General features: G+C 38.7%; 3 protein-coding genes and 3 long non-coding RNA genes across 15 annotated transcripts; 3 read left to right on the top strand and 3 right to left on the bottom strand.

The window, feature by feature from the left end:
* The first annotated feature begins 6,743 nt into the window (after positions 1 to 6,743).
* Positions 6,744 to 30,097, top strand: ATAD1 (ATPase family AAA domain containing 1). Of its 4 annotated transcripts, XM_087932371.1 has the most exons (12): positions 6,765 to 6,941; positions 7,661 to 7,754; positions 9,954 to 10,055; positions 10,168 to 10,342; positions 12,195 to 12,293; positions 14,090 to 14,210; positions 14,934 to 15,134; positions 17,744 to 17,850; positions 19,597 to 19,686; positions 23,496 to 23,546; positions 24,695 to 24,828; positions 25,710 to 30,097. In XM_087932371.1, exons 4-12 carry the CDS (start codon positions 10,181 to 10,183, stop codon positions 25,828 to 25,830), a joined length of 1,086 nt encoding a protein of 361 aa, XP_087788497.1. In that variant the 5' UTR covers positions 6,765 to 6,941; positions 7,661 to 7,754; positions 9,954 to 10,055; positions 10,168 to 10,180; the 3' UTR covers positions 25,831 to 30,097. The 4 variants fall into 4 exon arrangements, with proteins under 4 accessions (XP_026575713.1, XP_087788496.1, XP_087788495.1 ...); XM_026719928.2 differs by lacking the exon at positions 7,661 to 7,754 and having other exon boundaries at positions 6,744 to 7,114; XM_087932370.1 differs by lacking the exon at positions 7,661 to 7,754 and having other exon boundaries at positions 6,755 to 6,941; positions 9,960 to 10,055.
* Positions 30,098 to 32,131: 2,034 nt separating this feature from the next.
* Positions 32,132 to 77,389, bottom strand: PAPSS2 (3'-phosphoadenosine 5'-phosphosulfate synthase 2). 6 transcript variants are annotated; one of them, XM_026719923.2, is made up of 13 exons: positions 77,272 to 77,381; positions 51,399 to 51,513; positions 50,490 to 50,725; positions 49,815 to 49,953; positions 49,307 to 49,425; positions 49,043 to 49,156; positions 47,610 to 47,721; positions 46,561 to 46,590; positions 41,284 to 41,489; positions 37,995 to 38,130; positions 37,630 to 37,898; positions 36,852 to 37,081; positions 32,132 to 35,744 (listed from the first exon to the last, which is right to left on the bottom strand). In XM_026719923.2, exons 1-13 carry the CDS (start codon positions 77,293 to 77,295, stop codon positions 35,606 to 35,608), a joined length of 1,869 nt encoding a protein of 622 aa, XP_026575708.1. In that variant the 5' UTR covers positions 77,296 to 77,381; the 3' UTR covers positions 32,132 to 35,605. The 6 variants fall into 6 exon arrangements, with proteins under 6 accessions (XP_026575708.1, XP_026575707.1, XP_026575709.1 ...); XM_026719922.2 differs by lacking the exon at positions 77,272 to 77,381 and adding an exon at positions 73,502 to 73,690; XM_026719924.2 differs by lacking the exon at positions 77,272 to 77,381 and adding an exon at positions 73,505 to 73,690.
* Positions 59,139 to 68,734, bottom strand: LOC148125774 (uncharacterized). Its single transcript, XR_015743431.1, has 2 exons — positions 65,684 to 68,734; positions 59,139 to 65,609 (listed from the first exon to the last, which is right to left on the bottom strand). It is a non-coding gene; the product is annotated as an uncharacterized LOC148125774 (long non-coding RNA).
* LOC148125773 (uncharacterized) lies at positions 63,779 to 72,357 on the top strand. The gene is made up of 2 exons (XR_015743432.1): positions 63,779 to 63,841; positions 69,559 to 72,357. It is a non-coding gene; the product is annotated as an uncharacterized LOC148125773 (long non-coding RNA).
* A 7,052-nt stretch (positions 77,390 to 84,441) lies between the features above and the next one.
* LOC148125772 (uncharacterized) lies at positions 84,442 to 137,684 on the top strand. Of its 2 annotated transcripts, XR_015743430.1 has the most exons (4): positions 84,452 to 84,526; positions 112,299 to 112,324; positions 136,368 to 136,430; positions 137,448 to 137,684. It is a non-coding gene; the product is annotated as an uncharacterized LOC148125772 (long non-coding RNA). The 2 variants fall into 2 exon arrangements; XR_015743429.1 differs by lacking the exon at positions 112,299 to 112,324 and having other exon boundaries at positions 84,442 to 84,526.
* On the bottom strand, positions 94,609 to 121,926 carry MINPP1 (multiple inositol-polyphosphate phosphatase 1). The gene is made up of 5 exons (XM_026719906.2): positions 121,159 to 121,926; positions 109,430 to 109,627; positions 107,842 to 107,939; positions 104,574 to 104,707; positions 94,609 to 95,915 (listed from the first exon to the last, which is right to left on the bottom strand). The coding sequence occupies exons 1-5, from the start codon at positions 121,757 to 121,759 to the stop codon at positions 95,516 to 95,518; spliced, it is 1,431 nt and encodes a 476-aa protein (XP_026575691.1). The 5' UTR covers positions 121,760 to 121,926; the 3' UTR covers positions 94,609 to 95,515.
* Positions 137,685 to 144,179: the final 6,495 nt, after the last annotated feature.

The raw sequence follows: 144,179 nt of genomic DNA, 5'->3' as shown, positions 1-144,179 counted from the left end.
TTTTTTCATTTGCTATTTGAAACATTCCTCAATTCTTTCATCAAAAACCAACTACATTTTTAACATTCTAGATCAAGGGTATCAAACTCACATCGTCATGGCATTGTCACGTGACTTTATCCCCCCTTTGTTAAACTGGGCATGGGCATAGCCAGCGTGTGACACACATCCTGCCTGCAGGCTGCAAGTTTAACAGTCCTGTTCCAGATCCTCTTATTTCAATTTAAATAAAAAATTATCCAGAAACTCAACCTATACTGAATGTTATCTGCAAACAGTGAAGCAAATACACCAGAAGTAGCATAACAATTCTGACAAACAGTGCTGGGGGCAATTAATTTTCCCAGGGGGTCACATAAGAAACTAGGACTTATCAATAGGGCTGTGACGGGTGCGTAGGCACAAATGTATGCACATAAATAAACTGGGGAAAAAATACATCAGTCTCCTTCAAAATAAAAGCAAAGCAGTTGTACATACAGTGCATGCATGACATACTGTGCACTTATTTACATTTGAGTTCTAATTTACAACTGACCTCACACAGGCCAGACAGGGACAATCAAAGCGCCAGATGTAGCCTGAGACCTGCGTCCAGATCTAGTCTAAAAGCTATCAGCCCAGGATTTTTACTTCCACGTTAACTTTTGCAACTTTTTACTATTTATATAGTAAATTCTTTATATTTGCAATGTCCAATGTAAATTTAAAATCCTGTAGAAGTGGAATCTTCTGGTTTTACATGTAAGTTTTATAGTGCAGTTTGCCTCAAATTAGACGAAATGCAGTCCTGTAGGCCTGTTTGATTTGGTAACTGTTCTCTCTTCTTTCCCCTATTATTGTTCAGAATGCAACAAGATAAATCACACAGACCCGCTTTGTCTGATGCATCTTCATGGATAGTACCACTGGTATTTTGTTCACAAAATCTCAAGTACTTATACCTTAGAAACAATGTAGCATCTCAGACACACAATTCTGTGCCATATCAAGTCTGTATTTCCAGCCATCTTTATAAAGATTATTTCCTTGATTTGACATATTTTTCTGTGTTTTTTTTTTTAACAAAGCAACATGCTGCTTTCCAAACGCTTTCAAGGACATTCTGCTAAAAGCAGGGAAATCAAAATGCAGGTGGCCTACTTACAATATTACAGCTTCAGGTGACAGAGGTAGAGAAAGCAAGCACAGCTGAACAGTTAGGAAATATAGCATCTGGAACCATTTTATGCCTCATCTATCAATCTACTTTATGGGACTAGAGAATTAACATTTCAAACCACACATCATTGCTTCATGACCGATAAATCCCCGAATCGTGGTTGTTACTTCACCCCAAAGCATTTTAGATGGACATCTGCAGAGGTCACATTGAACAATCACTTTCCAATGTCTTTAAATTAAAAGTTGTAATAAAATTAATGAAATTAGCAAAAACTGTAAGCGCTACTCCAGTATAAGCATCTATTATCAGACCTCTAAAGTCTTTTAAACACATTTTTCAGTGGCAGCTCAGCTCGATGAGATGATAATGTGAAATATGTAAGATAAATGCAGGAAGAAGGTTAGTTGCCTTTGTTAGAACATTTATATAAATTAAGAACGGTGTTTTTGCTTTGTACATTTGGTGCTTTTCAGTTTTAAAAAAATTTCAATTTTGGAAATTGCGCAAGAATGAGATTTGTACATGTGTATGCTACCACATCCAATTTATTGAGAATTTGGAAGGAAATTATTTCTGCAACTAATGACAACAAAGGACTACAGATAGGCATAAAAAGATAACCTAAATTCCTGATTAAGAGGTAGTAGAAGAATAGAATTCTAAATAAAGAATTAGGTATTATTGAATTAAGTTCAGATCTTGGTGGCAGCATAATCCAATGTTCACTATTTTCCTATATCTGTAGCAATCAGTAGTAAGGTCATTCTTATCATCTAGTCCAGTGGTTCCCAAACTTTTTCAGTCCACCGCCCCCTTGGTGCTACAAACTCATCCTCGGTGGCCCCCCACCCAGGGGTGGGATTCAAATTTCTGTGCGCATGGCCTGATTTGAGGGTGTGGCTTGCTGGTCACGTGACTGGCTGGGCGTGGCTTTGTGGTCACATGACTGGGTTTGGGCATGCGACTAGGTGGGCGTGGTTTGGTGACTGGCCAACCAAATACAAGTGGTCCTCACTTAATGGGCGGTTGTTTAGCAAGCGTTCTAGTTTATGACTGGCCTCCCCAGAGCTACTTGACCTGTTTTTGGAGTTTTGACAGCCATGCACACACATACACACACATTCCCTTCCAACCCTGTTGGAGCAGGTTTTTGGACTAGAATCAGCAAAGCATCTCTGATTAGATTCTAGTAGTGAATAGAATCTAATCAGAGATGCTTTGCTGATTCTTGTTGATTTGTTTTATTTGTTTATTTTATGTTGCTGAATTGCACTGACATGTGTGTCCCTTCTTGTGCACAGCCCAGAAGCTTTTGTTATTCTTTGCAGCAAAAATTACTGACCTTTGGCTTTGCTCTACTTTTCAAACGTGCCGGCACTGCCGCGTTCTAGGTGCCGGCCCCGCAGGTCCACCCCATTGAGCCCACTGCACTGGAGGGACCTGCCCAAGCAAGTCCAAGCAGACCAGTGCACCAAGCCAATGGGGTGAGCCTGAGAGAGAGAAAAGAAAGAGAGAAAGAGAAAAGAGAGAAAGAAAGAGAGAAGGAAGAAAAGAAAGAGAAAACGGAAAGAAAGAAAAAGGGACAAAGAAATGGGATGGAAGGAAGGGACAGAAAGAAAAAGAAATAAAGAAGGAGGGGGGGAGGGAGGAGAAAGATAATGAGATATCTATTCTAGTCCAATCACCTGCTCCAGCAGGGTTAGAAGGGAGAGTGTGTGTGTGTGTGTGTGTGTCTGTGTTCTCCTTGTAATTTACCAGTACATTTTGGTTTTGCCTTCTTCAGAATTGGCACTATAATTCATTGGGGAAAAGTAATTTTTTAGGGTGAAGATCTGGGCCGATGGATCCTGTTTAAAGTCTCAACAAAATGTGAGAGCTTCCTGATAGTCTTGACCATGTTTCGTCCACAAAACCTTTAATAGAAGCCAAAGATGTTTCAATGTGGAAAAGGGCCTCAGTCTAAACTAGGCCTCATTTCAATCTGATGCATCAGGTCTCTCTCTCTCTCTCACACACACACACACTCTCCTTCCCTCTCTCTCTCCCTCTCTCCCTCCCTCCCTCCCAGACTGGCTTTGCTCTACTTTCCTGATGTGCCTGTGGAGCTGGCACCTCGAAAATGGATGGATAGATAGACACAGAGACAGATAGGTAGGTAGATAAATATATTGATAGGTAGGTAGGTAGGTAGGTAGGTAGGCAGGCAGGTAGGCAAGCAGGCAGGAAGACAGAGACTTTTTGGATGGATGGATATATTGATGGATGGATGGATAGATAGATAGATAGATAGATAGATAGATAGATAGATAGATAGATAGATATATTTATTGGTAGGTAGGAAGATAGATAGATGGATTGATGGATGGATGGGTAGATAGGTAGGTAGACAGACAGAAAGACAGACCTTTTGGATGGATGGATGGATGGATTGGTAGATAGGTAGGAAGGCTTTGACCACATGCCCAATATCCAGGATCCCGCTCAACCAAGCCCACCCCTCTTTGTAGTTGCTGTGCCTGACAGCAAGTTCACAGGCTGCCCCTTCCGCCAGGGATCAGCCTCCCCTCCCGGGGCACTCATGTCATAGAGGGCGGTGCTCCTTCCCTGCTTCCTGGAGCCAGTACAGGGCAGGGTTGAGGAAGCCCAGGGCAGGTAGCAGTGCAGCGTTGGAAAAGTAGAGCAAAGCCGTGCCACCGCTGCTGTGTTGGAGGTGCCGCCCCCGCAGGCACATCAGGAAACATCAATTCCAGAGCCGGCGCCTCAATGGGTGAACCTGCAGGGCCAGCCGGCACCTTGAATGCCCCCTGCCGCCTCTTAGCGCCCCTCTGCTGGCCCACTTAGGGCCGCTAAGAGGTGGCAGGGGGGCAGCGCATCGAACGCAGCCGCGGCGGCACATAACATGCCATTGTTTACGCATTGGAGGCGCCGACTCTGGAGCATTACTACAGTAAGTGGGTGAACCTGCAGGGCCGGCGCCTTGAACGCCCCCCTGCCGCCACTTAGTGCCAAGGGGGCTAGCAGAGGGGCACTAAGAGGCAGCAGGGGGTGGCATGTTGAACACAGCCGCAGCGGCACGTAACGTGCCACTGCTTCCGCATTGGAGGCGCCGGCTCCGGAGTGGTGCTAGTCAGTGGGTGAACCTGCAGGGCCGGCACCTCGAATGCCCCTGCCGCCTCTTAGCATCCCCCTGCTGGCCCCCTTGCCTCTTAACGCCCCCCTAAGGCATCCCACCCACTTTGGGAATCATTAATCTAGTCCATCTACTATATCTGTGACCTCTCTTCTTCTACTTCCATTAACCTTGCCAAAGGTAATATGTTTTCAAATCTATCATTCTGGGTACAGAGGTATAATTAATATCTCCTTTGTCTCCTAGCATTTGAATTTTAGACTGAACACAAGAAAGATTTTGCTACTTATTCACAGTTTTTGTTACCCACCCACATCCATAGATTTCATGAAATAGAACAACAGTAACACAAAATATAGAAAAAGACAAAAGTTCACGCGTGCACAGGAGTGAGGGGTGGATGGGAAAGAAACATAGCTGCCAAAATATACTCTATGCTACAAAACAATAAACTCAGATTGAAATCATGGCAAAACAAAATAGTTTTTGCTGCCTTCCAAAATACTGGGTGAGGGGTAAGGGTCTACACAAACTTTTGTGGGTAGAGTTCCCCCAACAAGGGAACCACAATTCTGAAGCCCTTTTATCTTCTCCATGTCTCCCATACATCCATATGGGAGAAACATGAATCAGACCGTCTTAGAACATATTTATTTGATGGTCATATTTGATCTTCACTAAATAATACCTGTTGTATTCGCAGGCCATCTTTAACTTAGAGAACCTGATCTACTGATCCCCTGGTTAATCTTACTACTTGTAGCTTGCAATTCATTTTCTGGGAGGCAAACCCATTTTCCAATTGGAAAACACAAAAAGAGTACAAGCCTGCAAATATGCCTTACTCCCAAAGTGCAGAAACAAAGTCTCTTCAGAGTAGCCAAGATTCTTCACCCAGTACAGTAGCATCTTTACATCATGAATCTGTGAAATGTGAAAAATTGAAAAGAAATTCATTATATATTTCCAGAATCCAAGTATTCTTGATATTATTCCTTGGAAATGATAATTTCTCTTCAAACTTGTTAGATATTTTTGGATAACCTTTCAGCCTTAGTTCCCAATCTGAGGAATTCAATAATAAAAGTACATTTTTCTTCTATTCAATCATGTCAGTTTCTTGGAGGCTGCATGGACAAGTCCCTGTGTTTTCTTGGCAAGGTTTTTCAGAAGTGGTTTGCCACTGCTTCCTTCTTTGGGCTTAGAGAAATTATTTGGTCAGCAAGTTGGCTTTGTGCCTTACAGGGCAGTAGAACTCAACAGTCTCCCAGTTTCTAATCTAATGCCTTAGACACTACAACAAAGTGACCCTCAAAATGTGAGAATAGGCATTATCATATAATCCTATAAGGAGTCCAAACATAGTAGGATATACCTGAAAGGACTAGATACAAATCTAGTGTTCTATTAAAGGTAAATGTTGTGTAAAATTTAACATTTTATTGGAATTGGCTTCTCCCTACACATGCAGCTCACACAAATGATTCATGTCTCATTCCAATGAAATCAAAATAAAGCCTTAAAGCAGTGGCCCCCAATCTTTTGGGCACCAGGCACCAGTTTCCGTTGAGATTTTTCTGTGGACTTGAGGGAGCCTGCATCCCACAGATGGGGCTTTGCTTGTTTGCGTGGCCCGGTTTATGTCATGCTGGGGCCCGGTCCCAGCCATGAAATGGGGTTGGGGGGCCCCATCTGAAAGCAAATTCAGGACATCCAAATCTACCTCCATTCTTGTTTGAAAATATTTCTAACAAAGACTGTTTTCCATTATGTGTCTCTGCAATGTTTCTGCTATGTGGTGCTTGTATTCTTATCAACATTGTTACGAGTTTTTATCTGGCCAAGGAGCATCTGGAGCTGGGGTGAGATATTAATGTCTTGTAATACATATTTAATAAAAGGATTAAGAGACCGTTGGCCTCAGTTTCCCCACCCTTAGTCAGGCACAAGGTAACTTTACAAACCAGAGTTTCTGCAACATACTGTACTCTCCACAACTTGAACTTAGCCTGTGAATATAAGGTAAATTTGTCACTCAATTTCGGGTTCCCTAGAGCTGGTCCAAAGAAAGGCAGGATAGTAATGGATACTCCAATTACTTGGTGCCATGTCCAAGAGGCAACTGGACTTTCTTGGAAATAGCACCTTTAGAACAATCATGACCTGGATGACTGAGAATCTTTATAGACATACAGTAATGAATTGTTAAACCAGAATGGATAAATCCCCGTCTAGCCCTATCGTGTGCAAGCTAAATCTGAGCCGTCCTTAGCTTCCTATCTAACCCTCAAAGGGCAACTTCTTTTGAGGACCGGCTAGACCGTCTCGCTCGCCTTCCCGCAAGCCGAAGAAAGCGAGTTCTCGATACGAGACGCCTCGACCAGGGTTACAAGGAAAACTCCCCCCCCCCTTTTTTTCTTCTGAAAAGCGGAACCTTACGGTAGAGGTGCGGCGTCCGAGAGGGAGGGCATTGAGCGTCGGCCCGAACGCCCAAGCGACGCCTGCCGGGAACGGCCGTTTCCTCCACACTTCTCGAGTAATTTCGCGCGCTCCCGCTCCCTCCGGCGCACGCCTTTTACGCGCCGCGGTCCTTTCCGTCGCCCCGGTGCGGAGGAGGCAGCGGCGTCCGGACGATTCCCGTCGAAGGTGACCTCGGGGCTCCCTTTCGCTTTCAGTTCAGTTCGGTGGCGGGGCTTTCCTGCAGAAACCGGTGGGAGCGTTTCGGCCGGCGAGTTGGGAAGAGGGTGCCCGGGCTTTCCTCCTCCGTGCACGCTGCTAGCAGCCCTTGGGAAACAGCCGGGAAGCATTCCCCCCCCCCGGTAAGCTGGTTTTTGCGGGTGGGATGGGGTGAAATAACGACTCTTCTTCCCCCGCCGTCTCTCCATGTGCCCAGCTTGGCTCCTGTTTTATTAAATAGGGTTGTGCGGAGTCCCAGTCATGTTGCTTAACCGAAATACCCACCTGATCAATAACTTGCTTTTATTCCCTCCTGCTCGTAAGCCCGTCCTAAAAGTGATCTGCAAAGCCTGTATTAAACCTATACAAAGCAATAGCGATAAGACTTACATATTGCTTCACAGTGCTTTTACAGCTCTCTAAGCGGTTTATGGAGTCAGCCCCCAACAATTTGGGTCCTCATTTTACCCACCTCGAAGGATGGAAGGCTGAGTCAACCTTGAGCCCGTGGGGATCGAATCCCCTGGCAGTTAGTAGAATTAGCCTGCAATTCAAGCATTCTCATAACTTGTCTCTCAAAAGTCTAGGGTTCACTGTGGTATCCTACACCACACCTATAACCCAGAAGGGAAGAGCCCGTCTTGACTCTTTTTAACTTTCCCAAACTCTCTCCCTCTTCAACTATATAGTGTTGATACTACTAGTCCAGAGGTCTCCAAAGTTGGCGACTTTAAGACTTGCAGAATTCAACTCCCAGAATTCTCCAGCCAGCATAGCATTGAGGTCAGTTGCTGGAGAGATAGTAGGTATGATGCTTCTTTTTGGGGTGGCCGATTCGTAAATGGATCAGGTTGGCCACCATGAATGAAAATTTAAAACAATTCAGAGAGAAGGAGAAGCAAGGGAAGCCTAATGTCTTTAGAAAATGGTTGGGTAGCTGGGTAGAGTGGTTGTTTTTGTGGAAATAGAGATACAGCTTGTCCTGACAGCATCACATGGAGATTATTTTTTTAAGCAAGCACTTTAAGCTGATAGTAGCATATGCCTACTTTTTTTTCAAGCTTCTAAGGAGGAAGTTGTGAAACAGTAAAGAACTTCGATTTACAGCAGGATGTTGGAATGGGGTGGGCAGATGATTGGGTGAAAATTTTGTGCTCTGAAGCAGGGTGAAAGAAAAGTTAGATGGTGTGTCTATGGAGATTCTCAGTCATCCAGGTGGTGGTTGTCCCAAAGGTGTTTTTTCCAGAGGCAGTTGGACTTTCTGGGTTTTTCTTTTTTCTTTGAAGACATTTCGCTTCTTGGATGAGAAGCGAAGCATCTTCAAAGAAAAAAAACTCAAAAAGTTAGTTGCCTATTTGAAAAGCAGCTTTGGGACAGTTAGATGGTATGTTATAACATATAAATGAGATTCCGTCCATGATCTTTCTATGTTAGCAGACATTGTATATCAAATAGATAAATAATATATGAGGTTCTTCCATTCATAAATTGTGATGCTGGACAGTGCACTTCATACAAAATACCGTAAAGGCAAAACGAATGGATAGAAAGAAGACCCAATGAACATAGCTGAAACTGTATACACTGTCACAACAGAACAGGTTCATCTAACCACTTAATCCTATAAATAACCAAAAAAGGCAGGTTTTTATGGCTCTATGAAAGGCTAGGGACATTTACCTCAAAATAAGCTTGTTCCAAAGTTTACAATTCCTTCATACAGCCTCAACCCATTGCTGATAAGCTGCTCCCTTAAACATAGCTTTGAAACAGTTGAGGGAGAAAAAGAAACTAAACTTATAAGAAATGGCACATTTTAGAGTGTACATGGAAAAAAAAAATTATGCTTCTAATTGAAAACGCAACATACTCGACTTTCTGCCCTGTTATTTTGCATTGACTAGTTTGGCAGAAATAAAACCATTTTTTTTTTACTTGTTTTGGGTTTAGTTGAAATTTGTTCCACGCTGCTGCTGGATGATTTTATGGTGCATAGAGTGGGGCTAGTATGAGGCTTGTCTATTATGTCCCAAACTTCATTTTAATTTACTTGATTTTAGTATTTGTGTACCATTATGTTATAGAAATTCTGGGTGGTTCGCAATAATATGTATAAAGTGCAATAAAAGTCAGTGAATGCAGATTAAAAAAAGAACTTGTTCTGATCTTTAGCCTGCTTCAAAAACCTTGTAAAAGTTCCCAGGTCAAACATGTTTTTTCTCATACATAATAATGAAGCCAAGCAATTATCAACCTTTTTCCCTGGGACAACTTATCAAATCAGCTGATAGCAATCTAATTGTATCTTGCTTCCCCCTAACCCACTGTATTCTCTTCCCTGCTTCTTCTCAGGTGCCAGGGCCAGTGAATTGGCCTGTGTATCTATTCCTTAATCTTAATGTAACTGTCTTGGCAATAAGGGACAGAGTTCCAGAGTGGCCAGTCCCACTAGCTGGCGTGTTAACCCAGTCTCCCAATAATCTTCTTTTTTTCCCCCACTTAGTGCATCATATCTTCCCAGTGTTTTTTTGTTCGTTTGTTTCCTTTCTCACAGCTGGTCTATGTATGGCATCACCCAGGAAACCCTCTCAATCCAGTTTTCTTTCAGTGTCTCTTCCTCCATCCACAAACTTCATTTCACTCCATACTAGAATCAGCCCTATTTAATTACACATATGGATAAAACATCTGAAATACCATATTTTGGTTTGGGAAGAAACCAAGACCAGCTGTGCTGTGTATGGAACATTCTGCATATTCATAGTATGTTTAAATCCAGTATTTTAAGTCAATTTGTAAAATTGACTCTTACTGGTTTGACTACAGTCAAGTGAGTTACTAATAACAAATAAAGGCATGTATGATGCTTCCTGTGAATATTATTGTTTTCCAATTCATTTTTTTAAAATGCTTGCCATTTTTGATTTTATCATTGACAAATTTTGAGTGATAACTAATTATCGCTTTCTTTATCTTTACAAGGAACAGAATTACACCCATCTTGGGTACAAAATCTCTTGTATGTGAAACTCCTCATATATATGAAAAAAAATCTCAACCATCTTGTGTATGAATTAAAAGCAGGTTAGTAATCTATCAAGTATAGTAATGTTTACCATGTACCAAAAATTAATATTTCAAAGCTTCCTAATTTTCTGAGAATGCACATTGACTTTCTTTCCTCCATTATTTATAGGGAAACACGCACAATGGTACATGCTGAAACGTTTTCTCGTCCTCTAACTCGGAATGAAGTTGTTGGTTTAATTTTTCGCTTAACAATATTTGGTGCTGTGACCTATTTTACAATTAAATGGATGGTAGATGCAATTGATCCAACAAGGAAGCAAAAAGTAGAAGCCCAAAAGCAGGTAATGAATAAAATATTTTAAATACAAATGTTATATAAATAAGGAACAGAAAGCTAAAGTTATTTTTGAGCTGCTGAGTTCAGAGTGAGAAACCAACTGTTGTGTTTGCCTATTCATTTATTTACTTGCCATCTTCTGACTCTGGGTGTTGTGCAACTGAATAAAAACAAATTTCACAAAATAACCAAATAATCAATTATGCAACAAATATATACAAGCACAGAGGAAAATCAGTTCACACAGTTTTTTAAAAATTGGGGCTAGTATAGTCCCTGTGACATATTACCAATATCCAGTAGACACTTGCCAAACAACATAGTTCAATTTCCAAGCCTCATTGTGAGTAATGTTTAGAAAATTTGGGCACCCAAAAACGCTTCTTGAATCTCAACCCAGAAAATAGACACAATCACACACTTTTCTTTCTTTTAGAGAGGTCAGTTAAATTACTGGGTTGCTGCCCTGTCTACATTAGTCCTCAAGCTATTGCAGTGGAGGAGAATTAAATTTCATTCTTTAGCCCCCCAAAAGCTGTCTGTTCATGAATTGGAGAAACGTTATTGAACTCAGTGGTACTGACTTATGCATAGACCTGTGTAAAATTATGCTTTAAAGCAGACACAATCTTTTGTTCATAATTACGGTAATGTTCTAAAATAATGGAGTCAAGCTGTTGTTTTCAGCAGCATGTGTGCTCTGCATTAAAACGAAAATTCAAAGACCTCCCTGTATCATTTGCATGGAAATAATCTGTTATATTGAGATAGAATGTCTTGAAAGACTGTCTTCCTGCATTAGCTTTTTTTAGATATATGAAATTAAGGGAGACTCACTAGGAGCTATTGTTTTACAAAACCCACCTATGCCTGTGTGGAAATGTTCTTTGTTTTTTTCATCACCGATCTTTATAGCTAGAGAATAATTTTCTGTCCCTCAGTAATGAATATATCATTCTGAAAATTGTCTGCATATTTTGAAAGAGTCTCTAAAATGCTGTTTAAAAGGCATACAAGATGTCACATGACTGTGTCACTTAGCAATGACACTCCCCATTAACATCGTAAAGCGAAGAGTTTAATTGCAGTGCTTGCTGGTATGGTTGACTATTGGCTTCGATTGTAGAAAGACATGCGGGGAACATATGAAATTGCGATTGTGTGACCACAGCTTGCTGTGGTGTCCAGAACTTAGAGGACCAGCCATAAGTGCCCCTCATTCAGTATCGTCATACCTTTGAACAGTCACTGAACAAATGAATGGACGCAATCTAAGGACTACCTGTAATATTTATGACTGCCTATAATATTTATGACTGCAAGAGCAGTGTGGGCGCAATGGTTAGACAGCAATATTGCACGTTAATTCTGCCAACTGCCAGTGGTTGGATTCTCACCGACTCAAGATTGACTCAGCCTTCCATACCTCCAAGGTTGGTAAAATGAGATTGTTGGGGACAATATGCTGACTCTGTAAACCACTTAGAGAGGGCTGTAAAGCACCGTGAAGCCATATATAAATCTAAGTGCTGTTGCTATGGTCAAATGGAACATTGCTCTATTATTGAAATGGATATTGAGTATTAAGACAAAGATTAAAATGCATTTGAATAACCTTTGATTATCCTGGAGAGACACCCTGAGGTATTGTTACTAATAACAAGTTGGCTTTATTTTCAGCAAAGAGATGATACCTTCAAACAAATGAAAATTTGAATGGGGGTATTCTTGTTTCAAATTCCTAACTCACAATTAACGGAATATCTGTATTACTTAATAGCAACCTTCCCTTTTCTGACATTATCTGAAAAGATCAAATGAGGTCATACTGCTGAACTCTGGCTTTTCTATAACAGGCAGAAAAGTTGATGAAGCAAATAGGTGTGAAAAATGTGAAGCTTTCTGAATATGAGATGAGCATTGCTGCACATCTGGTAGATCCTCTTAGTATGCACGTGAGTGTTGTCTTTCTTATTCATATGTAAAAATGTTACATCTCAGGGCAAAATGTTCACATGGATGTACCTGTATTTATAGTGGAACTGTATTTTAATAGAATTTTCTTAATGTTGGGAGTAGATGAACATAGTGGGACAGACACAGGCTTTTTATTCCAAGTAATACAGTTATCATAGAAGTCCAAACTTCCGGGATCCATATCTTTTTTTCCATTCTCTCAATATAGACAGTGTCTTAATAAGTTAGTAGTAATACTAGCAATCACACACACATTTCAAAAACCCAAAATGTTATTTGATAGAACTAATGCATAATGACTATTTTCAGATATTGGAGCATAAAATGCTATGCTTGTGCAGCTAATTGAAACAACTTTGATTTTTAGGGATAGTATGAAATAGGGAACAAAATTCTGTAATAACTATTTTTACGTTCATTAAATATCAGAACTGACATGCATATTCATGGACTTTTTTGTGTGTACTAGCTTCTTTTAACATTGCATCAAGAGTTTTACTTTCCTTCAGTGAATTCATGCAGTTTTACATGAAGCTAATAAAACAAACAAACGTGCTTCAAAATAGTATTTAGAGTTCTCTTTGTACTCTTAAAGACTGAATTACGGTAATTTCATCTTGTTCACAAGTTAACTCATTGTATGTTGTATCTATATTTTGCCCAAATAAGATTAAAATAAAAAAATATTTTTTAAAAAAAGATTATTTCAAGCATTAGGTATAAGCACCAAGTACTAACAATTAGCACGCTGATTGTTATATTGTTGCAATTAGCTATCTCAAGGTTGAAATCCCATAGGCCACATTGGAAAACAGCTATTTACTTAACATCTACTCAGTTTAACCCCAAGAATTCCTGAAGAGAGGAATGGTCCAAGGTGCCTTCTTATGGCTTGGCCATTAGTGATTCCTCTACCAAACCATATGATTTTGACCTGCCTCGCTTTGTCTGGTCAAAATTGAGTAGAATTAGTTGTGATACTAGAAGAAGTGCCCTCTTCCCTGTCTCAGTGTAGGTGGAAAAATTCCCCTTCTTGCAATTGTGTTGCTGATATGCAGACTTAAAACATATTGTTGTAAGTTTGTCCACAATGTGCATTCTCTACTTCCCTAAAAGATCTGCACGAAGGAAAGCCAGAGGTGATCTGGCTCTGGATAGCTGAATTGGACATCCAGTTACTTATAATTGTATGGACTCTCTCTCTCTTTCTCTCTCTCTCTCTGTTTACTTCTGTCATGTTCTCATATGCTAAATAATGCTACATATAAAGAATTTTACATTCTTGGATGTATTGTAAGTGTAGTATAAAATATTTTAAAGAGTTTTAATTTCCATGACTATGATACTTGTCTATATTAAAAGAGCAGGTTGGATATTAAAATTAGGTTATTATTAATAGTAAATTTATACTAGTAAGAAGACTTATTAATGCTTTACAGCCATACTGCTTAGGGCCAACATCCCTATTTTTTGGATCAAGGATCAAAATAGCTTTCTTCAGAATCAGTAAAAAAGCAAACATAATCACATGGTATATTATATAAATGCATTCAAATCCTCCCAACACTAATCTATCTTAACCAGCATCAAGAAAGTAAAGTCACAAACTCTGGGATATATTTTATTTTATTTTTCTTGTTCGGTGAGACACATGCTTAATATACAAATGGCTTTAAGATTCAGTATAATTTTCGTCTTTATCCCTAATTTGAGAACATAGCTGTTTAATTGATACCAGCTCAGTATTTTTTAAAATCTTATATTTGTGCCTTAGGTGACATGGAATGATATTGCAGGCTTAGATGAGGTTATTACAGACCTGAAGGACACAGTTATTTTGCCAATAAGAAAAAAACATCTGTTTCAAAATTCGAGACTTCTACAACCACCAAAAGGTAATGTGAAGAAGTCCAAATTAATGTTTTTAGAAACCTTGACCGTAATAGAATCCTCAAGGGCAGAAGGTCCAGTTGTATAAAGACAAAATCCAGTTTTACAAATAAACTTAGGAAGATCACTTGAACTTGTCCCCAATTATAATAAACTGTTTTTGTGGAAGATTAATTTAGAGGTGGAAAAATAGATTTATTCCAAATTATATGTCATTTCAGTTAAATACATACATTTATGTAGTTTTGTAATATTGCTTAGTATCCCATTCTTCAATGTAGAATGAAATTCATAGGATGGCTTAAAGGGCAGCAATGTAAAATAAGTAGCAAGTGACAGTGCAGAACCTTAAAATAATGTCAACATGAATAAAATATTTAATTTGGGTAAATAAGGTCCTTCTTTGTGTATCCTGTTTTAATATATAGAAAGAAATTCTATTAAGCTCTGCCTGGCTTAAAATTCAGAATCATTATATTTTCACTACCTGAGTATTTTTGTGCCTATAGCTAGCTTCTGTCCCTCTGAGTTTGTGCTCATTGTCATAAATTAATGGGCAAATAAATGTCAGCTTTTTATGGCATATGAGAGCAGCTTGTAAACAACAGTGCCGATATGGAGACTTTTGCAGAGAGTTTTATAAACCTCAGCATGTATAAAATGCAGACATTATATTTTCCTATCTAGAATGGCAATGCATTTATTAACTCTGTGTTTTTGGTTTTCAGGAGTGCTGCTCTATGGCCCTCCAGGTTGTGGTAAAACCTTGATTGCTAAAGCTACGGCAAAGGAAGCGGGTTGCCGCTTCATTAATCTTCAGCCCTCAACGTTGACAGACAAATGGTACGGCGAATCCCAGAAGCTGGCAGCCGCTGTTTTCTCTCTTGCTATAAAGCTCCAACCCTCTATCATCTTTATTGATGAAATAGGTAAAGTAGAATTTTCTACGGATTTGAAAATATCACATTCACATTTTTTAAAAGCTTCGTAGTCTTCTCCACTAGCTTGGGACACCTGAGATCAATACTGTTTAGTATTATCAGTAGCAAAACAACAGGCATATTTATAGGGGGGTTTTGTTTTTTGTTTTTTTAAGGGAGGCCACTGTTTAATTTGAAACAACAGTGTTTTATATGGGGTTGGTTTTTTTTTTACTATTTGTTATTAGGTTATTGTTATAAAATACAAATACAAAAGTAAATAAAAGAACAGTGAGGAAGGAGGGGAAAGAGAAAAGAGAAGTGAGGAAAGGTAGGGAAAACCTTTCCTACCTTTCCCTATGTTTTATATGCATATTTAAGGTTTAAAGAAAAATGAAATACTTTTCCTTTGTCTATTTGGATTCGTGTAATGGGAAGAGCGGCATCATTTTCTCATCCCTTCAGCAATTGCATATATCTAGTATGAAATTCAAAATCTGGTGTTAGATATTATATGGAGTTTTTTTTTTAAGTTAAATATTTTCCCCCCATCTTTATTACTTTTATAAATAACTCAGGGCAGTGAACATACATAATACTTCCTCCTCCTATTTCCCATCGCAACAGCTGTGTGAGAGAGTCTGGCCCAAAGTCACCATGTCAGTTTTCACGCCTAAGATGGGGCTAGAATTCACTTTCCTGGTTTCTAGGCCAGCACTTTAACCACTACATCACACTTATTCTACATTTAGCATGGGCACATTTAGTTGTTAACTCAGATATATGTAAAATTGGACATGATGCTCATTGCTTACATCCCGGTAATATAATACTTAGCTAGAAAACATATCCCTGGAAAAAGCCAAATTCTATAACAAAAAATTGTTTCTTTCTCATTACAGTTAGTATAAAACAGCGGCCCCCAAGCTTTGCAGTTTGGCAGCCCAGCTGGGGGAGGGGAAGAGAGAAACTAGACTGTGCAAGTGACAGGCTGGTGCACACACCCACAGCTTGACTTACACAAGCAGCGGGCCAGCGTGCATGCACATGGTTGCCCACCAGCCCATCACTCGCACAAGTTGAGCTGCTCTGGCCAGCCACTCATGCAGCCCAATTCCGAATAGGCCACAGCACAAAAGTCTCCATGTTGTCCTTTAATTTTCTTCTTAAGTGTAAATAACAATTAACTTCTATCCCTAGCTGGTTTCCTTGGCTAAGTGATGGGATCAGATATATCCCAGCTGGAACACATGCATACATATCTTCAGAAATTATAACTCCACTCAGACTGCCTCTAAGTATCTTACACAGTTTTCTGTACACTGTTTGGATTAAAATAGGATAAAACATCGGAAGAAGTAAAAAGATTCCACTACCACAGCCACCGGTTTCTCAGGGAAATGTTCCTCTTATTTTCCCATTCCTCAAAGGCTTCCTAAAACTCTTGCTAGTGTCTTCATGAACGCTAACAGACCTCAGGATGAAAATGTCCCTGAGGAGAGAGACCGGAACTGAGAACGTTCACCCCCAGAATCCCCAAACAAAACAGTCCCTAAGGGTTGGGACCCGGACCAAGCCCTAGCTTTTAGTTTTCATCAGATGAGCAAGTTCCACTTTGAGTGGGCACTTCCTGCAAATGCGCGAGTTCTGCGAAATAATGCTGGATAACGGTTTCAAAACAAGCCAGCCATGAAGCTGCATTTTAAGGTTGTTGTTCAGATGCTGTGAACCCATCACCCAACTCTTGCATGACATAATCAATTTTATGCAACTTTATTTTATACGTTTACTTACTTTATTTTAACAGTTGAAGGATTGTTATTGATTTATTTTCAGTCAAGAGATGGGTTATATAAGGATATTAGAATTTGAGGGGGGAAAGTAGATGTCACCCTCATCAATAGATATATCAAACCTATTACTTTAAATAGATGAGATTTTTATTTTAAGGATACAAAGCTAAAAATATTTGTTTTAAATCTTTTTAAAAAAACAGTAACAGCAATGTTCGATGGGAATATTTTTGTGGTTTTGGATATTTGTATTGGCTAATAATATAATTTAGTTAATTATGCTACTATATACAGGGACTACAGTGCACCCAATCATGTTTATACTTCTTATGATATATTACTTTCAAATAATACCTATTAACAGATACAATAAAAATGTTTTTACTATAATGTCTCTAGTTGATATATGCATTTTTAAATATATAAAACAAGAGGGAATGTTAACTAATCCAGTTAAGGTATTACTAATTAAGGATCTTGAACTGTACTGTTGTTTAAGAACAGAAATTACTTTATCAAAACCAGGTCTCTCAGTTCAGCTTTTTTTTTTTGTAAGACTCCTAGAAACTGATAGACAATAAATAACCAACTGAAAAAGGCACATGAGGCATCAACCCTTCTTGGATGCATCATAATCTTATTCTGGAAACTTCTTTCATTTGCTAGAAAAGACAAGAACTGTTTCAGAAACGCTGTCCAGAATTCCTCTTAACTACATAGGACTGTGTGCCCCAAATGTTCTCACGTGCCTCAATTAATGCACTATGCAACACATCATACTCTAGAAATACAAGTTCTACTCAAATTCTGTTTTGTTTAATGCAGATTCTTTTCTACGAAGTCGTTCAAGTTCTGATCATGAGGCCACAGCTATGATGAAAGCCCAGTTCATGAGTCTCTGGGATGGTCTAGACACTGATTTTAATTGCCAAGTAAATAGCAAATTATTGTTTTTCATTGATACATTCATGCAATACTTATAAAAATGTACTTTTCATTGCTTAGATGCTCAGTTATAGGCATTTACGAGCAAGCATTGTGGCGTATAAAAAAATGTCAGCTAAAGAAATGGAAGCACAAAACATTGGTTTATTCCAGGGGTCCCCAAACTTGGCAACATTAAGATTTGTGGATTTCAACTCCCAGAATTGAATTCTGGGAGTTGAAGTCCAGAAGTCTTAACGTTGCCAAGTTTGGAGACCTCTGGTTTATTCATTTATTCCTTTCGTTTCATTCAGGAGATCAGTGTATTTTATATAGTATTCCTTCCTTTAAAGTTTTCCACAAGATTAACCCTATTAAATGCTGAGAGACCATGTTGTCCAGTCACCCAAGGCTAAGGGTTAGAACCTGGTCTCCCAAGGGCCAGTCCAACATTACAAACCTACACTAGTTTTTCTCAACCATGTTGACTTCAAGATGGATGGACTTCATCTCTCAGAATTCTGGCAGTTGAAGTCCACCCATCTTAAAAGTCACCACGGTTGAGAAGCACTAGCCTACACCATATCATATAGTAGGAGTTTGCAACTTTTTCCAGGCTAAGAGTGCATCCGCTGTCATACTTGATATTTTCAGTTTTGTATTCTTGCTTGGATTAGTTGTGCCAAAAAGAAAGTCTTATGTCATTCTGGTAAAATGTTCCCGATTCAGTTGAGATTAATATCTCTGTAGCTTCTCCAATTAAGCAACTTGGTATGGTTATTTTCTAACCACAAAATGGTGTGGTTGGCTGAAAGTCACAGTGAAAAGAGAGTTGAATTGCAAATTACTTTTTAAAAAAACTTTTCCCACCCAATCTAATCTAGTGATGGGAAGCCTTAAATGTCAGAACCTGGGTCAAAGTGAATTCATACATCTAAGAACCCTGTTTCTTTATTTCTAATCATTTCATGAGAAATGAAGGTGCATTAAAAAATAATTTAGCTACTTTCCTTTTCATTTGGGGAGTTTCTGCTTCTCTGGGTGATGCCTCCATATGTGCATACTCTTAAATAGCACGTAGAACAATACTATTAAGTAACCTTTCTGAACTACTTTAAACATGATACATTTTTTTCTGTGGTCCAAATATTTGTCCTATTTATTTTGTATATTGTCTTGTTACAACATACAAAATAAAAATGCCTTAAATGATGGTCAAAAAGTGTCGAAAAATATTTAAAAAATAGAATAAGAATTTTCTCTGTTTCATGAATGAACAAATTAACCTACATTTCACTGCTCTGCATGAGATTTTGAATTATCTTGGTTTCAGAAATGGTATCTCAGAGTAGGATAATTTAAAAATAATAGTAATATTTTGAATATTAATATTAATCAAAAGGAGTCTTTATTTTGATTTGAAACTGCTTTTGTATGTCTAAAACTCTTTAAATTAATAATTGACTCTAATCATTTATTTGATATTGATCAAACAAGCTTTAGTCAGATGCAGTTGTAACCATGTACTTTGGAATCAGTATTTATAAACACCATTTGTTATGCTTCTCAATTAAACATGGGATTTTCTAGATACATTTAAACACCCAGAGATTTATTCAGATTCAGATAAATTATGTCCTGATGATATTAATGGGAACAAACATTCAAAAATAGGGCCAATTGTTTGAGACATGATATGTCAATATTCATGTATTTCATCAAGAATAACTGTTCCTTATCATAATTACATTTAGGTGATAGTGATGGGAGCTACCAATCGCCCTCAGGATCTTGATACTGCCATTATGAGAAGAATGCCTACAAGATTTCATATCAATCAACCTGTAAGTTGATTAAAATGGTTTGCTATGGCCTTCTTCCTAAGGCAGAGAAAAAGCAACTGGCCCAACATCATCTAACTTGCTTGGTGCCTAAGGCAGGACTAGAACTCATGGTCTCTTGGTATCTAGCCTAATATCTTAACACTACCTCATACTAGGTTTCCAAGATAGTTGATCACAAAGAAAAACAAAATAAGCCAAATACACAAACACAAGCTACTTATGATGAAATGCTGGTTAATGGAGAGAACGAACAGGATTCCTGGAAGATGACATACCAACATTTGGGCAATTTACTTAGAATTTTCCCCTCCTATTTCTGTGCCATCCAATATTTCCCTAAGGTGATATGAGGTATTGTAGGCTGCTCCTTGAAAATTTCACAGGGAAGAGAATAATAACCTGCTTCTGAACTATGTAGGGCTTTAAAATTAGGACAACAAATTATATTTTCCTCAGAGACCATCTTATGCAGTGAAGATTGGACCTGATAACTTATGTTTGAGTTAGGAATTCCTGTCACACCCATGGAGTTTTGCTTGAGTTATAAGTTCCATGTACTTTTCAAAACCCTTTTAGAGCAACAGTCCTCAAACTTTCTGGCTTCATGGATCAGCAGCGGTGGGGGAAGGGGGCAGCATTGGTTTCACATGTGCAACCTAGATTCCACATAGGTGTAAATGAAGTTTTGTGTGCTTGTCTGCTGCTTCCGCGGCCCAGTTCCCAACAGATGCAGACTGGGAGTGGCCCTAAGACTGGTGGTTGGGGTTGCTTCCGGTTTGACTTTCGGCGACAGACCGAAACCTCGTCTCTGCGAGGCTTCGATCTGTGCTCGCCACTGGAGCGCCCCGAGCCGGCTGGTTTCGGGGCTAAACCACCCCGTAGAGGTGGTGAAGAAGGGGAAGACTGCCTGCAGGGTTGAGGAGAGCCACATCTCTCCTCCCCAGTTGGCCATTACTCCCTTTCCCGAAGGCGGTTGTAGCGGTGGCCAGAAATGGCCACCACAAAGAAGAACTTGACCAGAAAAGAATGTGCAGGAGGAAAATAAGAAGAGAAAGTTTTGGTTGACCGGGTCAAACAGCAAAAGCAACAAATAAGGTACCCTGGAATTTAAATTTAATAACATTGTTCCCAAAGAAGATTTTGAAGCTGCAAAGGAGAGAGAGAAGGGAAAGGATTAGTTTTTTTTTCTTCCCTTCCTTATACCGACAGCTAAGAGACTTAAGCAAGAAATTGAAAAAGATCCACTTTGACATTAATAGGCATCTAAGCTGAAAATAAAAGTCAAAGGGATAATAAAGATTTCTGGATATTTAAAAGTTTTTAAAAGCAGGAAAGGAGAAAAAAAAAGAATAAAAGGGCAGGATCTGGAAAAATGGAGGAGATTGCCTGGAACTAAGGGGTGGAACTGTAACTAAAAGGAACTTACAGTGAAATTTTAACAAGATTCCTCAAAGATACATCTTAATTGAAACTTGGTAACAAAATAATAGAACCTCAGGAAGAGAAAGTAGGAAAAAAGAAGCAGAAAGAAACAGCCTTGGATTATTTGGATTACTTGGTAATTTTTGGTTTTTGCATCTGGATGAGTAAAATTAACTGGGTGGTTGTTTAAAAGTCTTTAAAATGGTATCACTCTTAGAAGAACTGAAAATGGAACTTAAAAAATGGAAAGAAGATGCACAAGAACAGAGAGGTTCTTTTGGCTTTGTATTTCAATTCTTAGAAATGGAGATCTGGAACTATGAGAAACAACAAGAAACGCTTGCAGAAGAAGAAGATTGGGACAAAGAAGAAGCCTTCTTTAATGATCAAATAATTTTAAGTGGGGAAAAAAGAAAAGGGGGGAAAGAGAGTGAAAGGTTTAAGACTAGAAGAAACAACCAAAAAGAAGAAGAAGAATTTGAAAGATAAGTATATTAGAAAGCAACAGAAGAGGGGATTACAGATGAGAGAGTTAGAAGTAGAGAGACGAGGGGGTAAAATGGGGAGGGAGAAGAAGATGGGGAAAAAGGCAAGGAAAAGAAGTTGTAAAAGACAGAAACAAAAAATGGAGAAACAGGGAAAAGATATAAGGATTGTAACCATAAGCTTGTTTAGAGATAATGGGTGAAAATTTAATTGCAAAAGGGATTCTGCAAAGGTACATAAGATAGTATTGTTACATTATAAACAGAAATAATTTTAGAAAATATGATTAAAATGATGGATAAAATATTTACTGTAATGTAGTTGAATGTTTGGTAATAAATAAATGAATTAAAATGATTGAGAGAATTAAATGGGAACATTATTAGTAATGATTTATAAAAATTATTAGTAATGATTTATAAAAATGGAAGTGAGAAATATGGAAAAAAAAAGAATTAACTATGGAAAGTTTATAAGTGTTCCCGAGGAAGTATGATATTTAATTGAAAAGAAATTTTAAAGATGTTAAGATTTTAATGAATATTAATGATAGAATTGAATTGGAATGGAATGTGTGCTTTATTTACATATATATATAATTTTTTTCTTTTTAAGAATATAGTGTGTATTTTAAGAATGTACCAAGCAGAATTTGATTGGAAGTTATGTATTATATTGACTGCTATAATCTTAAAGGTATACATTGAAGCTTAAATAAGAGTTTGAATGGATAAAATTAAAAGATATAAAGGTGTCATACTCCAATTGGTAACTACAGGGAAAAATTGTTTAATAAGAAAAGATAATATGAAATTGAAACAGGACAGACAAAAGTATAAATATAATGATTTGATTGAGACGAGATAATTAAAATAAAGTTGAGAAAATTAAAAGAGGGGAAAGACTATGAAGAAAATATAAAACGGTAATAAGAGATGGAATAGAATATAAAAATGAGCATGAAATTGAGTTTGGTGTCCGTATGAAGAAGTGATAACCTGGGACCATGCTATTTTAAAAAAAGATGTTTTATTTGTATTTTGTTTTTGTGAAAACCCAAATAAAACTTTCAAAGAAAAAAAAAAGACTGGTGGTTGGGGGAATCCCTGTTTTAGAGGATACGACCAAGAGAAATCAGAAAGTTGCCATACCTGTTTTCTCTAGGAAGCAGGAAGTGTGTGGGGGAAAACTTCTACCCTGGGCATGCTGAAAGGAAAATTTCATAAAGCTTCCATTTTAATTTAGTAGGAGAAATGTATCATTATTTAAGATCAGCTATTTATTTATCTCTTGACCTAATCAGTTTCTTGCTCATCTGAAATTCATTGGCCTTGTTTGAGATAAGTTTCTGTTTTTTATTCAGTTTTCTATCCTTTATAATCTCTATAATTAAAATTGCTTGGTGGTATCTTGCTGTTTATTCTGCCTTTATTTGTATTTGATTTGCCTTTTATATCTGTGTTTAAGGAAGTTCTGGAAAGACTCTGTGTGCTCAGGAATTAACTGTGTTTGAATCTGTTTTTCTTACTGCTCCAGACTTAATTTCTGACTGACCACTCCCAAATAACTTTCAACCATCTTTTGTGAATCCCTCTTATCAAAGGATTTATTATCTCACAAGTGCTTCTTCTAGAAGCAAGGAGGAGAGAATAAAGAACCTGGGTGCTGTTGATGTGGCAGAATAATCACATTTACTTGAGAAGCACTTGGCATTTGATGATGGAAATTACCTTCCATCATCAGTGCCTTCTCTGGAAGATGTATTGGTACGACAAATCTATAGCAGTACAGTAACAAGTTTTAAAAATGCATCATAAATGTTGTAAGATTATCACTTTAAAAAGATTGGATCATTATTCCTGCTTTGTATTAATAATATGTTTCTTTCTTTTAATTTAAAGTCACTAAAACAGAGGGAAGCAATCCTGAAACTTATTTTGAAAAATGAAAATGTAAGTTGGTCTTTTTTTGCGCTATAAAGTAAATTCTGTATCCCTACAGTGTCTCATGGTTGTAGACATAGTTTGTGCAAGCTTTTATATCATGGATTTTTAGTTCTCAGTTAAGATAAAATTCTGGCTCAGACTTGTGCTTGTTTTTTCCCAACCTGGATTGTAACAAAATTTTGCCAAATAATAATATATCTTTAGAAATTTTATTGCTTATTGGTAAAATGTTAATTATTCCAATTTATTGTGCATCCATTCCATAATATTTACCATGTTGTTGGTCCCTATATGAGTAGAGACCTTTCATATTATACACATATTGTAGCAACTTTGGTTCAGTTTCTGCCACCTGCTTACCATGAATTTATCTATGTATTTACTCATTTTATATGGTTCAACCGAGTGGCTAAAAAAGACATGAAAAACAATACAGGTAGTTCCCAACTGACAGCTCTTCCTTTAATGATGGCTCAAAGTTGCAACAGCTTTGGAAAAAGAAACTTGATACTTGCATTCACCATGATGGCCGTTGTACTAAACCCCTCCCCCCATCACAATATGGGTGCTTGACAATTACTACAACCAGTTGTAGTGTCCTTCAGTCACATGATCATAAATGCTCATGTGCTCAACAGTTGTAAAGGTGACCTGGTTGCCAAGTGCTCAAAATATGGTCATGTAACTGGAGAGGTTGTACAACCATTGGAACTCTGGAACTGGTTGTAAGTAGTTTTTGGAGGGGAGTTCATATCTTTGAACAATTGCTAAGCAACCAAGCAAGGACTGCATGTATAATCTCTTGTAAATGAAAATGACTTGCGGAACAATTATGCAAAATACCTAACTTATATACAGTTAGAACATAAAAATTTATCAGAGCCATTTGACTATCGCTATTAATAATTATCAAAATCCTAAGGTGCCCATCAATAACCAAAGCCCCATGGAGATTTCCTAATTAATAATTCTGGTCATTTTTGAATTTCCATAAATAAGACTCTGATTAAACCAAGTCCTTAATAAGTAATTTTTCTTTTAACAAAATCAAGCATGACAAATTCTTTGATTCTCTTTCAGTCTGAGCAATTCCTTATTGTTTATAAGTTAATTATGTGGCCCTTACGTGGGGTGTTTTTTTTCTTTGCTGACAGGTGGACAGGCATGTGGATCTCCTGGAAGTCGCCAAAGAAACGGATGGGTTTTCAGGAAGTGACTTGAAAGAAATGTGCCGCGATGCTGCACTGCTGTGTGTCAGGGAATATGTAAATACTGCATATGAAGACAGGTACTTCTATTTAATGGCCCAGAAGGCTTGATATCTAGGAGCCAATTTTGCTGAGGTGTTTTTTTTTACTTTTTAAGAAATAGATTCTCATAATCTAAAGATTGGGTGGACTGTTTACAATAATTAGGAGGGGATTCCTTCCTGTTTCCTTACTTTATGTAGCAAGATGGATGTGCTCTTAATTCATGACTAACTTGTATGTCTTCTTGCATCTGGAGAAATGAGAATTACATTAATGCCACATAAGATTGCAGATAATTTCAAATGTGCGAATATCTGGTTTAAATTACTGTGAAACACCTCAGATCAATTCTGAAGTGGTCAAAATACTTCCAAAAATCATAGTTTTAAACACGGGAACCACTGTTTCAGACTCAACATTTGGAATGGTTTGGTTGGCATTTGAAGCAGGTCTCATACCTCTAGATCAGGCGTGTCAAACTCAATTTCATTGAGGGCCGCCTCAGAGTTGTGTTTGACCTTGGGGGTGCTGGGGAGGGGCATGGCCAGCTCGACATCGCTCATGTTAGGGACACCTGTGGTGATCTAAGCGGTCTGCCAGCAAAAACAGGGTCCCAAGCTCCGTTTCTAGGTGCGACAGCCTCCTGTAACCCTCTGCCCATGAAAACTGAGCTTGGGAGGGCCGCATACAGGCCTCCCGAACTCCATTTTTGCTGGCAGAGGCACCACGGGCTGGTCCTTTGCTGTTTCCAGGGTGGCCCTACGGGCCAGATCTAAATGCCCCACAGGCCAGATCTGGCCTTACAGGCCTTGAGTCTGACTATCCCTGCCCTAGATTCTTTCCAAACACTGCATAATACAAAGTATACTCTGTCTCTTTTGTTTTATTTTCACTTTTTCCTGTTTTTTTTTTCTTCCAGCAATGACGAAGATGAGATTCGCCCAGTGCAACAAAGGGATTTGCATCGAGCCATCGAGAAGATGAGGAAATCAAAGGATGCAACGAATCAAAGTGTTCTGATGCATGTTAGTTTAGATTAAGGTTACCTACCCATCGCTTGTTTTGGTGACTGGTAATTTAAATAGTACAAGTCAATTGATCAAAAAAACTCCATCCTTTTAACGATTGTTTCTGGAATTGTTTTTATATGCTGATACCTAAGTTATTGAAACCTAGTAATTTTTCAGAATTGGATTGGGTCCGTGTGACAAGACAGATCATGACAGGGAGGGATATATTCTTGCTTAAAACAATGTCCTTGTTGCAGCCTTAAAAATGTGTTGGTAGGTTTTCACATGGCACATGGTTGCTCTGAGAGGGAGAGCAGAGCCTGTGTATATATGTATGAGACAATGTGTGTGTATATATATATGATACGTATGTGTATCCACAGGTTTTTATATAGAGACATAATATGTAGAAAACTTGAAATCCATTCATTCTTTTTCTTACTTACTTACTATCTGGATCGAGTTAGATCATGGGGTTAAAATAATAACTGCCACAGTTCCCTAATGCACAGACAGAAATTTTACTTTTTGGGAGGAGTCTGTGTGTGTGTGTGTGTGTATCTGTAATGTAGGGAAATTCTCATTTCTCCTTTGCATCACAACTGTCAGTTTGCGCAGGTGCCAATGATGTAAACATAAATTCTGCACACATCTCATGAATGTTTTCATCTTGTATGATCCTATAAATTGTATTCTTTTTAATATCTTTTTATATAATGGAAGCTTACCATTGTAGGCAGAACACTGGAAACTACAGGTTGTTAATATTTTCTTTTATTCCCGAATTGTGAATAATGTCCTTTATTTCATTACTGGACATAAATGCTGCCATTGCTAAATTTCCTACTTTACTGCTCGAAACATTCTAACAGCTTTAAGTGGAAATGACAATTATATTGACATCAAGGGCAATGGTTTTTAATTTTAGTTAATTTCTTTCTATAAGATAGGGGTCTTGCAGAGAGTAGGAAATAATCATATTTCATATTTATTATGAAATAATAGGAAAGATTGGAATAATGAAATTTATTTTCTTAAATTCATTTACTGTTATGTCTCTTCCCCCAAATTCATATCTGTGCTAATTCTAGGTATATATATGTAAGCTTCTTTTCTTGGGTATGGAACCAAAATGTCTTTTACAGATCATATCCTAACTAGAATGATTCCCTTTTTTCTTCTTCCTATGTGTCCATTTCAAAATGGAAAATCTGTCGCCAAGGAGAACACAATTCAGTTAGTTTTAAATAAAGCAGATTTTGTCAAATGAAAACAATACTTTTAAAAATCCACCCAAGTCAGCCCATCTTTGAATTCTAGTCCCATTTAAGTGGTTATTCAGAATATTTGGGATTAAGAACTGAGTGGGTAAATGTATATGTGATGATCAAATGCTTTTGCATCATTGACAACATAAAATAAAAATGGGGGCCGGATGTCATTTAATTTTCCTTTTATTGCTAAATCAGTCCTATCCAACCCCCTTGTACATATCAGAAGTACGTACATATCTGAGGTATGTAGCTGAAAAGAAAAATACTTGAAAAATATCTATGTTTTTGGACACGCTGCTCTGATTTTCAGCCATACATATAAATACAGCTTGAGATATCAGTAAATTGACCTTTTAAAGTCATTTGCACAAATCTCTCTTGCAATATTAAAACTTAGGACAAATTCCTTTGGTAGATTTTGGTAAAAGTACTTGATTTAATTCTTCAGTTAAGTCTTCCATTTTAATGAGCATTATTGTATTCTGATAATAATTCTTTGTTGATGTCTCAAATTTATTCTACTCAATTTTAGCCATACCTCAAAGTATAAAATTAATAACTTTATCTGACCATTTCATAAAACTGCTGTATCTTTCCAGTGTTTTCTATGGCCTGTAAATAAATGTCACACAGTAAGTCTCTGTTGTACCTCATGTTCTAAAGATTTATGAATGGTGGTGAATAATCTTTTGCCACAACAGCAAAGCTAGATATTAGTATTTCTGACCAAATATATTCATTTTAAGATATATTATTTCACTTCATAATTTTCATAAGCTCAGAATAGTCCCATTTCAGTTTATAGTAGCATAAATCATACTTCGTTTCTCTCTCACAGAGTGAAAAAAGGTTTTATCTTTTTTCTTTAAATGTTTTGATTTATTTTGCAAGAGGGAAAGTTAAATGTCACTGATTCCAGGTTTGTTTTAAGGACAGTGGTTAGGATCCAAAGATTGTAGCAGCTCAGGAAATTTCAGCAGATGCTCTTTACGCATGAAGTCTCTCAAGACTTTAAAAAACCTTGGTCAATACTTCTGATGTCCTTTGTCACTGTATTTAAAACATGACTTAAAATGGGGGTCCCCAAACTTGGCAACTTTAAGACTTGTGGACTTCAACTCCCAGAATTCTCCAGCCAGCATAGCTCCCAGAGAATTCTGGGAGTTGAAGTCCACAAGTCTTAAAGTTGCCAAGTTTTAGAGACCTCCGACTTAAAATTTCAAGCCTGTTTGCCTTCTGACTCCATCATTCCAACAGTAAGTATTAATTTGGTAGGCATAATTTAAACATAGGAAGTAAGAAACACCTGAAAATGTCGAATGAATCCCCCCTCAACTTCTTTAAGAGATAATACATGTGAACAATCTGTTTAATTTCTAGAACTATTTTTAGGTATTTATTCCACCAGACGTATTGCTATATTAGTATTAAGATAGAGATTTTTATGACCCTCCTTGGTTACTAAGCACCATTAGCTATCCCTGAGACCTAGCTGTATAGTTTTATAATAAAATATTTATCTGCATTTATACACTAAAGAGCAGTCTTGCTCAAAGGTACTCAAAGGTACCAATTGTCACAAATGGAAATTCTCTTTCCATTTTTGATAGTTATGGTCTGATTAGGATGATAGCAACTTCCCATTGAAAGTTCACAGTAACTTCCTTCAAAGGAACAATTTTGTTTACGATTTCCAGAGAAATAACTTCATTAGTCTGTAGCACACAAAAATAGCAGTCTTTTGGCATAGTCATAGTTCCATGGCATAAATTTGCATATTCAACAGCCCAATGTTTGCCTTATAAAATTATTTGACTTCCAGATGAAAATATTAGTATATTATTATTATTTTTTTGGGGGGGGGGGGAATAGGGACTTATTTATAAGATCAACTGACTTAAGAAAATTTATGGAAAGTTTCATGTCTCCTCCTTTGCTACCCCTACAAAACTACTCCAATTGTTGAGGAATGTTTCCCAAGTAAGATGGAATGGATGCAGAAGATTTTCGGAAGAATTATTCCAAATAAAACAGAAACTTCCCAGTGTTGACTTCTTCTTACTTCCTTGTTTTAAGAGCCATTGTTTCAACAGAGCACCTTCCTTTATAAAGGGGCCATGTTAACACCATTATGGCACTATGTCATTATCGTACTTTTAGCTCTTCCAACATTCAGATAAGCACGTAACTGAATGTTGACTCTTTGCGCAATCAAGATGGTTCTTGAATAGTTAAAAACAATCCATAATGCATTTACAGATGAGGTTGTTGCTCTTCTTGTGCACTATTCTAAAATTAAATTCCAGTAACATCAAGGGCTTGACTAGCACTTGTTTTCATCTTGCAAAAGAAGAGGTGTCTACCCTTTTCCTCTTCCCATCTTGCAGTTGACATGGTATGTTAAGAGCTCCATGTGAAGGCCGAATGCCTGCAACTAGTTTGAAAGGTGGAGATGATAGATCTGCTAATATTAAGCATACATGATCTCTCTGTGGGGGCTCCTGTTTCTTGTTGGTGTGTGATTTTGGAGTAGGAGTGGGCTGTTCACTGTTCCGTCACGGACACCATGTCTGTAGTTGTATTTACGGCGCTGTGGTTGTGTCAGGTTTATGTGTCATCCTATTTTACTCATGAGAGTAAAGTAGTCCACCAAGAGTTTTGAGACTCTGAAATCTAAGCAACAAGCTTTGTCATTAGGCATGTTTGTGCTTTATTATTGCCATTGCCAGCATATGGAGTTTCCATTGACGTAAAAGAGCACAACCACTCTGTAAAATAATAATGGGCATCGGAATATTTAAGGGTTCCTTTCTTAAACCTGAAAACCCATTGACAAAATTGAGCTTGATTAATTAGAGAATGAAGCAATAAATGTGACATGATCATGGCAAATCATTTAAAATTGTGTTTTTTTTTTAAAAAAAACATGTTTTTCCACAAGGTTTTAAGGATCAAGTATGTACATGTATTCTCATTGCAGTGGCTACATGTAAATGAATAAAAAAAAAGGATTAGCCAACCTATTTATGATTCAGTTTCAGTGTTCATTTATTTTCTGAAGAGACGCTTTCCTGAAGGCAGTACAGGGAGTTGACTTACGATCACAATTGAGCCCGACATTTCTGTTACTCTTAAGTGAGACATTTGTTCAGTGAGTTTTGTCACTCTTTACATCCCTTCTTGTCACAGTGGTGAAGTGAGACATTTGTTCAGTGAATTTTGTCCCATTTTAGGACATTTCGTGCCACACAGTTAAGTGATTCAGTGCAGTAGGTAAGTTAGTACCCCGGTTGTTATGTGAATATGGCTTCCTCCATTGATTTTGCTTGCCAGAAGGTTGTGAATGACCCCGGGATGCTGCAACGGTTGTAACTCTGAACCAGTTGCCAAGCGTCTGAATTTTTGATCACGGGGATGCCACGACATGAGAAAAATGGACACGAGTCCCATTTTTCAGTGCCATTGTGACTTTGAACGGTCACTAAACAAACTTTTAAGTCGAGGACTATCTGCATGAGGGTTTTTTTTCTCCCTATCTAGAAGAGAAATAGGGTCTCTGCAGCAGACTTTCAGGTAACATATTGCAACTCCAGTCATCTCTCAATTTAGTCATGTTGGCTAAGACTAGAATTAGTTTAATTCAAGATTATGAGGTAAATTGACATTTTTCCCTAAACCGGTATCTTTCTAGATCAATGGTGGCTAACCTTTTTGGGCTCCTGTGCTAAAAATTGTGCACATGCTTGCGCACTCATGTGTCAGCACCCAGAAGGCAATGCATGCCCCCCCACCCCCTACGCATGTGTGTGCAATCCCCCACCCGCCCCCTTACCTGCACTGTGCCTCACAGCTGATTTTCTGCAGGCTTGAGGCTTTTTTGGACCTCCCAGAGAGTTGAGCAAGGCTGCAGGCTTTGCAGGCTGAAAACTAGGCCTGTTTCATCACTTCCGGTATTTCCAGAAAAACTGGAAGTAACGAAACGGGCCTAGTTTTCAGCCTGCAAAGCCTGCAACCTTGCTCAAGCCTCTGGGAAGTCGAAAAAGGCCTCAAACCTGCTGAAAATCATCTGTGAGGTGCACGCATGCACAGTGAGGTAAGTTTGCCTGTAGCACACGTGCTAGCACAAATGGCTCTGTGTGCCACCTGTGGCACATGTGCCATAGGTTCGCCATCACGGTTCTAGACCAATACCCACAGTAACTGGTATTATTACATACACCCAATCCCTTTCCTAATGATTACTTGGACAACCCATTGTAGTTTTGGAAGTGGTTTGCCCTTGCAAAACTAGGGCTGAGAGTGGCTGGTCCAAGGTCCATTCCCCCACCCCCCAAAGCTGGCTTGTTTCTCAGGTAGGTTGAGAGTTTATGGTCTGGTTTTTTAGCCCACTGTCTTTTAACCACTAAATCAAACTGGCTCTCAAGGACAGGTAGTCCTCAGCCTATGACCACAATTGAGCCCAAAATTTATGTTTCTAAGCAAGACACTAGATAAGTGAATTTTGCCCTATTTTACGACCTTTCTTTTCGCAGCTGTTAAGTGGAACATTGCAGTGGTTAACATTGCTAAGTGAACCTGGCTTCCTCACTGACTGCTTGTCAGAAGGTCACAAAAGCAGATCACGTGGCCCTGGGACACTGCAACGGTCATAAATATAAGCTAGTTGCCAAGCATCCGAATTTCGATCCCATGATGCTGCAATAGTTGTAAGTGTGAAAAAATGGTCATAAGTCACTTGATTCAGAACTGTTTTAACTGGTCGCTAAATCAACTGTTGTAAGTCGAGGACAACCTGTATATATTTACTCAATTTATAAAGGATCACGTTTCCTCATTTTCTAGCAAGAGCATTTGAGTCTTTTGCTCTCTACACAAAGTGACTATTCATTTTCCTAATCGATAATACTGACAATCTTTTTTGGGATAAAACTTTACTTATTGTATGTAGAACTCCTGCAGACTTTCTGTAGCATCATGGCTCTTGATGCAATTTGAGGACATTAAGATGAACGAACAGATGCCAGTTTTGGACATTTTACCACATGCAGACAAGTGAATGGCAGAAACAATCAGTGAAATATTTATTATCACCAAAATGAATTTTAAGTAATAGAAGGCAAGAAGATATTTTTTATCAAGAGACGCAACAGTTAAGGCATACATGTTGGTTTCAGTTCTGTAATAAATATGCTATAAAATATTATAGGATGTATTTTTGTAAAAAGAGGTAAAGGCACATTACAACGTATTTATTTGAATTCTATAGTTCTATAAGGTTAAAAACCTAGAAAAATATTGGCACTATAAACATTTAGATTACAAAGGCAAGAAGACATCTACCTTCAAGTTTCCTTCCAAAGCTCTTGGTTAGGCCTGCAATGCTGGAACCTTCTACCCATTATACTGGCTATTTGTCTTCTGTTCAATGCAATTTGCAAAATGCTTACCTATTGCATTCAACTGACCAAAAAAAAAAAAAAGGAAACTCATTTTATACTCTTGGTCCCAAAGATTCAAAAAGCATTAAATGCTATAGCAATGTTTTTAAAAGCATTTTCAAATATTTTGTATTTAAGACTACAAAAATGGCTTTGTTGCATAATTGTTACATGAAAATGAGTAAAGCAACATGCCTATTTCTGGACAAGAATAGTGAAAAATCCAAATCATAAAAGAAAAAAGAAACTTAGCATACCAGTAGCTAATATAAATGCCCAAATTATGGCCACGATCCATTTTAGGCTCTATAATCCATGATCTGAATCAGTTTTTCATCTTGTGGGAGTCACAATAGGAAGAAATTCTAACAATTATGAATAATTATATCCAAAAGAAAGATGCATGGATGGATGGATGGATGGACAGACTGATAAAAGTTTCAGAGCGTTCGTGGATTTGCAATTAACATATTTTAAATTCCACCATTTTTATTCTTTCCAGTTCTGCAGTTAATGTTTGGCCTGATAATGTACTGATTCCAAATTTTATAGTGCCCTGAATTGCGTTTTCAAATAAAGTTGTACTTTATAAAACTTACAAAAATAAATAATACACTGAAGACATTTAATGCGACAATTCTCCAGTTGTGAAAATACAGGTAGTAGCTGGACTTGCCTGATATAATCATACAGAGCACAGGACAGCTGTTTTATTCTAAGTTTTCAATAACCCTTGATATTGGATGTGGATTTCAGAGCCAAACTTCTGTTTAATCATAGCAGCAGCTAACTGTGTGTCCAGTGGTAGAACAGCACCAAGTGTTATGCTCAAAAGCAGGGCTATCTCAGACTAAGGTGATGGAAAAATAACAGTGTATATAAAGCTTCAGAGACAGATCGTATCTTCTCAATGATTTTCCTGATGGGGCTATTCTGATTTGTACCGTATTTCACTCTCCTTGCCACTGAACAGCACTAAGTATTGCAGCACAATAGCAAAAGGAGCTGGTATATTTTTGAAAAGAAATAAAATATCACAATAAATTGCATTTAGCATTCATGCCTGAGGTATTAAGATGCAAAAGGAATGTATCAGTTAATTCTGACTCAATCAATTATATGCAGGAAAAAATAACAGCTAAAACATGTTTTCTACCCCTATGAGCAGATTCTGGAACAGAGCCTCATAATTTGAGATTCATCAACCATGATAATGTGTGTGCTTATTTGTTCCTTGCCAAGATGATAAGAATTAAAAATATAGGAATCGTGAGGATTCAATATATAAAATGCCAAAAGCTTTCCTATGGAAAAGGATTGTGTCCTGCACATGCAATCACCTTTCCCTTAAGATTTACTCCAAATTCAAGTTGCCTTAGGGTGCCCCTGGGTTTCCATCCCTACTTTTAAATGCTTCTTTTAGATGATGATGATTTTTGTAATGTTACAAAAAATACTAAGCTATCAGCCATTGCGTGCATAAATCAGTCCTTTAAACCAGTTGTTAACAATTTATTTCCTTTTAAGACACCTTCGTTGGATTTGCTGCACATCTAAGAGAATTCAGAGTTGGATAAATCGAGTCAGTAAAAAAAGGTACGACAGCATTGTAGCTGTCATGACATTTTTTGATACCTCTTTCTACAGACACTCTAGAACAGGGATCCCCAAACTTGGCAACTTTAAGACTTGTGGACTTCAACTCCCAGAATTCTCCAGCCAGCTAGGCTAGAGAATTCTGGGAACTGAAGTCCACAAGTCTTAAAGTTGCCAAGTTTGGAGACCTCTGCCCTAGAACATGGGTGTCAAACTTGATTGCATCACGTGACGTATCGTGGCTTTTTTCTTTTTGCGGAACTGGGCTGGGCCTGGCCTGCGTGTGATGCATCCGGCCCATGGAGTGCCAATTTCACCCCACAGCCCTAGAAGATGGTTAGAAATCAATCCATGTCTCTGAAAAACTTCTCCAGTCAAATTCAGCCCGGGCACTGGATAAGCTAAGACGATCATGATGGATGCTGACTTGAGCAACTGTAGTGGGGAAAAGGAAATGGCCTTGGGGGAGGGGGGGGAGATAGAAGAGCAACTACTAAGACAATAGTCAAATGAAAGAAGGGGCAGAAATGTAACTTGAAAAAAGTTTCCGGCAAGACCCTCTCTAGTTCTCTGATGGATAAAGAGAGGGAAGGAGGAAATGTATTCAGACTCGTAAGATTCTATTACTATATCTTTACAATAAAAGTAGTAGTGACCTACATGACTTTGGTTTCCTAGTCTGGTCTGTACTTTGAAGAGAGGAGTGGAGCTGTGAAAGGGCAATCATTTAGCCTGTAATAATGTTATTAGCACCCAGTTGAGGGGGGTGGAATGCTTGTGGATGTCCTTCATGAAAGAATTTGGCCAAGGCTACAAAGAAACTCAATGTCAAGGATGAGAAAGGTGCATTTCTTGGCCCAAGTTGACCAAAAGGCTATAAAGAAGTTTTCAGAACCAGCACAGCTTTGTGAGCTGTTTCCAAGAGAAAACTGCCAGGGAATTCTCTTGTTGGGAAATGCTGATTGCACCAACTCCATTTCATCTTCATTATCATCATCACCGTCTAAAAAATGGCATACCATGAAATCCTCTGTCTTCACCCCAACAGTATATAAAAGGTTTTGAGGGAGGCCAAAACAACAACCACAACCCTCCACAATGGGAAAGTACAAGTTTATCCCCTGGTTCTTTCTGGGGGTTCAATTTATAGCATTAGAAAGAATCACATGCTCTAATGTGATAATTTGCATAATTTCAATTCTTTTTGGCAAAGGCTGTGAGAGCTGGATCCCTATGGCTTTGAATTCATTATTTTGATCTTTTTTTCTTTTGATGTGTACAGTCAAAACTTGTTTTATGGCATTCCTGGAAATTAAGAAGAAATCGACTATTTAAGCTCTAAAAATGGAAAAGCTGGTCCAGAATCATCGTATGGTCCAGAAAGAAAATGCCCAGCAATCAAAAGATTCCAGACTAGATGAAACATCATAGCACATTCATCAATTAGCAGAGCTCATATTTAAAATAAAGGCACTTTGACAGAGACAGCATAATTAATTATTTTTTTTCCATCGATGTGTAGTATTCTGTCAACACTTTCCATGCTTTTGGCGCCATGAACCCATCAGGGGGATTGTCACCGTCACGAGCCAACTTTCTCATGCGTGTGCCAGAAATGAAGTCAAATTCATTGTGCCTGGTGAAGAACAAATGGAAAATATGAAAGAGGGCAAGCAAATTGCAATAACAAAAACAGCACCCAAAGGCCACATTTCCCCAATCTTTGCTCACTTTCTGTACATTCAAATTGTTCTGACATGGATGCTATTGTTTACATATTACTAAAGAGTAATCATTCACACATACAAATAGCAATTCAGGTTGCTGCACGGTCTGAACAATTCATAATATTTCATTGCTCCATTATCCCAGAATTCAAATTTTTAAAGACTATTCAGAGGCAAATGTTCTCAAACATCCAGGTTATGGCTGTCCCAAATGGTTTTTCTTTTTTTTCCAAAAAGCAACTGGACTTTCTTGGTGTTCACTTTGAAAACGTTTCGCTTCTCATACAAGAAGCTTCTTTAGTTCCTCAGCTTCTTGTACAAGAAGTGAAATGGTTTCAAAGAAAACACCAAAAAAAGTCTAGTTGCTTTTTGGAAGAAGAACACATTTGGGATATTCAGAAGCAAAAAACAACAACCCAAAACTGCATCCCAAGTTAGGATAGTATTTATCACACTTCTCTCTAACAGAAATGGGATACTTATACTTCAGATATTGCAAAATACAATCTCTGGTTCCTGTGCATGTCTAGTAGCATTTAACACATATCACACATCTCTTTATTTACTTTTTTAAAAAAATCACATTTTCTAATTTTCCAACCTAAATCCTGAGCAAGGTGTTGAATATGTATACTGTGAACCATAGTTCAAATTAGGACTAGGGTCAAGACAGGGAAGCAATTTTCACCATTTTTGTCATGTGTTAAGATGACAGTCTTCACTTTCTTTTTTTCTCCCATTTGATCAAAAGAAAAAAATCGAGAAGCTTTTAGTTAAACCTGGTTTAGTGCCTCATGTAAAGGAACACATACCAATTAATAGAAGCTTTGGTCATGATAATGATGATGATGTTATCAGTTCAGTCAGGGCCGACTCTTGGCGATAAATATAATAAAATAAAAATAATAAAATAAAAAAGTAATGGCAGCTTGGTTCCCCTGGTTAGACACCAATGAGGACACAGTTAATGTGAGAAAGGGTTAACTATGGAGTTGTAAGTGGCTATTATTACTTACCTGTCTGGATCATAGAAAACCATTGCTTTTTGTACTTTGTTGTAAGCAGCCACTCGGAAGGGAATTATTTCCACTGAGGTTAGTCCTGGAGCCATACTAAGCACTTTTCCACCTTGTGTGGGTTCATACAGGTCTTTCTTGGTCTCTGGATGTGGCATACCTGCCGGATCTCGACCCACAATGTAGAAATTGGCACCAGCGATCATTCGAGACCTACAATGCCACTGGACCTGCCATAAGAATGAATGTCAGAATGCTATAAAAAGCACTTTGAGGTATCTTAGGCTACAATCTTATACCCACTTACCCAGAGGCCTCAACAAATGGAATGAGATTTACTCTCAAGCAGACTCATTCACATTCATACTGTTTCATGTATTTAAAATATTTCAATACAGTAATAAGAGAGAGAGAGAGAGAGATCTGATATCAGGAACCCCCCTTTTTATCTCTTTGGAAACTTCCATCATGTCATCAAACTCAGATATTAGAAAGGAATGTACCAAGATTGGGTGACACAGTCCTGGCTCTCTGTTATTCCCCCAATCATGTCTGTTCTGAAGTTATCCTAGATTAATTTCTCCTGATTGATAGTCTTAAACTAGATAAAATTCCTATAAATACATTTTAAAACATGAACTGGGAAAGAGAATAAAATACGATGATGGTTTCTCCCTTATTTCTTTCCTACTTTGGGGGATCTTTTCCTACTGTGGAAAAAAAAAGAACCCAGAACAACACTGAAAGAAAATCATGTTCAGGGAGCTAAACTCCATACCTCTGTTGGGCCAGCGTACAACATGGGAGAAGGGAAAATTGCAACGACGGTGGATTTGGGATCCAAGACATGTTCTTCTAGCACTGCAGCATGCTGCTTCATGCGCCAATCCAAGGGGACATCATCTTCCTTGGTCCATCCACCAAGAGGATGCAGGAGCAACACTGGATGTTTGTAGCCCCTTTCCAGCAGCCGGCGTTTAGTATCCTGCATTAGCAGAGCATGTCCGTTGTGCACCGGATTACGGAGTTGGAAAGCAAAAACTGCATCTGAAATATAAGGAACATGGCATTTTGGGAGGGTCAGGAACACATTAACTGGAAAGGGCTGTGACAAGCGGAGAGTGGCTTATACACAGCAGCTACCTGCATTCATCTCTCTGAACTTTTCCCTCAGCTCCAATGGAGTCAAGCGGTACTGGTCCAGTCCATCGTTCCATTTTATTCTCTCCAGCACAAGGAGTTCGCCCCCAGCAAGCCAGTCTCCACTCTCCATCACCATCTATCAAAAAGATATTACCAGGAATTAGAAAAAAAAACTATTCAACTATAATAATTCAGCCTCTGTGTAAAACTCATTAATATTGCAGAGATTACAGGATTTTCAATTCTCATAATTGTATCCCGGGTTATGTTAATTGGAACTAGAAGTTAGGGTCAAACAATATCTAGATGCCCTAGGTTCCTCTACCTCAGATGTAAAGTAAGGGAAAATAACAAATTTGTGGATATTACTATTTAAAGCAGGGGTGTCAAAGTGGCTTTCTTGGAGGGCTGGATCAGCATTGCCCTCCACAGGTCAGCTGAGGGGGGAGGAGACAGGACGGATGGCCTCCTGCAACACCCTGCTGGCCAAAATGGGGCACAGCCCACACCATTTTCGCCGATAGGGTGCTGCTGGAGGCCGTCCAGCCCAAGAACAGGGCACAGGGGGCCACTGGGGCCCCCCACACCCCCATTTCACTAGCAGAGGCACCATGGGCCAGATTTCCAGGTTTCCTTTGCTATTTCCAGGCCGGCCTTGCAGGCTGCAGGCTGGATCCTGGCCTGTGGGCCTTGAGTTTGACACTCCTGATTTAAAGAAAAGACAGGGATCAAGCCAGGGTTGAGATTCCACACGCTGCTAATGTAGAGAAAGTAGGTGAACTGACAGATTACTTTCATCCATATAAGCTATAGCTGATTTCATAGACATAGCACACAAAGCACGCACTCTGCTAGAGTGAAGTTCCCTGAGGATGGGCTCCAGCGTTAGTCTGAAAGCTCAGAAGACTAAACCTCGGGTCCCCGTGACTGACCCAGATTGGATCCAGCAATAAACACCTAGTTGATTTTTGAGGCCATCGAAAAAGGGTCCCGGTATGTGTCCCAAAATCTGAAGTGTACTATTTTGGGATTACATACAGTTAGTCCTTTTCCATTGTGGAGTTTATTGAAGGAATGCTCTCCTTCTTAAATTTGTGAGGCACGTATTATGACAGCTTTTAGTATCAGTTGAAAACTTTTGTCTTCACCCAAGCATTCCTTGTGGAAATACTGCGTGAATGGATCTGTGTTAGTTGCTTTCTCCCACAAAACCTTTTAAATGAATATCCCGTGATATGGTTGTGATATATTGTTTGCATTACTGCTGCATATTGCTTTTTGTAAACCGTGTGAAGGTCCATTGGCACAGGAAATGAAATGAAATAATACACTAACTTAACAAGTAAGCAATTCAATTCAAATCAATTTAAAGTTAATAAATCAAGTTGAGCGACAGTTGATAGGATGAAAAATATCCGAAATGTGCGCACTGAAAAATAGTGACCTATGGTGTTTTTTTACACTTGTGACCATTGAAGAATCCCAAAAATTGGGACACTTGGTAACTGGCTCATATTTTCGATGGCTGCAGTGTCCCGGGGTCATTTCACCTTTTGTGACCTTCTGACAAGCCAAGTCAATGGGGAAGCCAGATTCACGTAACTGGGTTACTAACTTAACAAACGCAGTGATTCACTTAACAACTATGGAAAGTTTGTAAAATGAGGCAACATTCATTTAGCAACTGTCTTGCTTAGCAGCAGAAATTTTGGGCTTAATTGTGGTCGTACATCGAGGACTTGCTATGAATTAAAGTTCTTGACCATATTAAATGCTCTGCACATCCTTAAATTGGAAACTGAGGTTGACAATAGCTTGCTGTTAAGTACTAGGACTTTTGTTTCTATTTGCCCTCATTTTATGCAAACTAGCAACATTTTCTAGCCCCAGATCGAGATAAGAAATGTATTTGTTTGTTATGTTCATCATCACATTTTGGAATTGCCCATCTCCCTCACAGCAGGATTCTGGGCAGTCTACAATAAAATATTAAAACATAAAAGCAGTAGATAAAGGTTAAAATTTTAAAAGAGACAGGGATGATATGAATGAATTGAAAGCAGAAGGCGGGGCTTTCAAAGCGCTAAGCGGCCCCAAGGCTGCATGCTTTTCTGTCCTCCCCAAGCAAGCCTGCAAAGCCAATGTTGTACCTCCTTTCCAGAAGGCCAGGAGAGTGAGAGAACAGCAGAGGAGATTCTCTTCCTGGACCCCACCAGTTGGAATTATTTTTCTTTACTCTATAAATCGGGGGTGTCAAACTGGATTGGGCCAGATCAGTGTAGTTTTCCTCTGCGGGATGGCTGGCTGGCGGGCGGGGGGTGGGGTGGAGGAGACTGCAAGGACAGCCTTCTGCAGCATCCTGCCAGCCAAAAGGGGCCACGGGAGGGGGGGAGGGAACGCAGCCCATTTTTGCTAGCAGAGGGACCACGGGCCGGTCCTTTGCTATTTCCAGGCCGGCTCTGCGGGCCAGATCTAAGCACCCCACGGGCTGCATTTGGCCTACGCGCCTTGAGTTTGACACCCCAGCTTTAAATAGATGAAGCTCTGAACAAGCTAGCCAGGTTAGATAGTGACATTCTGTCTAAAAGCAGAAAAATAATCAGGGGACAGTACATTCCATGGTTTGGAGTACATTCCTGTAGCCAGTTCTTAGTATTTCAAATTTTTCCCAGTAAGGATTTAGTCTTCATTCATATTGACTACGGTCAGTAACAATAGAGAGTAGTGAAAAATATCATCATGCACTGAAGGTATCAACAACCCGAGATACTGTCATAAAATTAAGGGCCGCTTTAATGTGTCGATGAAGACTCAATCATCCAGGCCAAGAATGTCTAAATGGTTTAATCACGGCAACTGGCCAAAATTTGTTAATCTGAGACATTTTGTTGCTCATCCAAGCAACTTCATCAGACAAAATAAAAAATTAGATAGTCAGAGAATCGTTGGAATGTCCCAACTCTTGCGATGCCAACTTCAGAGGTTTCTCTCTGTCTATCTAATTTTTTATTTTTTTTATTTGTATTTATTTTGACTGCTTAAATTGCTTGGATGAGCAACGAAACGTCTCAGATTAACACATTTTAGCCCCGTTGCCATGATTTAACCTTTCAGATAGGCTGCTGTAATGGCCCAAAGCCTTCTCTTGCCTGTGAAAAGGGACGGGGCTTCAATCAGGTGGCTGTGACTGCCATCTTGATCCAGTCCATCAAGATGCCACTGAATGAGATAATTTATTTATATTTCTGGAGGCAAAAGAAAAAAAAATATGGAACCAATTTGTGCTTACTTTTACATGTGGGTGCTTTGCGCAGGTGGTTCCCCAAACACGAGCACAGCGCTCTTCCTTCCTGTGTTCAAAAAATTCTGGATTTTTAAGGATTGCCACCCTCCGCCCATTGTACTCCAGAGTGAATGCGCTGCATCCTTCCAGACGTTTTTTGTCTTCAGTAGAGATTGGAAGTACAATTGGTATGCTCAGGTTAATAACTCCATCTGTGTGAAAATAAATAAATGCAATCAATTAATTTAAAATTAATTTTTAAAAAAGGGGGTAATTGGCTATGTTTTATTTGAAATCCCTAGAAAAGGAGATTCCTAACGGTAGGCTCTCTGAACGGTTAAACACTTGATTTTTGTAATTATCTCTTTATTTTCTAACACAACACTTGCAAACTATCTCTAATATTCTTATATTTAGTAGCATAGTTTTCTGTTTTCTATGAGAAATTGAGGATCTCAAGATGTATGTAGGACACATAGAGCAAAACTTCCAAATAAAAAATGTTTCTTCCTCTTTCACAAAATATCCTCTGTATAAATATTTTGAAGGAAAACCATTCAAGTTTTAATACAATAATTTCACTTGAAGGGCATTATCCACTCGGTATGCTTTGTAAAGCTAAATATCTAGTAGTAATTATGAATCTCAGACTGAAGATCAATCACATCATTTAGATTTGGTTCTAATAGCTGGCCTCTCTCATTTAATTGTATATGTTATATTTGTGTTCTTTCTGATCTGCTTGTCTTTAATACTAGGAATTGCTCTTTCTTCTCCTTTTTTGAACAGACTCCTGTTGAATCATTTCCTCAATTTTAGTTGGTTGTGAAGGTCAGTTCTCAATATAGTATTTTTTTCCTAAATCACTGCTGGAATCAAACAATTAACATTCTACCGTCCAATTCATGAACTTCCTAGGATAACCTACAATATAAATCTAACAAAATGGACAAAACCAAAAGTGTATAGGAATGCTCACTCAGTTCTAAAGAGAAGGCAAAAAGCATTTCCACAGTTCTTATTTAAAGCTCCAATATGGCCTTCATTTTTGATATTAGAGTCCTTCACCGTTCACTGCTTACTTTCTCCACCATTTCCATGCTTCTCATTTAATACTATAGGACACAAAATCTTTTTAGGTTTAGCTTTTCACAAGCTCATTTCCACAATGCAACAGATTACTCCGCCTCATCAGACATAAATTACTGACACAGCTGTGCAATGTTAAGTTGTGCAATAGTGTCGTGACATCACTTCTTGTCCTTTGGGGCTTATCCTATCTATTTGTTTGCCTCAGAACATCGGGAATTACATTTTTTTTCTTCCTTTTTGTTTGGTTCTTCAAATGTCCTTCTTTAGTTTAAGTCATTCACTTCAGCCCCTTGCTATCAAGCCTCTGTCTGGATGCATGCAATGAAGGGAATCTTGCTATTTCATTGAGTAACTCAGTCTACTATCAAATGCTCCTAACAATTAGAAACTCTGCCTCCCCATAACTTAAATCCCACACCTTTTTTTTTTACTCCTGAGCTCCAGAAGAAGAGAGAATAGTGCCGACCTTTTTCTTTTGGAAGCGTTTGTAGAGAGCACTTACTTCTTAAGGTGAAACTAGCCCATGTGCTTCAATCTATCTTTACAGAAATTGCTTTCTAGTTCCCAGATTAACAGAATAACAGAGTTGGAAGGGACCTTGGAGGTCTTCTAGTCTACCCCCCTCCCCCACTCAAACAGGAAACCCTATAACATTTTTTAAAAAAAACTCCCATTGGATCACCCACCTCTTTGTTATCCTTCTCTGAACTTTTACAATGTGTATGAATCCTTTTTAAATTGTCCAGAGGAACGACTACTGCCGTTGGAATATTGCTGTTTTTCATTTATTTTATTTTTAATCTTAACAATAGTATTGTTAATAGATTAATTTATTAATAAATTGTGATTTTTGTAAGTTGCTCAGAGTCTATAGGTAAGAGCTGCAAAGGAGGCTGAGAATAAAATAAAATAAAATAATCTTACTAGATACATTACTTAATGGCCAATAAATAATAAATGAAGTTGCCCAGGGTTGTTGGATATGAGACGAGCGGCAAATAAATTCCATAAACAAATAAAATAAACTGGAGCTTAAAACCACATATACCTTTTTTGCAGCCATAGTGTTTTTTGCAACACTATTGACTAATCATCTTCTTTTAACAACCCCATAATCCCTTGCGGGGTGCAATCTAGGCAACTGAATTGAGCTAGCAGAATGTTTTAAATGGCCGGATGCCCTTCCTGATGCCAATGAGGAGTTTTGTTCAGCAGATAAATTCTCAGTGTGCCCAGAGAAATATCTGCCTCTACCTAGTATCAAACTCATAGCCTCCTGGTTTGGGGTAAGAGTTCCATCTCTAGGCCAACGCACCACTATTGACTAATGTTCCTTTGTAATCAATCAACCATGTCGTCCAATTCTTTTTCATACTGTTTTTACCAAGCTGGATACTCGTTTTATACGGGGGCATTTTGTTTCAGTTTCCTAAATGTGTGACTTTGCATTTGTCTCTGTAAAATTTACTTCTGTTATTTTCTGCCTACTGCTCTAACCTATGAAGATGATTTTGAATGTCATTTCTGTCTTCTAGTTAACCCCACCTAACTTTATGTCATCTGCAAGTTTGACAATATTCCCCTTTGGTTCGTCCACCATTCCTTAATAAAAAAACAACTGATTAGCACAAATTGTGAGAGTGCATCACACTTCCTGTTTGAAAAGAAATCATCAATGAGGGGTTGTAGTTGTTATGTCAACCAGCTGTGCTTAACTAGCGGGCTAATTATATACTTTTCAAATGCCTTGTTGAAGTTATATCTAGAGCTTCCTGACATCTGGTTCTGTTGAAATATCCTTTTTTTGAAGTCCAAATTATACACTCAGCTTCAGTTTTGCTTATTATCAAGAACTTTGCCATTACATGACTGCTGTTTAAAGGAGGGAGGGAAGGAAGGAAGGGGGAAAGGCCCTCTGAATTACAAATATAATACATTGTATTTCAAGTTCTCGGTTCATGAAATAGAATCAATTAACAAATTAGAAATGAAGCTTATTTAGCCATTGAATTTGATTTCAAAATTATTGGATGCTGTGACCATTCTCGCTTTCTCTGAAATAATTCTGATTATACTGAGCATGGGTTGGATCCAAAGATATTCAAGTGAATTGCTTTTACCTCATCACACTGTCCTCCCAAGCTTAGGGTTACATGTGACAAAGCAAGCATTAAAGAATAAAGCTGCATCGTTGTAGGCAAAATAATTTTTTATTTATGCCGTGCCGGTGGTGTGTGTGTGTGTGTGTGTGTTTGTGTGTGTACATTTCCATATGGAAAAACATTCTCCAAAATAACTGGAATGGAAAACAAATACAGCTAGTCAAGGACTACCTGTACTCAGGTAATGGTAATGGTCACTTAGAGACCATTCAAAGTTATGACAACACTGAAAAAAGTGGCTTTTGACTGTTTTACATACTTACGATTGCTGTACCATGGTCACGTGATCAAAATTTGGCCACTTGGCAACTGACTCATCTTTACGATGGTTGCAGTGTCTCAGGGTCATGTGATCATCTTTTGCAACCTTCTGACAAGCAAAGTCAAGCCAGATTCACTTAACAACCGTGTTACTAGCTTCAACAACGGCAGTGATTAGCGTAACAACTGTGGCAAGAAAGGTCATAAAATGGGGTAAAATTCACTTAACAAATGTCTCACTTAGCCACATAAAAGTTGGGCTCAAATTGTGGTCGTACGTTGAGGATGTAGAAACCTTCCTTGCAGCTTTTCAATCTCAGTTTCAGACAGGAGCTGGGAATGTGCAACTAGAGCTCTGTGATGCCACTAGATGGCATCCACAGAACACTATCCATCCACTCATTTTTTCTAAAAAAAAGACCACTTCCATAGGATCATGTGAGACTTTGGTTTTCTCTCATGCTGTCTTGAAGTATCAAGATCTTATTACAGTTTGGGATGCTTTTTTTAAAAATAGGAAAGGCCTCCACACTATTACATCCAATGGTGCATAGTGTCTGAAAATATTGCTCTATACAGGCCAGTGCAAAAGGAACAAAAAATATCGCTGTAAACTCTGAAATGTAAATTGGGGCTTCTGAAAGTAGTTGACTACAAGCATTTGCTTCTGGGAAACTTTACATTCTAACAATATGCAAATGTTAATTCAGATACAGCTTGGGTACTTTGTAAAACGGGTTTGCTCTGTACATGTGCAAAGGATATTAAAATAGTTTCACCCAGAACAAAGAACCATAAATGGAAAAATGTCTCTGGATGATGGCTAACTTTTTTGGGTTTCTAAAGTCTAATGGAAAAATTCCTTCCTGGCTTCATAGACATAGAATAACAAGAGTTGGAAGGGACCTTGGAGGTCAACTAGTCCAACCCCCTGCTGATGATGGGCACCTTTGAATCCAAGCCACAACACAGACTCTATGGTCCTTGGGTTAAATGTCATTATCTACAGATCATACTGCATCCATGCACAACCAGAAAGTTTTCAGAAGTGGTTATATTTATACTATGATTCAACCAGATGTACTTTTCTTTGTTTAACTCTTCCAACGGCATACTCTTATGTTTTTTTTTTACAAACACATTTTGGAGAGAAATTCACAAAGACTGGGTTGTCGTGTATTTGTTTCCATAAAACTGGGTTTTAAAAGGTGATTAATATATTTGTAATTGATAATTCACTAAGTCATCTTACTGATGTCAGATGTGATATGCAGAAAGTCTTTCAAGTGTGTAACCCTCGACCCTAGAACATTCTTCTGAGTCAGCTATGGAAACTTTTTGAGACTTCTCATTCTTGCTATCTCTCTTAGAAATCTTCTCCTAATAACTAAATGTCTGCTCCCTAGAATATCACAATGGGGAACGCTGTGTTAGGATGTAAAATTCTAGAAAGAAGGTGGTGATGATCACAAGATAATAGACTTCAGGCTATGACTGGTAAGCCGCCTTGGGTCAGTGTTTGTTAAGTTGTGTGTACCCAAACTATTGAAGAAGAAGGCAAGAAGCAGGAGAAGAAAGAGAATGAAAATTAAGAGTTGCCCCTTTGCAAGCCAATTAAAATGTTGGAAAAGCACAGTGTAACTGGTTGGATCATGAATACAACTTATTATGATTCTGGACTTCTACATCAAAATTTCATTTCAGGAAATCTGTCAATTAATCTTTTCAAATTATTTTCATAGCATAGCAAAAACAACTGAATACATACCAAGCTTGAATATATTAATTTTACCCACTCCTGGCAAAATATAAAGATAAATAACAATCATATTTTAATTGCTTTCTTTCTCAATCACAAAGAGCTTTCAAAATATCAAGATGACACTTAAAGTCTAAACATGGTTTTCAAGATCGCATGATGAGGACCAATCTACAAAGATGGATCCACAGGTAAATGGGTCCATGTGTAGATGTAAGTAGCCAACATATCAATGTTGTATCATGCATGTGGCCAACTGAAGCAGTCCTCTGATGAAGTTGAGAATATGGACTGCAAGAAGCTACATTTGAGTGAAGACTCTGGGATTTTCCCTTTGATTTCCGTAAGGACCATTGTAAGATAAGTAAAGTTGAAACATTATGCATCTTCCCAGCTTAGTAAAACTGGATCTTACCTACAACCTAGCAAACTAGGATGTAGTCAAGATCTTACTTAAAGTAGATGCCAATTTCCACAAAATTAAAGGTGGTATAAATAAGAAGTATCTGGTCCTTATACAGTTTTTGCATATCATTCATTTTCACCTATGGTACACAGGAGAAATATGACAGAGGGAAACAAAGCTTCAGCAATGTGCTTGTTCAGTAAAATATTTCACATATCTATTAAACTGTTTTCAGTTCATCTTTAAAATTCTTTTTATTGCTTTATTAGTTCTTGACAGCTGTTCATTATGCTCACTAAGCCGTCTAAGATCATTCAAGGAGATTCACGAAAAAGGAGCAATTTGAATCTAGATAGCCCTACAGCCAGTAAAATTATTTCGTGGCCTTTAGGACCAGAGTGAATCCAAGATTTATTGACTTGGGTGTACACATGATCTAGGATTTGACTTGATCTGATCTGGCAATTTACCTGTCTATGATCAGCATTTTTTTTCTAGTTTATTATAATTACTGGCCTCAAAAGAAAAGAAAAAGGTACTAATTTCATTACACACGAATCAAAGAATATTCTTAATGAGAATTTGGTTCTTTTCAAATATTTTTTCCCAAAAGAATGCCTAAGGATAATGCTTATGAATTAGTATATCATACCATCAAGCAAAGTGCCAAAATGGATAACTTGCAAATATTCTTTCTCCCGCATAAACCCTTTGAGTGGAGTGGCCCAACCTTCACTTAGGACTTGAACCCACTGTAGATCCAACTGGAAAATAAAGACAGCACAGCACATGACATATGCACATGAAAATAAGGAATTAACAGAACAACAGAATTGGAAAGGGCCTTGGAGGTCCTCTAGTCCAACCCCTTGCTCAGGCAGTGGACAAATGGCTGTCCAATCTCTTCTTTGAAACTTTCCAGTGATGGAGCACCCACAACTAGTGAAGGCAAGGCGTTGCACTAGTTTATTGCTCTTACTTGACAGGAGTGCCGTTTTCAGCATTTCAATACAACACTTTGAAAATAATTTCCTCATTAGCTATCAGAATGCTCTCAATTAGGATCACTTAGATAAAATCAGAAGTATTTCTTTCAAAAACGAGCATGGATATAATGTACCTACCACTTCGGAAAGTTATTCCTTATTCACAGGAAAATATTTGAAGACTCAGTCCTAATGTATCAGGACACTATTAATTCAGTTGCTGAAATTCTTATTAGGGGCTGGTTTAGAAACCAGGAAACTCTGAGTTCTAATCCTGCCTTAGTCATGAAGGCTACCTGAGTAACCTTGGATCAGTCACTCTCTCTCTGCCCAATCCACCTCACAGGACTGTTGTTGTGAGGAAAAGAGGAGGAAGAAGCCTTGTATATGTTTGCTATCTCCAGTAATTTATAAAAATAATGAAGATACAATATAAATAAATAAATACTCTTCTCCTTTTAATCTCAGTAACACAGTGAGCATCTTGCTTATGGTAAAATAATTCATTTTGTTGTTTGAGGCAGCTTTCAAGAGCCTGATAAAGATTATAACAGAATTCTGCAAAACCGTGGCACTTTATTTACAGGAGATCTATAGTGCCTTGAAGGCCAGCAGGACCAAAGAATAGTATTCTCTTAAATATACAATGTATATTTCTCTCTCTCTCTCTCTCACACACACACACACACACACACACACCAAGATACCTTTCACGTTTAAGATGTGCAAAGGGAAAGAAACCTTGTATATTAATTTTCTTCTAAAAATGCCTGGTATGCTCATATAACATTGCCTCTAAACCAAAAAACAGCCCTTAGCCTTTCCTTCCATCTTTCACCCTTTTTATCTGGATTTTTAAAATGAAAAAAAGTTTTTTTAAAAATTGAAATTTGAAGCAGAAATCTGCTTCCCACTAGAAAAGCCCCCACAAAAGGATATTTCCCTTACTCTGCTCATCCTTAATACTTTGAAGATGGCAAATATGGGAAAGTAGTTTGCTTAAATCTAAGAACACATAGGACAAAGTCCCCCTTCCCTGTTTAGATAGTTAAGTGGAGGGTTTTCCTCTATCAGAATCACACTGTTCTTTATTTCTTACCTTGGTAATGTTTATAGATGGCAAAGTACCAGCTTTAGCCCAAGTTTGTTCCACTTTATTTTCAGGCACAAACAGCTCAAGCACATCTTTAATTGCAGTGGAAGGAACAAGGTTCTAGGAGAGAAAGAAAAACATAAGCAATAAATTCCCCCTTGTGAAACATGGATTGGTTAAGCACAGACCTGGAAAAAGTGAAAATAGTATTTTTGGGGGTGGGGTGGGGGGGTAGATTAGGGTTTGTTATTGCAAACCAGCATATGATACCTGCTCTTGCAGGAGCTCCACAATAGTCTGGATGCATTCAGTCACTGAAAAAATGTTGGTTTTCAGCACAAGTTCAGGCATTTCTGGTTTCTCATACTCTGAATCGATTCCAGTGAATCCTAGAAAAGAGTCGGATATTCATTGGTGTAAGACAATAAAGTTATGTTCAAACTTCAAGTCAAAGATTAAACAGGACAATCATAGGAAAAATGGCTTTTCTGTCTTCTGTATCAACTGCTTTCAAAATCTCATCAGGGACTTCCCAATATTTTTCCCCTAGCTAATATAGATTTATAGCTACCTGTTGGAGCCTCCCTTCTCACCTGAACCAGAAACTTGCTCAGCTACGTAGTCATTACCCAATCCCATCATTCAAGTCGAATGACATGAGCAATACAAGAATTCACAGAGTTCTGATGCATTAGGACATTGCATTTAGGAGCAGGGGTGTAAAAGAAGGGAGATTATGTAGATAGTGCATATTGCAGCCAGGATGAGAGGATCAAACCTTTGATTTCTCCAGCTCGTGCTTTTTTGTATAGGCCTTTCACGTCCCTACTTTCACAGATATTGAGAGGTGCGTCCACAAAAACTTCAAAGAAAGGTAGCCCAGCTATCTCATGAATCTTCCGTGCATTCTCACGGTCCTGTAAAAAGGAACAAAATAATGATCAGTAATGTAGGTAACTCACTATTCCTCTTCTATTGCGTAAATATGAAGAGATCTACACAAATACAGAAATACGAAACAGGATAGTCAAAGTGTTTTCTTTTTTCTGTTTCTGACTTTGTCTCTCTCGCACATATACTGAGTTTTACCCGTATTTATCGGCAAAATAGATAAAGGTTGGGTTACAAGGCCTAGAGTCTTCGTTTCACACACACATTCCAATTCTACTGATCCTTTTTTTAAAAAAACATATGGCTTGAGCCAGAGAGAAAGAAAGACTGAAATGGTATCAAATTCCCATAAGTAAAATTTTGATTGAGCTAAATGAAACATGTGAAATCCAGTGTCTTGGGATAGTTTTCTACTGGTGAAAGCTGGATTTAAAGATATTAGAAAGAAGCACACATCAGGATGTTACATTCCCAAAGACAAAAAGTTTTACAAGAAGATGTGTGCCGCATAACAAATAAAACATTTTTTTAAAGGACAGAATAATTTTCCAGACAGATTTACCTTTGAAAAAGGAGAAATGAAACTAGTAATGCAAACTAAGCCAGCATCTGCAAATAGTTTGGCAACTTCAGCAATACGGCGGATATTTTCTTCTCGGTCATCAGCAGAGAAACCTAGATTCTTGTTGAGACCATGACGAATGTTGTCCCCATCAAGAGAGTAGCAAGGGATGCCATGAGACACGAGGTATTCCTCAAGGGCAAACCCAATGGTTGTCTTACCAGCACCAGAAAGACCTGTTAATCATAGGTAAACATTTTTTTTAAAACTGTGGTGGTTCAGCCCTGCTTTTCCTAAATTCACAAGTATACCATATAAATAAAATTTCAAACTATGAAGAATGTATTAATCTTTTTTTATTCTTTGCAGCCAGGTTACCTAATTAATCAAAAACAAAGGAGCATATACATTCCTTTGGTCCTTCAGTTTTATTAAATACTTTTCTAAGATCTCTTTGTAGCTTTACATTTTGGTAAAATAAATAAATGACGCATACACTAGACTTATTAAAGCTTTCAAAATGTTTTATACCTCCTGGAAGGTCAAGTACAAGTCACAGCATTTCATATTTTAAAAGATGTTAAGCACATCCTTTTCAGAACTGAAAAGAATTTACGTTTATCACATAAATCGCACACAATCCACCTTATGTTAATTTGTCAATACATTCCACAGAGTTACCAGGTTATGCATTTATGAACTTTGCATCTTATTATAACGTCTACTTTTGAGCAGCCAAAATCTAGATAAAACCATTAGGTGGCAGCCAACAGATCCAGAAAGTCCTCTAGCAGTCACCTGGATTCCTGCAGGTCCATTTGGCAGCCTTATTTTTTCTCTCTAATGCAATAGAAATAATATGAGCCTTCCCCAGGTATTAATTTCCTGAGCTAGAAGAGAGCACAATACCTGTTAGCCATACTGTGCAGCCACGAAATCCACCTTTTGTGCCCAAAACTTGTCCTCTCTTGTTTCTGCTAACATGATGGGCTTGGTACACCACATTGGTTGACCTTTGGAGGTTCTGAGTATATAAACCAAAAACAAAAATTGTTGGTTTAGTAGCAAATAAAAGAGCACGCTCCAGTATGAACGTGATGCAAAACAGCACCCCAGGAAAAGTACATTATTCAAACCTCACAGAAACACACACCTATATGCTAATATGTATACATGCGCCTGCGTGTTTCTTATGTCTTTGTCTTCAGAAGTATTTGCCTCAGGAAACTAATAATAAAGAGACAGAGGACACCTTGCAGGGACAAAACATTACACAGAACAGAAGCTCCTATCACAACTTGGTCCATTAGCTTAGCTTTTGCTGTGGCAAAAGAAAGCAAAGGTGGTAGCAATAGTAACAGGCACTCTGCGTGCAATCCTGAAACATCTGGAGCACCATATGAACACCATCAGCATTGACAAAATTGCCACTAGTCAATTGCAAAAGGCAGCTTTACTTGATACAGCTAAAATCTTGCAACAATATCTTTAAAACCATCAAACCACCTTTGCCTGTCCCAGGTCCTTTAGAAGGACCCAATAGTGAATAAAAATGTCACATCCGGTCTAAACATCTCCCTGACTGTGAAACAAACTTAAATATTTTTTTTTAATAAGTACAGTCCTCATTAACTTTTACAGCTATGCTGGAGGGTAGGTCAATATTTTTATTCCCGTATTGAAGGGTGCAAAGAGAAAATATGGCTCTTCTAGATGACCTAAGGAGCTTTATCAATTAAGAGAAAGCCAAACAGAGGTTTCCCAACTCTTGTGTTCTGCTCCCCAGGTACCTCAAATCTTGTTGGTTTTGGAACCCACATCCAGTTCTTATCCTCTTCCAATTGCTCAAACAAGCTGCCTGGGGGAAATTGCAGTATTGCTCAAGATAGGAGTGGACTCTGAATGTTATTGGAACTCCTTGACTTGCAGAAATTCCATCTGAGTCCAGAATCCCTTTTTGACCTGTTCTTTTTTCCTCCGTTTAGCTGAATCATTCTTAAAGAGACAGAACTCCTTAGTAACTGGATTTTTAAGCACTGTAACTCCATACCCCTAATTTATCCCCCCCGCATGTCTTCAAATCTATTGCCATCAATAATGCCAAAAATTACAACACTGTTTATGTTTTTTTGTGTTTGTTTCACTGATAGATTAACATTTTATGTTGGTTTAGATTTATTAAATATGCCAGGGAAGTCACATTTGAAACAACATCTAGAGCCCGCCCAACTTTATTTCTGAGTAAGAATTCTATAATAGAATCTTATTGTGATTGTACTATCACCTTAAAACAACAACAATAAAAGCCGAGTCTGATCTACCAGTGGAGAAAGGCTTCTGAAAACTGACAGAAGAGAAACCACTCAGCAATTTCTAATCAAAATTTAGCTTTATATTTTTAAAAATATTTTTATTAAGCTTATCAAAATATAAAGTTCAAATGAAAATAAAGTAGTGGGGAAACGGGAGGAAAAGGGGGAGAGAAAGAATTGTAGGGCAAAGGGGAAAAAAGAAAAAAAAGCATTGACTTTCGAGTCTTTTTTAGCATAATAAAAAAAACAAAAACAAAATTACAGCCTTGACTTTTGCATACTTTTACATACTTAATATGGATTAGCCATTTCTACAACAACAAACTTATCAGCAAAACCCAAAGTCAAAGTTTCATTTCTTTTTCATCTCAAGCACAACATCCAGAAGCAGTTTCCAAGTAGAAACTAAGTTGGATATGTTCTTTCTTTATTAGAGCAGTTAATTTAGTCATCTCTGTTAGTTCTGCCACTTTTTCCAGCCATTCATCCATTGTGGAAATTAAAATACCTTTCCATTTTTGTGCATGAAGCATTCTTGTTGCTGTCAACATATGTAACAAGGTCCCAGATTTTATTTTTCAAGTTCTTTGTCCATAAAATCCGAAAGTCTCTGATTGAATTTTTATATTCACTTTAAGAATCTTCTGTATTAAAATGTGAGTCTTACCACAATGTTCCTTTGCTAAAACCTAGCTTTATATTATTCCTATAATATAAAGTAAAAGTTGTTATGCAAGCATTAGCTTATGACAGAGCTGGATGCGTATTGTGGCCTTGAGGCTTTTTAATGGTACATCTGTGTCCCAGATCAAAATATTTGGATGAAATATGTGGGAGCTACAAATCTCAGATTTCTCAATTAATATAGCCAAAGTTTAGCTGGGAGTTTTGGGGAATTAGAGTCCCACCATATCTGGAGACAACGAGATTGGGAAAACCAGGCCAGGACGTTCTGCATCAGAACAGAACATGGAACAAGAAGTTCTGTTTGAACTTTCCTCACTTTGTTTTCCCAAATGAGCAGTGGCACATGTTTGGACAGTGTAGAATTGCTAGATTGTTCTGTCTTCTTTTCTGTTCCACAGGACCTCTTTGTCATTTACAGAACGTGAACAGCTTCTGCACAAACCTCATGGTTTCACCTAAGATTACAGATCACTGCCAAATCACTGACAGGATTTCGTTCAGTATAGTCTACGCAAACAGTAGGGAAACTATTTTACCCACCGGTATGAATCTTAGCACTTTTCTCTTATTAATTTTGGCACCGTTATATCAGACTTTCCTTTTACAAACATGGAACATAGAATGTCTCATAAGAAATTCAGTCCAACCGTTATCCTCAAATAAGCAGTGATTCAGCATAGGCTAGACTGATACTTCATTTTGCATCTGCAAGCGGAACAAAATAATACTTTTCAGTGAACTTATTTTTTAACCAACCAGTGTGAGAAATCTAGCAAAGTTCACTTTGATATTTTTAGATCTTTTCATCTGTGAAACTAGAAAACTTGACTAAGAATTGCAACCAAACATTTAAATGTTTATCGAAACTACATTCTGAATAATTTATAGATTTTTTTAAAAAAATTATAATTATATTAGGGTCATTTCTGCTCTTATAACAGCATTATAACACCAGGCCACAATTAAAATGGCATAAGGCCTTCCTGCATTGTTATTATTAGTTTGGTACCATAATAGTGTTCTGACCCAGTCTTTGTTCAAATTAAGACACGCTGTGTGTAAAAGCAAACCTTTTTTTAATGCGATGCTGGGAATTATTTGCATTCCCAGTCAAACCTCATTAAACACAATTGTCTAAGATAAGAGCATGCCTTTCAGGGTTGTAAAAGGCTGACAAGAAACAGATGTCCACTTAATTAGATAAACCAACAGAAGTTCCAGCAAAGACAAACCAAGGTTCACATGAGGAATCAGAATCTAATGAATTTCGTTGCTTCCTGCAAAGAGCACATCACTGAGGACTGGCTTTTATCCCTTATGGGAGGGACAATCACCTCCCAGCCTTACTCCCGAGTCGCCCATGCTGCTTCAGCTGCTCTCTCCTTCTAGCAGCCCTGTGCACATGCGCACAGGGAACAGGCTCCCTGGGGCCCTCTGCTTCGCTGCTGCAAGACTCCAAAGGCTCCAAAGGCAGCACCCCACTCTCAGATAGTCCTGGCCCCATCCCTGCATCAAATGCAGGACCCTCGCCCAAGTCCTCAACAGACACCCTGACTGCCCTCACTGTCCTCCCTTTCATCCTCACTGTCTAATATCTCTGCCGTCCGCACCAGCTGCCAGCGGACCACAACAGGCAGTTGGAAGACTCTACATGGTGAAGGGCTAGTATAAGACAGCTGTAATGAAAAAGGTCATCACAAAGAAGCAGATTTGTGACAAAGCAGATATTAATCTCTTAATGGAATCAGAAATTTGACAACAGACCCAACATAGACAATCTCTTCTTTGCTAAATGCATTAAATGCCATTCCTGAACTCAGTAAAAGTTGGATATCCATGTTGGCAAGGGAATTCTGGGAATTGAAGTCCACCCATCTTAAAGTTGCTAAGGTTGAGAAACTGAGAGCAATCTGCTCTGGTTTCCAATTAGTCTGTGAGTAAAATGCAAGCTGGGGATTCTCAGAGTTAGAGTGCAAATTTACAGAATTCCATGTTGGAAAGGGGGAAAAAATAAGATAAAGAAATCATGATCTCAGTAGTGTTACATGGTGTGCTGTTTTATTGATTACCCTGCCCATTTTTACAATTAGCCTGCAATTACAAATCAGCATTTTATGGCAGTAATAACCTTTTTTTGCCAATAAGGAAACACATCGTACTTTTGCAAGACATTTTAATAGCATAATAACGACTTTGGGTTTCCTTCAAGAAATGACAAATGATTTATATCACTAAGATTTTAGTGGCTTTCAGGAAAATAAAAATTTTACTGCCTTTAACATTTTTAAACATTTAACCATAGATTAACTTAAATGCTATTTCCCTTATTGCAAACAAATTGAATTTTTTAATCATTTTGTAAAATGATATGTGGAAACTTGTAAATTGAATATGCCTGAAACCTAGAAGCTACGGTGCATAAATTGAATGAGTTCTAAGGAAGCATTCATAGCCCATAGAAGCTCATAAAAGCATTGATTATACTTTAATTTTAAAACATTACAAAACTAAAATTGAAATATGGGAAATGCTTATTTCTCCTATGCTTATTTTATGAAACTGTCATCAGTTTCAATTAAAATAACTGAAATGCATCGAACTAGAACATGGGGGAACAATATGAAGTCTATATTTCATCAATGTAAAATAAGTCTGTATTAACAGTGGAGGCTGCAAGTAATTTAAACTATTTATTAAATTTACATGGCCTCCTGATGCCAGTTGTGATACTGAGCAGTGTACAATCAATAAACAAGAAGAGAATAGTTAAAAATAACAACAAAAATTAGGAGGTGATCAGAACCCAAATTTTTATTTATAGTCCTCTTTTAACAGAACAACAGAGTAACAGAATTGGAAGGGACCTTGAAGGTCTTTTGGTCCAATCTCCTGCTCAATCGGGAAATCCCATATCATTTCAGGCAAATGATTGTCCAAATCTCCTCTGGTGGAGCATCTTCAGGAGCCAATCATTCCACTGATTAATTGTTCTGTCAGGAAATTTCTCCTAGGTTGGTTCTCTCCAACCTAGAACTAAGATAGCCTTAATTAGAGCCTTTCCAAAGGCCAGGAGGGTGGTCAAGTATATATTTGGGGGGGGGGGTGTGTACATTTCCAGAGGCCTTGACTTTCTTTCTTTTCCTCCCCCCACTCTCTCCCCTCCCTCCCTCCTTTTCTACCCATCCAGCCACAGAAGATATATGAGTGGGTTACAATATTAAAAACTAAAACTGTATATAATAATATAAATACAAAATATTATAAAATCAAAGACGAGGTCTTTAAGCTCTTACAAAATGTCAGAAAGGTTGGAGCTGACCTCATTTCAGGTCTCTTAGCTTTGTCAATTATGAGGCAAAGCCCTCGCTCACATCTTCCCATGTCTTTGTAGAAAACAAGCCAACCGATAAGGTCAATAGCAAAATAACGTTTGAGAATTCTGAAAACTATGAAAATGTCATGCTATGACTAATCAAGATGATACAACTAAGTACATCATGGTGTTGTAAATCTTGCATGGTGCACAGGGTTGGGAGTTGATGGCCTCTTAGATCCCTTCCGACTCTCGGGTTTGTTTTTGTTTGTTTTTTTTAGAGCGGAACATATTGACAGTATCCGTCTAGAAAGGTAATTGAAGAGCCCTTCCATGTAAGAATTTGCTGCTAGTTGAAAAGCAGCAGCTCTGGTGCTTGATGGATTTTGGCTCAGCTCCAAATGACCTTGAGATTGATCTGTTTCTCCATCAAGGAACTCTTGCGTCATTGCTTCTCCTAACTCCCTGAGTTTCGGCCACGCTAAGCAATCCTTTAGTATCTGTTAGCAAGAGTAAAAGGATCGTCAGCAATATTTCTATCTGATGGGTCCTATTCTTAAGCAGACACAAAGGCCAGGGAAGAACAAAGAGCAAGTTTGGCTTGTTCTTTGTGTTTTTCTTTTCTTTTTCCAAAAGTGGGAATGGAGGATACTATTCATTTGTGTGTGTGGAGGTATGTGTGATGTGAAAACACTGGTTACAGAAGTCCTTTACCCAAAAGACCATGTTTAGAATTTAGTTCCTGTGGCACTTCACAACCTTGGTTGGAGACACTGTGAATGTATCTGGTTTCAAAACACGATAGCATGATTTCATATTGTGGGGACGTTTGCTAGGATTTTTAATACAAGAATGGCAGCTTGGTAGCCAGGCTGCTTCATCTCATTAGACATTCTCCTTCTTTCCCCTTCAATTTAAGAGACCAATTGAACATAACATGTACTAAAAGACAGGTGGAGCAGAGGGATTTATTGCCTTCCTTTTGTATGTGGACCTTTTTTTTTGTTGCTCTACGTCAAGGGTCTTCAAACTTGGCAAGTTTAAGACTTGTGGACTTCCAACCCCCAGAATTCCTGAGCTAACATGACCAGAGGAGGAAATTCTGGGAGATGAAGTCCACAAGTCTTAAAGCTGTCAAGTTTGAAAACCCCTGCTACACGTCATTGTTCTGAAAAGTTGGCATATTTAAGATGTGTGAACTTCAGCTCCCAGAATTCTCTAGCCATAATGAATTGAAGTCCACGCATCATAAAGCTGCCAAGTCTGAAAAGCCTTGCTATAGGGGTTGGGAAGCGCAATGATCAAATGACTTCTGGAGGTCAGCTGGAGCAAGAACATGTGTGACATCATAGACCTGTTTCAAGGGTGGGGTTTTTTTTTGGGTAGATAGTGCTGTGTGAATGATACCCTAATGTTTAGGGTAGATATCAGCTGCAACCTCTTGTCATTAAATATGTTGGCCGGTGGTCACCAAATTGTCTCCTTTCATAATGCAATCTTTTTCAACTTCATGCCATTCAATGAGTATTTGGGGAATGCAAATGCTGAGATTTTATTTTTCAAAATAAATTTGATTCACCTTGGGAATAGCTGCAGGACTCGGAAGAACCAGCTCAATCCTGCCATAGTGCCATTGTATCCAAAAATGTCCAGCCAAGGCCTTGAGTGAGATGCAACAACAGTCATTGGCAGCTGATAGCCTTTGATCATGACTTATCCAGTGCATGGGCATCCTCAAGGATTCTTTGGCATTATGGGGAATTATAATTCTAATTCATATGGATGAAAGAAGCAGGTTTGGAAAGGCTAATTTAACTCACAAATGCCCAAAATTTGTACAGAACCACAGCATTAGATACTTGTGAGGGAGAATAAATTGTTATAGACAACAGAAGTAAATTAATTTACTGGTGTCTGCTTGACAAAACACTGTCCGAAATATATTGGGCCATTAAGAATCATCCTCCAAGCATGCTGGGAATCAACCTTTACTACTTTTGTTTATACATCAATCCCTACCTTTCTAGATGCAGGAGAAGCCATAGATCTGGGCTGCCCTTCTCCTGGCCTTTCCAAGCATCTTCTGCTCCCAGCTCCGAAAACCTTTCTGTCTCCCAGCTCCTAAATTGATCTAAGAAACCACTTGGTTTGATGTTCAAAGGTGATTTTTTTTTTTCCAAAGCACCTTTGGGACAACGATGACCTGCGTGATTGAGAATCTGCCATAGCATTGGTAGATTTTTTTTTCACAGCCCCCTTTTAATTACTATTAAAGTTAATTACTATTAAACATAAATTAATTAGTAATTGTTATTTTGCAATTATTATTTCAAAAAAAAAAAAAGGTTTATATAGTATTTATAGAGGATTCACCCAAAGCTTATGCTATTACTGGGTGGAATGTATAAATTGCAGAAATAAATAATTAGGCAGATTGCTCAGGCAAACAGTATTAAGAGGGAGAAAGACAGGCATAGTCTCCCTTTAGGCCAACACAAACTAATACCAGCTTCTATAATAGAGTCACTGTTTCTAGGAGATGATTATGGAAAAAGGAGAAGTGGGTTGAACGTGGCATTTCTTCCATGACGACTCAAGAGCCCGAGTACGAGTTGAAGGAGTCTTTTAAGAACAGGCGAAGAAATAGGAGAAATCACTCAAATGAGTCAGTCCATTGATTGGGCTTGTTCAGGATTGTCATGTTATTCAGTGGCATTCACATTTACTTGGAAATGCCAAGCATCAAGTGTACTTAACAAGGCATGCCCTGTATTGCGAAGGAACCATGAACCTCTTTTCCTCACCACCTGAAATAAGCTGGAGACTCCACTCAATTGGCCTTTGTCCAAAAATGACCCATCACAAAATATTATCTTTGTTATCTCTATGTTAATGCAAAGCAGACGAAACAGTCTTTATGATTAGCCACTTGTTTGTAAGGCATTAAGTATCTTCTTCTGGTAGTATACCAGGAAAAAATAAATTTCCTACTTTTAAGCTGGGGATGTTTAAATGCATCGTTTGAGCAAAAACAGCCTTAAATAAGCTTCACAGTTAGATATACTGCTGCAGTCACATATTAGAGCAAGCCAAGATTTTAAAATCATGCTATTGAACAAGAAGATACAGTGGCTTGGTTCATACATAATACTACACCAAAATGGTTAGAAAGTAATACACCAAGCTATGGCAAAACATAGAAGTGTTAATTGTTAAGTCAGGCAGAATATATATACAACATTACTATAATTATCAATGGACATCCCTGTGACCATGCACTAAGATGAACTGGAGAGCTTCTGTCTGTGTCTCACTGTGGCTGGAGTCTGTGGGGAGATGACTAGGAATATGCCGTTCTTAGGTTCCGCATAAAAAATTCCAAGAAAGCAAGCAAGAAATTGGAAGAAAGCTTGTTTATTACAATTGTGATGTAATAATTTCAGCCTTCTAAGCATTTCTGTTATGCAACTAAAAACCAATGCAATTACAAAAAGAAAAAAGTAAATAGAAAAATGAGAATACAGCGAAGAATATATAAATTACTTTCCCCTTCATCACTATTTAGTACAAGAAAAAACAATGTTCCAACTGTTTAATTAAACGTTAATTACATGTTTGAGTTAGCTAATTCAAATTAAATGTTTGAATTAGCAAAGATTTCTTAAGGATAACCCCCACCTTTAAAAATATTTTTTTTTCACAAGGAATTCAGCTAGCCTTTGCCTCATATCTGCGGTAACATGAGAATAGTGTGTGCACGTGAGGGCATGTGTATTTAATTATGTGTTTACTGTTTTATCTATAAGACGACACAGACTTCAGATGCAGCCAGTTTCTCTCTTACTTCCTCGTCTCGCACATGGGAAATGATTGGGACAAATTTCTATGATGCTTGATACCAACTTAATTAATGGGTAATTTTTATTAAAGAATCAGTGTGGCGTATTAATTAAGGTACTAGCTAGATACTGGCAGACAATGTGTTCTAGTTCTGCCTTAAGCACAAAGCCAGTTAAATGACCTTGAACTGTTCACTTTCAGTCTAAGGAAGAACACAAGGACAAGCCACTTCTGAAATCTAGCCAAGAAAACTGCAGGGATGTGTCAAGGCTGGATGTGTCAGTCATCAAGAGTTAACATTGACTTGAAGGCAAATGTGTTATGTACCGACAGAAGAGAGTATTTGTAGCTCAGGGCTGAACTGTGGAGTCCTTGGTTCTCTCTGAACTTGGTTGTTTTCTTGAAGACATTTCATTACCAAATTAGGTAACATCATCAGTGCTAGTACGCAAGTGGAGTTTGCTCTTATTATATACGCTAGAAGCTTGCCCTGTCAATCTTGGGTGAGAATGGTCTTGGCGACTCCTTAATTAGGCTGTTATTCACTGTTAGCTTGTTTGTCTGCCATGGTAGTTCCTTGATAGGAATATTGTCTATTTCTTGATTGCTGGTCTAGTGCTGATGTTAATCTCTGCTCATATGGGTGTTGACTGCTGGTAAGGAGTTTTTGATTTTTTTTTTGGGGGGCTTTTTGAGTGTCTTTTCTGAGTAGTATGTAGATAGCATAGAGATAAGCAGCAGGTATACAAAGGACACCAAGGACCTTCCTCAAGAACTATATAGGATTGTGGAACTTAACAATAGAAGTCAACTCAAGACAGCTCAAACAAGTGGCCCTCAAATGGGCATATATCAAGTGATGCACTGTCTGTACTGCTGTTCTGCATAGGCTTGAACCCCCTTCAGCCATATAGCCCACAAGAACTGAATACAGATATATGTTCCAAGGGCGTAACTAATATCAACCACTTCTCTACATGGATGTCATTAAGCTTACATGGATGAAATTGACTCACTGATCCACCTGGCACAAATCTATAGCTAGGACACTAGGGTGTCCTCTGGAACTGAAGAAGAATGGCCTGATAGTAATCAAGAGAGGATGGAGCAGAACTGTCAGTGGCCCACACTGCAGACATAAATATCAGTCATAAGTAGTTGATAGCCCATAGTCACATGGGATCCACAATGAGGAGGTAAGAAAGACAGCAACATCCAAGTACCATCAAAGTGAAAGACAGGTTCTAGAAGAGTCAATTCAACGGGAAGAACAAGATCCAACCCATAAACATTTATGCCCTACCAGTCATCAGATCTCCTCCTGGTATAGTGAGCTAGCCAAAGAAGGACATGGAAGCTGCAGATGTGAAGACCCAGAAACTCCTCACAATGTAAAGAGGTTTCCACCCCAAGTTCAATATCCACACCAGCCAAAAAGAGGATGGGGTAAGGTCTGGTGAGCGTCAAAGCCACTGTCCTGGATAAAACCCAGAGCATCCAGGAGTACATCAGTAAAATGGCGGTCAAATATGAACTGCTGAGAAAATGCATGAAGCAGCAGCAGACATGGGTGGAAAATCACGCGAAGGACGTACCATGCAAAACAAGAGTCTGCATGGAGAGTATCATCAACAGATAACTGAGGTGACAGACATTGGGAAATCTTACAAGTGGCTGGACTAAAAGACAGCACTGAGGCACTAACCATGACAGCACAAGAATGGGCATTAAGCAGCAGAGAAGCAGAGGTTTACCAAACCAGGCAGGCTCCAAGGTGCAGATTATTCAGAAAGGCCTCAGAGACAACCCAACCCAACCCTAGAGGCAGGGTATAAGATGCAGGCAGGAACAGCATACACCCCAAATGGCACATCCAAGAAGTTGGCATTTTGTACAGGAACATCTGCACAGTGTATATATAGGCTAGTCCCTCTCAAGTCCAGATGGGGCATTCCACAGAAGGTTGTAGAGAATAACAGAACTACCATCCTGTGGTCTTCCAGATCCAGACAGACTGTCAGGTACTGGCCAATCAACCAGACATCATGACAGTAGTCAAAGACCAGAAGATGCTGGTGATGATAGATGGAGTTGCCAAGTGAGAGCAATATAAGGAAGAAGTGTAAGACGCTGAAGAAGTACCAGGGCCTAAAGGAGAAACTAGAGAATACGTGGAAAGTAAAGGTCAAAGTGATCCCAATGGTGATAGGAGCACTGAGGGCTGTGACTCCTAAGCTGGAAGAGTGACTCCAACAGACCCCATGAATAACATCAAAGTCATCAAAGAGTGCAGTGCTGGGCACAGCTAAGATGCTACAGAAAACCCTCAAACTCCCAGGCCTCTGGTAGAAGACCTGAAACTGAGGGAGACATAGACCACCCATAGGGGTGAGAAAGGGAATCTTTATTCATTTGTTCTGTGGCTGATGGTAGACTACAACCTGAAACTCCTTCCTACTAGTCCAACCTCTTAAACACAATTCCACCCTACGAGGGAGCCAACATTCTCCGCTGTCAGGCAATTTAAACTGCAATCTATTATCTTGAGTGGCGTCTCAGGATCATTTCTTAAAACATTTGTAGTTATTTTGTTTCCTAGCCACCTTTTTGCACTGATGAAAGTTTCAGACAATTTTAAGGGCTCATCCTCTTCTGTGGTTCTTGTGAAGATATTGTCCAATTTATAATTTTCCTCCTCAGCTATTTTTTTTATAATGTTATTCCTTCAAACTGCACCCTAAATATTTAATTATTTGCAGCTAGTTTTGAAATCCTGGCTAATCAAGGAATCCTAGTCAAATTCAAGTTAGTTTACTCTTAGATTTTCCTCCCACCTTTATTTTTGGTCAACTCAGAGTGGCATACTGTACATACTGAATACTCCCATCTCTTATTTTGCCCACAACCCTATAAAATGGTTGGGCTAAAAAAGAGTAACTGGATCAAAAACACCCAGCTGACTTTCATATTAAGGAAAAATTAATCTTTTGTCCGGCACAGCTATACAACACACTGCGGAAATACTGCTGAATCATATTAAAGGGAAAGGTTGAGATTTCCAAGAACTGTGATGCAAGAAGAGATCAGACTAAATAATAGAGATCACAAACATGTTGCCTGTTTCCTCTTTAGAGATAGGCTTCTATAAGCATATGAAACGTTGATATTTTTGCAGATTCCATGAGTTAATTCCTCAACAGGTAAGTAATCTGCTTCTCTATTTTTACTATGACATTGTCAATCACTTCGCTGATAAAGTAGATGCTCTAAGAGGCTAATCACCAGAGGGAAATGTCAATGGAGATTCTCAGTCATCCAGGCCATGGTTGTCCCAAAAGTGTTTTTTTTAAAAGGCAACTGGACTTTTTTTTTTTCCTGGAAGACATTTCGCTTCTAATCCAAAAACTGAAGAAGCTTCTTGGATGAAAAGTGAAACGTCTTCAAGGAAAAAACAAAGTCCAGTTGCCTTTTGAAAAAGCCCCTCTGGGCCACCAGAGGGAAGTTTGTATTCTTCCCTATCTTGAGGCAATTTGCTAGTTCCTTTCTTGTCCTACAGCATTGGCTGCATTCAAAAGACATACTGAAGAGAAAAATCCTTCAATTTCCCAATGTCGTATTTGCTGGCAGGATAATCTTTACCCAAATATCAGATACTGCACCTCCACTGTCTTTAATAAAAGGTCATGTGATAAAGGACAAAGTAAAATGTTTGAAAACTCAAGTTGAACAAAAGAAAAGAGCAGTGCAATAAACGAATCTTCCAGCGAGACTGAACATCAGTCCTTTTTGCTGCTGAATTCAAACGGCACTAGCTTCAGGGTTTTAGAAAATAAGACAGGGAATCATAAGTAGCCTGAGATTTAGACTTGCCATCCCTGTATAATCCCTGCCTGGCCCTTGTAGTTATTAATAAATTAGCCATTGTTCAAACCAATTACAATTATAAAGTGTTAAGGAACCCTCATTATTGCAACCTGGTTAACCAAGTAGCAAAGGTAGAAATTTTTCTGTTCTAATTATTACAGAGATGGACAGTATTTCAGTTGCCTTTTAAAATCAGCTATTTTTGTAAATCTTGTGCAGCTGTTTTTTTAAAATTGCAGATAGATATTACATTTGTGCCTTGGGGTACTCCATTAAATCTTTTTGAAACTGAATCCAAAGCACCACATGGCATACACATTATATTGGAGTTTTCCCAAAAATCGACATTTCAATACATGAAGCTATGATTTTGCCATCATTTCTCAAGGTTGTGTCACTTGAGTCTTTTACAACACTTGACGTAGTTTCACTGTTGTATGTTTCATAACATAGCTTATTCATCTGAGCTACTCATTCTTCCAAGCACTGAGCACTTTCATTCATTAATTTCAGAACTGTAATTGTTCCTCCAAAAGTAGCCTAACTCATGCCTTGTAAGGCTTTGTAACCTTCAAAAAAATACTATTGAAGATAGCATGCCACTTACATATTTTCTTGTGAACATTATGCAGTTGAGTAATTGTCTGCTTTTTTAAGATACCAATTCCAAAAAATACATTTTAAAAGGCATTTCTGAATGTTCACTAATTAACTCTGCAAAGTAAAGTCCTCCCTTCAACATACTGCAAGAAGTATTTAAAAAAGAATTAGAGAGGAGGCCGGCAACACAGAAATTCTACTGGAAAAAGCAAGGTATGAATGCATGAATTGTAAAAAACCATAAAACAGTTTGTAGGAGGCAAAGTTTACAGTTAAATATATGGTTTACCACAGGTATTTCAAAACTTCCATCTGGTTGGTGAAAAAGTCTATCCAGAAGATCAGATAGACTTCTTTTGATGATACACGGAGTCCTAAATTTACTATGTAGCTCTACAATTTTGAAAGCTCCTTTGAAATATGGATCTTTATTTTCAAGGTTGTCTTTCTTTCTTTCTTTCTTTCTTTCTTTCTTTCTTTCTTTCTTTCTTTCTTTCTTTCTTTCTTTCTTTCTTTCTTTCTTTCCTTCCTTCCTTCCTTCCTTCCTTCTTTCTTTCTTTTTCTTTTCTTTCTTTTACCTAGGTGTTACTGTTGACACTTCTATAGTAGACTGCCTAGAGTAGTCCTTACAGTTTTACTCTCAAGATTTTGGAAGTGGATTATCATTACCATCTTTTTTCTAGGGCGGAGAAAAAAATGGCTCACTTAAGGTCACTCAGACAGGCTTCATGTCCGAGCAAGGACTAGAATTCACTGTTTTCTAGGTTCTACCCTGATACTTTAACCACTACATCAATGTCTCTCAAAAGTGAACCATGGGACATTTACTAAAAGAAACCAATGGTTAGTAAAAGAATCACTTCCAATTTTACAGTCAGAATTCCATATGGGTAGAAAAAGCAAGAAATTTCATACAGATTGGGCTCAAATTTCTATAAAATATTTTGTTAACCCGAACTTGGGCAGAGCATTAATTGGATGAAATATGCATTCAACCAAATCTTTATATCTCTCTGATATAAAATAAAAACATTCTACAATGAAAAGTGTTCCAAAAGTGTTTAGGAATCTGGGTTTATATTCACAAAGCTATGATTTTTATTTTTCTTAAGTCATAGCTCATTAAGAAAAGCACTTTCAGTCTAATTTGTCTCACCAGCTGTTATGAGAAAAACACAGGAAACAAAATGTGACACTCTGAAAAATATGACACTGCAATTAAAAATGGATCAACTTCTCTTTTGTAATTTAAGACAAAGCTTATGGCATGTTGTGACAATACTACATGGCGGATTTTGTCAACCCTCCCTTCATATTGTTGATTACTGGGCAGTGCCCAATGCCATAGATATGGTGTTGCTAAATGTTACAGAGGAAGGACAGGAATCTTGAGATGTTTTCCAAGTAGCTTTCTCTAACTTTGCTTTACAGATGTGTTGTACTTCAACTTCCATATGCCCATTGTTACCAAGATGTTTGAAATCATCTTTAGAAAACACCACACTGGGGAAGGTTTCTCCAAAATGACCATCTTAATTGAAACCAAACTTCTCTTGGCAACATTAAAATAATAATAAAAAAACAAATTTAAATTATTTCTAGCTTATTTCCAGTTTGGGCAATTGAAAGGAAGTAAAGCTGATTTTTTTTTCAATATGTATACAAAATCGGCCAAATCCTAATTTATATTTTCACTAAAGCTAATTCACTGATTCTTCTGTCCAACCATATTTATAATAAGTGATCTTCTGACCTGATACTTGTGAAATTAATGTTAAGTATCTATTGTTATGCAGATACTCTAGAAAACACGAACATCATCTTTCTGTATGCTTGTCTCACTGACCTTGGCTTCCCACAGCCTTTTACCAAATTTCTTTTCTTTATTGCACCAAGTTTGAATCTGCAACTCATATTATTTTAGCAGACAACTATAATGCCTGCCCCCCATGTCTGTAAGATATTATAAATAAGTTACCCAAGAATTTATTTTTTGAATTCCTACCCAAGGACATCAGATGAGGCCAGGATACCTACTTGACCGTCCTCACCTGTCTAACTTTGATCTTTAGCTGTGATACCCTCTATTATAATCCATCCCCTCCCATGAATGAATGAATAGTAATTCTTCGGAGGGAGAATTTGCATGGCTGATTTCCGAAAACATGAGACTAGTAATCCAAGTTTAGCTATAGATATCTGCCACCTGCACCTATTCATAGTCACTAATCATTAGCCACCTGAGCTTTCCCCACTTCATACTAAAATAGGTAGATAGGAAGAAAGGAGGAAGAACACTGGAAGGAACAAATACTAATTGTTCCACTCCAGAGAGAACAATTGATACTGGAGTAACACACTGAAACACAAAAGCATTCTTTGTTCCCTGCTTGATGCCTGCTCAATAGAATCTGGAACTCACATTTTTCACACTGGCAGTTAAGTTTTAAATCTTGACTCTCATAGTATTTCACTTCTATAGACAAGGGATCCTGGCCCCCCCCCGCCACACAGAAAAGGTGACCTGTTTCCAAACAATCTGAGCAAATATAGAATCCCAGTAGGAAACATAATTCCTATTGGTTATGCAAATTCAAGTGGTATCAAGAAACTATGTTTGAAGCCTGTCCATACATTTTGCAGAACTGGATAACTTTGAACCATCTTAGTCTGCATGGAACTGTCCTATTTTTTAAAAAGAAGTTTTGCATGTCATATTGAGGACTTGGAGAAAGGTGTTCCAAGTGCTCGGGATATAATCTTACAAGCAAGAAAATAAATTACAAGCTCCTTGTACGTTAATAACTAAGCACTTTGGAGAAACAACCATTTCTATTATACTAATATTTTTGTACCTCAATTGAAAGTGGAATGGACATTCATTTTTCTGAGCTTTAATAGCTTACATATAGTACAACCTATTGTACTACCAACAATAAATCAGCTTTATTACTTTTGTGAAATAAACCCAATATGCTTAACCTTTGAGTTGCATAACTTTATTTTTATATAACTTCAATAAGCTTTTATTATAATACACCCATACAAACAGCCTAGGTTGTGAGGGGTCCTTGGTGCTCTCCAAGCTTGCTCGTTTTCTTGCAGACGTTTCATTACTCAAATTAGGTAACATCATCAGTGCTAGCAAGGAGTGCAGTTTGCTATCAGTTTATATTGTAGTACCATAGCTTGCCCTGTCAGTGTTGGTGGGGTTGGTCTTAAAGAGATTCTTTGGTTGGGCTGTTCCCTGTTTGCTTCTTTGGCAGTTTCTTGATTGGGGTATTGTTTACTTGATTATTGGTCTGATGTTAACCTTGGAGTTAATCTATGCCAGGGGTGTTAAACTCAAGGCCAGTGGGCTGGATCTGGCCTCAGGACGGCCTGGAAATATCCAGGGCTCAGCCCATGATGCCTCTGCCAGCTGAAACCAGGCTGCATGTGCCCCCCCCCGCACCTCGTTTTCATTCTCCAGGGCATCCTGCAGCACTCTCCAGCTGAAAACAAGCCAAAAATGGGGCGGAAAATGGGCTGAAAAATAGGCCAAAAAACGGAGCCAAAACAGGCAACATGGCCCTTTTTCAGCCAGCAGTGCTGCAGGAGGCTATGGAGGGCTAAAATGAGGCATGGGCGGGGGGCACACACGGAACCCCATGCCCCGTTTTGGCTGTCAGGATGCTGCAGGAGGCATCCCCGCCACCGGCCTGCAGAGAGCTACAATGCTGATCCAGCCCTCGAAGAAATCCAGTTTGACACCCCTGCTCTACGCTAATCTGGTTGCTGATAGCTGGTGGAGAGATGCTTGGGTCTTTTTGTTCCTTTTTGGGCTGGGTGATAGTCTCTTTTGTATAGTCTATAGACGTTATTAATGTCCAGGTGTCCACTGATGGCTGATTTGTCAGAGTGCCAGGCTTGTAGAAATTCCCTGGCGTTTTTGGACTTGGCTTGGTCCCATTTTCCCAACTGAAACTATGGTTAAATCTGTCTATGTGAAATTAAAGGAATTTCATCATGTCCTCCTCCTGCTAGTTCATGGATGCATCCTGCCAGTCTGGCTATAAAGAGATACAAGTACATAGATGTACTTGTGCACCCAAATGGCATGGAGCAGGGGTCTCCAACTTGACAGTTGTAAGACTTCCTCCCAGAATTCCTCCTCCAATCATATTAGCTAAGGAATTCTGGGAGTTGAAGTCCACAAGTCTTAAACTTGCCAAGTTTGAAGACCCTTGGCATGGAGAGACATATATATATTTTCCCTGTCATTCAGAATTTATAATACAGGCAATACTGTCAACATTTTGTGAAGCTATTTGCAAGATAGCTATTATAGGTACCTACATTGAATACAATTTATATGAACATAGTAATTACGGTATTTGGAATTTTGTATAACATATCCTTCTCTGAGACAATGGCTCTAAAACAGAAAGCATATCCATATTTCCTTCTCTAGGTACTTTAAAAATCTGTGTAAAGGAGCTGCAAAATCTACCCAAGCACTAGATGGCAGAAGAGAGTGAATTTCCTTATCTTTTCGCTGCCACTCAGTGGTCACCAAACTTTTGCATTCCAAATCTGATAGTCCTATCTGTATGTAAAATCACAATGTGGTAGAGTTTTGAGGACGCCTTACAAAAATCATTGATGTATCATGTTAACAATAAAATGGCCTGAATAAATGGATGGTTAAGTGAACTAAAGCTTGTGGTTTTCCTAACATACCTCAGTACAATGAATGCACGCAGCATGAACTAATCACAATTTATCACCTTCAGGTAGCAGTAAGTCCCAAGAGATTCCCTCTATAATGATTTATTTCTAGGCAAAGAGCCTTTCTAAGGAAGAAAGGTTACAAAACAGAACAGTAATGAAACCCCCCAATTGATATTGTACAAAACAGAGCAATACTCTTCAGTGACAAACCATCAAATTTCTTGTATATTTATGTCGTCTCCTATTCCTCTCCTATTCCTATTTATGTCCTCTCTTATTCCGTTCCTTGTCTGAACACATATTATTTATTTTAAAATTTAGGGTATAGGTATGACTTTGCTCCCATTATACATTCAACAAAATTTCTAGTCCCTAAATACTATTTATTCATATTATGTTTTATTGTGGTTGTTATTCTGTGTTGTATTCCTATTTTTGTTGCTGCTTTCTGCCTGTTACTGTTTCCTTGCCCCAAAAGAACATCAAAAATCCATCGGTGGATAAAGACCTTCATTTGAATCCACTATTCTTTCACCCAAGGCTGCCAACATGGCTGTCATATTCAGACATTATTCTGGCAGCATAATAAAACCTGGTCAACTTTGCAGGCATTTCTTTACAAGTGGGTCTAGAACACCACAGGTATTTGCAGGAAAGTACATCACACTTTAAATAACAGAGCTTCCCAGACAATAACCACTAGTATACCCAAGAGAAAATTGATCTGAAGTAGAAACCAACCAAAACTAAAATTGTTTTAAACTGCATTTTTTCATAGCACTTACATATGCTGATTTAAGTTTACTTAAATATCCTTATCTCTTATCCAGGAAGCACTTAAAAAATATTTGCCAAGTGATACAGGTGGCATAAATGATAAAGTTGCCAGAGAAAACTGAGTATAATTTTCAAACTATTTTTGTTCCATGGTGGGATTGGATTAAAAACAAAACTAAACATTAGTGATGGAACTTAATTTTTATTACGTTACACCCAAAATATCTTTTTCAGTACGGTAATTTCCATGCCTAGCTATGTTTTAAAAATTGCACAGGGCATGTATAATTTAAGGACAAATCTTTTTAAAACATGTACCTTGTGAAACAGTAGTTGTTGTTTACACTATTTATCTATAAGAACATGCATCACTTTCTGACCATCCCACAAAGTCAATATGGCATTAATCCAGAACAAAGATAAATATGGCTCATAGAATTCTTTTTTTAATTTTAAATTCATAATACACTTCAAACAGTTATATGAATACAAAATTATATTTTTAACTAATGCTCAAAAGACTTGGGATGAAATCCTGTCTCAGCTAAGAAATTAACTGGGATAATATTGAGACTAGGCATTGTTACTTGGTATAACTGATGTCAAAGAATTGTTGGGGAGATAAACTTAGAGGTTGGACTCCTGAGGTATACCATCTTGAATTACTGCACAAAAGGCAGAATCTGAATTCTGATTATTTTATTTATCAAATGTGTATATGATTTTAATAAAAAATATATTATGCAAAAAACAATAGTTGCTGTTTGTTTTTTTAGCAAACTTTTTGCTTTAAAATTTTCTTTTACTTCTAGCTCAGCACTTTATTATGTCTTCTTTCAGAGGGCTTAAAGGGGAAGCAGAGGTTAAACTCCAAGTGCAATGCAAAGAAATTGCTCCTTAGTCCTAAAAGAACAGGAATAAACAAACACTGTGCAGTCATGTATAAATATAATGACTGAATGCATCCGGAATACTTTTAATTTAAGTAAACCACAGAACTACAAAATAGATGTCCCATAACTGGGAAAACTTGCCACAGGCCACGCCTCTGGACTGAATGCGTGTTACTTATGTATCCTACCAGTTCAGTGGTGGGATTCAAATTTTTTTTACTACGGATTCTGTGGGCATGGCTTGGTGGGTGTAGCAGGAAAAGGATACTGTAAAATCTCCAGTCAGAGGTGGTATTTGCCGGTTCTCCGAACTACTCAAAATTTCCGCTACCAGTTCTCCAGAACTGGTCAGAAGCTGCTGAATACCACCTCTGTACCAGTTCCAGAAAGAATGCAGATGAAAACAAATCTGTTAAAATGCTGGAGATCAGCTGCTAAAGTCCCTGTTGCTCTAGTGTAGTTCTAGGAGAAAGGATCATTAAGAGATGAAAGCTGCTTTATTCTAGCATGGATGGGGGCTTCCTTATTGGCCAATTGCTATTTATTTATTCCAGCATTTTTGTTCTCCGTTCTTTTTTTTTTTTTTTAAGAAAAAAAGCTCTGAGGTGGAAGACAAAATAGATATGTAATCAACCACATACATGTTAAAGAGGAAGGAAACTCAGAGGTATCTACTACTGCTTGCTTAAAAGTGTTGGCCAATGTGAATGGATGAGCAAACGGACAAACAGATTAATATTACTGGTAATTTCCATTTTAGGGGGTGTAGCTCCACTGGAAAAAATTAACCTAAAACAGTGGCTCTATTCTCCTCCCCCCCCTCTCACACACATAGACACACATATCTGTGTCTCTGTCTGCGTGAGAGATTTGGAAAAGAAATATCTCTGAATTCAATGGAATAAGAGGAACCTCAGACATTGCACATGCTACATTAATGTTTCTTAAAGCCATCACCTGATGAGAAGTCAGAACCAAAATAAAATACACTACCCGTTAAGCATGGACCTAATGATCCTACAAGCTGGAAAAACACGCTTCCAAAGATAACTGTTTGAGAGGAAGCCAATATAGAAATTTTTCGGAAACCTTTAACCCATGAGGTAAAACTTGCTGTTCGTGCCTTTCTCATATCTCTACAAAGAAGCAGAGCAAGGAACAGAAAGTCCAACCTTTCGGATGTCACAATTTCCACCTACTTTGGGACTTGAAGGCATGTGTACCTCCAACAGATCTGGGGTCACCAGGAAAACCGGCTTAGCCTAAAGAAATTTTAGGAAGCTATGAAAGGGCCGGTGCTGACTTTCCTTTGACTGGCACATAGCAAAAGGAGTGGGCGACCCAAGGGCTTTTTATAAGCGTCAAATCCTTCAGCCTAAAAAAAAACAACCCCAGAATTATTTTGGAATGATCACTGGGTGAACTCAATGCAAGGCTTCTTAGAAGCGGGGACTGTCCTGAATAACAATCCACACACACGGATGTGAAACTGCTTGGCATACCTAAGAAACCTGCAAAAAAGGTGACATTGGTCTCATTTATGCCCGGCATCGTCTCTGGCTTCAAACCCCACCAGGAAAAAAAATCCCACCCGTTTCCGCGACTCCCGCGGGCCCCAGGGTTAATTTTTCCACGCGGCAGAAGTCCCCATTCTGAGAAAGCCGGATGGGGACAGCGAAAGCCGGTTGCTCAAACGGGCGCGCTCAGGTCGGCATCCTCCAACCTGCTACCTACCTCAGGCTGGAGATTCTTTTTTGGGGGGGGCGGGGGGGGAGACAGCCCGGGGGGCGCGCGCAGCAGCAGCCAGCCAATCAGGCAGCAGCCGGAGAAGCGAGGATGATAAAGATGATGATGATGATGATGATGATGCGCGCGCGTCACGCCGATCGATCTGCGCGGCTACGCACGCGAGCGCGCGGGACGTTTTGGGGGCGTCGGGGGAAGGGAATGTAACCGCCGAGGGAGCGGGTGCCGCGAGCGGCGGTTGGAAAACTCGGCTGAGGGGCTACCTACCACCTTTTGCTTTTTGATCTCGGACATGGTGGCGGCTCGCGCGTCCTGGACAGCGCCGACGGTTCTCTCAAGCAGCGGAAAAAAAAGAGGAAGGCGAGCCAGAAAGGAAGAAGGCGGCGGCGGCGAGCGACGAACAGACGGACAGAGAGAGAAAGCGGCGGCTGGCTCCCAGCTGAAGTGAAGGAAAAGTGGGTAGTAACTTATAAGGGCTGAGTAGACACGTAGCACTTCCTAACCCACGGCCCGCACTCCTCCCCCTTGGCTCCTCCTCTCCAAGCGACAGTTACGGAGCGGGAGAGCAGCTGGCCGAGGGAAGCGGAGTTTGTGTGGGATGGGAAGGGGCGGGGGAGAGGCTTTGTCCCTTGCGCGCCTGCGCCCTTCCCTCTTCGCCGGACGCCCAGGTGGAGGCATCGACGGCCAGGCTTTGAGGCAACCTTTTTTGGGGGAGGGGGGTCACGTTCAAGTCGGACTCGGGCACCTTTTGGTGGTTAAAAACGGATTGTGGAGAGCAGACAGGCTCGCCCACACCGCTCTCTCTCTCTCTCTCTCTCTCTCTCTGAGTGTGTGTGTGTGTGAGAGAGAAAGAGGGTCCAACGGCGGTTAAAGCCGAATTAAAGGCTGCGTTTGCCCACTTAACGTTACCTCTCGGGAAAACTCCACACCCGCGAGGGCTGCTGGCCTCCCGCATCGCGCGCCGGCCCGGCGTGAGAGAAAAGGAAGGCAAAAAGAGTTTGCTTTTGCGCAACAACGCTCCTTCTTCTCTCGACCTTTCCGCTCCTTACCTTTTGGCTTCCTTTTTTTCTGGAAGCTTCGCCGCTTCCCCCGCCCCCCTCCCACCCCCGCTGGTTGCCATTTAGGTGGATGCTTCGCTGGCCTTGAACTTGCGTTGTCCTGAGGCGGCTGCGGGTTGCTTTGGAGGCTGCCAGGCGAAGCTGCTTGTTTTTCTTCAGCCGAGCAAGCCGCCCCGTTTAAAGGATGACACGGGGATCCAGATTGACAGATTCTCCTGCTTCTAATTTTCTCCACTGTTCCTTTGCTTCTTCTTTTTTTCCAAATTGGAAAAAAAACTATGAAGAAGCCAAAGATGAATGCAGGTGGCCCTCAACTCACGACCATAATTTAGGCCAAACATTTCTGTTGTTAAATGAGTTTTGCCCCATTCAGGCAGTCCTTGACTTATGACCCCAATTCAGCCCAAACATTGACATTAGTTAAGCGAGTTTTGCCCCATTTGATGCACTTTTTGTGCCTCAGTTGTTAAGTGAATCATTGTACTTGTTAAGAGAGTAAACCGGTTGTTAAGTGAATCTGGCTTCCCTGTTGATTTTGCTTGTGAGAAGTTTGCAAAAGGAGATCACAGGACCCATAAATATGAATCTATTGCTAAGTGTCTGAATTTTGAATTCACATAGGTTACTGAAAAACAATCATTAGTCACTTTAGTGCCGTTGTAACTTTGAATGGTCACTAAATGAACTGTTGTAAGTCGAGGACTACCATTGCTGCCATAGCGATTTAGAACTCTCAGCTGATGCACCTGGCCAACTTTGCCTTCTTAAGGACTGATAGTCCTCAACTTAGGACCAAAATTGAGGCCAAAATTTTATGTTGCTAAATGAGACAATTGTTAAGTGAATTAGCCCCATTTTGTGAACTTTCTTGCCACAGTTGTAAAGTGAATCACTGTAGTTATTAAGTGATCTGATTTTCCTATTGATTTTGCGCAAATCCAGAAAAAGATTCAGCAGAGCTCCTCCATTACATTCAAAGAAGAGAACAACAAATGTAGTAACGTGTTCATTCCATACATTGCATACATATCTGGAAAGCTCAGGAGAATTTTCAGTCAATGCAGCATACATGTACACTTTAAGCCCAAGAATACACTAAGACAGAAGCTTGCCCACGCCAAGGATAAAATACCCAGACACAAACTGAGCAATGTGGCATATGCAATACAGTGTAGTGAGACACATTCAGATCTGTACATTGGTGAAACAAAACAACCACTTCACAAACATAGATCAAACTCATAAGGACAAGATTCAGCAGTCCATCTACATTTTAAAGACAAAGGTCACACTTTTGAAGACAGCCAAGTCTACCTTCTGGGCAGAGAGGATCACTGGTTTGAAAGCAGTGTAAAAGACGCCATTTATGTTGACACTGAGCAGCCCTCTCTCAACAGAGGAGGAGGAGAGAAGACACCACCTATCTCCGGTCTACAATGCAGCTCTTGCGGCAGTGCCAACAAGATTCCACAACCAATTGCACTCCAAGGGCAAAGATAAACACCTCAAACTCTCCCACAGAGAGTTCTAATGAACTAGATGACTGCAAAGAAATGCCATCCATTCCCACCACCATCTAGTCAAAACCTATTTTTGTATTCCACCACCATTTAATCTCATCTATCAGTACCTATCTTTCCACCACCCCCACACCATCACAACTGGTGAAGTTTCTTGGATGAGAAAAAAAATATTTCATTCTTTTTTCCTTCAAGAGAAAAATGTCCGGTTGACTTTTGAAAAAGCAGTTTTGAGACAACTATGACCTGGATGACTGAGAATCTCCGCAGACACTTGGTTAACCTATGTGAAAAAGTAGACATAGAATTTGATAGTATCTTCCAGATTGAGTAACTTTACTAGGACACCAATTTGTTCATGAAAACTATTGCCCTAATAAAGTTGATATGTCTTGAAGCAGCTAAAAGTTTGGTTCATTTCTGCATTGAGGAGAAAAGTGCAGAAACTTGGTCAGGCAGTCCCCAGGAGTTGCTTGAATTTTAATTACAATTTATCTTTTTATATTAACATCCAGCAATCACGGTGGTGATGCCTAGCCTGCATTCATCATAGAGATCATTGGCTGGTATCAGTTCACTGAAATTAATACATCTTAAATCAGCTACACCTTTTTTTCAGGTTTAGTTCAGCCTAGGAATATAAGAGGGCTTGCTTTAATGAACAGCAAAGAGGTACAAAGAATGAAGCCTCAAGTTTGAAGTGCGCAGTTTTAATTTGCAGATGGATTCTATGTGACAGAATAAATTCACTGAATTCTTTCTCTAGTGCCTATATATTCCAATCTTTGTGAAATGTGATCTAACAGGGTTAACCGTACTCACAAGACTGTCTGACATTACCTAACTAATTATATACTCAAGAAGCCAGGGGAAGAATTATGTTTTGAACCTGAAGAATTGCTGTAGGAGATTCAGAAGTTTTGAATACAAGGAGATCACCTTTCCAGATATCTCAAAGATTGGCATTATGGTATGTCCCACTGCTATGACAAACAAACATGCTACTTGCATTTATTGTTTGAGTTATAAAGCTGAAGTGAAATCATTAATTCTGTCTTGTAGATAAGTTCAACAATGTCTACAAGGTTTCATCGGAATGATTAACTGAGCCATAATGTCGTGATGCAAGTTCTATTTGGTATGCACATCCAACTTCACAATATAATTTCAAAAGGGTGAAACTTATATCTTAACACATATTTCATTACTTGCTTCCATCCCAGACACCCATAGATAAGTTGCAAGAAAACAGATTGGTGGGAAGGAAATATTTTTAACACACTAGTGAACCCATTTTCAAATTCAGGTATCAAAAAGCCCACACTAAATCAAGACTAAAAACTGTCTCACAATAGACCAAGCACCTGCAAACTAGAATACTGAAAGTTAAAATATGCCTTAAAAATTACTTCACGAGCATTAATGTTGCTATGCAATGCCCTATGCCACATTTACATACCACAAGTCTTCTATGCTTCCACATTTTTCTTTTGTTTTTTTCAAGGCCAACCAGTGATAGCAAGGAAAGATGGGGCAAAAATGCCCTCAGTGTTCAATCCATCCATTTATGAAGCATTTAAATCTGATATGTAATACTGTATACCTTTCCCTACCATAGGCCACGCCTCTGAATTTCCAGTTTCCTGCTTTTGTGGAGTTTCAGCCAAGTATAATAAAGATATTCATAATTGGAAGTATTTGTTCAATCATTGAATAATCATTGTTTATGGCTGATGCTCCCAGTACACGTTTATGTATCTTATACATATCTGTTCAAAACCAAAACTCATTTAGTTCAGAAGAGCTTGCTAATTAATTCACTTGCTAATTAATGCACTTTGCCGGAGATAAGTTCCCTGAGGATGGGCTCCAGCATGAGTCCAAAAGCTCAGAAAACAAATCCTCTGGTCCCAGTGACTGACCTAGATTGGATCTTGCTAATTAATGTTTAGGATGGCAGCTTAATATACTGCATTTGCAAGCCACAATACATTGAAATTGATGTTTCAACATTCTGTAAACCTATGAAACACATAAATGGTAATAATCACAATTTTAAAGATCCACATTTAGTTAAATCACAAATGACTCAATCATTGCAATATTGGTAACAATCTCATCAATATCAAAATATTACAATTTAAATTAATGTATATTTCTGAATGCCTGCTATTCAATTATAGTCTGTTAAATGTGCAGTATATTATGGGTACTTAGTAATCCATATTTATAAAAAAATATAAAGCCAGATTTCCTTGTGGTGGTTTGGCAGACAATGTCATATTTCAATTCTCCCCCCCCCCCAAGTAGACAGATATTTTTATGAACTACAGGTGTGTGTGTGTGTGTGTGTGTGTGTGTGTGTGTGTGTATGTATGTATGTGTGTGTGTGTGTGTGTATGTGTGTGTGTGTATATATATATATATATATATATATATATATATATACATACATACATACATACATATACACACATATACATATACATATACATATATATATATATATATATATATATATATATATATGGCAAATATGTAAACATGGAAAACTAAACATTCTATTTCTTGTTGAAGTCTGACTGTACATAGATCATATACATAATAAATCACATACTGACATATGCATAGACATGGACATACACAGAGGTTACATCTTAATGTGATTAGAGTGCAATATTGCAAGCTACTTCTGCTGACTACAGTCTGCCTGCAATTTGGCCGTTCAAATCTCATCAGGCTCAAGGTTGATTCAGCCTTCCACCCTTCTGAGATGGGTAAAATGAGGGCCCAAATTGTTGGAGGCATGCTGACTCTGTAAACCACTTAGAGATGGCTATAAAGCACTATAAAGCAATATACAAGTCTAACTGCTATTGCTATTAATGCCTTAATTTTTTTTCTGCACAGAACAGCTACTATTTTCTTTTATTCCAGCTGCAGCCAATACTAAATACTGAGACATACTCTTTTCATGCAGATTGACAGGCAAGAGTTATACAACCAATTGCAGATATAATTTAAAATACAAGAAATGTTTGTGGAAAAGACAAAAATTGGTAGGACCCTCACATAAAACTTTGAAAAGGAAGACTATAAACCTTGATTTCGCCTTAATAAGGAGGAAGCAGAGCCTCCTCCGGGCTCAAGGCAGTTATGTTCTATTGATGGCTTGGTTTGATAACATTGCAAGCAGGGATCCCAAAAAGCTTTTGAAAATGAATGAAAATTGAATATTTCATTAATGTATAGTTATGTATATTTTGGAAAAATATATGACATCTTGCACTTATTAGTCATGCTTGCACATTGCAATAAATCAAGAGGCAATAAATCAAGAGACAATAAATCAAGAGGCAATAAATCAAGAGACAAGTTGTATCAAATGAGTGAATCTGGCATATATCACGAAGTTCATTGTATTAAAATGAACTCTTTGAACAATTATAGCAACATGCATTTATCTTAGTCAGGAGAACATGTTGTATTGTTCGTATATCCTATGGCCTACATAAGGTCATGTAAAAACTTGCTATATAAAATGAATAGTGAATCCCTGGAAAACTATTATTATATTTAATATTTGCATTGTTTCATAGAATTTAAGCCATATTCATGTGTTTTTGGTGCACATGAGTGCTTGTTTGTTTGTTTGGGGTTTGTTTGTTTGTTTTTTTGGGCTATATACAAGAGTTTTGCCATCACAGAATTTGAAATAATGGCTGTCAGGATTGCAATAATTTTCACTAACCTTCCAGAGCCAACCCATTACTTCTCAATTAGGGATTTCATCTGAAAGAAATTCCTGGTCACTCTTACTCTAACCTTTGTAAAATGAAGAGAGTCTTTTTCAATCTGAAAGAATCATGCACGGCCAAAATCTAACAGTATTGTCCTTTTCCTGGACCTGATTTTTATCTTGCGAACAAACTCAATAACTGGACTAACATAGCACAATAGGATAGCTTCTTTAACTCCAACTAACAACCCATTATTGGCTAGATTCATACATTGCAGGAGCTTATGGTAAATTAGACATAATGACTGAATTCCTACTATATTTCACATCAGAACTAAGCAAATCTCATTATGGCTTAGTTGGAACTTAGTTGTTCACTGGTGCTAGGAAGTTGTAAAACTCAAATTCTTTCTTATCTCAGCACAAAACTGCTAAAAGGAAGTATCACATGCATACTGCCTATCAGTATTGACACATTCTCTGTAACTACCGCTTCCCACAGTTATTTGATGGGATTTTACTATTGTATTATTTTTCAACAGAGGCTGGCAAATAATTCTGATTTGGTAGATTACTGAGAGAATGCGGGGGGGACGGGACGGGACACCTAGACCACAGTTTTGAGAAACACTGAATTACAGTACTCAAGATTTACGAGCCAAAAGAAAACTAAATAATGTTCCTCTGGATACCTGTGATTTAATAAAATAGCTTTTCATTAAAATAAGTTATTTGATTTTGCACTTTGTAAATAGCACTATTAATGTCAACATTGCATATGTGTGCATATATCTATGTGTGAGAACTGTAACACTTTTGTGAATGCCGACTGATTTAAAATATTAAAATATTTTTTTAATTCAAATTGAATTCAAATTTCAAATGTTCTTAAATTGTTCCTAACTGTTCTTAGAGTGGATGAATGTCAAAAAATTCAAGATGGAAGCTATAACCTTTAATTCTTCCCCAGCTATCAACCATTTTTTGACAATATAGTTCTAATTTATTTTTACTGCCATATAGTTTGATGCCTTTGCATAGCACTGTATGAATACATTGGATAAATGACACCTAATATTATAAATCACTTATTGAATAATATCTGAATATGGATATTATGCTGGCTTGAGAAAATCTGACTTCTCTGACTGTATAACAAAGTCTCTTTTTGAATTAATGCATTTTAACAGCGCTAAAGAGTCAAGCAAGTCTGTAAGAATTTACTTTTGTTGTTGTTGTACAATTATACAAAAGTCATTGTTATAGAAGTCTTCCTGTAGCTAAGGAAAAATAATCTCTATTAAGCATAGATTTTCAAATGCTTGACAAGCTTAACTGAGGCCTAAAGTGCTATTCAAACATGACATTCAATATTAATAAGATTAAATGGACTGTCTTGGGAAAGCGGATGTGTACCTTGGTGTTGCAAGAGGTCTTCAATTTGCAAACAGACGAGTTAAGGAGAAATAGTGGTAAAAATGATGTACAATCATGACTATCCTAACCTACTATTCTCCATAAAGGGAATGATAGAAGTTGGGACAACACATTTGTGCCCCATCCTATTAGTTTCAACAAAGGAATGGACTTGGGCCTCCATATTTTTTTTTCATGACCCTATCAACAGATTAATCACTGCTTTCTACTATAACCATAAGAACTAAGCAAATGTAAGTAATGGTATAAATAAATTGATACGAAGCAATGTCACAGAAAGCCTTCAAATGGTCAAACAGTAGAAAGCCTACAGTCCTTCAAGTGTTGGATTTCAATTCCTATTTACCTTGGCATTTGGGCAGACGTTTGCGAGTTCTATAATATTTGGTAGACCCAGGATCACCAATTCCAATCTTTGATACACATTACTTCATTTAAATGCCTACTCAGTAGTGGCCATTAGTCTCTCTTGATTTAGAGCTGAGATAAGATAGTGGATAATAATGGAGGTGATTGCATTTTCTTTTTTGGTCATTTTACTCAGTTTCATTGCCTTTCTCTTCATTTCATCTCCCTTGCCCTTTTTTTCTTTCCACTTTTCTCTCTGCCCCGTTTCCTTTTTTATTCTTCTTCATTAGCAACTCACCACTTTGTTGGTGGTGCCTGGACCACAGCAATCCAGTTCCTCCTGTTGGTACAGGGAAAATGAGAGAGAAAGAATCATAGCCATATAATGTTGGAAGTTTAGATGATATATAGATATAGACATATAGATCTGAATGGAATTGAATATATCTCCCCTCTAAAACTATTCATGGATATATCCATAAAGTTACAAAAATGTTTAGCTCAACCTGAAGATTTTCTTTTCACATACATTCTTCTGTTCTTCTTCCTTAAATTATAAGCATTCATTTCATCCCTAATCCTGTTATGCCTTTAACCGTTTCCCTAAATCAGGAGTGTCAAACTTGCAGCCTGGATGCATTACACGCTGGCCATGGCCACCCCCATTTTAGCAAAAGGGGGGAGGAAAGTCGTGATATGTCACATGATGATGTGACAGTATGAATTTGATACCCCTGCTCTAAATCCCTCTTTGAAAATTAACTTTCCATTACACCATTATTGATATATTAACGTATATTTAGAAAATGCTCACTTGAACAATAGTGAGATGCATCTCTAAAAATGCATTTATAAGAAGCTAACACTTTAAAAAAATGTAAGTGAGGTGATTTAAGCAATGCCAACATTTGCAACTGTTCTTTCTGCATGCTAATAGTTGGGGTGGGGAGGTGGGGGAAATCAGTCAGCACTGGGACTTACCACTTGGACTGGTTTGTTACATAAGAATTTAGTCTGATAAATTGGCACTATAATTAAATCAATAATTCCAACTCACGTGACCTTGCCCAGAGGCAGCATTGATTTCACATTTCTTTGAAATCTGATTCATTATTAGGTAAGTGAATTCTTCCACTGCATTCTTGTTTGAATTAAGTCAACTTGGAAGCAAAAAGAAGAGATTCCTATTCTTAATTGGATGATTAGGCAATTTGACCTCTATACAGCAATATGCAGTTAAATTTTAAATTTTTTTGTCAAAATTATTACTTGAATGGGTTTGATTTGAATGCAATTTGGCTCGCTATTTCCACAATTCTGTTTACTGTTCTAACAAAATAATGAGCAGATAAAAATGTACTTTGATCAGGTTGTGAACTTTGTGTGAAGTTAGATAACCAGCTAGTTATGACTACAATTTTTTTTTCAGAAAGTGCACCTATCACTTACTTCAAATTAAACACTTACTGCAGCTGCAAAGAGGATGACACTTTATATTACATCTGAAGGGAAGATGTTTTTAAGGATTAGGTTTGTAGTTTGAGTGCACCCAATGTTTGCCAAGACTCTCACAGTTAGGATAAGTGGCCTAATCCAAAGAATGAATTACCAGAGCGTTGTTGCATAATATCTCCCAACTCACAAGATATGTACTTTATTCCTCCAGAACATTTCTCAACAGTTTTTATACCAACTGAATGTTTGTTCTTTTGGTGCAATTAGAACCAGGCATTTAAAAGAGAAATGAGAAGCAAAACTGCAATGGGATCCGATATTGCATTCAGTGATGGTTGTACAATTACCATTTACTTAATAAGCTGTAAGTGGTTAAGTTCACCCAGTATGCCAAGCTAAAACCAAAGTATTAGATAAACCACTCTGGTTTTTAAACTGTATGTTTAATGTGATTGAGTCCACCTCATGTAGAAAACATTCACGTGTACGTATACACACACATAAATAATCTTTATTTCACACTCATACCTTATAAAAGTGTTGCATTTGGTTACAGATGATTATACAATAAATGTCACTAATTTACACCAAGCAAAATAAACACACACATTTCCTAGCACGGCTAATGATTTTTAAGACAAGATTTATTTATTATTTGTTTATTTGCTAGATTTAGTAGGCTGTCCAGCTCAAAAATGTTGTGATTTTGGAGGGTGCACAATAGAAAAACAAGCAATAAAACTAAAGAATGAAATAAAATAAAACATATGCAATATATAAAAGTGGGTGGGATTACTCCTTTCATGCCACCTATACCCATCTATATAAATAATAAAATAGGGATATACAGGTGAAACTCAAAAAATCAGAATAATGTGCAAAAGGTCATTAATTTCAGTAAAGCAACTTAAAAGGTGAAACTAATATATGAGATAGACTCATTACATGCAAAGCAAGATGGTTCAACCAATGATTTGTCATAATTGTGATGATTATGGCTTACAGCTCATGAAAACCCCAAATCCACAATCTCAGAAAATTAGAATATTACATGCAATCAATAAAACAAGGATTGTCCATAGAACAATATCGGACCTCTGAAAAGTGTAAGTATGCATATGTATTCAGTACTTGGTTTAGGCCCCTCTTGCAGCAATGCGGAGTAGCATGGAAGCTATCAGCCTGTGGCACTGCTGAGTTGTTATGGAAGACCAGGATGCTTCAATAGCGGCCCTCAGCTCTTCTGCATTGTTCGGTCTCATGTCTCTCACCTTTCTCTTGGCAATGCCCCATAGATTCTCTATGGGGTTCAGGTCAGGCGAGTTTGCTGGCCAATCAAGCACAGTAATCCCACGGTCATTGAACCAGGTTTTGGTGCTTTTGGCAGTGTGGGCAGGTGCCAAGTCCTGCTGGAAAATGAAATCAGCATCCCCATAAAGCTCGTCTGTGGAAGGAAGCATGAAGTGCTCCAAAATCTCCTGGTAGACGGCTGCGTTGACCCTGGACTTAATGAAGCACAGTGGACCAACACCAGCAGATGACATGGCTCCCCAAATCAACACAGACTGTGGAAACTTCACACTGGACTTCAAGTATATTGCAGTGTGTGCAGTGTCCATTCTTCCTCCAGACTCTGGGTCTTTGGTTTCCAAATGAGATGCAAAAGTTGCTCTCATCAGAAAAGAGGATTTTGGACCACTGAGCAACAGACCAGTTCTGTTTTTCTCTAGCCCAGGTAAGGCACTTCTGACATTGTTTATTGTTCAGGAGCGGCTTGACAAGAGGAATATGACATTTGAAGCCCATGTACAGGATCCGTCTGTGTGCGGTGACCCTTGATGCATTGACTTCAGCCTCAGTCCACTCCTTGTGAAAGTCCCCAACACTTTTGAATGGCCTTTTCCTGACAATCCTCTCCAGGTTGCGGTCATCCCTGCTGCTTGTGCACCTTTTTCTTCCACACTTTTCCCTTCCACATAACTTTCTATTAATGTGCTTTGATGCACCACTTTGGGAACATCCAACTTCTTTTGCAATTACCTTTTGAGGCTTTCCCTCCTTATGGAGGGTGCCAATGATGGTTTTCTGCACAACTGTCAGGTCAGCAGTCTTTCCCATGATTGGGCTTCCTACTGAACCAGACTGAGAGACCATTGAAAGGCCCAGGAGCCCTTTGCAGGTGTTATGGCTTAATTAGCTGATTAGAGTGGGACACTTTGAATCTAGAATATTGGACCTTTTCACAATATTCTAATTTTCTGAGATTGTGGATTTGGGGTTTTTGTGAGCTGTAAGCCATAATCATCTCAATTATGACACATCATGGCTTGAACTATCTTGCTTTGAGTCTATCTCATATATTAGTTTCACCTTTTAAGTTGCATTATTGAAATAAATGACCTTTTGCACGATATTCTAATTTTTTGAGTTTTACCTGTAGATGTCGGGGGGGGGGTTTACTCTGCTAGTTGTCACCAACTTTAGAGAGCAGTGCTGATCTCTGTTTCTTAACCCTAAGAGCCAGAGCTGCCTGGAGAAGTTTCTGTTGTCATGGCCAGCATGACATCATGCCATAGCATAGAGCATACATACTGCATGAAAAAATGGAACTCTTACCTTCCTGCATGCTTGTATGTGTTACCTATTAATCTACTTGCATTTGCATGTTTTCATACTGCTAGGTTGGCTGGAACAATTTATGGGAGCTGGACACTCAACCACTGTGTCCCTACATATAAATAATATGTATAAGTAAATAAACCCAAAGACTGAGGAAAAGGCAAGATCTTCAAGGCCTTCCAAAAGACTACCAGGCTTTGGGATGTCTGAATTTTAGAGGTGGGAGGAACCATTCCAGAGGACAGGTGTTGTTACGGGGAAGGCAAGGTATCTGCATGACACAGTGGCTGTGTTTTTGTGTGTTTGTTAAAAAAGACTTATTGGGTCCTATCCAAATATATGAAATAGAACTGATCTGTTTACACTAAATCGAGGCGTGTCTTGCTGATTTTTTCCCATAATGGCCTGCAAATGCTGTCAAAATCCAAGTGATTTTTAACCAAGCAAGATTTTCAGGTTTTCTTTAGCAAGATTTATTGAAACAAAAGGGATAGGGTTACAGGAATTTTAGGAACTAAAGTGTTTTCAGGTCAATGTTTGGGACTAGTTATGACCAGATTATGAAAATTGAAATCCCCCCCCCCCGCCCAAAATATTGGTCTGTAGGTTTTAGGATTGATGTCATTGTTGCTATTAAGACATTTTACAATTATATAATTTGAAGGATTGAAGCTATTAACTTGGGCAGCCAATTTCTTAATCACATTCCTGGAAGCCATCTACTGCAGCTGTAACAGTTCCGTTCTCCTGTGCAGGGCAACAAAAGAAGACCCAGCCAATCAGCTGGGACTCATGAGGCAGAGAATAGATGGGAGCAGGGCCAGTCAGAGGTGGTATTGGCCGGTTCTCCAGACTCCTCAAAATTTCCGCTACCGGTTCACCAGAACTGGTCAGAACCTGCTGAATACCACCTCTGGTCTCTAGTCTTTTTTATTTTGTGAAGATCAAAAGATGTGTAGGAGCTCTGCAGTAAGTTACGTGTTCATGTTACATATTTCTTTTTCTGTTTGGCAATAATTTGCAAAACTCTACATACAGTTTTGAAAGCCAGTTTTGTATAGTAGTTAGGGCATCTGGTTAGAAGTCAGGAGACCGTGAGGTCTAGTCCTGCCTTAGGCACAAAGCAAGTTGGGTGACCTTGGGTCAGTCACTTTCTCTCACCCTAGGAAAGAAGCAATGGCAAACTTCTTCTGAAACACCTTGCCAAGAAAACCGGAGAGCACTTGTCCTAGCAGTCTCTCAGAATCGGACATTAATGAATAGAAGGGTGGGGAAAACCTTAGTTTAAGGAACTGTAGTTGAAGGAATTATAGAAGGAGCATCATAGGGATATTGTTATTAAAAAGAATCATATTCTCGAATGTATCCCTGATAAATCATTTCAGCAATGCTAGTTAAGATGTCTTTATCTCTTCTGGTTCTATTGAAATTAAGTCAGTGGAAAGGAAGAATAGAATATATATGCAAGCAGGATAGTCTATTTTATAACCATTCATTTAGTGATTGTTTGAAGTTACAATGTCAGTGAAAAACAGGGCTTATGACTGTAGCAGCATCCACGTGGTAACATGATCAAAATTTGGCAACTGGCATGTATTTATGATAGTTGCAGTATCCCAGGTTCATGTGATCACATGTTGCAACCCTGTAACAAGCAAAGCCAACGGGGAAGCCAGATTCACTTAACAACTGTTACTAACAATTGTAGTGATTCACTAACAAATGTGGCAGGAAAAGTCAGAAAATGGGGCAAAAAAAACCACTTGCTTACCAAGATAGGAAAGTGGAAATTTTGAGCTCAATTGTGGTCGTAAGTCAAGAACAACCTGTAGAATTGCATACCTAGGGACACAAATCCCAGCATGTTGGCCGCCCATCCTTTTCTACTTTCTTCGCAAGGAATCTTGCTGCACAACAAAGCAGCTGTTTCAAATGCACATAATGTAAGAACAAATGTCCCAATGTTTAAAGCAAACAATTATAGTTATCTTCATTTAAAGCAGGTGGAAGGCTTTTCAAAAATGTGTACAGAAGTTGTGAGGCTGAGTTCTTTGGTGTAAAAATAGTGACAGGTATAAAAAAAACATGTCCTCTCACTAAAACATTTACAACACTTCAACAGCAGTAGTAGACCACACCTATTATATTGCTTTTGGAGAAACTAATATTCCAAGAAGCTTAACAGGTGGGTAACTTGGGGTCCTTTGAATGTTGCTAAATCAGAAGTCTGGATGGGCCTGACAAATTAAATTATACTTAGTTATTTAAAAAAAAAATCTCAGAACTGAATTTGAAATAATTATAAAAGTGTAAGACAAAGTCACAGGAATAATGGTTCACTAAGGTACTGGGCACTAGTTCCTCATTTCTGTCGTAGGTATGGAGAGAACTGACTCAATACAGGAAAATTTTTGTTACTATATAAGTTGACAGCGGCAAGACTATTGTATGCACAAAAATGGAAGGACACTTCGATTCCTACCATGGACGGACGGATGGTTGAAGAAGTTGATAGAGTTGGCTGATATGGCAAAATTGACTATTTTAATTAAAGAAAAGAATATAAGTACTTTTGTTCCACATGGAGACCGCTTCTGAACTTTGTGCTTGAAGTGGAAAAGAATGAAACTTTGATTTTGGGTTTTACCAATTAGATTGATAGATCTTTATAGAAACGACTTGTTCATACTATTATGGAAAAGCAAAAACTGTGATTTGATGTTAATGCCTTATTTTACTGCAACAGAGACAGTTGGAAGCCAATTTTCCGTTTTCTTTTTCTCCTACCTTTCCTCACTTCCCTTCCCCCTCTTCCTCCCCACTGTTCTATTTACTTTTATATTTTGTATCTTACCTTATTTTATAACTCAATAAAAATGTTAAACTTACAAAAGAAAAGCTAATTTGCTATGTCATGATTACTGCACACTAAATTCCCATGTCATGTGGATTAGTTAGATATGCAGAAAACATTGTTCATCCAATGAATGCACATCCCACAATCTATCAGTAATAGTACTGTAATTTGTTAACTGAATCTTACGAATCTGGAAGCTGTAGTCACCATTTCATGCTTCCATCATGTGAATCTATTAATCTCTATATTGTTTGTGGTGTTTAAGGTAATAATTTCTTTTCTAATCAAATCAGTTGACAATGGGGAGCCTCCGCCTTTACACTCAGAATATCAGCATTAGGGTTGGTCTACTTCACAGCTGAAGACTATGCCTGTTTGGCTTAATAGCTGCCACACTAGCAAGATCAATGCTAGACTAGATGATAAAATGAGGATCGTAAGAGGTTGCATAAAATCTACTCCTACTTGCTGGCTCCCTCTCTTGAGCCACATTGCACCACCAACTCTACGAAGGCTGGAAGCCTTAGTGAAGAAGTACAACAAAATTATGAGAAACCCACTTCTTCCTGTGCACGTTGATCTTCCTCATATATCAATTGGCAGGCTTAAATCCAGGAAGCCTTCTCTGGCACTCGCTCAACAGCTGTCTAACAATTTTTGACATCAACACACAGTGGAACGCCAAATGGGCTGCTGAATGACCAGGTACAGGCAGTTACGTAGATGACCCTACACAAAAGGTGCCAGGTTTTGACCTTCCTTGCCAGCATTGGTCAATTCTGAACAGGATCCATACGCAACATGGTGTCTGCGGGGACTCATTGTTTAATGAGTCTTGTCTCTACTCCTTAGTGTGACTGGTGGTCCTCGACAAAATATCCATCATGTCCGAACGTTTATCAAGAGCCTTCACTGGCCCAATGTCTGATTTTTTTCAACACACACCACCATGTCCTTGAATGGCTGGACTGGACATTAACATTTGAACCACTATAAGTCCATGTATTTGCCATACACTAAATATATAAATAAAAGTTGAGAATATGTGTTCCTTTTTAAGATCAAATCAAAGACTTCCTGGATTTGAAATAAAAACCAAGGATGCTGCTGAACCTAATGCTAAACATTTTTGAAGACTTCTCCTCTCCCCCCTTTAACAAGGAAATAGCAGGAGGTAGATAAAAAAGGAATGGAATGACTGAAGACGTTTTATTAACCCATGTTGTTTTCTGCTTAGCTCCTAAAAGTGGTGGTGAAAGAACATCACGAATCTGGGTTAACTGTCATCGGTGCCTTTTCAAAACCAGCACTTCCAGAAGAGAAACTTATCAAGCTTTAGAGATGCAGTTCTAACTGGTTGCAGGGAGGGAAGTTAATGGCCACATGTAACCCAAACTGCCTGACATTTCTTTGTTCTTGCTGGTTGGGGAATTCCATACATCATACAAGTTGCCAAGTTTGAAAAAAATACTATTTTTACACAGTCAGATTCGTTTTCATTATTGCATATGGTCCCCACCTCAATACTCAAGTTTGCTAGCCTAAGACAACCCGAGTGCTGCTGCATGGTGGGGAGACATCCTATTGTTCTTTCCAGCTCCTACAGACCTAGAAGTTCAAAAGTGAGTGATCACAACTAGATAGATAGGTACCACTTTGGTGGGCCTTAATAGAGACATGAAAGGAGTCTCCAAATGGGAGTCTCCTGGACAACGATGATATCACTGGCTAATCCTTTCTCCCCAGAAGAGCCTCAGTGCTTCTGACATGAAAGCAGCAGCAGCAGCAGCAGCCTTAAAACATATATATAAATACATATACAAAAGTGCAGGTCCTGATGAGTAAATGAAACTAACTTCTGAGTCAGTTGAGTGTGACAGAACCAGAGGTGGGTATTCAGCAGGTTCTGACCAGTTCTGGAGAACCGGTAGCAGAAATTTTGAGTAGTTTGGAGAACTGGCAAATACCATCTCTGACTGGCCCTGCTTCCATCTATTCTCTGCCTCCCACTGAGTCCCAGCTGATCGTCTGGGTCTTCTTTTGTTGCCCTGCACAGGAGAACAGAGCTGGAAAGCAGGTTAGTGGGGTCCGGGAGGTAATGGGGATTTTACAGTCACCTTCCCCTGCCATGCCCACCAAGCCACGCCCACAGAACTGGTAGTAAAAAAAATCTGAATCCCACCACTGGACAGAATGCTGCATTCTAAATCCAATCCAAATATTCAAGTGGGCAAGAAACCTTCCCAAAGAATAAGCAGAACGTTTACTAGGCAAAGTGTCTTAGAAGCGTAAGAAAAATGATAGTGAGAAATGAGACTCATGACAGATAAGAGTGATACACCAATAGAAGCAAAGGGGGGAAAAGGCAGCAGGAAACATTTTTGTAAGCACTTTGATACCTTCTCCTAAAAGCTTGGAACTTCCTTGCCATGGAGGCTCTTGCCTTTTTCCTAAACTGAGTGGAACTTGACTTCTAATGACAGTCTGAGATTCACCTATTACCTTTGAGCACATTATGACTAACATGAATTCTGCTGATGTTTCATCAGGGTTCAATCCAGGTCTGCCAGTTTAAAGTTCAAGATGAGAAGTATGGGCCCCACATTGCAAAAGGATATAAATTTAAAATTTAAATCAACATTAAATTACATGTTCTCACCTTCTATATATGAATTAACTACACATGTGTCATGTAACTTATCTTGAATACCTGAAAGTAGCCTCCCAATTCTACCTTTAATAAGTGATTAGGTTGGAGAAAGATGCAGCAATGTCAATGTACAAGCAAGCACTGGTCAAAGGTCATATTTATTTCTTCAAATTGTTAGTTCAAGTACATAATTTGGTCCTAAGTCCCTGCCCTCTATATTGGGAATATTATTCTGAAAGAAATTTGGAACTTTCTCATGGCTCCATTAATATTTTCTCATTCAAATATGTTGTTGATGGCTTTCAAGTCCCTACTTTGCATTTCCACAGAGCACAAAAGGACTGGAAGCCTTTTCCTATTACAGAAATGCTTCTCTTGCTCAAGGAGATTCTTTGTGGTTTGTTAGTCATTAACTGAATCAGATTTCCACAGCTCTTCCTTGTTTTAAACACATGTTTATACAGAAGTTAACTCCTATGACCAACATTTGTTTATATATCAACAAATCACTGATGGCTCTTAGTGACCACAGATACTTTCGACCAGGGTCCTCAAATTTGGCAACTTTAGGACTTGAGAACTTCAGCTTCCAGAATTCTCCAGCCAGTTATGCCAAGTTGCCAAGTTTGAAGACCTCTGGTATACAGTTATCTATTTTAACTGAACATTTTCATCCCAATGAAAAGTGACTGTTACAAAACATGTTGTCACGAACATTAAAAGATAAGATGACCTCTAATATTTTGTTTTTAAGTAAAACCGATGAAGTATGCTTTCAGAACAGTTCCATCTGTACAAAAGGGTTTTCCATTTGACAAGAGCAAGCTGTTCTTAGTTACGGGGAAAGAATTTCAATAACATTTCAAAAACCTTGAAAACAATCTGTGTCCCTCTAGACCTGGTTAAAACAACGCTAAAATGTTCTACATTTAGACAAGTGCTGCACACTTTACACCGGGTTGAGTTGCCTTTTTTTCCAGACCCATATTTGATTTAAACAAATATAAAGTTAGACAGTAAACATTTTAGATGTTACTCTCTTCCTGTCCCCTAACTTACACAGCAGAAATAATGTAACATAATGCTTCTTTGCTAAGAACTCTAAGTGGATTAAATCTAGACATAGTTTTTTTTATGTACTTTCTATCAAGGCTTTGTTTTTCATACATAACACTGCAAATTCAACAGCTATAAACTGTCACCATAGAAGGAGAGAAGGAACAAAATGCAACTTCAAGCACAAAAGGAAGTCCTTTCTGGGTAATCAACTATTATCCTCAAGTGAGCTTATTTTTCCTTAGTGAATGGGAATAGGACAGGGCTGTCAAGTTGCAGCCCAGATATATCATGCGCTGGCCACGTCCATGCCCGGTTTAGCGAAGAGGGAAAAAGTTGCATCATGTCACGTGACAATGCCTGATGACGAGAGTTTGATACCCCTGGAATAGGAGATGTCATGCAGGGAGGGGGATTTAGTGAATGGGAGGGGATGCTTCCTGCATGAAATCTTCTCTCTTCCCCACACTCTAACTTTTTTTATTGCCAATGTGTGTCCCGGAATCAATACACCTGCACCTTGAATCTGCATCAAATTCCCACCCAAAGCAGATCAAGCATAAAATAGTAATTAAACTTGTTTGAATGTAACCTGCATAACTGACTGCTTCGCCATGTTAAGTTATACTTGAACTTCTTGATCCATCATAACATTTTCCTCACATAGTTAGACCTTAATATAAAAGACTTTAATATACTGCCAATATAATATACTGTCAAATGACAGTGAACTTGAGTCATATGATGAGTCATCTGTTTAACAAGGGCTTGCAAAAGGAAAACCTGAATATCAAGAAGAGAACTACACACCTCTTAAAGCCTTATCTAGTTTACCTTCAGTAACATATTTAACACACACGCTATATTCCACTTAATGGAAGACCACAAAAGCAATGAAATGTTCTAAAATAGTAAAAGGCAGCTATGAGTCTTTTGCAGATAATAATGATTTTAATTGTACTAGGTTTAATTTATCAATAGTCTCAAACAGGTTTCTTGATTAATTGACTATGTTTCTTTAAGTTAGTGTCGATTCTTAGCAACCACAGGAATACATTTTTTCCCCAACCTGGTTCTTCCAATCTTGTAGTAGTGCAACTCATCAGTGCTCTGAGTCTTTCCGCCTTGCTAATGTCATCCTCTTTTCTTCCCTTTCATCTTGATCAAGAGAGCCATCATTACAGCCTCATTCCTTTAATTACTTTCATTAAAAGCCTCATCTTTAAAAACAAGTTCTTCAAACTCTAATGTAATTTTAATTTACTACATGTAATCCAAATTGCTTTTGTTAAGACATATATGCTGATTTAAAACAAACTCTAATCAGATTTCTGCTTAAGCATGGAACCTCTTGCTTCACTACCTGATCTTATATATTGTCTTTTAAACCTCAAAATTTTAAGCTAGCATCTGTTGTTCACAAGCGATTCTTTAAAAGAAAGAATCTAAAACTATTTTCTTTATAAAATGGTGGCTGGGAATTCAGGGAATTGAAATCCACTCATTTTAAAGTTGTCAAAGTTGAATAGTACTAACTTACACAATCAGAATATATATACAGTGTGTATGTATGTGTGTGTATGTGGGTGTGCTTATGTATGTATGTATGAGTATATATATATAAAATTTGTTTTCGTAGATTTTCGCGGGTACAGGTATGCAGGTCTTGGCGTGTTCAGGTCTTTTCCCGTGTAAGATTGAGAGCACCTTGGCAACGTTTTGATGAGGTCCCACTCGCCATCTTCAGGCTGGTGCTTTCAGCTTCGTGCTTGTGGGAGCAAAGCGGGATCGGAGCTGCCGTCTCCCTATATATACTCCATCAAACAATCAAGAAATGACAACACAGCCAACCTCTGCACCAGTATATGTAGGGAGACGGCAGCTCCAATCATGCTTTGCTTGCACAAGCATGAAGCCGAAAGCACCAGCCTGAAGATGGTGAGTGGGACCTCGTCAAAATGTTGCCAGGATGCTCTCAATCTTACACGGGAAAAGACCCGAACACGCCAAGACATACATACATACATACATACATACATATATTCTTAAGTTTTCGCAGGTATGTATGGTACTCAGCTTTGTTCAGGTATTTTCCCACATCATTACCATACATGTAAGTACCCACGAAAACTTAAGAAAACAAATATGTATGCATGTATGTATGGTATTCAGCTTTGTTCGGGTATTTTCCCACGTCATTATAGTTGTGCTTTTAAAGTTGTAGCAACGTTTCGGCAGAATCTCATCTGCCATCATCAGGCTTCTGTATTGAGTTCATCTGTGAGTCAGACTTTTACAGTTGCTTCAGTTTTAAATTTGGGGCTAGCCTACTGCTGTGCCAGAGTGGTTGCTACAATATTAAAAGTACAACTATAACGACGTGGGAAAATACCCGAACAAAGCTGAATACCATACATATAAATAGCCGTGAAAAGTTAAGAAGATAGATAGATCGATAGATCGATAGACAGACAGACAGACAGACAGACAGATTGAGAATTTTCACCATATACTTTATAGCATGCAATATAACCCACTCTCTAAACAGGAGTTTGCAGCTAATCGCCCTTCGACTGGAGGCAGTCTTAATAACTTGTATTTGTCCCCCTAACGTTATGAAGCTGAAATGCAGAGATACAGAAGCAAAATGGACTTTATTTCAGAAACAGTGATGTTTCGGAGTTAGAATGGTAGACATTTCTCATTCCCATTTTAAGTCCTCTCTTTCACACCCCAACAAATTAAATTTCAGGCCATTTTTCAGATTTTGAAAAAAATCACAGAATGACTTTATCTTTTTGGATCTGGAATAAAACCCACTAACTCTTCACCTTCAATATGAATACAGAAGACGACAATTGGAATAGTTGAATACTGAAACCGGAATGGCCTTTGTCCAAATGGCAAGTTCACAGGCCTTCTTTTTCTGGTCCTAGAAGTTGAACATTATTACTGGACAAAGTCTACCATCAAAAATAAATGATTGCATCATGGAATGGTCAGTTACCACTATGCTGCCCAAATGTATGCTAAACCACTGAAATGGAATACAGAGAAATGAATATTTAGGCAATTCACATGGCCTCAAAAGTCCCCTGAGATTAACAGGAATATGTGAAAGTTCTTTGGAATCGAAAGTAAGAAATACTTGTTGAAATCGTCTTTTTTACAAGTTAGCATTCCAGCAACCATTTTTCATTATCATTAACTCTGGAACTATTCACAGCAGACTGCAGCCAGCACAATGGAGTCAGCTGAATGTTGAACAGCACATCATTACTTTTCAATCATTCCTGATTTAGGAAAGGGAGAGAGGGAGTTATTTTTCATGAATAGAGCAACTTCATCAGTTGGAAATATCCAGTATGCCTTTCTAGTAGGCTCCAGGTTTGATGCCACTATTGAAAATGGCAAATATACATTTAAGGACTTTTTAAAAAACACTACAGCACCAGCAGTGCACCAGTCTTAATAGCCAAAAACAAAAATATTTCCCTTTGCCAAAAATATGCACACGTTGAAACATTGGTCTTTTTTTTTTTTTACGATGTCCCTTTAATGTTAGTACCATTTTTCTTGATACTGCACACTTTGGAAAACTCACAATTCTGAAGGAAACATTTATAATGTTTTTTCAGTTTGGTGTACAACGAAACTGTTTTTCCCGAGTACGTAAAAGGCAGGAGCTTCTCATTGAGAAGAATCTGAACCTTATACTCATCTTTAGGAGACTTAGGTTGATCACAGTGATAAAGCACAAATAACAAATTGGCGGCATAAGGGACGATACGACCGCTTCGGAACTTGCGTTTCAATTGACTGTGATAGTTGCTGGCGTTAAGAGGCACTTTGTCTTTAAAATAGCCCATGAGTGAGAGAAGTGGCTGAAGAGTCTCTGCATGTCCAAACTGGATGATCACTGGTGAAGAAATAGATTTTGACCTAGAAGTCAAGAAAGAAAGGATTACTCAAATTTATCCAAGTTCAGATGAATATGAAACTATTGTTTTGTTACTAGGTATTGTAGTCAAACCTGCTAGTACGGTAGAAAACCTAGATTTAATTGTAGTGATTTGAAGCTAAGAGGATCAATCCAGTCAGAAAAAGTCATGCTTTGATCAAATAATACATTCAAATAATGGTCAAAATAGGGCTTGTTTTTAAAACCCTACCCTAAGTACCTCAAAAAAACAAACAAACAATGACAGAGTCTCTAGCAGACTACAGAGACCAGTTTCCTGAGGTGTTTGCAACAAACCTGTGAGTGGGCTAGGCTGAGAGGGAGTGACTGGCCCAAGTCACCCAGCCTGCTTTCATGCTTAAAGGAAGCTTAGAATTCAGTGTCCTGGGTTTTTGCCAAGCATCTTAACCACTACACTGAGTTGTCAATAAAAATATGTTCTTTTTATTTTATTAAGGCAAAGGGTTATGTTCGACAATCCTGTTTGCACCATAAAGGTATCACCCACATAGGTCAACAAACCTTGATTGCTAATCAAAAAAGATGACTTTCTCAATTCTTGACAAGAATTTTCCCTGGTTCTATTATTTTGCCCCAAAGCATATAAAGTGAAAGTATCTAATGAACCAACACAGTGTTTTAACTTTAACTCCTTTTCTTTGACCTGCACTTAAGACAGGGGTGGGATACGCCAGGGTTAACTACTGGTTCAGGATTTACGAGCTTCCCTGCACGCTGCGAGCCTGTAAATCATCATCAGCATGCTGTGTGCAGAGAAGCAGCCTTTGAAACAGCCTGCTTTTCCTGCTTTTTTAACTGCAGCTGTGCCTCGTTTGGCAGCTGAAGTTGAAAAAGCAGGAAATAAAGATCAGTTAAGAGCCCGAGTGGGCGGGTGGGCAAAAACATCAGCAGACATAGAACCGGTTCTAGGTCTGCTGCTCTTCAGAGCTACCAGTTAAGGACAACTGGCAACTCATATGGATAGAAGGAGTTGCTTCCAGAGAATGAGTACCTGAACTTGAGAGAAAGAAAGTTGGCAGCTCGATAGAGATAGCCCTTTTGATATTTTTAGATTACTCTATGTATATAAATGGTAACAAGTCAACAAGAATAAGTTTTCCTTCCACGTTATAAATCAGAAGATCATAAGCTCCCCAATCAATTAATGTGACAGATAATAAAATTTAATTATTCCTTATTCCTTTCAATATTGTTACCTTCCTTTGGCTTAAATGGAATGCGGAAAATGTATCTATTGTCCCAAAATATTAATAATAAGATAATAAAATTTAATTATTACTTATTTCCTTATAATATTGTTAACTTCCTTATGCTCCAATGGAATGCAGAAAATATGAAACGTAACTATTTTTATTTATTATTTGTATCCTGCCTTTATTTTTTTAAACAAATAATCCAATGCAGTGAACATATTCAACACATTCCTCCTATTTTTTCCACAAGAATCCTGTGAGGTAGGTGAGTTGGGCTGAGAGTGTATTACTAGCTCAAGGTGACTCAGTTAGCTTTTAGGTTATATTAAAACTCACTGTCTCTTAGCTTTCTAACCACTTAACCACTTTGTAACTATATTAAATTCATATAAACTAAATGAAATCCAGTTTAGTTTTTGTCTTGCCTCTACTTTCCGTTTTAAATATGGCCCTCATGGAAAAAACCCTGCATGTAATCAAAAGTACAAACTTGGATGTTACTGAACTCCATTGTTCTAATTTTCATTATTAATATTTTGGGACAATAGAAATATATCCTGCATCCCATTGTAGAAAGGTCCCCTCTCATTCAGAAACTGGAGGAAATAAGAGAGAAAATCCCCCTTCCCCAAGATTAAGCTTTTAAGTAAAAAAGGCTCCTGTGTTTCCTTTTAACCAAGTTTACCAAGCTCAGGTAGTTTTGGAGCGTAAGATTAAAGCATCTGTACTTCAAGAAAAGCAAAAAAGGAAACATGTAAGATACAGGTTAAGTACATAAAATACATAAGGTTGAATCTGCATATGAAAGCCAGAAATCATTAACCTGAATGAGCAAAGAAATAAAGAATTGCAATGGCAGAAAATGGGAGCAAAGGCTATTGAAGTGTCTACTCAAACTTTCCCTACCAATTCTATCTAAACTAGTTCTAGTTCCAATAAAGGAGACTATTTGTGGCTCAGGGTTGAACTGAGGTGTCCTTGGTGCTCCCTGAGCTTGGTTGTTTTTTTTGCAGGCGTTTCATTACCCAAACTAGGCAACACTGTCATTGCTCGGCATGGTTGGTTCTAGTTATCCCAAGACTTTTTGGGCAAAAATACACCCCCACATTCTTTTGCTGGGTTTAGGATTTTCCAGCTCAACCACCTAATTGAAGACAACAAAACGCCTAACTTCTCCGCATTAGTCTCACCCACGTCTCTTGTTGGAAGAGCACGATGGTTTTAATAGTAGAATACTTAGAGCCCCCAGCTCACCCAGAGCCCCCAACCTGTTATAGTTTTACAGATCATCCTCAATTAACAAACATAATTGAGCCCAATTTTTCGGATACTAGGCGAGATAATTAAGTGAGTTCTGTTCCATTTCATGACCTTTCTTGCCACAGTTGTTAAACGAATCGCTGCAGTTGTTAAATCAATAAGACCGCTGTACAGTGAATCTGGCTTCCCCAATGATTTGCTTGTCAGAGAGTCACAAAAATCAAATGATCCTGGGACACTGTAACCACCATGCATATGAGGTAGTTGCCAAGGATCCAAGTTCTGCTTATGTGACTGTGGGGATGGTGCAACAGCCGTGTGAAAAATGGTTATATGTCACTTTTTTTAGTGCCACTGTTAACTTCCAATGTCCATTAAATGAATGATTTTAAGTCAAGGACTACCAATGCTTGTTTTATGTAATTGTTTTAAGTAAATAAGTAAAAGTAGAATAAGTAAACCTCTTTCCTCTCTGCAAACACAATTATCTATTTAAATATCTGTGAGGACGCAGGATAAGGCACGAAGGTCACACAGCCAGCTGAGCGTTCAAACCCCCTTTGATGCTCCCAATGTTCCCTCAAACACTCCCATGTTCTTGGCACGTCCCAGAGCAAAGCGCACACATAAACACAGCCTCTGGCCTAGCCTCTGACAAAACAAAGGAACAGGGAAATGAGACCACCAAACAAGGAACCAACAATGAATCCACAAAACCAGGAACAAGGTACTGAGTACATGAAGTCAGGAAGAAGGCACTGAGTTCACAAGTAAGGAAGAAGTCCTGCAAACTCCAAATGTCTGTACTGGCACACCAAACTCTACCCATTCAGTGTTTGCTCCTGATAAATGCCCCTCCCCATAGTGTGTCCTTAAATCTCAGTCCCCAGGTGTGCCTTTTGAAGAGGGGCAGGGCGCTCTCCTCCTGAGTTGTCGGGTCAACCTGCGCTGTTCCTGCCTTCTCTCCACTCTCTGTGCTCGGGGATCAGGAGGGGGTGGTCTTTGCTCATCACCTGAGCTCTGTCGCTCAGGTCCACTGCTTGCCCTCTCATAGTCATCCTTCCCTCGTTCCTCCCTAACAAGCCGTCCCAACCCTGAGGGGCCCTGGGCTGCCTTGGCCTACTCCTCCCCACACTCCTCCAAAGCCAATGAAGCCACTCCTGAGATCTCTGTTGGCTCCAGCTCCGGCTCATCCTTCTCTGCAGATTCAGGCTCCAACGGGAGTATGACAAGATCTCTTGGGTTACAGTATAGAGCAGGGGTGGGGAACTATGGCATTTTTTTGACTTGTGGACTTCAACTCCCAGAATTCCTGAGCCAGTTTAAATTATACTTCAATCATCTGGTTCAGTTTCCATTCTGTATAAATGCAGTTCATTTGGGCACCAAAATTGTCCATGTGGTTCCTGCCAAATAGATGGGGGGCAATTCCAATCTAGTATAACAATACCTCAGTAGTTCTGCAGGTAAATGTGACCATGCTTCAACAATTATTTCTTATAATATTTTACTTATTTGTTACATTTATATCCTGACTTTTCTCCAAGAGCTCAAAGTGGCTTACATGGGGATCTCCCTTTATTTTATCCCCACAACAGCAAGCAGACATGGTAAAGAAGATTAGGTTCAGTGACTAATTAATGACTAAGGCTGACATCTTTATTGCATCTTCCTGGCACAATAGCTTAACCTCTACATCACTTTACAAAAAATTTTTCAGCAAAATCAAATGAAGTTTACCATTTTTTTCCTCTTATTTTTTAAATAGATGCATTTCCTATCATGCCTTACAAGACGTTTATCTTCCAAGGATATTATACTTCTGTGCTACAAGCACGGCAGCTCTTCTGTGGTGAAAATATCAACAGGTGACATCCCTGTTGCCCAGGGGACATCCAGTTGGGGCTCCTTTCATGTCCCTGTTAAGTTGCCCATCAAAGCTATCTATCTATTTGCAGTTGCCCACTTTCAAACTGTTGGGGTGGCAGGAGATGAAGTGAGTGACGGGAGCTCACCCCATCATGCAAAAGCAACTGGGCCTTGAACATGCGCCTGCCGATCCTCAGCCCAGTGTCCTAATCACATGACCCACTGGGCTCTGCCATCTGCTAGGATGATCAGATACAATAGGAGATGGGATCTAGTTGCTAAATCAATGCTTAGGTAAATTTTTGTACGTAAAGCTCCCTTTATCCCCTACTTCAGGTATCCCCAACCCCTGGGCCACAGCCCATTACCGGGCTGTGGCCTATTCACAACCAGGCCATGTGAGCCCCGGGTCAGCGCCCATCCATACAGCAAGTAGAGTTGCCAGCCCACTGCTTTCGTGGCCCATTTTTCCTCCCCCCCTCTCTGCTTGGCTGCCAAGCCTCCAAGGTTGGGGACCGCTGCCCTATTTTAAATACATTCCCCTATTGTTAGGGGAAACACCAGCCTCCTTGGGAGTGAACCTGTTCACTGGGGAATAAGAATTCACTTCCTTATATTTAGGCTGCAAAACTGTCTATAGGAAAGCTTGCTCATCAAGGAAGGAAAGACCAAAAGGACGTTAAATTTTACTCCTAGATTCATCTCTGTAATTGAATTATTGTTGGATTTATAATTTAGGGTTAAAGTCATCTTCCCTCTTATGCGCTCTGTATTTGCCAATTACTTGGGTGCTCCCTGCCTCTATGTTAGGAGATATCCCTGCCATAGTCTCAGCAAAGCTAATTTTGAGCATTTTTTTTCAATGGGATGCTATTCAAACAGCAGAAAGGCAACATTAGCCTTGATCGTAGTTCCATCTTAACCTTCTATGTGTGGCTGTATCACCATCTTGACTCAGTAAGTTACACATTCTACGTCACTCAGTCACTTTATCCTACTTTATTAAAAAAAGGTCCAGATTACCTAATCCTTTCATTATGTCAGGGTTATATTTGTTCAGAAATATAAAGAAGAAACGGACACATTGAATTACATAACCTAAGGCAGTATTAGGAAAACATACGCTAACATCTTGTATTTACACTGCCATCAAGTGTTAGGAGATAGAACAGCATGTGTTGAAAGTCTCATTAAAAACCAAATAGCTGTGGAACAGTGTGGACACAACTCTTGCCTGTAACTCTAGCCTTAAATGGTTTTAATATAAACTGAGGCCAACGCAAATGCAGCATTCCTAATCCTAATTAAAAGGCTGGGAGTATATTGGTTTTCCTTTCTCAAGTAGAAATTCACTCCTTCATTCCATGGCTTTCTGAAAGAATTATGGCTGCATTAATATGTTACCTGACACCAAAGGTGGTATTCAGTAGGTTATGACCAGTTTTGGAGAACTGGTAGTGGAAATTTTGAGTAGTTCCGAGAACTGGCAAATAACACCTCTGACTGCCCCCCCCCCCCAACTATTCTCTGCCTTCTGAGTCCCAGCTGATCGGCTGGGTCTTCTTTTGTTGCCCTGCATAGGAGAACGGAGCTGGAAAGCAGGTTAGTGGGGTGGAGGAGGTAATGGGGATTTTACAGTATCCTTCCCCTGCCATGCCCACCAAGCCACCCCACTCCCACAGAACCAGTAGTAAATTTTTTAAATCCCACCACTGCCTGACACCAAGATTTAACACAACCTATCTACCATGAATCATGACAAATGTAGCCAACTAAGCTTAGCTTCTATAATCTTTTGTCTTACTATTCTTCAGAGAGTAGCTTGGAAGCAGAAATAGGCTTTGCTGCACATCCTTCCTTTCACACTGCATGTTTGAACAAAGTTATTGGACCATAAATAGAATGAAGGAGCAAATTTGCACATAATAGCTGTAACAGAGACAGCGGAAGAGGTGTAGTATGAACATTTTACTTGTACTCAGGTTAAATGATGGGTAAAATTTATCCCAATGGGGATACATAGCCTTAATAGAAAGACCTCATGAGCATGCATTGCAATGGGTCTAACTACGGTTAGTATTTGTCAGAATTCAGGATCAAAATGGAAACAGTCGGAGTAGCGCTGCTTCTAGCCCTGGTCTCTACTCTTCATCCATAATGAGGGCAAGGGCAGTTGTTTGAGAAGTTGTGAGCCATACAACTGATATTTACAAAACCCTGTTCCGATAGGACCCACTTTGCAGTCAGGCTTAAACATTCTGTATAAGCTAAATCCTGGCTGTCTGCTAAATAGCATAGGAAACTCCTGAGAAATACACAGGGGTGGGCTGCTGGGGGTTCAAAGGGGTTTGGGAGAGCCCCTAGCTAAGATTCTGTGTAGTTCCACTCCTGGCTGGCCCCACCCTGCCCCTCTCCCTGGAGTCCCCATGCAGCCCATTTTGGATGGAGGTAAGTGCAGAGCATGCACAGGGGGCAAAAACTGGGCCTCCCGGAAGTTTGGGAGGCTCCCAGAGAGCCTCCGGAGTCCGGGGAGGCCGCTTTCGCCCTCCTGGAAGCCGAGGAAAGCCTCCAGAGCCCGGGGAAGGCAAAAACGTGCCCCCCCAACCATGGTGCAGGAGGCCGACTAGGCCACACCCACCATGGCCATGCCCACCAGCAACTGGGCAGAGAACCCTTTGCTAAAATTTTTGAAGCCCACCCCTGGAAATACACAGCATGCATGGATTGTCCACGTGGGCTATAACGAAGAACCAGAGGTGAGGTCAGAGCCTCCAGGCATAGGCTGGGCTGGAATTTTAACTGCAGAAGAAAGTGTAGGCAATCCTCGACTTACAACTGGTTTCTTGGAGGTTCAATATTATGACAGATGCCCCCCAAGATACTCATGACCTGGATTCAAATTTTCAACAGCCCCAACTCCTGCTGTGATCACATGATCTCATTTTGGACCCAGCATAAGAAATCCATTATATAAAGTCTTTTTACTTGTCCCTAGTACTATTCTAAATGCTGGTTATGATCCTGAGTCATCAGCAAACTCATTCATTTTATTAATGCATAAAAAGGATAAACAACTTTTATGTTGGCATCTATAAAAAACTCAATATTACTGGAACTTGTCTTTTATAAGATACATTCCCATGGAGGGGGAAATGATCCTTTGGACAACAATTATGCTATACCTATATCAATATGTGGACTTTATTTCCATAATTTCTTAATCAATTAATTCTGAATTATTTTATAGGCACTGGTAATTTACTTTTTATTTTACATCATAATATTCATTTCAAAGACTTCTGTTTTGGTAACACATCAAATAAAAAATAAAAGATAATTTTTAAAAAATCAACATTCTAAAAATATAGTTAATTATAAATTACATCCACTACTTTCAGTATTTACTTTAATTATAAATTATATCCACTACTTTTTATATTGTTCTATGATTCAAGGTCCTTGTTTTATTGGACTTCTCTGTTTATTTAGGATTAAGTGCCTACTGAAGAGATGGCTAGCACAAAGATTGATCCTTCTATCCATCCATCCATAACAACTGTTGACCATAACATGTAGTATCAGTTTCAGACCATTAGCAGTATTATTTCCAGAGGGTGTCCATGCAAGAATACATGAATTTTAAATATACCAAATAATGCCTGAATTTGGCATAACAGTTACTGTTCAATGACATGTTGTGCGCTGGGGTTAAGCATTTTAGGCAAAACTTAGGAATCCAAAGTAGAAATTTTTTTTGCAACCAATGTATTAGTATTTGTGCCTGAAAAGAAGAAGAAACTGTGTAATAAGGAAGCCATTCAGTGGCAGTATTTACAATTGGGATATTTACTGATATTTACTCTTGATTTGGATCCGTGGCATATTTATCTTCACTGAAACAAATTTATTAGACGTGATCGTTAAATACCATGAGGCAAATACACCCACGAGTAGTCATTATAAGTACCTATTATTGATCAATCAATTTGTTATGTACATTTTAAAGACTGCACATTGGAGACCCCCCGCCCCCCACTCTACTTAAATAATGGGATAACTGTACTATAAAAAAAATCCTGTATCTTGGATTATGGCTTATTCAGAAAAAAAACATTTTATACTTTTGTTTTTAAAATCTCAAAAATGTTTTAAAATGTTGGACAGAAATACTAACTAGATACAAATACATTCAAGTAGTCAGAGCCAACTTATTGCTATCAAGTATCAATCAGCCAATCTAGTATTGCAAGTTATCAGTCCCAAAGAAGTGTTCCCCTCCTCCCCTTCAAAACATACCTTTTACTCTCTGAAACTGCCTTGTCCAAATTTTTGAAGATATCTTGGAAAAGTATGCAGCTGGACTGACTGTTAATATTATATCCATAGGCTCTCTTCCAGTACTGTTTGAGATCATTCAGATACTCAAGTACCTAGAAATAAATATTGAACATTCTGTTCAATTAAAAATGCCTGTTTAGATGGGATACTCTGGTATTTCACATTGAATGGCTTAAAGATAATACAGGTAGTCCTCGACTTACAACAGTTCATTCAATGACCATTCAAAGTTACAACATCACTGAAAAAAATGACATGCCCATTTTCACACTTACAACCGCTGCAGCATCCCCTTGGTCATATAATCAAAATTTCTTTGCTTGGCAACTGGTTGGTTTTTATGACGACTGCAGTGCCCTTGGGTCATGTGATGTCCTTCTGCAACCTTCTGACAAGCAAAGTCAGTGGGGAAGCCAGATTCATTTCACAAACATGTTACTAACTGAACAGTGGCAGGGATTCACTTAACAAATGTGGTAAGAAAGGCCGTAATATGGGGCAAAACTCACTTAACCAGTGGTGGTATTCTACCGGTTCGGCCCAGTTCGGGCGACCCGGTAGTAAAAAATGTTACAGTTCGGCCGAATCGGTAGTGAAAAATAGCTACCGATTCAGCCAAACTAGTATTTCTTCTCTTTCTTTTTCCCTCCCAATGACCAGCTGTTCCGGTGATCAGTCGTACCGGGATCCCCCTCGCTGTCTTACTGCTTTGCCCAGGAGGCATTTTTGGCCTCCTGGGCCTCAGGGAAGCCTCCTGGGAGCAAAAACGGGTCCCCGGGAGGCTTCCCTGAGGCCCAGGAGGCAAAAAACAAAAAAATGGAGCAAAGGGGGTGCTGCTGCTGAAAAAAAAAAAGCCACGCCCACCCAGTCACATGGCCACACCCACCTAGCCACGCCCACAGAACCAGTAGTAAAAATATTTGCACAAGAAAAGGCACAAGACAAGGTTGTCCTCTTTCTCCCTTGATATTTGTATTGACTTTGGAAGTGTTGAATAGAAATATCAGAGAAGATAAAACTATAAAAGGAATGAAAATTAAAAAGGAAGAATTTAAACTACAAGCCTTTGCAGATGACCTAGTCTTTATCTTGGAAGACCCTATAGAAACAGCCTCGAAACTGTTGGAAAAGATAGAGGTCTATGGGGAGGTGGCTGGTTTGAAAATAAATAGAGATAAAACAAAGATTTTGTCAAAGAATATGTTGCTGAAACAAAGGGAAGAGTTGGCAGAACTGTTAAAAATTCAAGTTACAAACAAGGTTAAGTATCTGGGGATATATTTGACATCAAGATGTAGTACATTGAAGGAGAATAATTATATTAAACTTAAACAACAGATAGCTCAAGATTTGAAAAAATGGGAGAACTTACAACTGTCATTAATAGGAAGGATTTCAACAATCAAGATGAACATTTTACCCAGAGTCTTATTTTTGTTTCAAACAATACCAATTAGGCTTGGAAAAGAATATTTTGAGGATTTAAATAAAATTGTTTTGAAGTATATATGGCAAGGCAAGAAAGCAAGAATAAAGTTAAAGCTTTTACAGGATGCTAGATTTAGAGGAGGGTTTGGTCTGCCTAATTGGGAGTTGTACTACCAAGCTGCAAACTTGACGTGGGTTAAAGAATGGATAACATTAAGGAAAACCAGATTGTTGACATTAGAAGGTCATGATTTGTTGTTGGGCTGGCATGCTTTTTATGGTACAAGGGAACTAAAACACAGGGGTATTTTAGAAGATATTATATACGGGAGTCTCTGTGGTTGAATTGGGAGAAGATAAAAAAACAGTGTTATTTGAAAATTCCAGTTTGGTTATCGACGATAGAAGCGTTTTCTTATCCTATAATTTATAAAAAGGAACAAACAGTTAACTATGGGGAATTATTAGATGAAAAGGGTGAACTTAAATCGATGCAAAAATTGGAAGAACAAGGTATACAGATGAATTGGTTTTCATATTTGCAAATACATTCAAAGTACTATGAGGATTCCAAAGCAGAGGGATTTTATGATAAGCAAACTGACTTGGATAAGATTTTGATGGGTACTGATGAAAAGGTGATTAAAAAATTGTATGGTTATTTATTGCAAATTAAGCTTGAGGAAGAACAAGTTAAAGAAACTATGATTGCGTGGGGAGGAATTTTGGATATGGGATTGATTTAGAGAAATGGCAGAAATTATGGTCGCAAAATTATAAAATGACAATGTCTACAGCCTATAAAGAAAACTTGTATAAGATGTTTTACAGGTGGCATTTTCCCCGACAAGGATAGCAAGAATGTTCAAGAACAAATCCGAAAAATGCTGGAAATGTCATCAGAAACCTGGTTCATACTATCACATGTGGTGGACTTGTGAGGATGCTAGAAAATATTGGACTAAAATCCACATGTGGCTGGAAAAAATGACAAAGAAGCATATAGACTTGAAACCGGAGTTTTTTCTATTGGGAATACTACCAGATACTTATAGTAAAGAGTTGAAATATTTGATTGTAAATGTATTGACTGCTGCTAGGATTGTATTTGCAAAAATTGGAAAAATGAGAAAATTCCATTGCAAGAAGAAGTTGTAAAGAAAATTTTGGAATGTGCTGAGATGAGTAGATTGACTTTTGAAATTAGAGAGCAAGAAGATAAACAATTTTATTTAGTTTGGGATCTTTTCTATCAATGGTTGAATGATGAAATATTAAAATATAAAAGTTAGACAATAAGGAATAATAATGACTTTATTTTCCTTTTCCTTTTATTGGTTTTTGATACTATATCTATATAATAGTTTTCTTTGTTTCTTTCTTTTTCATATTTGGGATAGAATTGGTATGATTATAAGATTTGTTTTAGAATAAAATATTTAAAATATAGTTATCTCATAAAGGCATGACCGAATAAAAGTTTAGTCAATTTTTTTTTTCTTTAATAGCGATACTAGGATTTATAAATTTGTATTGATAAGAGTATTATATAAAGTAACTGTAATTGTGACTATGAGGTGAATGCACAAAACCGATGGACCAACCGACTTACTGTGTGTACAAAAATATGGGGGAGCTGATACTTTTATGTTTTGTTGTTGTGTTTTTTATGTTAAAAAAATAATAAAAATTTATAAAAAAAAAAAAAAATATTTGCACCCCACCCCTGCACTCAACCACAGAAAATTTGGGCTCTGTTGTGGTCATAAGTCAAGGACTACCTGTAGTCAACACTTACCTTGGCATCTTCTTTGTTGAACAGTGAACACCAGGGGGAGCTAATGTTTTTTATACTTAGCCCAAAGGAGCAAGTAAAAAATGCCACTTGAACCAAATCTGCAGGGGAGGAAAAGGAACAATAAGATAGCAATAAGCTAAATTGGTTTTTAAGATACTTATTCAAAAATGGCCAGGTGAAAAAAATCACTTCAAAAAAGGAGAAAACATTTCTTTACAATACTGCCATATCAGTGAAGAAAAAAAGGAAACAGAAACAATAACCCAGGAACAGAGCCCTATATACAGAGAAGCAATGTGGTAGTAGAACACAAAGTACCACAAACCAAGTTGTTACCTTTTTTCCCAGACAATTCTTGCAATTCCACCGAATGCATAGCACCATACAGAGATTATTGGTTTATCTACAATTTCTACACCTACAATTTGCAGTCAGATGTCAAGATGTATAAAATATGAAGTACGAACTGCCAGGTGTTTCATACAAACTTATCTATATTATTCATAAATGATATGCAGACAGGTGTTATGGGTTTGCAGTGAATTTGTTTGATTAGTATAAGCAAAAACAGAATTTTTATAAGTCCTTATTTTCTGGAGGTGCTTGCAAACTTGGTCCAAATGTTCATTTAAGCTGCAAAGTGTGAAACCTGAAACTTAATATATTATCTTTTCTACATGCTCATATGTAGGCAGATACTAATATACTATACAAAATCAGCATGCATACAATAGGACAACCTAGTTATTTACCTATCTACTTGTACTTACTGTATTTTCTATCATTCAGAATATTCTAATTAAAAAGCCCACTGCTTATATAACTCAACATTGTTACTCTGAGGAATTTTAAGGTTTTTCTCCTATTCGGGTTTTTGAAAAGACAGTGATCCTAATATCTGTAGCATGCGTTTACTCAACCCTTACTAAAGGGAAGTATAAACAATGTCCGATTGCAAGGATATTATTAGTTAGTAGCTACTCAGCTTGCTAGCAGTGGATGTTCTACGGCAGTTACACGTTTGGGGATTGAATTACCTGAGCTTTGCATGAAAATTGCTGATAGGTTACTTCCTTTCTGTCCTCCACACTTGATCATACAAAGCCTTTCCAACCAGTGGGACTCAATGGTAAACGTCTGTCTCCTCTCTTCAGGCTACCACATAAACGTGAATCAAGTTTCAGTTTTTACTCTTAGTGGCAAATGTGCAGGTAGTCCTTAATTTATGTCCATTCATTTAACAGCCATTCGAAGTTATGACTGTGTTGAAAAAAGCAACTTACGAGCAGTCCTCATACTTATAACTGGAGCAGTCCCCATAGTCACAAGATCAAAATTTGGGTGCTTGGAGAAAAAAAGCAAAGACTTTAAGTTGGAATTGCAAACTGTAAGAGGAATGCTGAAAGAAAGAAGGGAATTACTGGAAATATTGGAAAAGAAAATAATGGCGATGGCAGAAGAACAAAGAAATTCCAGTGAGGCGGAGTTAAAGGAAGAAGAAAGAAACTCAGATAGACACCGAAAACAAGAAACACTGCCAAAAGACACTAAAGGAATTAAAACTATGACATTAATGACAGAGTATTACCTGCATTTAAGTCTTCTGCTGGTAAACATAAATTTTGTATGGTTTTATTCACTATCTTCATCATCTCAGGGCTTTCCTTAAAGGCGTCAACCTCATATAAGGCTGTGTCATTGTCTTCAACGTCTTGTACAAATTTTTCACAGTGATCAAAAAATCTCATCAATTTATCATTGATTTCAAATGTTTCTGTCAAGGTAACTGAAAATTAACAAAGTAATGTTAGTGACTTCTTTATTTCATCATTATGTCATCACATAATGCCATTTTAACTACTAGTTTATATTTAAAGACTTAATTGCTTTAAATCAGTGATGCAAACATCTTTTCTCCTAGTGATGAAGATTTCACTAAATATCCTTTGAAAGCATTTTTCAGCATCCTTGGGTGTGGCACAAACAGTATGACACAGGTAATCCCCAAGTTATGAGCATTCCATTAGCGAATGTTTGAAGTTACACGATCAGCGCCCCCTAATGTTTATGAACAAATCCCGAAACTGAATCTTGCAGCACCACAGCTGCTGTTCTCCTTTACAAACAACCGCAGAGGCTCTGCAACATTTGTTCTGCACTTTGCTGGGCAAAACGGAGGTTAGGAGAGGCGGGTCAGCCTGCCCCACCCCACCAATGCTCCATTTTCAACAGAAAAATGCTGGCTGAGGCCTGCAGAGGTCTAAACGGAGATTGAGTTATGAGTGTGTCTAAGAATAGTGTATAGCTTCAAGTTGCAATACTTTATGGAGCTGAAGATTAAAGGTTATTATTTCCTTCCTTGAAATGTCTTAAGAGTATTGTTTCTGATGATTTGCACTGCCATGGTGAGTGAATGCATATACGAAGTTAAACTATTCTTAGACACACTCATAACTCAATCTGGAAATTGTAGGCAAAAACAGTGGCCTCCTGTGGAACATATTAAAGGAACACTGGCTGTAACACTTTTAATTAGGTAGTCCTTGATTTCGGAGCGTTCATTTAGCTACTGTTTGAAGTTACCACGGTGCTGAAAAGAAGGGGCTTAAAACTGGTCTTCACACATATGACAACTGCAGCATCTTCCACAGTCATTTTAAAAATTCAGGTACTTGACAACTGGCTTGTATTTACAATGATTATAGCACCCCAGAGTCATATAATTGCCATTTATTATTCTCTCCCAGCTGGTTTCTGATAAGCAAATTCAATAGGGGACGGTTAAGATTTGCTTAATAGCAGTATGATTCTGTAATGAATGAGGTTATAACCAAGGCAAAAAGGCCACAAAATCAGATACAAGTCAGTTAATGATGACCTTGCCCAGTGATGGAAATTCCAATCCCAGTTGTGGTCATAGGGGCTATTTATTTTGAATTAATTTTAATTACTGCTTGATGAAGCCACTGTTGCTGGGAAAGACTATTGTTAGTCATCTCTCAGTCTGGCCTGGTCTATCCCCAGCGTTTTCCATGTGCAAATACATGAGGAACAAAGCAGGGATTACATCCTTTTTGCTGATGTTTTTGACTACTTTTCAAAGCACAGCAGAAAACAAGAGGTTGGCCTAAAATGCAGTCACCTACCAAATTGGTAAAATTAAAATATACCATTTAGATATACATTGCCACATTTTTGTAGCTATTGAATCCCACTCTCAAAATGTTAGCATTGCCATCGTTTCCCAAAACTGACAGCTATTTTTTATCTTCTTTTCCAAATACATCAAGATCAGAGACATGCTACCATGATTAAAGATGCTGGAATCTTAGTTACTGGTTTTATAATCCTTCTTGTTCTGTCCCAACATAAAACACAGAATCATAGAGATGGAGACGATAATCTACTCCACGGTTTTTCAAACTTGGCATGTTGTCTGGGAATTGTAGGAATTGAAGTACAGACATTTTACAGTTGCCAAGTTCGAAAAACTTGATTACAACCAACAGTAAGACACTAACATCAAAATAGACCTGACAGATTATTACTCTGCTCTTGTTTGAACAAATTTAGTGAGAGGAAGCCATTGTCTTCCTTGAAAACTGGTTCTACTGTTGAGTGCTTTGAGATGTTTCTTATTATTTAGCTGAAATCTGTCTTTTCGTAACTTAAGAAAATTATTATGCTCCAGAATGACAGAAAACAAACCTTAACCTTCTAAGGGACAGCACTTCGGAACTGGAAGAAAAACGTTTCTGTACCTTTCCACACTTGTCTTTTCTTAAAGCTAAATATTCTCTCTTCAGAGGACTTCTTTTCAAGTCACCGACCATTCTTCTCTACTGCTCTAAGAATAGGTCATAGTATTCTCAGGTTGAGGTATAACCAGTGCAGATTATATTGGAATTACTGTTTCCTGAGATTTAGAAACCAAGTTTGGAAGTTTGATCCTAGCCAGTTTGGTTTAGTGTTTAAGGCAGAAGTCTCCAAACTTCGCAACTTTAAGACTTGTGGACTTCAACTCCCAGAATTCTCCAGCCAGCATAGCCAAGTTTGGGGACCACGGGTTTAAGGCATCAGGCTAGAAACCAGGAGACTGTAAATTCTAATCCTTCCTTAAGCATGAAAGTGGACTTTGGGCCAGTCACTTTCTCTATCTAACCCACCTCAAGGGGTTGCTGCAGTGGAAAAAACAGGAGAAAAAGGGAGTACTAGGTATGGTCACAATTTTGAATTATTTATAAAAATATAATAAAAGTGTGATAAAAATCAACATAAATGCTTCTATTGAAGCCACCTCACACTGTTCACTCATATGAATTTTTTTCAATCTATATCTATTATTTCAACACCTGCTCAGTAATACCTTTTATGAACTATAATTATTACTTAAATAAAGTGTAATAAGAACATATGAATATATGAACACAAGCCTCATAAAATCTTCTCCATTCTAGGTCTTGTTAACAGGACGAAATAAACAGTAAGTGAACATGTATGTGTGTGTGTGTGTATGTATGTATGTATGTTATGTATGTGTATGTGTGCGTGTGCATGTGTGTGTACGAATATGCATATATATTATATTATTATATATAATATATACATACACATACACATACACATGTGTGTGCACACGCTTTCTTTTGTTTTCTGTCCCCTAATAGCTAGGTAGTTCCCTTCATGGAGAATTTCAATTTTGAATGTGTAATGCAAAGTGCAAAAATTCTTTTTTTTAAGTGTTCTGTTTTCTTCTTTTATAATTATGTGTGTTATTTCTCTTTGGTTTTGTTAATTTTGTTAATTGAAAAATAAATTTTAAAATCTGTGATTAATTTACTGAAATAAGTTATGAAGTACTTTTTTTAATGACCTTAACCCCAAAATTGTTCTTGTATAAGCAAACAAGAAACTAAATAAAACAGAACTTGGTTTTAATATTTCGGCCTTTATTCTTATTTAGAATAGAATAGATTCTTGACTCTTAACAAATATATCTTTTCTTTTATGTACACTAAGAGTATTTGCACCAAGACAAATTCCTTGTGGGTCCAATCACACTTGCCCAATATTCTATTCTATTCTATTCTATTCTATTCTATTCTATTCTATTCTATTCTATTCTATTCTAAACTTATACAGTTATAGACTGTAGCATTGTATATAACATTTCCTATTGTTCTCCATAAAAATCACCCTGTGATGTATAAAGATAATCCTTGGCTGAGGACAATCAGTAACCACTTGAAGTTACAACGGACTTTCCCACATCTATTTACAATTCAGTTTCAAAGTTCCAATGGTCATATGATCATGTTTGAGGTGCTTGGCAACCAGCCTGTGTTCAAAACCTTTTGCGACATCTTCCAGTCATGTGATTGCGATTTTTGATATTTCTTTTTTGCCAGGAACTGGTACAGATAGTTCTCAACTTACAACAGTTCATTTAGTGACTGCTCGAAATTAAAACAGGACTGAAAGTGACTTACGAACGTTGCAGTATCCCCATGGTCATGTGATCAAAACTCAGGTGCTTGGTGATCGACTCATATTTATGACGGTTGTTGTGATCCCCTTTTGCGTCCTTCTGACAAAGTCAATGGAGAAGCCAGATTCATTTAACAACCGTGATACCAACTTAACTGCAGTAATTCACTTAGCAAAGGTGCCAAGAAAGGTCATAAAATTCGGTAAAATTCACTTAACAAATGTTTCACTTAGCAACATAAATTTTGGGCTCCATTGTGGTTGTAAGTTGAGGACTACCTGTATTTACTTCTGGTTCCTGGCAAAAAATAGCTTGATATAATAAAGCCTGCAAAAAGGTTGTAAAATTGGGTGTGATCATGTAATTCCAAGCTCAATTATAGTCCTAAGTCAAGAACTATCTGTATTGGGGAACAAGAGAATTACTAGCTCAAAGCCGCCCATGAGATTGCACCATTTAGGGTAGATTAGATCTGGGACTCTGTTCCAGGTCCACATTTAACGACTATAACATACTGGCATTTGCTGCGACTGCCATCCCATCCAGAACTATGACGTATAACGTAAGGTTAGAAAAGTCAAGCTTTTGCTGGCTTGAGACTACATTTAATATTGTGGGTGGCTGAGAGTCATGATGAGTGGCTGATGATCCAACGTAAATGGAATCAGAATTTTCTCCCTCCTCCCTCCTCCCAAGCTTTAAAGGGAATTCAGGGCATGTTTGTACATTATATTGACCTATTTTAGAGCCTACACTGCAGATACTTGTTTTCTTTGTTTTACAAGAAATCATACAAGCGTTAGGAAATCAATGGTCAAAGGTGGATCTGAGGATCATCAAAACAAACGCCACCTAATCTAACTTTTTCTCTCGGCACTAGATAGCTGTAAATGAGAACGTTGGGAATATTTCTGTGGCAGAATACTTTGGATTATGCAGCTTGCAGTCAGCTAGAATGATTAATATTGTTAAACTGTGCAGCTAGAGGGCCATGTATAGCCTGCAGGCAGTATAAACACAAAAGAACTAACTGGGTGGTTCTTAAACTAACAGCATATTCAGCACGTTAATTTAAGAGGCGCTCAAAGACATGTCTTCTTTCTTAAAGGAAAGAGATGGCAATCCACAAAGGATCAATATGGTAAGCATGGAAAGGAGGAGCACCACATATTCATAAAGATGAGCCCCAAATCAGGAATTAGAAAGCAAATGTGAAAGCAACGGATGGCTAGAGATGAGACTGAGCCTCACAAACAAATAAAGGTAGTCCTCAACTTACAAACAGATCGTTTAGTGACCATTTAAAGCTACAACGGCACTGAAAAAAGTGACGTATGACCATTTTTCACACTTAGGAGTATTGCAGCATCCTCGTGGTCATGCGATCAAAATTCAGATGCTTGGCAACTGATTTAGATTCAGGATTGTTCCAGGGTCCCCAGGGTCATAAGACCACCTTTTGCAACCTTCTGATAAGCAAAGTCATTAGGGAAGACAGATTCACTTAACAATTGTGTTGCTAACTTAAAAACTATGGCAAGAAAGATCTTAAAATCGGGCAAAACCCACTTAGCAACAATCTTGCTTAGCAACAGAAATGTTCTGCTCAATTTTGGTTATAAGACAAGGACTATCCGTAAGAGGCCAAGTGAATTTTGACAGGGCAAGAATTAATCCCCCAAATGCTTCTCTTGCTTATTGCGCTCCACTCTCTTGACTTCTGGATAAAACCATCACGGCAAATAAAGTGATGGAAAAAATGACAGGGTGCTGAAGTTAGTTTAAGCCCACATAATGGAAGGGTACGTACGAGTAAAGTTTGAAAACAGAAGGTACACGTAAGAGATGAAAATTTGCTGTTCTTTTCAAAATGTATGAGGACTGTTTGAGAATATCCTCTCCTGACAGATGGAGATAAAATAATTAGGACAGTGATAGGCTGGCTCAACAGAGACTTATTGAACTTGTGTGTGATAGGGCAACCAACATTGTGTGTGGCAGGACAACCAACATAAACAACACTGTGTGTGGCAGGGCAACCAATGGGTGTTTTGGTATGTTGCAGTCCAGCTTTTTGAAAAAAAGGAGCATTTTCGCCATGCCGTCACGTAGGGACTGCTTTCAATTGTCTGACCCAGTCCTGTGCAGCTGAAGCTCAGTTCAGCCTGGCCCATTAGCCAGACCAGGCATGCCTCATCAGCAGTGGGAGCAAAAAAACAAACAAAACAACAAACTAAAATGAGCTCGGACGAAGATAGGGGGAAGATAAACAGGTGGGGACATTTGGAATCAGCCCCTTAGGTTACTGAGGGTCAGGGCTGGGAGGCACCAAGGCCAGAATCGATTAGCTTGATACACACGATTTTTTATTAAGGTGCAACAGGGAAGACAGGATTACAGTCTAAAAGCAATCATGTGACATCTTGTTTTTAATGATGACATTACTTAGTGACTGAAATTCCAAGATCTAGAGGCTGGAGTGCAGCATGCCAAAACATGTCTTTGGATGTGGTTGCCCTGTCATATACAAGTTCAGGAAGTATCTGTTGTGTCAGCCTATCACCGCCTTAATTGATAATTCAAGTGACTGAAAAGTCAAGGACTACCCATAGATCTTTTGATTTGCTTGTGAAATCCAGCCAGAATTGAAATGTTATGGAAATTGCTCAGCAACCAAGGAGTAACAATGCTTTTAATCAGAAGAGAAGTGTAAACAATAATTACTATCCTGCTGTTCAATTATTTCTATCTTGGTCTTTTCCTCCCACATACACCCTAAAATGAATTGGGTATGGCCAGACTAGAGAAAAGAACTAGGGGTGACAGGATAGCAGTATTCCTGTATTTGAGGGGTTGCCACAAAGAAAGAAGGGATCAATTTATTTTCCAAAGTACGGGAGGGCAGAATAAGAAACAATGGATGGAAACTAATCAAGGAGGGAAGCAACCTGAAATTAAGGAGAAACTTTTCCTAACAGTGAAGATAATTAACTGGCTTGCCTTCAGAAGTTGTAAGTGCTTCATCACTGGAGATTTTTAAGAAAAGACTGGACAGCCATCTGTCCAGCAATGGTATAGGGTCTCCGGCCTGAGCAAGGAGTTGGACAGTGGTTGTCTGCTCGGTGGGCCAGGGACCACTGGTGGTCTGCAAGAAAATTTTGGTGCTCTACAGAGAAATGTTCCCCCCCCCCAAGCACTCCCCACAAAGCAATTAATCCAGGTTGCATGGGAACACAAGGTTGCGCTGCCCACATGGCCCGCCTATCCACTGGCTCCCACCCTTCGGCCGAGTGCAAACCTTACCTTGAGTAGAGCCACGCGAACTGGAACTGGAAGGTAAGACCAACGGCAGGGAAGGGAAATCCGCCCTGGGGTGGCTTGCTGATGTTGGTGGGAAAGTCAGTCCCATATTCCAGAGCTGCAGGAGTCACAAGACTGGCCCTTTGGTCATCCAGGAGCAGCTCCTCCAGTCCATGGCAGACTGGTGCACATGGGTGGAGGAGCAGCTGCTCTGGGATGACCAAAGGGCCAGTCCTGTGACTACTGCAGCTCTGGAATATGGGACTGACTTTCCCACCAATGTCAGCAAGCCACCATTAGTCAAAATTCATATTAGTGGTCCGCGGGATTTAAAATTATAAGATTGGTGGTCCCCAAAGTTCAAACGTTGGCGACCCCTGGAAAGGACTCCAAGGTCCTTTTTGTTGTAATGATGAGGCAATCGAGTTGTTTGATCATGAACAACTGAATCATGATGATCTTTATTGGAGTCTAGTCTTGCATTTATACACATTTTTAATTATCCTCCATCATTGGTTAACTTTGGTTATTGCTTAACTTTTGTTACTGTTTAGCACAGTAATTATTAATACAATTAATTATCTCTAGTTAAAGTCTAATGTATGTTTACTTCCTCTCTCTAATCCTCCTTTAGATTAGTGACTTTGTTTACCTGAGTTGTATTTGCTTGGAAACATTCTTTATCTGAGGTTTGCCACCCGAGATTGGAACATTCCTGCAATTACAACTCTACATATCCTCGTTTTTTATTTTAAATGGAGGATTCAAAGATTTATGAATGTATCGCAATTGTAGAGGATTAAGAGAGGGGGAAGCAGGATGAAACAATGCGAATAAATTTGGAATACATTGAATAAAACAACAGGTTGCAATTAGTACAATAATAATAATTATAGCATAAAAGAAAAACTGTCTGAGCCAAGATCAATCAGGGAGCCAATTGGATAGCCACTCAAAAGGTGAGTAATGAGCATGGATATTATTTTGAATGTATGATTGTAAATTGGCAAGCTCATCCTCAATAGTTTTATTCAAAGAATGAAAAATTCTGAGGATGAACATTAGTAGCATATTTATCAAAAAAGAACTACATATTAGGATCCTTAAGCTGCCAACCAGCACATATCGATCCTGTATTAGATTGATCAGAGGCATTAAAAATAGGAAAATTGTCAGGATACATATCAGGAGCTATATTAATTCCATGCAAAGAAGAATTAAAGGTACCTGACAACCAATAGTAATCAGAATAATAACTATAATTCCCTAGCTTTTTAAATATGTGTTGAGCATCATCATAATCAGACCAATTATGAAGCCAAGTGTGTTTAGCATGACAACAGAAACACAGACCCCTTGTAAATTGACTAACTTTCAAGTAACGCCAACGGACAGAATTCAATTGCATAGGGGGTATAGAAAATAGCCAGGAGTGTGAAATAGACTGTAGCTGTGAGACAATAAATGTAGAAGACATGATCAAGTTAGGAGTAAAAGAAATTTGACCAAATGCCTTTGGGGGCTCATGAGGATACCAGTGTAATCTGAATCTATTACCCCAGGCACAACAAAACAGCCCTTTTTGTGTGCAGAAGAACGAGGCAAAATTAAGCCAACTAATCCCGAAGGAAGAGGACCTTTAAATTGAGATGGAACTATTTTAACTTCCATGGGAAATTTAAATTCAATTTCCTCTTGAGTGATTAAATCGATCCCAGCGCTACCGGCTGTGGCTGGGGAGGAGTGAGAGAGACTGCTGGAGGAGTCAGAGTGATGGGAAAGGCATGCTTTGGATTCTGGGTGGGTGCCACACCCATTGGCAAGTTTCCTGACCGAAACCGACATTGATTGGCCCAATGAAATCCCTTTTTACAAATAGGGCAACTTCTTAGGAGGACGATTCTGAGGCATAGAAGGTGTAGAACGACAGTCCTTCTGAAAGTGGCCAGGCTTCTTACACTTACAACAGTTACCAACTGGTCGCTCTCCTTTCTGAATAGCAGCTGCTAACATATGCATTTTATAAGTTTGTGATCCAATATCCTGGCAGACTCACAGCATATCTGCCAGAGTGTAATGAGCAGTAGCCTTTGACGGCTGTAAAGCTCTTTTACAATCTGCATTAGCATTTTCAACAGCTAATCGGCGAAGAAGTTCACCAGCAGCTTTCTGATGATCAAACTGCTGTCTAATTGCTTTGGATATACGCTCAACAAAATCAGCATAAGGCTCATTGGCATTCTGTTGAATGTTCAAAAAATTTGCTCTAGGTTCTCCAGCTTGGGGTACCTTAAGAAAAGCACGAAAGGCACATTCAGAAACAATAGTTAACGTAGCTGGAGGAAGAACAACTTGAGTAGGAATTGTACCAAATGGTCCAGAACCAAATAGCTGCTCAACTGTATATGCTTCTCCCCCTCCTAAAGCAGCAGCTTGAGCATGTCTCATATATTCACTCTCCCAAACCACATATTGCATGGATGTTAAAATCATGCGAAATATTTGCTTCCAATCTTCAGGGATCATTGTATAACCATTTTTTATTCTTTCTACAAGTCCTCTTGTAAAATTACCACTAATCCCACAGTCTGTAACTGCCTTTTTTAACTCTCTTAAGATCTGATAAGGCAGACCCTCCCATTCTGCTACTTGCAGTCCAAGCTGTGGCCCCTGACCAGGACGATATTGTACTGGACAAACAGACAGTAATTCTGCAAGTTTTGTTCCTGAGACAGAGGCATCCCTTTTACAAGTCTCTACCATTTTCTGAAAAGAAGACTGAACAATAGTCAGGAGGCTTTTGCCCTGTATCTGCAGGAGCTGAGGGAATTGAAGACATATATTCAGGTGAAGAAGGGGGACAAATGACAGCATTAGTATAACTGAAGGTGGAGGTGTTAAAAGAGAAAGTTCATTGTGACCAAATTTTTCAATTGCATGCCTACATAAATGCCACAAATGCAAAACTTCTATTTTTGCTCAAGGTTCAGTATGCAATGTTTTCCCAATACGTTCCCAATCAGTTAATTTTTAAGACCCTTTTTCTGGGTACCATAGGCACTGAGCTGCAATCTCCTGGACCAGCCTTAAGAGATTTCTCTGTGGTACCTCAGTATTGTTTTTCTTCAACAAATAGCCTAATTCATCTACATGCTTCCTTTGTTCCTTAGAAAGCAAAGACCCCATACTTACAGAAACCAAAGGGTTGAAGAAACCACAAAGGGTTGAAGGCGCACCAAATCCTTGCCGGATGAAGTAAGAGGGTCCCTGTTCATGCGCCACTTGTTGTAATGACGAGGCAGTCGAGTTGTTTGATCATGAACAACTGAATCATGATGATCTTTATTGGAGTCTAGTCTTGCATTTATACACATTTTTAATTATCCTCCATCATTGGTTAACTTTGGTTACTGCTTAACTTTCGTTACTGTTTAGCACAGTAATTAATACAATTAATTATCTTTAGTTAAAGTCTAACATATGTTTACTTCCTCTCTCTAATCCTCCTTTAGATTAGTGACTTTGTTTACCTGAGTTGTATTTGCTTGGAAACATTCTTTATCTGAGGTTTGCCATCCGAGATTGGAGCATTCCTGCAATTACAACTCTACACCTTTTCAGCTCTTATTCTGATTGAAATGACACTAGCAAAGGCCACTGGGGAAAGGAGGGGGCCTCAAATGAATCCTGAACCTCTAGAAGTGCAAATTGTACCTGTTTACTGAATGCGGTTACTTCAAGATGAAGGGATCAAGAAGTATTTAAACATAACCTTACCATAACCTGTTCCATTATCTACAGCCCTTCTACCAAGCCAGCTGAGCAGCCTGGGAGAGAAGAGAAGTTCTGGTCTAACTGTAGACCAGAAAAACCAAAAGACACCCCCACACACACACCTCCAGCCTGTATTCCAGCTACTAGATAAATCTTTTCAGGTCTAAAGTATTTATAAGGTGGGGGGGGGGATTACAGTGTTATGGGTATAGGTCTCCCCTTCCCTCCTCTGCGTGGTTGAATTATAACTTCAAAGAAAGTAAAAGTCAGACAGGTGCAGAAAAAGTATCTGTATTGGAAACAATGACGGATCATAAAATATGCGATTTAAAGGAGGGAAGCGTTTTATGAAACTAATTCGCAATGTAAAGAGGGAATGGCATGCCATTTTTATGAAATAGTATGCAAGGGGGAGGAAAGGTGGTTTTTTTTTCTTCCTTTTTGACTTGCGGGAAGCCGGTGGGTTGGGGTGTCTAATGACAATTCGCCTCGGCCAATTCACCACAGTCAACTCGCTGCAGGACAAGAATTACACTAATATCAAAGAAAACAGTTGACTCTTTGAAGGAGCAACGCCAAAGGAGGGACAGAATGAAATGCGAAGGGCAAAATTTTATATGTGTAATATATATACATACACACACACACACACACAAAATAAGAATAATAATTAAATAAAATTGTTAAAATGGTTCCGCAGCGAGCTGTCCCGCGTCAAGTTATCCCGCTTTCAAGCCTGAGGAGAACGGACTCACCGTTTTTGCCGCCCTCGCTCATCCGCCCGTAAAACGCCTCGTAGAGCCCTTCGCGGAAAGCGGCGCTGCTATTCACGCACCGGTGCTTGGAACTGCTGGTGAAGGCCAGGCGCCGACCGGGAGCCAGGAGGCTGGGGAAGCGGGAGGCAAGACGCTTGGCCAGCATCTTCATGTCGAGGAAGCCTTTGGGGGCCAGCTTCCCGTCCAGGTCCGGCTGGTACCACATCTCCCATCGCGCCAGGCGCTTCGCCAGCGAGCAGCGCTCGCCGCCGCCGCCGCCCCGTAGCAGGAGGCCGTGCAGGCGCGCCAGCTTCTCGATCTGCTTGCGGGTGGGGAAGCGCGTGCCGTGGCGTACGACGGCGCTCAGTTGAAGCGGGGTGCAGGAAGCCGGCGGCAGCGGGAAGCCCGAGAGCGGCGGCCCGAGAGACAGCGGGTCCCGGAGAAGGTACGGGTGCAGCTCTTCGTAGCGGGACTTGGTGCCGAAGAAAGGGCTCAGCAGCGTGGCTCGCTCCGACGCTTCGGCGTCGCCCTGAAGCTCCCCATTGATCAGGAGGAGGAGGAGGAGGAGCAGCAGCACCGGGCAGGTCGCTGGGCGTCCCATGGCGGAGAATGGCAACCGGCTCCGTTGAGGAGAGCCCGAATCCTCACGGCGGCCCCTCGCCTCCCTTTTGTTTTCCTCCCCCGGTGGGAGGCCGGCAAGCCCGGCGGCCACGCCTCTGCGCGGCGGCGATCCCGTGGCTTCGTTCCCTTCCCTTCTCCAAAATGGCCGCCTTTCTGCGTGACGTTTAAGCCTCTGGAAGGCCTCCTCGCCCTCAGTCAGCATGGCGCTGGCTCCTCCTCCTCTGGCTCGTTTTCTTAATCATGCTAAGGCAGGGGACTCCAACCTTGGCAACTTTAAGACTTGTGGACTTCAACTCCCAGAGTTCTGGGAGTTGAAGTCCACAAGTCTTGAAGTTGCCAAGTTTGGAGACCCCTGCTCTAACGGGCAGGACGAAATTGGAGCAGTGGTGCAGCCCAGCCTCACAGTGCAACCTTAACACAGAATAGGATAACTTAGAATAACAGAGTTGGAAGGGATCTTGGAGGTCATCTAATCCAGGGTCTCCAACCATGGCAACTTTAAGCCTTGGCGGACTTGCCATGGTTGGAGACCCCCGATCTAGTCCAACACCCTCCCTGAGCAGGAGACCCTATCATTCCAGACAAGTGGCTGTCCAGTCTCTTCTTGAAAACCTCCAGTGAACAGAGCTGAAGAAGCTTCTTGGATGAGAAATGAAAAGTCTTCAAAGAAAAACCAGAAAGTCCAGTTGCCTCTTTGAAAAAGCACCTTTGGGACAACCATGACCTGGATGGCTGAGAATCGCCATAGACCTCCAGTGATGGAGCACCCACAACTTTTGAAGGCAAGCCATTCCCCTGGTTGATTATTTTCACCTTTAGGAAATTTCTCCGTAGATCTAGGCTGCTTCTCTGCTTGATTAGTTTCCTCCATTGGTTCTTGTCTTGCCTTCTGGTGCTTTGGTAATTAGTTTGCCTCCCTCATCTTTGTTAGCAACCTTTAGTTTTTGTCTTCCGTGTCCAATGCAAGTAATGGCAAGCCTCTTTCCCAGGCCTCCAGGGAGAAGGGTCTAAAGCTAGTTTCGATAATGCTAAAATGTCAGTGACATGACATCAAGATACAAGGGATCAGGGGTCTGGCTGACAGCAGCATCTTCGTATCCTGATGCAATGGTTGCCCTCTTTTTATGGTTGTCATGGCATCTGTCAAACTTTCATCCTTTGGAAGAAAGTGATAGGTTCTCGCTCTGCACTTTCATACCCGCTTTGTGATATCACAAAGAAGTAGGTTTTTTTCTTTTTTTATTATGCTATTATAAATCTTAATACATCACATTGTTTCAGTGCAGTGATATTTCTGTTAATATGATTAAAGATTATTGACATTCTATTATTTAGATAGCTTAGAGTACAGTACTGAAAATAAAGAAGAGAAAAAAGCATTCTATCAATATTAAAGACAATTTAAGATGTCCATGTTACAAGAATAAAATTGGTTTTTTTTGTTTGAAGTTGAGTATAACGCTGAGAAATGAACCACTACTTCTAAGTATTCTATTTATTAATCAAATTTGTATGGCTGTCTATCTCACAAAAGTGATTCTGCAGGTTCTATTACCTACTATATATATTCTTATGAAACAGTCTCAAGTTGAAATTTCTATTAACATTCAATGACATATTATTTTTGAAAGAACTGTTCCTAATTGGTTCTGAATTTAAAACAAGATAATGTAAAATGATTTCTCAGTATACAGTGCAAAAACTTTCATGTCTTATAAATATACATTTCAAGATATTTACAGTGATATATATTTGTAAACCATTAACTTTCAACTACAGACCTTTTTATAATGTTTATATCTTACCATATCTGAGTTAAGAAGTAGGCGTCATTTTTTTGACTGATGAAAACTCCTGGACTCAAGTGACGAATACCAAGGTACCAGTGTATTTGCAAGAAAGGTAATTGTGGGTGTACTTTGGTTCCTGATTGACAAATGTACACATTTTCGTAAATTAATATTTAACCCTCAACATTTCTAATCTTGGCCATAGCCACCACAATTGAAAATGTGTTTTTCACTGCAGTTATTCCAGCAGAGTCTAATTTATTTTTAGTGACAGATTATAAATTCCAGCTTCACCAGAATCATATACCATCTACCAATGTTATTTGTAAGCCCAAATCTTATTACAAACCCCTTCCTTAATAACTTTTATTTCCTTTTTCAAAGAAATTTTAATTTGCCTAGTGGCAAGATCTTACACTCTAGTAAAAATGTAAAAGCAGCATATTTGTCAATGCATTGATAATATTGAATTAATTGAAATGGATGGACAAAATCAAGTAGGTGTATAAGAAACTTGTGACTGTTTCCTTGAATCAACTCTTCTCTGCTATGTTCTCCTCTACCCTGAAAAACAGGGTAGTGAAACCTCAACTATCTCTTTTAGAAATTTGGAAGTAATAAGTACCTTAAACTCGGAATAAACCCTACCTAAAATATTCTGTTAAAATAGCTAGCTAGTGAGCAATTTGGAATAGTAGTGAAGGTGTTGGTCTAGAAATAAGGAGATTTCTAGTCCTGCCTTAGACATGAAAACTAACTGGATGACTTGGGTCCAGTCATTCTCTCTCAGCCCAATTTACCTCACAGTGTTGTTGTGAGAAGATAGGAGGTGCAGGATGAGGGTTCAGGATGAGGGTGAAGGTTCGTTCTCCGAGCTTGTGGGTTGGTTTCTGAACGTTTCATTACCAAGCTAGAAAATATCTTCAGCGGAGTTATGGTTAGGGACACTGACATCCCCTAAACTCCGCTGAAGATGTTACCTAGCCTGGAAGCCAACCCACAAACTTGGAAAATGAACCTTCATCCTCAGTATTAGCTATATTCATTGCTTTGAGTTACTTATAAAATAATAAAGGAGAGATAGAAATCAAATAAACAAACTTGGCGGTCCTTCTGGATTCCCAGCTACTACTCAAAGACCAGGTGGCAGCTGTGGCTCAGAGGGCCTTTGCAGTTTTATCGTGTCCGCTAATTGCACCCTTTTCCTTGATCAAAAGGCCTTTTAGAGAGCAATCATTTCATGATTAGATTATTGCAATATGTTGTACAGGGGTCTGTCCTTGAAGACCACCCAGAAGCCATAGAAGCTTCAGAATGTAGTGATACACACAGTAACATATACCTCATGATGTACCCAGGTTTCAGGACAGTGGCCCTCTTTTCTGTGGTTTTGAAAGCTTGGCTTTGGTCCCAGGAAGTTGATATTTACTATTTGTTTGACCCCAGTTGCGTTTTGTGGTTTGATTACTTTAGTCTATCTATGTGATTTAATGTTTTTAGCCATGTTTATGTTTTTCCTAGTTACGTTTGCCATCCGGAGTCCATTGGAGTTTTGTGGCCAATAAATGTAAATAAATAAATCTGTCTTACAGAATTGTTTGGGACTAAACAAACAACTACTGAGTGTTGCTCAGTAAAGCTAAAAAACGATGCTAAAAATATGGAATGTGCTGTGGTGTGAACATGGCACCTGTGTGTAATCCTTTAAAGCAGCTATATATTTTCCCAGGATCACAGAACTGCTTTAGAAAGATGCATAGATATATTACTTTTGTACCCCGGAATAGGCCTAAGTATGTTGAGGGAATCTGGTCACAGCAAAGCTGTATTGCTCAGAATGTGTCACACAATGACCAGGTCTACCTATTTGTAAGCTTAATAGAAGTATGCCTTTTTTGTAGCTCCCAGTTTAGTGGGAAAAGAGGGAGGAAGGCCCCTGGAAGCCTCTTGTGGTATTGGAGCAGATGCAGATTATACACAGCTATCTGGGGCTCTAAAGATCAACACAAACACTCCTGAATTAAGCATCTGTGCATCTGAAAAAAATATTGGTGCCTCTAATTATATTGGTCAATCCAGTAGTGGATTTTTTTTTTTTTACTACAGATTCTGTGGGCATGGCTTGGTGGGTGTAGCAGGAGAAGGATACTGTAAAATCTCCAGTCAGAGGTGGGATTTGCTGGTTCTCCGAACTACTCAAAATTTCTGCTACCAGTTCTCCGGAACTGGTCAGAACCTGCTGAATACCACCTCTGGGTCAATCCAATACATAAGTTTGGACTGATTTTTTTCCAACCACACAGAAGAAAATTTGACTAGATGTAGTGCTTCTGATATCGTAGTAAATTAGTTCAGAATGAAAATCCTCAGCAGAAGTTATATCTCATAAATATTCTGTTTATGTTTTGTTTTCTTCTGTTAAAGAAGGAAACAGCTTCATGTCCAAAAGGCCTTAGATAGCAGCAAAACTAGAACCCATGATGGCTAAAATTAGTCCTTAGAACTCATTTCTTAGAATTTTTTGAAAGAAGTAGATGCCTATTGTCAAAATAATCTCAGTTGGGATTCTTTTTTATTTAACAGTACACAAGAGGAGGATTTAACAGCTGACTAAACATTATACTATATTAATTTTTCTCCATGTTAATGTTTTAAAGTTTTATACATTCTTCCCAATAAATTATCATCCAAATCTGAAAAAAGATTTGAAGCATAAAGAATGAGACTCAAGCAAGCAGAAAAAGTAACTTGTTCATTTAGGAAAAACATTTTGCTCTTTTCCTGAAAAGCCCAGCGGCTTCCTGTACCCATTTTAATATGACAATTATTATATATTATGTTTAAGAATATAGTACATGATCCCTTCCTTTGAACCAACTCAGCTCTTCTTTACTATATTCTGTCCTTGGAAAACAAATCACACAAATGCAATTCATACCTTTCTGACTTATGCATGTAGAAAAGATAATAAAGACTTCAAAATTCTCAAATTTTAATGAAGGTTTATCAAAACTATGTGAATGATTTGATGAAAGAAGCACCTCTCCGAATGCGCTCTTTAAAATTGCAAAGTGGCTGCATCCATTCCAAGATTGGGTGTGTACATAACCATGACATTATGGGAATTGATATAAACCAAGTAATTACAAAAACAATTATAGTATTCAGCCTAAGAAGAATTTATTCCCTAACAAATGTTTATTTTTCACATTTCTGAACCGCCCATCTCCCTTGAGGTTTTAGAAGAAGAGAAGCTGGATGTGTAGATCTTTAGAACAGATAAATAGAATATATGCTTTGTATGGAGGAAGACTAAGATCCATTTTCATATCCAAAGGGAAGTGGAAATGTTCTCTCTGAAATCCTAAAAAGGTTTCAATGCCAGCTAAGGCAGGCCAATATAGAGTGATAATATAAGGCAGTTCCTCATGTAGCTATTTTGCAGAATCTCTACTACATCAAGCATTGTACATGTTAGTAAGAATTTCATATACACCCTATATCCCTAATATACTGGCTTATTAGACACATAATTTTTTTCCTGTTTGATTTATCCATTCTGTGCAAGAAATCAATACACATGCAACAATTCAGATCAACTAACAAGAATTCTTCCTAAGGAAAATTGGATAGAGTATGTTTATCAGCTGGAAAACAAAACAAAATTAATTGTGATGATAGGCCAGAAACTGATGAGACTCGCAACCTCACTTGTTTGATCTTTGATACACGTGAATTTTGGGATTGTGATCATGCTTACAACAAGTCCCCTCGTAACCATATTGTGAGATAACTTTTAATATCTCAAAACATATTTAGCCACAATAAATGTATAGTATATCATGTTCTATGCAAAGAGTCTAGCGTAACCAATCAAGGATAATTGCCTAGCTATAATTTCCTCCTGCACATAAATTGTACTCTCCTGATTATACATGGATGCACACCCAAATAATTAATCTTGTATTATCAAGCTGATGATTCTCATTCAATGTATTATTAAAGAATATAAAAATAATAAGCAAAATATATAACCAATTAGAAATGTTAAAATAATGTTTTCAGCCACCTGCCCTTCAAATTTGAGGCCTGTAGTTGACCTGAGTAACATTTCAAGTAAATTTCACAGATACTAAGCCATATTGGAATTCTTGGCTAGGTCAAAATCAAAGAAACGAAGTAGTTAAATCAAAATACTAGGCAGGTTCTACAATAAATCATTTCAGATCCTTAGTCTTGTTTGGTTTATACCAGGGCTCATCTACCATTTAATTGCAATATATGTATTATAATTATAATTCATTAACAGTTTCATTTTTTAGAGTTTATCCTGCTCTTTTAAAAAGGGCAATTCCAAGTTTCGGTATATTCAGAACAACGCCAAACAAAACAAACAGAAACAGCCAAGATCTTTGTTATAATTTGCTTTCCAATGACAGTGACAATTACCATGAATTTTGGCATGCTGGGTGAGGCAGGTATAAGTTGTAATCAAAGTCCAAGATAGTTGGATGGTACCAGGATGTGGAAAGATTCCAAGGATGAATTCCAAGAATGGAATGAATGAAGTCTTCCTGTAGGATCTTGTGGGTTTCGTTTAAGACATTACGTGGCTCAATAAAATGTTACCTGCAAACTCTATAGAGATTAGATTGAAAGATGAAGAACTATGTGTCAGAATGATCAAACAAGTAGCAACTCCAAATCTCAACAAACAAATGCTCTGTCTTACATATTGGCAAAAAAAATTCAGAAAATAAAATACAAGTTGGACAGGCATGACCTTGTAGATGACCCCCCACTCTGTCAAGAATCTTGGAGTACTCATCTGTAATGATTTAAGTGCTAGAGCTCACTGTAACAACATAGCCAAAAAAGCATTAAGAGTTGTAAACCTAATCCTGCATAGCTTTTTTTCCGGTAATATTGTACGACTAACTAAAGCATACAAAACATTTGATAGACCAATTCAACTTCAACCACAACAATACATGAGTACATAGTAGATACAAACTCAAGGTAAACTGCACCAAACTTGATTGCAGGAAATACGACTTCAGCAACAGGGTTATCAATGCCTGGAATACTCTACCTGACGCTGTGGTTTCTTCCCCAAACCCCCAAAACTTTAACCTTAGATTGTCTACTGTTGACCTCACCCCATTCCTAAGAGGTCTTTAAGGGGCGTGTATAAGCACACCAACGTGTCTACCATCCCTGTCCTAATGCTCCCTTTTATTCTTATCCATTTCATGTATTAATAATCATGTTTATAATATCTGTTATCTAATACACGCTCGACAAATAAATAAAATAAAAATAAGTAAAATAAGACTGGTAACTTCTGTACTGTGCGAGAACTCAACAAAGTACCAGGTTTAATTAATGCACAGGGAAGAAAACAGTAGGAGATAATTGCAAATTAAGTATCCACAAAAAAAGTTGCAACGTCAGCAAAATAAGGCTTTTTAGGAGAGAGAAAAGATTATCATCTGTTCGGGTGTTCATGTGGCTCTGAGTCATGTCTATTTCCCATTCAGTTGCTGCTGTGGGATCATCTTCGCATTTATCAAATAATGAAAAGATCATCACATTTTGTTTCCTGTGACTCTGAATGAAGATCAAGTCCAATAAACAAACATAGAGTTGGGTGTATATATTCTGGAAGAGTCTGAATGTTCACATAGCAAAATTCGCAGGAATCATTGAACCATGAAAGAGGAATGTATCTACTTGTAGGGTTTACCTTATACTTTTCTTCCAAGAAATCAAGGCAGGGTAGAATATAATTCTCGTTTTTGTCTTTTCAACAGATTGAGGAAAGAGATTACACTGAAAATAAAAGAGGTCCAAGTTAACCTAATGAGCCATATATCTGAATAGGAACACAAGACTTCACTCTTAAACTGATCATTAAATTTTACAGACAAGACCTATCCTTATAATGCCACCAGTTAAATAGGACTGGATTTTTTAAAAAAATCATAGAAACTTCAAACATCTCGCTATATATTTCATAACATAAATAGGAGGGGAGGAAAGTGATGCCCTATTTCCTGAATTCTACTCCATGTTGTTTATGTAAATGAAACCAACAACAGTATAATTGCTATTTTCTCCAAATTCTACAGACAGGAGTAGTTCATTCAACAGATATCCAAAATCATATCTGTTGTAAGCAATATAAGCCACTCAGAGTTATTGGGATGGGCAGCAATAGAAATTGAATAAATGAATGAATGAATAAATATCTCATTGAAAGGAAGTAGGTCACCCTAGCCTAAGATGCTGGAAACCGCTACCAGTCCCATGCTAAAGTCTTGTTCTTTAAGCCTTCCTAATTCCGCCAAGACCTTACGAAAGTCCCTTCTGTGGAAAACACCTCTCTACTAAATTCTCATTTCACACAGTTTACGTTTGCATGGTGCTCACCAAGAACCAAAATAAAGTGCAACAAATATCAGAAAGACTGTGTGAAAATTTATGTATCAGAGATAGATATTTTAAATAGAAAAACGGAATATACTGTAGGTAGGTATCTGAACTTTCGATCATTTGTTAGTGGCCATTCAAAGTTTTGACAATATTGAAAAAAGCACTTACGTTTGAACCTGTTCTCGCACTTATAACTGTCACCCCATCACAATTTGAGCACTTGGCAAACAGATCACAGATAAACTGGTTGCAGTGTTCTGCAGTCAATTACAACCTGCAAACTTTTTTTGCCAGTTTGGGCAAAATTGAGCTCAACCTGACTTATGACCACAACAATTTATAACAGAAATTCTGGTCCTAATTGTAATCCTAAATTGAGGACTATCAAACAACTGTGTAAGTAGTAAACTGGCAAAGCAGGAATCAATGGTTTCTGGGATAGAATGAGCTGTTTTGGTAAATATGTCAGCTACCTCCCAAGGTCATCCACCAACATGCTATCCATCATCTATTATTCTGGAAGAATGGTGTTTTTTTCAGTCTAGAACCTAGATATATAAAGTCTCTGAATCTGAATGCTGTTGAAACTTCCAACAGTCACTGAATGAACTGTTGTAAGTTGAAGACTACCTATACTGTAAAACGTCTGGCTGTGCATTTTGTGGTGGAATAGTTTACTTAAAATGTGTGTGGGATACTTGAGAGTAGGAACTTTGGGGAATGAGATAATGATAGCTTTCAATACAAGATAGCTAAGCGACTATCTTTCTAGACTCTCGATTCTCTTCAAACTTTGTCAGTAGCTGGGTCTTATTTATTGATCTGATTTGATGTGTAATAGCAATAGTACTTAGGCTTATATACCGCTTTACAGTGCTTCACAGCCCTCTCCAAGAGGTTTACAGAGTCAGCATATTGTCCCCAACAGTCTGGGTCCTCATTTCACCCACCTTGGAAGGATGGATGAGTCAACCTTGAGCCTGGTGGATTTGAACCGCGAAATAGCAGGCAGCTGGCTGCAGAAGAAGCTTGCAGTACTGCACTCTAACCACTGCACCACAGAGGCTCCTATATGCTTGATTCCCAAAAAGACAAAGGGAATGTGCTATGTAACATGGGGGAGGGGGAAGAATTCCTTTCTGATTTACTGAGAACCAGCCCTGACACCATTTGAGAAAGAGCAATAGTTTTGAAGAAAATGCATCTGTTTGAAGAAAATGCATCTGTCACAATATTTGCCTATTAAAACAGCAGCCCTAAAATGCTTATTATTTGCAACTCAGTCCCCAGGGGGACATTTTTGCTTTAGCCAATTCTACTGAAACTTGCAAAATTAACCTGGGAAACAGGCTGAGTGTTTAATCCATGTAGTACTTAATAGTACGGGTATCCAGGGGTGGGATTCAAATTTCTTAACAAGCAGTTCTGTGGGCATGGCCTAATTTGTAGGTGTGGCTTGGTGGTCATGTGACTGGCTGGGCATGGCTTCTATGTAAATATAAATATTTATGTAAATATTGAATTTTTTATTACAAAAAGAGCAACTTTTACCCAAAATCAGGCAAAGCAGGCAGGCAGATTGAGTTGCTCACAAAATCACAGATTCACTCAGAGATCTACCTTTCTACCATCGGCTACCTGAGTCTGCACTGAATAATAGAAGCTTCAGTCCTAAGGAAGGTTCGGCACTGCTTAAAAGTAGAGCCGAAGATCTAAAGATTAGCTAGAAAGCAAGGAGTCCAACGGTTTCCTGCTTTCTAGCTAATCTAAATCTCCCGGCACAGCAGAACAGCTGATGGTCGAGGAGGGAAAAAGGAAAAATAGCAACTTATCAGGCAAGTTGGATGACATGCATGCCAGATAAGAAGTGAGTGTGTGGGGAGGGGAGGAGCCAGCCAGTGGCGTGATTTGCTGGATCTCTGAACTGGGCAGAATCATAACAACCAGTTCTATAGAACTGGGCTGACCAGGTAGAATCCCACCCCTGCAGGTATCCTATAACTTACGACCACCATTGAGCCCCAATGTTGTGTTGCTAAGCAAGACAGTTGTTAAGTGACATGGTTATTAAGTGAATCTGGCTTCCCCGTCCACTTTGCTCATCAGAAGTTTGCAAAAGGTGATCATGTAACTCCGGGACCCTGAAACTGTCATAAATATGAGTCAGCAGCTGAATCACAAGACCATGGGGGGGTGCTGCAATGATCCTAAGTGTAAAAACTGGACATAAGTCACTTTTTTCCCCCGGTGCCGGTATAACTTTGAACTTGGTCACTAAATGAATTGTTGTAAGTCAAGGACTACCTGTACCTAACTCTAACTTAATCTATAGCAAAGCTGGTAGGAAATGGATTGGTCTGTATATGCCATATTTCTAGCCTGACTGCCAACCTGAGAGTCTGTTTAGTTGTTCTTCCTAAATTTCAGTGTATTTATGGTTTGGAAGCTACAACAGTTTCCAGTAACTGCTTCCCATAACTTGTTCTATCAGAATCTGTTCCCCTTTCCATGCCTGCACACATAAAACGAAACCCCAGAATGCAGAAGGTGAAGGCTTCATTCATTGAACACATACCCAACTGCTCTTTGGAGTACAGCTTTGATACGCTGTGCTAGTGATTTCCACTTGAAGGCAACATGTTCCTATGCACATAAGCCCAGAAAGACGGGGCCAAGTGTTGACTATGAATAACTGCTCCTAAAACCTGATAAAAGAAAATCACTAACATTATTTTCTGATTCAGTTACACAAAACAGGATACATTGATGTATTTCCCACCCACTCTGAAATGAATGGTTTTAAGTTGAGGGCTACCTGCCTACCTGCATATCCAAATGTGATTAAGAAATGAGAATCTGTCGGTTCTTACATCTCTGTTGGTTGCATGACAGCTGTGAACCCTGCGCCTCCTCACTGCTCAACTCCCAAGCAAACTACAAAAGCTTCTGTTTTTGTAATTAACTCAGGGGTAGCAGCCATCCAGAGATCATATGGGTTATTTCACATTCCTTTGTCTAGAGCAGGGGTCTCAAACTCGTGGCCTGCAGGCTGGATGCGTCACACACTGGCCATGCCCATGCCTATCCCCGGTTTAGTAAAGGGGAAAAAAGTTGTGATATGTCATATGATGACAACATGATACTGTGGGTTTGACACCCCTGGTCTAGAGCAAGTTTGGCACCCACCTTTGGCAGCAAAATACTAAGTTGTTTCAGAAATTACATTTGAGACCTGGGTGGGGAAAAACATGAGAAAGAAACTTAAGACAACTCCTACCTTGATTGAGGTAGATACTTGTTGATAAAGAGAGGGGCAGAGGTGGTCTTCAGCAGGTTCTGACCAGTTCTGGAGAACCAGTAGCAGAAAGTTTGAGTAGTTTGGAGAACCAGCAAATACCACCTCTGACTTGTCCCACCCCCATCTCTTCTGTGCTTCCCGAGCCCCAGCTTGATTGGCTGGGTCTTCTTTTATTACCCTGCACAGGAGAATGGAGCTGGAAAGCAGGTTAGTGGGGTGGGGAGGGACTGGGATTTTGCAGTAACCTTCCCCCAGGAGTGGGAAGGGAATGGAGATTTTACAGTATCCTAATCCTGTGAACCCACCAATTCACGCCCGTCAAGCTATGCCATGCCCACCAAGCCACGCCCACAGAAATGATAGTAAAAAAAAAAATTGAATCCCACCACTGGACAGGGGCTTTGATAAGCTTTCAAGATTCTGTTATAATGCCCTAACTATATTATATTCTAAGTATACTAATTTATATTTCCCAACCTTCCCTATCTCTAAGGACTGAAAATGTTACAGGTACCTACAAAGACTGAGCTTAAGCATTCTGCTAAACTGAGATAAGCTTAAGGTTTGTTGAATAAAGAATAATTAGCTGAGTTTACAACTGGCTTAAATCACTTGCAAGTCACAGCGATCATGTTAATAACCTTCAGAAAACTATTAAAAATTTGTCTGTTTCTCCAGTCCTTAGGGCAACGTGATAAAGTAGTTGAGCATGATGGATTGGGTTTTTGTTTATACAGTATGCTTGTTTTCAAGCTACTTATGATTTCTTATTTGCATTGTTTGTACTTTTTAATCATAAGCCAAGAGTTTTCAAGAGTTGGATGAGCTCTATATTATAAAAAATTTAAATATGCTTTATGCAAAAGCATAGTGTTTAGCAATATATCAAGCAAGGTGTCGCTTCAAAAAAAATCAAGATGTTCCTTAATAAATCTGCATTTACAATGCAATGAAGGAATAATGTGGAAAACTCATAGATACAAGTATACCACTTTTGTTGAATTTAAGGAGTATGAATGAGATATTTTATTGACTTCAGCAACAGCTTAGTCTGAATTCTTTCTTGTTAAAGCTTATTAGATTTAGAAATACCTACAGTAAAAAGTGCTCTGAAATTGATAAGAACTAATTCTACTAAACAAAAACATTGTGCAACTATTTAGTCTCTCCCTCCCTAATTTAGATATTTAAAACTCAGTAATGTTCAGAAAATATGAGACAGTACAGGTGGAAAATTCAAAAAATTCTGTATGGCAGGGTATTTAAAGAATAAGAAACTCTAGTACTGCAGAAATGTTTTCCCAGTTTCTTTCCAAAAAATGATAACTGGATAACTTCTGACAAAAGCTTATTTGGATCAATAATAACTCAAAATGGCCAATGGCTAACATTCTGTTCCTGAACAAGATGTTCAACAGAATGATAGACAATTTCTCTTGGATGACTTTCTGAATTCATGTCCCCTGGGCTTCAGGCCTGGTTTTGAGACAAGCATCGTCTTGGTTCCCTTATCAGAGGAAGGAAACCTTCAGATGTTTCAGCCTTCTATAAATCTTGACTTCTGATTTCAGAATTAAAATGAAGCAGGATAGACTAGCTGTTCTTGTTACGTTTTAATCTGAGGAGATATCAGCACATTATGTGAATCCTAGAGAGTATCGCGATGGTTTTGAAAGAGGAATGCAACAATGGTTTTAACTACATCAATGTAGCTGGGAAACATAGGATGAGTAAAAAGGAAACCCAAGACATCTTTGATGTAACTGAGAATTCTGCTCAGGCAGGCTTTCAGGATGTTGTTATGATTGACTGATTGATTATGTGTCATAATTTTTGACTCCTAACCACTACATAGATTTTTCTCAGTGAACTTTTCCTCCATATAACAATAGTCAAAACAATTCTTGTGACGTCTGTTTCCTAACCTAGTTTTCTTCAAAGGACAATGAATGTTTACTTTTGTAAATCATAACATTCTCAGGGAACCATACTCAGCAATTGGCCTTTCAATAGATGAAGAACATGCCTGATTTAATCAGTATTTATCAGTGTGTTGCCACCTGGTGGCCAGTTATAAGCCAGCAGGTTGGTTCAGATACAGGGAGTAGTTCAGACCAGAGGGGAATGCCAAAAAGGAATTTATTTAATAAATATTAAGGGAATTACTGAAAAAGAAACATTTACTAATTTATGTCCCTTCTTTCATTAGGATTTCCTTAAATAGCCCAGTAAAATATGGCCTTTTGGAGCAACTAATTATGTAGCACTCTTTCTTTCCTGAACTTTAATCCTGTGCTAAAGTTCAAAGTATCTGGTGTCACTTATTAATAGAATAAGAATAGAATAGAATAGAAAAGAAAAGAATAGAATAGAATAGAATAGAATAGAATAGAATTCTTTATTGGCCAAGTGTGATTGGACACACAAGGAATTTGTCTTCAGTGCATAAGCTCTCAATGTACATAAAAGCTAAAAGTGATAAATACATTCATCATAAGTCATAAGATACAACCCTTAGTGATAGTCATGGGATACTAAATAAGTAGTCAACATAAATCATATTAGGAAACTAAATAAAACAATATAATTGGTAAAGATACAAGGAACAAAGTTATAGTCATAAGTAGAAAAGGAGATGGGTAATAGGAAAGATGATAAGAATAAATGTAATACAACCTTTCTAGATAGTTTGACAGTGTTGTGGGAATTAGTTGTTTAGCAGGGTGATGGCATGAGGGAAAAAACTGTCCTTTTGTCGAGTTGTTCTGGTGTGCAATGCCCTATATCATTGTTCTGAGGGTAGAAGTTGAAACAATTTATGTCCAGGATGTGAGAGGTTTGTAGATATTTTCACAGCCCTCTTTTTGACTTGGGCAGTATACAGGTCGTCAGTGGAAGGCAGGTTGGATAGCAATTGTTTTTTCTGCAATTCTAATTATTCATTGAAGTCTCAATTAAAAACATTTTTACAGATAATCCTTGATGTGTTGCTATAAACATATGCTTTGGCATACATCATTATATGTAAATATAAAAAATATATATTTATTTTTTTTATAATACAGGTAGTCCTCAACTTTCAGTCACAATTGAGCCCAAAATTCATGTTGCCAAGTGAGACATGTTAAGTGAGTTTTGTCCCATTTTACGACTTTTCTTATCGTATTTGTTAAGCGAATCACTGCAGTTGTTGTCAATATGATTGTTAAGTGGCTCTGGCGGCCCCTTGTCAGAAGGTCATCAAAGGGATCACATGACTCCAGGACATGGCAATTATCATAAATATGAACCAGTTGCCAAGCATCTGCATTTTGTTTGTGTGACCATGGGAGGAATACTGCAATGGTTGCAAGTGTGAAAACCGGTCATAAGTCACTTTTTTTCAGTGCCGTTGTAACTTTGAAAGGTCATTAAATAAATGATTATAATTTGAGCACTAGGCTACCTGTAATTCAAAGGTAATAACAGCTAGAGATGGCCTGATAGTTTATCTTATCAGCGACATGGTCATTTCAGCCAGCAGACCCTCCGGGCAGGGATATTTTTAAGTGAGACGGGTAGGGCAATGTTTTTCAATCTTGGCAACGTTAAGATATGTGGGCTTCAATTCCCAGCATGCCGGGTGGGGAATTCGGAGTGGAAATCTGCCTATTTTAAAGCTGCCAAGGTTGAGGAACACCGCCCAATGACATTTCCTCAATAGCTTGGCAATCTAGCTAACAACCCTCTGCCAAAGATATACTGAATACAATATCGTCTCTAGGAGATCATATCAAGGGAGGGTGTTGTGACTTTTCTAGTAAAGTGAATTGGCTCCTTGCTAAGAATATTTTTATGGGAAGTGTTTCTTGTGTGAAACCCTGCTCCCCTCTCTCTAGGTATTAGAGTCAGATGCTCACGCTCTCTGCCTTTGTCGGCGTTCCAGAAAAACAAAGCCCAACTCCAAAACTCTGAGACATACTGTCAGCCTTCAAGAATCCTTCTTCTGCTTGTCTTTCTGTCTGCCATAGAAACGGGGGTGAGGGGGGGGAAGGGAAGATTAATTGGGCTATGTGGGGAAGGGGGAAGAGTGCTGGAGGCTTGAGAGGGTGAACTGTAAAACTTGGGAAAATTTTCTTGACTATGCTTACTTGCTTATTGCGCAGCTGCAGCTTCTTATCTATGCAGGCCGAGGTCAACCTCCATAGTGAGCCAGATGTCTGAAACACCGCCTGAAGGTGTCACCACATGACATTATGCACATCTCAGATTGGATGGCCAATTTGAACTATTGGCGGGAACATTGGCATAAATTTCTATATGTGATTTTCGCGCCTATTGCCTCAGATCTTGTATTCCTCTGATGCTACCATATCAATTTTCAGTAAAAGTCCTTTTCTCTAAAACAATGGAGTCTAAGGTTTTCTTTCTTGGATTTTGAATGGAGCCTCACCTGACACAGACATTTTCTCAAAGTTCCATTTTATTAGAGTTGTCATACTGGCACATCTGGAAAAAACTGAATCTGAGAGTTCTGGATTTTCCCTCAGTAACTGAAAAATCCATGCCCCTGTACCCCTCAGTCCATCATGTGACCCAATCACCATCCGTCCAAGCTTGAGACATCCTCTAACCACTCCTTGTCCAGGTGCAGGATGACATGACCTTGACTGTAAAGAAGAATGCTATTATGCGTAACTACATACACTCTAAAGAAATCCCCCCTCTGTGGTAGCGTGGAAGCTTCTGGTGCTAAAATGGTTTCCAAAGCTGACCGCCTTATCTCTATTGTTAGATGTAGGAATACAGATAAAACGCTCAAAGGTCAGAATGAGCTGGCTACTGGGAGGGTCTGTTAGTAATCTCATGTATCTGGCATGGCCCTCGGATGGAGTTTCTAACTTCTTCTGGGTTATTCCAGTTTACCTTTACATGGTTTTACTGTGCCAACCAGAAATGTCAAAAGTCTGGTCTAGAGTTGTGTTTCTCAATGGGTGTGTCTAAGGATCCTTGGGGGCAGTCTCCCAAGTCCCTCTCAGGGGTCTGAAAAATCAAAATTATTTGTCAGCCTATGTTGGAAAAAAACCCAAAGATTAAAATCCCACCAAACAATCATGAGAAGTCAGAGTGACAGCAAATGTGTCTTTAATTTCTAATACAGTAAATATCTTTAAATGTAACCTATTAAGAGATTTGCAAATGCTCCCTAAAATATCCAGTGATGTTCTCAATACATCTGCACAAGTTGTAACAACTGTAATTTCTAAATAGGAGAAGGAAGGGGGGTTATTTATCATAATTATTCCGGCAAAATCAACCTCCCTCTTGGTGCCTTATAGTAGTAATTAAATGCACTAAAAAAACCAAGATGCTCAAAATTAAAACAGTAAAATAAGAACTTAAAGCCAATTCTAGTTTGCGCTGCCAAAGTGAGCACAACATAAAACCACATATATGGATGAAATCAACCAACCCTAGGTGTTTGGGTAAACGTGATAAACTTTCTGGAATAATTTGAAGGCTCAGACTGTATGTCCCCACCCCAGTGTATAATGTATATGAAAATGACCTTGGGAGGAAGACCACAGCCTAGGCAACAAAATATACTTGGAATTTTGTAAGATTGCTGTGAGCCTTGCATGGTAGTCCAGACAAGAAGCACCCCCAGGTGAACTAATCCCACTTTAGTGTAAGATTACATTAACAGAATCTTGCAAAACTGAAAGTATTTTTCCCTTCTCCTTTTTGGTCTCCAGAAAATTAGGGAAAGTCCCTTCTGAAATTCTTCCCATGCTTTTCTCCCTCCAACATTTAGATCAAGTTAATGCAATCAGATTGGATTAGACTAGAATCGGTATTTGTGTTGGTTCTATCACCTCCTTTATCCTGGCACCTTCAACTTTTTGCAACGTATCCTTCCAGCATACCAGAGTCAAATATACTGCTGAACTTGAAGAGGTCAAGCATCCATGAACTTCTGAAATATACTGTTTTGAACAAGTTCAATCCAGTAATTGTAAGAGGAAATAAACTGGTACAGATGAATCTGTCCCTAGATTTCTGTTACCAAAATAGAGTAAAGAAATTGGTTTTTTTTAAAACCTGTAACCTACAGTGAAAATAAACAGCATGTCTGTGCATTAGCTACATGGTGTATTTGAAAAATGTTCTCTGTGGGAAGGTAACACCAGCAAGCTCAGTGAAAAGCCACTGCAGGGTTCTCCATCAGCCCTCAGTTTGATGGAGCATGTAATAGAGATCTGAGCAACAACTGTACTTTGCCACATGAGTCACTGCTAGAGAAATGCCATGCAGGCAAGAATAGTAATAAATCATTACCTTTTCTATAAAGAGTCTAAAAGATCTATATGGTCATTATAAAATTATCTGGAAGACTCGCAAGTGGGAACTGCTTCCTAATCAAGCAAGAATGCTTGCTGTAAGAATTATAAGATTAGATTAAATCCATGTTCAAAAGTAAAAACAAAACCTGTATTGATCAGGAAAAAAAAAAGGGGGGGAGAGACAATTCAACACACACTAGATTCTAGTGACTAGAAAATACCAGTGACAGTTTATATTTTAAAAAAGTGTTGAACTTTTCACATTTCCACAAATTCTTTGTCAAGTGAGATGATGGTGATTAGATTTTTATCCTGCCTTTATGTATGTGTGAATGTGTACAACACAAGATGATGAACAGACTTAGTATCTCTGCCTCTAATTATCCCCACAACAACAACTGTGAGGGGTGGGAGTGTGTGAATGGCCCAAAGTTACCCAACCAGCATTAATGCTAAGGAATATCTAAAATTCACAATTTCTTGGTTTCAAAGCCAGGACATTAATCCCTACACCGAATTGACTATAATTTATTTTTATGTTTAAATTTTAATGTTAGAAGTTAACATTCAGAAATGTAACATGCTAATCTTTAATCCTTTTTCTGCTAAGTCAGCGTCAATCGGTATTTAAAAAAAAAAACTTGAGTAAGACAAAAATGTAACAAAGAAAACAAATTAAGTTTACAAAGCAAATTAGAGGAATGAACAGTTACATTATTATTACAACTGAAAAAGCACCCTCAAGGCTGAAATTAAATGTACTTAATTGCTTGTGTAGAAATTGTAAGAGACTGGGTGGGGGGAGGGGAACGTTTAAAAGAATTTGTTTTGTTGTGAGATTGCTACAGCTTGACATTTCCAACCAGAACTGCAAACAAAAACTATGAAATGCTTCAAATAAGACTACGACAAACAAACCAATGCATAAATTTCTAGAAAGAACAATTGCATTATATTTGCTGATTTTGCCAAATTGGTCCATAGATGATAGAAAAGTCAGGTGCAATAAAGCAGAAAAATTATTTGCAGAATGATAAGGGTGGCAGATATCTGCTTGTGGAGATTTGGTTCAAAATCCAAATGAGTACTTCTGGAAAAAAAGGGAGCTTTTTAAGTAGCACACATATTTTACACGGAAAAGATCCCAAATTCTGTTTCTGTCATCTGCAATTACAAGGGTTCCATATCCTACCTAGACACAATTTCCTGATGATCTGGATAGCCAAACTTGACAGTATCGTCTAGAGGGATCAATAATCTATAATTTTATTACAATGATTCATTTACAGTTTAATGCAAGGTAATGCGCCCTTGTTCATACATCTCTTTTGTCTTCAGTCTAGTTTCAGTACAATCAAGGAATCTCCGTAATGCCATTGCTATAATGAGAGTGCAAACTGAAGTACTGGTTAAATTAGCATCAGGCTAGAAATGGGAAAACTGTAAATGGAGTATTCGTCCTGGCTTAGGCACAAACCCACCTGGATGGCCTTGGGCCAATCTCTTTCTCTCAGCCCTAGGAGGAAGGAGGTAAAGGCAAACCACTTCCAAAAAAATCTTGTCAAAAAAGCTACAGGGAGTTGGCCTAGACAGTACTAACTTGAGGACACAAAAACAACAAGGATTGCTACAAAGGCACTATATTGAAAACCTTCATTCGGTTTTCTGCTGCTAAGGGAGGTGTTTAGCTTGATTGTTTAATACATTTAAAGGAGTTACACATCGATTTTTTTTTCATAAGCATACTGAGGCAAGGTTACTGTGGGCACTAATCCATCACTTCACGGTTTTGTTTTGTTTTTTTGTAAAAATTTTATTTGGGTTTTCACAAAACATAATACAAATAAAATATCTTTTTTTGAGAATAGCATGGTCCTGGGTTATCCCTTCTCCATACAGACACAAACTCAATTTCATATTCATCTTTGTGTTCTATTCCATGTCTTGTTACTATTTTAACATTTTCTCCATAATTTTTTCCCTTCCCTTAGAGAAAGAACTGGAAAAAAATAAGATAGGAAGACCTGTAAAAGGAATAGAATGACTGTGACAAAAGAAAGCAAAGGTAGTACCAATAGTAATAGATACCTTGGGTGCAATCCAGTGGTGGGATTCATTTTTTTTTACTACCGGTTCTGTGGGCACGGCTTAGTGGGCGTGGTAGGGGAAGGATACTGCAAAATCTCCAGTCGGAGGTGGGGTTTGCCGGTTCTCTGAACTACTCAAAATTTCCGCTACCAGTTCTCCAGAACTGGTCAGAACGTGCTGAATACTACCTCTGGTGCAATCCCAAAACAACTGGATCACCACTTGAATACTATCGGCACTGACAAAACCACCTTCAGTCAACTACAAAAGGCAGCTTTGGTTGGAACAGCTTACATCTTTTGACGATACCTTTAACACTATCAAAGAACAACATGAGCTTATCCCAGATCCTTAGAGAATTCTATAGGTTGATAAAAATGTCAAATCCAGCCTAAACATCTGGTTTACGGATTATGTAATCAGCCATAATAATAAATAATCTGTTCTCACAGTAGCTTCCAGTTTATTGCCAAGATTTCTTAACACAGGATCAGATCTTTAGGTACACTTATTTCTCGGACAGATTTTGCAAGGTCTTCAATGATCAGGACAATGAAAAGCTTTGGACTAGCATATAAAATTGAAGTAGAGCTGTTTTTAATATTCTCTTTTCACCATCCAACTAATATCAATTGCATAATATCATGTTCCCGTTTCTTCTGAAGCCTTTGGTTTAACTGCCATTCTTTCCTCCATGGAGGATTCTTTTATATCTTCCGAAGAATCTTTAACTGAAATACAGCCAGCGTGAAATGTTAGGGCTCTTTTCTGCTAATTAAAACATTCCTCCAAACCTTTTCTTTTTTTAGGAATTGGTACAGGGATACAGGAAGTCACTTACGACCATTGCAGGTGATCAAAATTTGGATGCTTGGCAACTGGTTCATATTTGCAATAGTGGCAAATATCTGTAGCTCTGGTGTAGGCTGAAGGTGAAGGTTCATTCTCCGAGTTTGTGGGTTGGTTTCCAAACAGTTTGTTACTAGGCTAGGTAACCTCTTCAGCAGAGTTTAGGGGATGTCAGTATTTTTCTGTTTATAAGGGCTTCAGGTGGTCAGTAGGTCTTGTGATGGGTCAGGTATTGGTGGGCCAAGTGAGGGTCTTGTAATGGGTCTTGTGACAAGTCAAGTGGGAGTCATCAGTGGGAGTCTTGCAATGGGGAGGTTACATCCAGGAGTGTGATTCTACCGGTTTGGACTGAACCGGCATTTGAACCTACCAGCTGGTGCCGCCCACCCCGCCCTTATCCTCCCAGGAGTCTCCACGCGGCCCATCTTTGATGCAGGTAAGTGCATGGTCTGTGCGGAGGCTCTGGGAGGGGGAAAAACGGGCCTTGCAGAAGTACCAGAAGTCTGGAAACAGGCTATTTCCATTTTCCAGAAGGCCTCCAGAGCCCGAGGGAGGCCGAAGGCAAAAAACAGCCCTCCCGGAAGTTCTGGTAGGCCACGCCCACCATGGCCACATCCACCCAGCCACTGGTTGCTGGGATTTTTGAATCCCACCCCTGGTTACTTCAGGTGAGGGTAATTGGGGAGATGAAGTGCTGGTTCATTTTATGACAGTTGCAGTATCTTAGGGTTGTGTGATCACCTTCTGAGACCTTTTGACTATCGAAGTCAAGGGGGCAGTCAGATTCACTTAACAGTCATGCTACCAACTGAACAGCAACCATTTACTTAACAACTGTGGCAAGAAAGATTGCAAAAGGGGGCTAAGCTTACTTAAAAACTGTCTCGCTTAGCAACAGAAATGTTGGGCTCAATTGTGGTTTTGAAGGCAAGGGCTATCTGTATACGTTTTCTAACCTCTGAACCATGCTGCTTTGTCCCATATCTGTTGGCAGAGAGGCTGTTCATAATTTTCCATGCTGATCTTCTTTAAAACTGTATGGCGATTTTCCTACTCTGGGAGTTTCCCTATATAGCAATTGGTTTAAAGCAGGGCTGTCAAAGACCCAGTTTAGCAAAGGGGTAAAAAGCCGTGTGATACATCACCTGACGCCGTGAATTTGACACCCGTGGTTTAAAGTACAGTTCGTCAGTTTCCCTCTTCAAGCACCACTAGTTCATCATCAAAATTCATGTGTCTCATATATACGTAGTCTTTCTCTGCGTTGGTCTATTTTTACAGGTTTTCCGTGTAGTCTTTCCATCTTCTTTGAAAGCAGGAGCCCCCCCAAACCCTGGGCTGCAGCCCACAACTGGGCCTTGAGCCGCTTGGAGATGGGCTGCGGAAGGGGTGGACGAGTGTGCAGACACATTTCCACTTGAGCGTGTAGCGAGCAAGTGCATGTGCTCCATTTTCACAAGCAGTGAGTGCGTGTGCCTGCTGCTTGTGCAAAATGGATCTGCACGCTTGCCCATCATTTCCGCCGAACTATTCCCTCTCCCCCACCAGTCTACAAAGCCAGAAAGGGGAGCTCTTGTTTTAAAGCACATTTAATGTTTAAAAAGTTAATTAACCATG

Source organism: Pseudonaja textilis, chromosome 4, assembly GCF_049901715.1.
Source record: "Pseudonaja textilis isolate UNSWEBS1 chromosome 4, rPseTex1.2, whole genome shotgun sequence".
Lineage (NCBI taxonomy): Eukaryota > Metazoa > Chordata > Lepidosauria > Squamata > Elapidae > Pseudonaja > Pseudonaja textilis.
The sequence above is the reverse complement of the archived record's forward strand: the minus strand, read 5'-3'. Positions and strand labels throughout refer to the sequence as shown.

Coding starts and splice junctions, on each gene's coding strand:
- ATAD1 (XM_026719928.2), top strand. CDS start 10,181: ATGGTACATGCTGAAACGTTTTCTCGTCCTCTAACTCGGAATGAAGTT. Junction 15,135..17,743: donor CATCTTTATTGATGAAATAG/GTAAAGTAGAAT, acceptor TGTTTAATGCAG/ATTCTTTTCTACGAAGTCGT. Junction 17,851..19,596: donor ACACTGATTTTAATTGCCAA/GTAAATAGCAAA, acceptor AATTACATTTAG/GTGATAGTGATGGGAGCTAC.
- PAPSS2 (XM_026719922.2), bottom strand. CDS start 73,528: ATGTCCGAGATCAAAAAGCAAAAGGTG. Junction 47,722..49,042: donor CATCTATAAACATTACCAAG/GTAAGAAATAAA, acceptor TTTATTTTCCAG/TTGGATCTACAGTGGGTTCA. Junction 37,899..37,994: donor GTTCAGAGAGATGAATGCAG/GTAGCTGCTGTG, acceptor CTTATATTTCAG/ATGCAGTTTTTGCTTTCCAA.
- MINPP1 (XM_026719906.2), bottom strand. CDS start 121,759: ATGGGACGCCCAGCGACCTGCCCGGTGCTGCTGCTCCTCCTCCTCCTC. Junction 107,940..109,429: donor AGCAGAAGACTTAAATGCAG/GTAATACTCTGT, acceptor CCTCCCCTGCAG/ATTTGGTTCAAGTGGCATTT. Junction 95,916..104,573: donor GCAGTTTCAGAGAGTAAAAG/GTATGTTTTGAA, acceptor CTTGACTTCTAG/GTCAAAATCTATTTCTTCAC.